Genomic DNA, 117,271 nt, shown 5'->3' with positions numbered 1-117,271 from the left:
TCTTCCTTTTCATCTAATGAAAAGATATTTCTCAAAGGGGAGGATTTTTGATATCCCTCCTCACTGACATTTCCTGTAGTCGTTTGGGGAGAAAAGAAAGGGGAAAAAGGGAAAAGAAAAGAAGACCTAGTGCATCAGAGAGGTGGGGGGGAAAGGCAAGGGTTGTGTGTCTAACATAAGTCCTGCATGCCTGCTATTGTTAAGCCTGTCAACTTGAAAAAAGGAGTTGTATCAGTGAACATTGCCTCAGGCTGAGCAGCGATAAAATACACTATGAAGTGCAGATGGCTGATTTTAGTCGCTCCCTTTAGCGTTACCACAAAACCACATATTTGCCTACATTAGATACATGAAGGGAAAAACTGAATTACTGCCAATTCAACAGGTAACTGATTATCTCTATCATATTCAATCAGCAAAAATAGGATTACTTTTTGTTTAAAGGATTTTATCTGTTCTCTTTTCCCGCTTATTACTGCCGCTCAGTGAACAAGCACAGAATGGATGCAGTGTCTTAAATGTGGGCGCTCACAGTGGTACTGTGTGTGCAGTCACAAAGATAGACAAGCTCCTTTTGAATTGCATGTCGTGTTATTAAGCCAAAACACAGACAGGCCAAAATGTACATGCATAGCAGTACAAGATATCATTGTTGTGTTGCACACACACCCACCCACAGGCACACACGCTCACTCACACACAGAGCTTAAACTGAAAGCTCAAAGGGGGGGCTATGGGGGAAAAAAAGTTCCTCTGGAGTCCAAACAAACATATCTCTGGTTTTTCCTTATGAGATAAGGCGCAACACAATTTAAAATGTGGACCAAAGTCTCTAGAGGAAAAGCTGTAAAACCCCACTCTTTAACCTTTCAATCATTGTGAAAAAATGTGCACTCTTGAAAGGAAGTGAGGGCACACATCACATAAATAGGGTTGGCGACCCACTTTAGCAGGGCCTCATTCAGTCATTGTTTGTTGCATGGCTCCAAGTGTGAGGAAGCTAAGCAGGGAAAGACAGAAAACAGATATTGTATATTTGCAACTTGCATGGATACATGCTGGCATCTATTAATGTGACATATGTGCAACGTGTGTGATTTCATGCTCACTGTGCATGCACTCATTTTTTTTTAATGCACTTCTAGCTGATGTAATGCAGGGGCTTGCAGTGTTCAAACAATACCCTCCTTCAGTTTCTTTGCAGCACTCAGTAAAGAAGCAGAGCCTTTGTATGCCAGCCAGCCTTTGAGCCCGGGTCCTATTGTAAAACTGAGCAAACCGGTCTGCTCAGGCAATGAACTAACATGTAGTGAAGAACCCAAGTCCAAGGCCAGGGTGGGCGGGAGAGAAGAGATGAAAAATTGACAGGGGAAAATTGTTTTCCTTTTTGTTCAGTGATGTTTGGAGTTTAGCAGTGAGAATTTGTGTGCAGGAAGGTCGACAAAGGTGGAATAACACAGGAATGCAGAAAAAGATCAAAGCTTTATTGGAAATGTGACTCACTTAATGTTTTCCCTCCTTGTCTCCACCCTTTACCGCCCTTTTCTTTTTAAATATTAAGAAACTCTCTTCTTCCCCTCTTAAGGGTGATTTAACTGGTTGCTTCCCTTTCATGCCACATCATTTCTTGTGTTAGAGCAAACTCCTCTCAGAGACTGCGAGCAGGGAAACTTTGGCAGTGAGGAAGTGATGTACATCGAATACAGCTTCTCTTTCTCTGTGACGCACACACGGCGTTGGAGGTTACAGCAACATCTTCCAGTTGCCCGGATTTCCCTTCTTGCTTCCCAGCAGCCCAGAGGAGCAGGATAAGGTTCTTCTATGAACCCGGCCTCCAGCCACCCTCCCCCCCTAAAAAATATCTCCCTCATCTTGCTGCTTGTTGACTCAGCTCCACTAGCACTGCTATCAATTTACTACCCCTGTCAGGACAAGGGGGGCCTGGGCTTACCGTAAAATACCCCCTCTTCTGGTTGACATGGATGACTGAAAATTGGGGGACTGGGGAGACAAAGTAAAGTTGATTTATTGCAAAACACAGGGCTTTAGTTTCCCACTGGAATAGGCATATGAGGTGTATTGAATAGGACTGGAGCTCCATTGAAACTAATTTGCCTCAAGAACCTGCATTGAAGAGCAGCTTTGATGTAAAAAAAATAAAAATAAATAATAGCTCTGACGTTAAGTGACAGCTGCTGCTTTGGAAAAATACATCATCTGTGACTTACTGACTGAGCACTGTCAGTCCAGGGCCATTCCATGCAGGTTCTCCGTGGTCTGGCTTCTGGGCAGGCAACAATGTTTACTCCACCCTCAAACAGATGCCAATGCCAGTGTACCTGTTATTACAGTTGGTATGGTAACAAAAGGTTTTGCAGAGTGGGAACAGGTAGACAGACTTGTTTGTGATTCATATCGATGTTAATTGCGTGTCATAGTGTCATCTGAGTCGTACGAGTGATACTATCCATGTAACTAATAGGTTATAAGTCCACCCAAAGTTTCCCAACCAAGCAGAACCGCTCCTCATCCTGGAGCCGTAAATAACAACATGTAGTGTTTTAAAGGACTGTGTGGGTATGTGCTGCAAACTGGTGAACATTAGTCAGAAAGAGGTATTTATAGTTTCTGCAATTAAACGATCCAGCTGACAAGATTTACTTCAGCTGATTGCTGCTGTAGCAGTAACAGAAACAAGGTAGCTTGCTCTTTAGATAGCATGCAAACCCTGCAGCCAGGGCTGTCATGTGATGCCTGACATGCTTGTTTAAGATCTCTTGTTCAGAACACGAGCTGTTCTGTAGTTTCCGTTAACAGACAGTTTGCAGAGAACCAGCACCCTCTCTCTACATTGTAAGGAGTATAAAGCTTTATAAACTTCGTGTTGATCATAAAAGTCACGTGGATGCTCCTTGGAGTTCCATGCGAGCTTAGTTATTCCTAAAGAAGTGTTCACAAACCGATCTCTGAAGAAACTTGTAGTTGCATTTCTAACTTGCAGCAATGTGCTTTGACTAAAATTAATGACATCGTTTTTCCTTGCAGATTTTTCACCCCCAACACACCATTGCAGCGTGACCCACTGAACTTTGACCTGCTGATTGCTTGCTCCCTTTTGTGAGCGGTTTCCAAAGCAACAAGCTTGTGAAGAATGATGGGTGCCTTTGTGCACCTGTCTGAATGTGTTTATAGCTGTTTCAGTTTCGTTGTAACTATTGATGCAGACTTATTGTCACTCTTTAGGAAATGTCACTTTATATTAGATCAGTGCCTGCACTGTTTAAACTTTCATATGGCTTCCACAGATGTCGAAGAATTAGCGATACATCAGAATATCAAACCAAGAGTCACGTCATACAAAGCAATTCATACGCATTCCGCTTTTTCTGACATGATTAAAAAAGAGGAACTCAAATTCATGTGTAAACAATGGCTGCAGTATATTTTATTTAATAACTTCACAATATTACAAATCATTAAGTGCTGAATGACTTACAACAGTCCAAAAATTTTTAGAAAAAAATAGGTATAAATACAAAACAAGTTATGTACAAATACCAAAAACAATAATGCTCATTGAAAAAAAAACACACACACACTACAAAATCTGAATTCACAATTCTCTAATCTACATTGTAAAAAAAACTGCACGCACAAACGCACAACAACCATTTCCCAAGCTGTCAAATACGCACCACAACACTCAATTTCAAGTTTTGATAGGACAGGACAGTTAGCTTATCTCTGCAGTGTAGAGGGAAAGCCAAAAATATACCAAATTTTACATTTCTAGAACACTTCAAAAACACTTTTTAAAAACAAACAAACAGATTAAAGTCAGAGCTACTCCATCCTCAGGAGTACATCTCTGACATGTAAAAGTGTTACGCCGCAGCAGGCAGGGAAAGTATTTGTGGGCCTAAAACCTGAACAGCAAAGACAAATTTCTCATTGTTTCTGTTTCTGCTGAAGTAACAGAGTTCATTCATTTTAAAACTAGCGCAAAAAGAAATTGCTCCTCTAATTACACCTCATTTACATCAATTAACCCCCTCCTCTCCCCCATCACCCACCCCTCTTCACCCCCCTTGCAACACAGATGCTGCATTTAATTCGTTTTGGGTTATTTCCTAAGAAATACAATAGTAGCTTTACACTAATAAATTAAAACCACTCAGTTAAAGACAACTATTAAACTCAACAGAGCAACAACTGAAACAAAGCTGCCAAACCTACAAGGCGTCGCTCAAAGATTGTACATGTTCAAAGAGATAAAAAGAAAAAAAAAAAGCCACCATTTGTCATGACCTCTGACTCGACTCTGGGTCACAGCCTGCACATTCAGGCACACAAGGCTTGACACAAAGCTTAAGGCATGAAAGAAGCAACATGAGCACCTTTGAAAACCAGTTTTAATGTCTAAAATCTATGCTGAGATCTCACCTGATGTGTATTCTCGAGCTGTAGATGCATGTCGACACTGAAGTTCATTCACAGCTTAATTTGATCAGTGGTGAAAACACTGCAAACAGACCCTGTGTGTATGGCTCTTCATGGCTTTAGCTTACTTTGATCCAGTGATTGAATCCTGTAACGCTGCATGGCAGTTAAAGCTGACATTATACAATGCTGCCCCCTATGGGCCAAAGAGTGGTACAAACAATTATTTAGACTTTGGAAACGAGGGGTAAAAAAAAAAATTCCTGAGTTGGTCACACTAAACAATGACTGATAAACAAATGCATCATCAGTTCTTTCGCTGACAATACGACATAAACAATAACTCCTGCTTTCTATGAGACTTACTCGACTTACTGCCCAAATTTACTATATATACAAATATTTTCACTTTATAATTTAAACAAAGAAGTTGATTCCTCCATCGGACATTAAAACAGATGGCTTCATAGTGTAATAGTTTGTCCCAAGAAGGCATTCGATTAAATATTACCCTTCTTCTCCCTGAATTTTCTCCGCCCCATCCCTTCATCTAAGCCTCAGCTTTTCAACAAATCTCCGAGATCGTAAGTGTCGAAGAAGTCTGACACTCCCTCGCTGTCCTCCAGGCTCCAGAGGTAGTCATCGTGGTCCAAAGGTGGAGAAAAACTGACAAAGGGGGTGTTGGGGTCTGACGTGAAGGAGGTGCCAGGAAGCTGGTCCTCGGTTATCTGAAGCAGGCTCGGGGGCAAACCCAGCAGACCCTCTACGTCAAGCAGAGAGGACGTGGAGGTCACAGCTGAGGAGGCGGCTGGAGCTGCTGCGGAAATGTTGGCTGTGTTGAAGAAAGCGTTGGAAATTAATTTTGTGCTAAGGGCACTGCATTAAAAAAACATTTAGAGAGGTGGTGTACTTCTACACATTTCTTTTTAGCTTCCTAAATTGGAATAGTTTTTACATCTTTTATCCTCATACAAGTTCTATTTTTATTCTACTCTTGTGCACATACTCCCTGAGTTTTTTGTTGTTTTTTATGCTTTCAGCTGAGGGGTTAAATAATGAAAAAGTTAAAGGAACAGTTCAAGATTTTTTTGCAGAATGCAAAACAAATACAACAACCAAACAAGCAAAACTAAAGCAGATTAAATAACATGCCATTTGTTTAATTTGTCACCGATTTATCATGGCATCGCATGAAACCGCCAAAAAGAAGTGTGACCTTTCTGCTTTAATGGTGCTATTTGACCTTTGGACTGGCTCCAGCTGAAGAGGTGCAATTCATTTTTAATGTTCTGGAAGCCTTGGGATAAAATCACTTTGTAAAACTTGTAAAACTAAATTAATGCTAGTTGCAAAACTAGATGCAGTCTATGACTAGTGCACGGGTACGATCAAAGTAAGGGTAGCTCAAATAAAGGTGGTATTCTGTTCAAAACTCAAAGCTTACAGTCAACAGGTTCCTCTTTGACGCTGTAACTCGGTGGTCCTATTGGGGTTGCAGCGGGAGGGTCTTGCGTTTGAGGGAATTCCTTTTTGGGAGTGACAACACTCTTAACAGGACTAGCTTCTTCAAGACCCTCATCAGGACATAGGTAGACTTCTATGGGACCATTTCTACTCTTTAAATAGATCTGCAAAGACCCCTGCTGTAAGGAAACAAGAGAAGAAGCAATTAATTATCAAAACAATCTGACATCAGGACAAATGCACAATTTAAAGGAAGGAGGGGTTAAGGGGACAAACTGAAACATAAACCAAATCTCACCCCTGCTGTGTCTGGCACCTCAAGCTTGGTCTCTGCAGGGGCTTTAACAGCAATGACTGTCTGGTCTTGAAGGCTGCCGATGGAGCGGATGTCTTGATACGTCACATAGCCCAATGTGGATCATGAGGTTAAGGGTAACAACAGTGGAATTTAAATACACGTGCGTGTGTGCTTGTCTTTTTTTCTCTTTTATTATTTTTTGGCTATATCTGGCAAGATATTAGTAGGAATCTGATAGTAAAGTAGGGAAAGACGAACGCCCCTGCTGCCTTTTAGCATATGCGTTACCTACTCAACCAAGCAAGCTACAGCGGAACATGCCAACAAGCGGAAACGGAGATCATGAAAGAATGACGTGGATAACCACGGTGCTCTATGTAAAGGATATCTCTGACTCTCTTTATATTCAGTGAGTTGTTTGAGCTGTGTGGTGCTGGACTGAATCTGTTCATCCAGAGATCTCTCTGCTCTCTCTAGGTCTCCAAGCTCTTTCCTCAGGGCACGGGCCTTCTCCCCTCCACCCGCTCCACCTTCAAACACGTCTCCAACCCTGGAGAAACACACACATACACACAATAAACACGTCTATGAATAATAAAAGTCTGTAACAGTCAAAACAACTCCACACGTTTAGGTAGTGTCTACAACTGGCACTGCAATGTCTGCTGACTGCCACTAGGGGGCAGACAAGCGAGTACCAGTATGAAGTTTTTCTTCCTTTTAATACTTCATGAAGAATAAAAGCAATGGAGACATTTTTAGAATGCAATCAAAGCCCAGTATAAATAGACTCAAAAACAATCGGTAGGTTTTTTGCAAATGTCTATACATCTATCTTTTTTACTAATTAGTCCAGAAAGTGTGCAGCATAAAAACACTACTTTGTAAAATCATTATAAAAATCTAGAGTAAATATGTTATAAAAGCAAACTTTTATAAGATATTAATATCTTGTCTCAGCTGTTTGACACGAGCAAAAAGAACCAAGCTGCATTGCACTATGTTACACAGCTTTGTTAATAAGGCCAAATTGCTGCTGTCAACAGTCCTGCCCATGCTTTGCCCAACATTATTGTGAAAGTCTGTAAGGAACCCTAAATGCCAAGGCTTCACTTAACAGTTACGCAGTCCCTGGTTTGCTTCTGTGAGCTACACGCAGTTGATAAACCTCCCACTATTCCTGCTACTTAACCTTCTTCTACATTTCTACTTACAGCCACTGGATGTTGTTTTTTGACTTCTTCCTGATAAGCTGGACTCCCTCTAGAACATTGGTGATGTCATAAATGCGTCTTTTCTGGACCTCCAGGACCTCAGTGGCCCAGTTCAGATCAAGGACTCCATCAGGAGACTCAGCAATGAGACCCACAAATTTCTTGGTCAGCAGGCCCAATGACGTGTCGTACCGCGTCCGCTCACCCGGAGATTTTGGAGCTGCGAGGAAACACACAGAAAAGTAGCGCATAAGACTAGAAATGTGCTTGAGTTACACAACTCTGATTTTTACTAATTCATTCAAGTGTTTTATTTGGCTGATGAGCTGGCGGAGAGATCACTGATTCAAATATTTACTGTATTAGTCATACAAGCTGTTGACAACAGTGAAACATGAAAACAGTTATTGGAATGTGTCAACTAGATTTATTTCTGCCTTTATGTTTTACTTTCTATGTTTGATATCATGTTCGAAATTACAAATAATCCTCCAAGCAGAAATATTTCTTCCTCGCACGGAAAATATGAAAATAAGAGCTATGGGTACGGTATTGTAAACCAGAAACAGCATCTGTCTCCGATGACTGTGTCTTCATATTGCTTTAATCTGCTACAGGTTTAATAATCAGTCTTGATTAGTTGGACGTCTCTGCTCCTCTGCATCAAAGAGCAAGTTTAGGTGGTTTAGGCAGCTCCAGCTGGTGGGAATCTTTGTGTAAGACTCGGGGCACATCGGAGATTATGGCCCTCTGTTGTCTTGGGAACACTAAAGTATTCTCCCAGAATACTGTGAAAGAGGTCCTGGCATCTCTGCTTACTGTGCTCTCCCCGTGACTCAATGACATATAACCACACTGGTGATAGAAAATGGATCAATAGGTCTGATAATCTTAGTAATAACATATTCTCAGGGCTCCTTAATTCCAGAGAATTGTCCATCAAACAATCATAAGACATTGCAATTTCATAACTGAGAGACACGGCAGACCGCACATTCCTCCCTGATCCGTCATTCCCGCTGAGCTGTGAGATTTGAGATGTCGTTGGGAAGGAGGCGCTAGCTTGTGTATTCTAGGAAAAGAATGTCAACAAGCCAGTTTATGATACTGGCTCTCTACTCCTGGCTACACCATTGCTTTTTTTTTTTTTATCTGTTATGTGTAAAGCTGTACGCAACTGAGCTGCTGGTACCGCACTCTGTGCTCATATGGGTGAACTTCGCAGAAAGTGAGGAAACTATTGCGGAATACTTCAGCAGTAGTCTTCCTGCCATGTCAGTTTGACCCATAGCAAACAGGTCTGTTCGTGTTTGCTCACAACCCAAAGGTTCAGGACGCAATCAGGCTGAGGTCGTGTCATGCAAACCTGGCATTACCCACCCTGCCTGGGTTCAGATTAATGCTAAAGAGTACCGTACAATCAACTTCTTTTCATTGTTTGCTCTTATTCTTTTCTTTTAATGTTGAACTGCTTCTTCCCTTTGCATAGTACAAAAAATATTTTCCACCCACTGATGTGTACCACACCACACCAACTTTATTCATAGAGCACTTTCAACACCGTCACAGCACACACAACAAGAGATGTACAGTCTACTCACTCCTTGGGCTTGGTATCCGTGCTGCAATGCTGCATTTTCCTTTTGGCGTACGAAACTCTGGCAGATACAGAGGGTCTTCTAAATCCAGCTTCCTCTTGGCCTAAAGGGAAGACATTTATCAAAGATTAACAAAAAGATGCAAATGTTACAAAGCAGGTGTGACTTACAGCTCTACTACTTCCTCTGTATTAACTGCTGTTTCACTACATAAGAAAATATAAAGGGTGTATAAGACTGAAATCCTTCCAATCTCAGTGTAGGCTGAACAAAAGCACATTATGGAAGTGTTTAACTCATCCTACTGACTTTAAATAATGGCTAGTTAAAAAGCTGAAAGAATCAAATAGTTTGTAGGGCAAGTCCAGACCTTTTGTAGAACAGTAGCATGAATGCTAGACGGCTAAATAGGGGCTTGTTTAAAAGTACCATGTCGTAAATGTGCCAACAACCCTCAAGTGCAGGAACAAAGCACCCCCCACACGCACACTTTCCCAAGCACTTCAACAGGGGCTGATTTTGTTTGTCTGCAGTCAACAGAAGCGGGAGGTCTATAGGCCCGACTCGTTGCCTGACATACGTCAGGAAGTCCCTGGAATCACTCAATGACCTCTCCTCCCCCCTCTCAACCCTCTTCCTTCTGTGCTTAGCACACAGGCTCCTCACAGAGACACACGCGCGCACACAAGCAGAACATTATCTGACCATAACAGCGATGCATCATACAATCAAAAGCACATGAACAACCTTTGTAACCCAATATAAAATCTTCAAATGACCATTGCTTTTTTTTCCCGCCATCCACTGGCCTACTTAGCTGAAGTGAAAGCGCTACTCTCTTAAGGATTAGGAAATTACCACCACACCCCACGTGCAGATATGCTGTCATCATCAAAAGTTCACGGTGGACGAGAACGTTTGCTGTCAGTTGGAAATCCAACAACTGCCCACACAAAAACACAATGACTGAGCTAGTGAGGCAATTTCACCTCCGCACACTCTGGCTGCTGGGTAATTTGTAGTGCATGGCTAGATCTCACAAACTCCTTTCACCGTGTCTCCTCACGAATAATCCCTTTTGCCACGACAGCGTACATGCGGCCAGTGAACTGTTTTAGTTAACAGGTTTAGGGAAATTGCTTTTTCAGAGATGGGAAAAGCAGGGAGTTCACGTTACCGCGTGTGGATGTGCCTACGCATGTGCGAGTAAAGGGATAATGAAGGCTGCCATTGTCCCCCAGTGTTCTCCCTAACACGTCCACCTGTTGTCTCGTGACATCTGGAGCAGCCCCGTGCTGTTGGCAGGCTAGATTTTAATCCCTAAAACACACAGTCAGGCATACAGAGACACCCGCAACAGGACGGTGAACAGCTACCGAAGAACAAAATGCTCACTGTTGCCTCTAAAACGACCTCTTGCACGATTCAAACTTTGAGTTTTCATTGGCCGATGGTCGTGAAAGTCGCTATCAAACACTTGGAGTCGCAGAAAGGAAGCAGATGATACCAGTTGGACTGCCTACAGCCGTGACAGCTGTGGTTTAACCAGAGAAAAACTGCCACAGCTTTCCATTGACTCAGTGTCCCAACACAAAGAAAAAAACGTCGCATTTTTTGACCAAATAAGGCTGAAGACTTGTCATTTCTATGACTTAAAACGAGCAGGTCAACGTGTGTCAAGTCAAACTTTTTAATGCACGTGTACAATTTGAGTCATAGCCTGATGCATGTAAGAATAGCCTGACTTGTAAGAATGGAACCAGCGGTTTCCCCCTGCAGCTGTACATCAGAGTGAGGGCTTGGGTGCTCCTTCATTTGCATGAGTGCTTTCTCTGGTGATTCAACCATATTACGCAAACCCAAAGTCATTTAGAGGAAAGACCTTTTATTTTTTAAATTCCTCACTTAACAGACTAACAGACCACTGAAAGAAGAAGTGCAGCTATTGAGAAATGGTTACATTTTACAGAAAGTGCACAGGTATGCCGCCTAGCACACATCACTTTTAAGGTGTTAGAACACAACATTGTGAAAATCTGAATCCAAAAGCTTTCACACCCTAAAACTAGCTCTCGCATACGTATGGTGCAGCTATAAGAGACGATGGGAGAGGCCCGAGTCAGCTGGCCTCCTTATTAGCACGTTATCTCAAAGACTGGCAGTATCACGCCACTCACGTTTGCTATAACCTCACCCTGCCTGATTGCCCAGTTACGCCCATCTACTGCACGCGGCCCCTTCTGTTTGCTGTATATTATTTGGCCGGTTCCCGCCGTCTCTGCTGCTGTGCTGTAAACTCCACGCATGTAATCATAATCACGTGAAGGGCTTCTGCAGTCGGGCCTCTCCTCAAACAAACAGATCTTGCTAGTCAGGCTGCACCAGACTTAGATTCCATCCAGGCAAAGGGCAAGTTTCAGTATGCCTACAAGTACCTACCGCTCTGTACCGAGCCCCTTCACTACCACACCCTTGGACATAAAGGAAAAACAAAAGTTGCCCTACAACAGCCTCTTAAGCGGTTAAACAGAGGTGTGGATCCGTCCCCACTGTGGCTTGCCTGCCTGATGAGGGTAAGCTGCTTTGAAATGCAAAACTCCCCCTATAGAGAGCATTGCCCTGTAGGGCTGGTATTTGCCTGAAGCTGGGGTTAAATGGAAAACACACCAACAAAACAGATAATAGAGAGAATGCATACAGTTGGTACTGTGTCCAATATCCCACCAAAGCATTAGCCTGAATGGGTTGTTAACCCTAGGGGCTAAAAAAAGGTCAAACCAGAGCTGAAGGTCGGTTGCAGGAGACGTGTGTGTTCCTAAAAATTACCAAAGGAGAAAGACTAAGGCATTAGCTGACATCCGTAATCACTCAGTTGTGGTGAAACTCCGAGTACGTCACATAAACAGGGAATAAATGGGACATTGTTCCTGGTGAATATTATGGAGATGCATCCTGTTGCCATACCGCTGTTTGACTGTACTGAACTTTGCCTAAACTGACAAATTCATTCATCTGCAGTCCAATAAGAGAAAAGGGCTTCCCTGGACTTTGGCTGTAGGTCTGAATACTGTAACACATTTACATCCCTATCGAGCTGAAAGGAAGCAGAGACAACAGTTTATCAACAGTTTACACACCCTGGTTAAAATTCACATGCCAATAGCTGATACGTTGCCTTTTTCTAGAGTTGGTAAGATTAATAAGTAAAGACTGGATCTCTGCAGCTGAAGTTTACTAAAATCAGTCAAATATTAACCTTTTTTTATTTTTTTTTGTAGGTAGGTGCCTACAAACGTGTGGGACTTTGTATGCGCTTAGATTGTTTGTACTTAAAATAAATAAATGCTAAGCTTTAAAATCTGGTTTCCCAGTCAAAGTTTAAAAAAGGAAAGATTAAAGAAAAAAGCTGTGGTTATAATGTTGTATAGGTTAAAGGAAGTGAGCCGTAAGTACATGAAAAGGCCACACTTCCTGTAAACAGAGAAGTCATGACTGAACATGCACTGAAACAGCTGTGTCAGCAACACATTATTATCTTCAGCTTCTTTACTGTCGTCAATAAAACTTCATAATATCATCACATCAAATGTATCCTGCAAGATAGCTACCACCAGCCATCGCAACACATACAAGAGCAACTCAAATGTCGTGACTTTTAGTCATTCAAACCCAAACATAATGATAATGACATCCTTGTGTCAAAATCATAAATATATATTAGTGCAACAAAACTAACGTATAATAGAAGGAATACGCTCAAACATCATTAAAGCCCACTGTACCACTTATTTCTAGACACGGGAATCAAATCACTTAAAATGATAAGTTTAAAAACAGAAACTTTAAGGTGGGTTCACTCCCTTTGATTAAGTTTACCCAAATTACTGAAGTGATCCAGAGGAAGTTTCTTAATCAGAGAGCTTTTTGAAACCTCATCCGTATTTTCAACCGTGCCGTCACTTCTGTCAACCCGAACTAGGCTCCTGTTTTTCTGGTAAATTGAAACGTGCACCTGTGACAATGTGCAACAACTGAAAATATTCAAATCCCTTGAAAACAGAAGTTACCGTGGTCACAGTGTGCATGCACAAAAACACAGGCGACATGACTGCGTACACGGGGGTCGTGTCATAAAGCCTACTGAACCACATCAAATCCAGTATGGACCACTTATATGGCCAAACTTTAAGGTTGGATTTCAAGGGGAAAACCAGGTTATCAAGCGTGAATGCACGTAATATTTCTAGAAACCAACAATGCATACACACTAGGGCTGCCACAAACGATTATTTTGATAGTCGACTAGTCACCGATTATTTTTGCGATTAGTCGACTAATCAGATCATCATCCATTAGACGTAAAACTACAGCTTATTGCACCAGCAGCATCTGCTCTTATATAACTATCATTAGCTTACAGCTTTAAGTGTTTAAGGTCTGTGCTAACTAAAAATAAAGACAAGATGATAGTTTATTAAATTTTAATGAAGTTTTCAGATTGTTTCGGTGGAGTTTAATAAACTCCTTGCTATCTAAAATATAACAGGACACTGGAGTATATTCTGGAGCATCTCACACTTCTGATAATCAGCTGTCTGCTTGACGTTTATTCAGCTGTGTAAAAACTATAACTTTAATCTCAGACAAACTGATTTACTCAGGAACAAATAAAATACTAAAAAAAAAAAGCCAAACAATAACATTTTAAGTTATCTAAGTGACTCATATATATTCAACCTGAGTAGCGAAAGACAGCGGTGGGTTTGAAAACGATTTGCGGGGAGTCCGGTGTTCTCACGGCTCTAGTGAGCCTCGCCCCCGGCTCGCTAACGAGCTAGTGGGTAACAGACGTCTCTGAAAACGTCGGAGCGCTTTTGAAAATATGTGGTGTCCTGATAAACTGAGCAGATATTTGAGGTTTACACAGTTACATTCTCGCCTGAAAATATGTTAAACGTTTATTTTGTGACCCAGAAAGAATAATAAGAGTAACATTAAAACTAACTAGCTGCCGCCATTGTTGGAAACTGCGCTGGGCCGCGCTATGAATTCTGGGACACAGCTGCTTCTTCTTCTTCTTCTTCGGGGTTTAACGGTAGCTGACATCCTTGTACATGCAATGCTGCCATCTTCTGTTTCAGTCCGTTATTACACTCTTAAATCCTGCCACTTATTCCTGCGTCTTTTGTGATCTTACAAAGCTTCAAACGACGCGTCGACTATTAAATCAGTCGTCGACGATTTTGATAGTCGACGTAATCGTGACTAGTCGACTAATCGTGGCAGCCCTAATACACACTTTGACAGCAGTTAGGTTCACATTGGCACATGATATGCCAGGTGGTACCCTAGTTCTCACTTTACTTATATCCATCTAATCCTCTTGAAGGGCCTATTAGGGCTGGGGATTTGACATGAGATTTGAAAACCCTGTACGCACTCTAACCCCTTTAGCGTTACTGCAATTCATTAAATCTAAAAAAAGACTCCGGGGCTGACGAGTCAGCTGGAATAAAGACACCAAATACAACAAACAACAACAGGTGTAGAGCACTAAAAAGCTGCTGAGTGTCATCCAATCTTCTCAGATCAGGATTTTCAAATAATCTTCAGCATTCGAGTTTAAAATGAACGACATTACTTAACATCATTAAAGCCAACTGTGTATGTGTTTTACAAAACAGGTTAATCCTTTACTTATTGGTGATGCTTTAGGGCTTCCGATAGTAATACTTTCACACTCCAGAAAATACACTTGTTCTGTGGTTATGACCTCTGACCTATGCTTCCTTCCCACAGTCCAACACAGACCCTGTTTTGACATAATGGGAAGTGAGGGTGGAGCATCTGTTGTGTGTGTTATCTCCCATTACAAGTGTTGGGAAGCTATGAATTTGCCTTAAGTGTCTTTCCTGCAGCTTGGTCGAGCCCCTGCATTGTTTGCTTGTATTAAAAAAAAAAAACTAGCTCTGCTGCACCAAGGAGGGGGGACACTCGTTATTTGGGCACAAGAGAGTGGGGCCTCTCTCTAAGCACCCCTACTGGCTCATCAAAACCATCAAACACAGAACAAGGCGTCTGGCCTTGTCTTAGCTACAGCTGGACTGCGGGAGAAGATGTCACACAGCCTGGCATGGATAAGGAAAAAAAAGAAAGAAAGAGAGAAGACACCAGTCATGCACATCAGCAGGAGCAGCCACAGTGGCCCCTCTGTGGCTTATCACGTCAAAACATATCTGAATGCACCCTTCTCAAACATGCATAGCAATGAAAAAAGTTAAATATTCCTCCCCCGGACATATGCATATCATTCGCTGGATATTAAACAGTAAGGAAACACGACCCCAGGCTTGTATTTGTGTGATTATTTACCGGCAGTCGCCCGGAGGATGATCTGATGGGTTTAACCTCGGGTCCATGGGGGGTTGAATACAGGCTGTTGGCTCTTTGTTCGGCCACGCTGGTGTTGCAGATCTGGGTGAAATATCCGGCCGGTACCGTGTTCATCTGCGGACTGGACAGTCCGGTGAGGAAGAAGTCGGTCTTCACTCCACCGGTGGACAAAAGCTTCATCTTCTGCTGAGAGCAAGGCAGCCCCACTGCCTGCCGAGCCGATGCCGGCGAGACGCCTTTAGGCATCCGCATCATTTTCCTGAGTAGACTAAATTTAACCGGACCGGTGAGGCGAAGGCAGAAGTGTGCCTGTACTTGAGCACACTGAATCGCTCAGCAAGCTTCACTTACTGCGGGACCTCTATGAATATATTAACTGCCAATACTGTAACACACAGAAACAAAACAAAAGCAACTTTCACAGCGTAAACTGCCGAATTAGCTGCAAGCCGCATGAATTACACATGCAGTACAGGCTTATATGTTATAATGTGACGTTTATCCTTAGTACATTTAACAGGCTGGTCGGTGTTGTTATCCTTTGTCCTGTAACAGTGTAGAGGAAACTTGCCTTACCAGTTATAAAGAATAGCTTCCTGAATAAATAAACTATTTCAAACGTCCAGAACTTTAAAGCTTAACTCTCCAAGGCTTTCAGGTCTCACTGAGATCCGGTTCCAGCTGGAGATTAACAAATGATTGTGACTCCCTCTGGTGCTGAATCCGACCCAGTATGCCACTCCTGTCCGTCCACCTCAGAGCTCCTCTCTCCATACAAGGGGGCAAGAGATGGGGCAGAACAGTCTTTTTACCGCCAAACTTCATCCCGCGAAATTCGGATCTCCCGCGGCTGAAAGCCGCTTCTGATTGGCTCATGACACGTTCAGCTTGTCTAATTTGCATAAAACAGTTGTACGGGGATGGGAGTGATCTGCTTAAAGGGACAGGAGCACACATCAAGACATGGTGTTCTTTCATTGCCAGGCTGGATATGGAGACAATGACCAGCCCAGACTTTATAATCACACGTTAGAGGCGCATTATTGTTGTTGGAGCACTTTTTATTACCTTTTTAACTCCACTTGTAACCACTTACTTGCATTTTACAGCATCCCAGTTCAGTTCCTTGACAGTCAAAGATTACAAAAACGGTTAAACATTAACTTCATATGTTTATATGAAATTTGTAGTGTTTTAAAATGAAGTCTGATTCTGCAAACGGTGCAATCATGTACAGTATGTTCAAATAGTGCCGAATTGCTCTCTGGGTAATCAGGACATAATAAAATATGTGTATTAGAAATCAGAGGGCAAGAAAGGATTGGAAAGTTTTTTTCACAAGTTTTATTTTTTAAATATAATTAAATATACACTGTATGTTTTTTGTAAACAATAAAGACAATTTTGCTTTATTGTATTCCATGTGATCAAAGTGTATTGTTCTCTGTTACAAGGAGATTTATAGATGATAATTGGATTCACTCAGTACCACTCCTGCTTATTGGCTCAGAGGAGGTATTGAAAGAAAACACCCCCTCCCCCATTAGCAGCAACCAAACCCAAGCCATATGACTTGACCCCCTTGGCCAAGACAAAGTAGACTCTCCACCAAAGCAGCCCCATTGTCCAGCGTCAATCTGAACTGCATTTTGAATGAAATAATCAAAGTTGAAAGTGGTTTGAATGCACAACAAAAATGATTGTTTGTTGTGCATCTGTGCCTTTAAAAAACCGAGGGTGAAGAAAAAAGCTGACACAGTTGCCTCCTTATTACACTGGATTAGAGATCAGGAGATAATTCTTAATTGTCAGATGAAAGAAATTTGCTTTGTTACTGCACTGGATGCCCACAGAGTGCAATGTATATTATCCCCACCCTCATGTTTCTTCCTCTTTCACACAAAATCCTGCACAATTTGTAGGTGTTCTTGCATAACTAGCAATACTGGAAATTCAGATTCATGTTTCATCCCAACTGCATGACATGCAACATCTCACAGCATTCTAGTGATGTACATTTTGTACTTTTAACTTTGTTGTTTGTTTCTTTTGTTTTTTTAAATCACTAGTGATGTTTCTCTCGGTCACATCAAAATTTGTGATGCTTCAAAATGTGTTCAGTGTATCAAACTGTGAATTTGTTTTATGAAACTCACGTGGAGTTAAATGAGTGTCTGGACAGTTACACATTTATTGTAGCTTTGCTGCCTACACCCCCAAATGGCTGTGCTATTTATAGCCATTTGTATACAGAGTCCTCTATTTTCAGTAACGGCGCAAGTGATGACTGAAGTAGAACCAGAAAACATCACTAAATGCTGTTTTTCCTCCCTTGAGACACTCTGCTAGGCCTTTACTGCAGAAATGTCAGCTGCTGCTTGTTTATGGGTCTTTCTGCATTTGTTTTTGTACTTAGTGAACTAAGTGCATGCTAGATGGGGTTGCCAGTCAGGTGACCAACTTAGCCCTTGATATCTCATTGTCTTGAGAAAATCTTGGGTACCTTTTGCTGTATGCTTTTGGGTCATCATTCATCTGTTTTGCAGCATCTGACTGAATCTGAGCAGAGAGTATAGTAATGCACATTTCAGAATTCATGCTGCTTATATCGGCATTCATATAATCGATAAACACTAGTGATCTAGTTCCACTTAGAGCCATACACCAAGCAGGCATAACAATATGACCACTGACAGGTGAAGTCAATAACACTGGTTATCTCCTCATCATTACACCTGTTTTTGAGTGGGATATTTTAAGAAGCAAGTGAACATTTTTGTCCGCAAAGCTGACAAAAACAGAAAATATGGACAAAGATTAAAGCAAGCTTGACGAGGGCGAAATTGTGAAGGCTAGAACTCCAAAATTGCAGCTCTTGTGGGGTGTTCCTGTTCTGCAGTGATCATATTTTTTAAAAGTGGTCCAAGGAAGAAACAGTGGTAAACCAGTGACAGGGTCATGGGCAGCTAAGGCTCACCGAAGCACGTGGGGACTGAAGATCTGTGTGATCCAATCCAACAGACGAGCTACTGTAGCTCAAACTGTTGAAAAAGTTGATGCTGGTTCTGATAGAAAGGTGTCAGACAGGGGGCTCTTGCTGACCTGTGTCCACTACCGAAAGCATCAACAATGGTCAAGTGCGCATCAGAACTGGAGGAGAAAATTGCCTCATCTGATGAAGCATGTTTTCTTTTACATCACATGGATAGCCCACTACGTGGTGTCACTCACCTGGCACAACAGCGAGCACCAAGATCCACTACAGGAAGAAGCCAAGCCAGTGGAGGTAGTGTGAGGTTTTGGGGAACATTCTGCTGGGAAAACTTGGGTTCTGCCATCATGTGGATGTTATTTTGACACGTACCAAATACCTAAGCATTGTTACAGACATGTACACCCTTTGATGGAAATTATATTCTCTGATGGGTGTGGCCTCTTTCAGCAGGATAATGCGCTGTGCCACAAAGCAAAAATGGTTCCCCAGATCTCAATCCAATCAAGCATCTGTGAGATATGCTGAGCAAACAAGTCCAATCCACGGAGGCCCCACCTCACAACTTACAGGGCTTAAAGGATCTGTTGCTAACATCTTAGTGCCAGTTATCACAGCACATCTTTAGGGGTCTAGTGGAGTCCATGCCTCCATGGATCAGGGCTATTTTGGCAGCAAAAAGGATGGTCAACAGAATATCAGGCAGGCAGTCATAATGTTATGCCTAATTGTTGTACATGCTCATCCCATAACATCCCCTCTACCATGTTTGGCAATGTGGTATGCTTCTGGTCATGGGTGGCTGCAGCTGAGGTTGAGCAGATTGCCTACTCGGAAAGTCAGTGCTTCGATCCCAGACTACTCCACTCTGTATCGAAGTATCCTCGGGCGAGAACCCCCGCTGTGTCAATCAACGTTAGAGCAAATGTTCGTGGTGCTTAGGTATACAGAAAAAAAGCCCTTGTAATAATGTGTTTGATTGGGTGAATGACAGTAAAAAGTGTTTTGAGTGCTCCAAGTAGAAAAGCATGATATAATACCAGTTTATTTATCACCATCGTGAGCCATTCCTTTCTTTCTCCATGCTTTTCTCTTCCCATCATTCTGGTACAAGTTAATCTTGGTTTCATCTGTCCAACATTTTTTCCCCCCAGTACTGTACAAACTCTTTGAGCTGTTTCCTGGCATAGACTAATCTCTCCTCATTGTTCTGGAGGGACACCAGTAGTTAGTTATAAACCCTCTGTATTTAATAACAGACCTTGAGAGTGATACACCCACCTGTTTGAGAATGTTTTCAACGTGTCTTCAGCGTTTTCTGAACAAAGAAGGTTATCCTATAATCATGCACTAGTTCAGTCTTTTGGGCATTTCTATGTTATTGAGCCTGTCAGGGTATTCATTATTTTTAAGAATATACTAGACTACTGATTTGCACCTTTCACCAGCAAGTTCAACAATTAGAATCCACTCCAGATTTTTCACCTTCTGAATTTGTCACAAAATAAGAAGAGAACTGGGCTTACTTGGCCATGAGACAGCTTGTCAGTCATTTGTCCACTGTGCTGCTGTAAAGAAGAAAGATCATTTTCTAATTCTTGTGCAATCCTACATTTTGAGGTTGGCTGCTTCATTTTGACACTGAAAGCAACAGTTCTTGATGTCAGGAGGCTCCATCCTCATCCAACAGCCCCATCTAGTGTGGACTGGCAGCTGATCTTCATGTTGTTTGCTGCTTGCAATAGTCTTCTTCATTACTTAACCAGATTAACATACATGATTAATGTTTAACATTGGTGTTAAAGAATAAGGACAAAAAAGTTTGACGTGTTTTTTAGTGGTTATTTGTCTGTAGGTTTTTCTTGTTGGCAATCTTTCAGCTGGCACTGGTTAATATGTGCGTAAATTTACTGGTGGAAAATACTGGTTTGATATTTACCTGGTGTGTATTCTAATGGGTAGGAGAGCCAATTTATATCCCAAGTGACTATTTTGATGACAAGATTGTGTCCTACTTGTGTTTTCTCCCAATGTTTTTGCCAGTCAAAAGAGTCCCAAGACTTCCTAAGTGCTTTTTAAAGGTTCCAGGCAGCACCTAGTGATTGAACAGGGGAATGAACAGCCATAATAGTTTTATTGTAGATTTTAGGTGGTAGGCCAAGTGGGAAAATATTTCATAATAATAGTTGTAATTATTTTTACAGTATTGATTTGATGTTAAGAAACATTATTAGAAAAGATTTGTGTGCAGTTTATTATTTTACTTTAGCATGTATGTCTCCTATGGCTTGAGACCCAATTAGCAACAGTTAATTGGGTTAACTGCTGCCAGTTAACATCCTGCTGGAACCAGGTCCCACCACTGTCTACGTGGTTTTATTTTTTGTAATGTTTTGGCTTTTATTTTTTATTTTTTGACTGTGGTGAACAAACACGTGGGTGGTCTGCACCTCATCTCTACCACAAGCCTCCTATTTTAAGCCACCTGCTATGAGCCATCCTAACACTGTTATTTTAAAATGCATTCCTTTATTGATTCCTGTATTATCGTTCAGCACTACATCACTGATATATTGCTGAACAAAATTATATGCACAGAGAAAAACAAGAACGTCACAATAAAAACAAGACAGGGTTTAAAAAGACTGTCGTTCAGTCAAAGAAAACAAAATGAAGAAAAATAATATGTACAAAATAGAATCTACAGCTGAGGTGTGCTCAGCTATTGCACTGTATCCATGTATTATCTATTTATTATGACGCATACTGTCCACTTATTAGTCTGATAGCAGTTAAGCTGTCATGTAACCTTGTTGTCCTGAACTTCAGGCTGTGGTGCTGTTACTATTAATAATAACGTACATGAGCATTTTAAAAGTATAGAACATATATAATATTAAATATGAAGTCCATATAGGTAGTAATAATTATATTTTGTATCACAAAATATTCTCCACCGTGATAACTTCCTACGGCGAGAAAAGCCAATAACGCATTTGCACCACTAGATGGCGTTGCTATTTCATTATTAGCTGTACGAGGAAGGTTAGAATTGGGTCATCATGTTTAACTCTTCTCCCTTGTTGTTTTGTTGTTGTTAGCTTTCTTCTATTTTCAGATAAATAAATAAATAAAAACAAAGAAAGAAAGAAAAGTGCAAAAGTACAAAGCTTCCGTTCAGTGTAACTATTGTTCTAGAGAGATACCGGTAGTGTGTGTCAACATCTAATTCCTGAAATTCCACACAGATCCAAGCGTTTGTTCAGCTTTTGGAAATCAGTTGTCTACAGTCATACTTCCCATGCATTGTTTCACTCTCTAATATGATTCCATAAGGAAAGCTTCTCTGTAAAAACCATGGAAACATCTTCCTATCTTCTTTTTTAAAAATTGTATAGTGCTACCTCAAGAGTGGTAGCTTTAGCTAGGCAGCATACTGTACCTCTATACACTGGTGTCATGAAGGTGACATTTTAACAGGATTTATGAATGATCAGATGCACAGTTTTACAATCACATAACATCCTCTCTCTTTTACACCATTTAGGAAATTCAATCGCTATGAACTGGTTTCTTTGGAAAAATAGAAACACTGAGAGGAAACTCCCTTTGTTTGATTTCCAACCACTCAACCTCAAGATTCATCTAAATACATCCTGTTGTATCAGCATTTCACTGTCATCCAAAGCCAGAAAGTCACGTCAGCATCCCCATCGTCTTCAGAAGAATACGACTAGTTCAAACTCATTCATTTTTCTAGACCAAACACACCACACCAGGAAAACGGTTTCACATTCTTCTTTTTTATTTCATTACATAAAAACATACATGTACATACAAAGCAAACTTTATAATAAAGAGTTTATGAAACTCACAGCACATTGTCTGTAGAAATAACACAATCCCTGCAAACATTTACAATTGACTCTAGTATAGAGTTCTGATTATACCTAAGACACGCGAACTCCCAATCCCCCCAAAAAAACAAAAGAAAAAGAAACATCCATATTGATTCACATTTCACACCCCCAGCAGATATGTACACCTTCTTAAGAAGTTTGATTAGTTCTCAAGATTATTAGAAAACATGTGTTTTGCTTTTGGGGAAGGGGGAAAGGGGGGGGGGGGTGATAATTGTGTGAGGTGATATGAGACTTGGATACAAAGTTCAGGTTGTGTGTCCACAAAAACTTTTGTTTGGAATGCAATACAAAAAGAAAAGAAAAGAAAAGAAAAGAAAAGAAGAACAATTCCTCCGACTATCTATAAGGAATCCCAGGTTGTTTTTTTTAAGAGGAAGGCATACAAAGCTGGTAGCTTTCACTTTCCAATCCTGGCTTCTACTTTGGTGTGTTGATTTGTCTGTCCACGGGCCAAAGAATGAGTCTCTGTTTTCTTGCTCATGCAATACTGTTGATCCCCACTCATCTAGGAAACAGTCCACTTTTTCCTCTTTCTTTCTTCAAGCCCTCCTCCTCCTTCTTCTCCTTCTCTCCCAAATACCTATCCCACCCGTTCTGCCCCTCTTGTCCTCTTGCCCGGAGTGAAGTGGAGACATGTGTTTCCCTGCACCTGCGTGGAGAGAAAGGAAGAAAAGTGAAGTCAGATCTCTCACCCTCCCTCTCTCCCTCCCTGCAGAGGGGAGCAGACAGACTGGCGCCTAGCATGGAACTTTCATTAACCCCAGGCAGATAGCAATGAATCCACTACACAATCACTGGCCTGTCTAATTGGCGAGCATAATGAAAGTGGAGGAGTGAAGACTTTCACTTTTAAGCATATCAGTACTTACATTATTCTCTCTGGCATTTATAGATTTATTTGAACTTAAGTAAAAAGGAGTAATTCAAGATATGATGATTTGCTTCAGGGCACATTTGCCTCATATATATATATATATTTATTATATTATTATATATATTTACATATATATATGTATCAATTAGGAATATATACGTACCATAACATGCCATCTCCATCTTAATGGCACAACCGCCCTTCTTCTTTGGAGAAATTGCGACTAATGTCCGCAGTCTGAATGGAGAGGACAGAGAAGAGAAGCAAGTTTCAGAAGCTGGCAATAACAGAAGTATATAATAAATGCCTGAGCAGAGGTGTGACATCGCAGAGCACCATCTGCTGCTGTGTGACTGCGGTCTACAGCAGAACAGCAGCGCGATGCGCGCACGTACGCATGCGAACAAACTTTGGAAAATTCACAGCGCACGGCCTTGAACTTTAAATGACTCTGCAGTCCAGATTCATGCAGTGCAAATAACCAGCAGGCAAATTCCTGCCAGTGATCGTGACGAGTGACTGAGGATGTCGGAAAGCGACCCAGCATCAGCCCGCATCTCCCCTCACCTTTATTGACAAAACCATCTCCGGCGTGGCCGTGTCCTCTGCTTCCAGCGCGATCTGCAGGTCGAAGATGTAGTCAATAACGTGTTGCAGGATCTCCACCTGGCTGACCGACTTGTTCTGCGGGATGCTCGGAACCAGCTCCTTCAGCTTGGAGTAGCAGTCGTTCATGTCGCACAGGGCGCTCACCGGCTCATCCAGACAGGAGTGTTTATTCCGGCTGATGGCGAGGTTCTGCTCCGAAATGCAGCACACGGCCTTGTAGCAGCTCCTCACCGAGCGGACGGGACTGATGGCTTTCATGGTGAAAACGCAGGTGAAACTAGAGCGATTCACTCGGCTTGTAAGATTTCCTGCTGAGGTCTTTTCGATCAGTGTCCTGAACAGCTACAGTGCAGTGACAGCGGCGTACACTTTGGTTTTTATAAGGCACACGCTTGCAGACGCCCCCTTTCTCGTGATTGGCCAATGTAAAGAATAAACCTAATCCCATTGGCTGATACGGAATTGGGGAAGCGTTTGGAAGGTATGAGGAAATAAGGTAGGGATGCCTGAAGGGAATTGTCAATCGATTTTTTAAGCTATCGTTTTCTGATATTGCTCTTTATTTTAAACAGATGAAAGGTTTTAAAGTAGGTCACTTTGAAGAATACCGTGTAAATGAGGGCTTCTATTACCTATGGGGTTCTGCCTTGTGAATAATAGCAAGGAACGTGGTTTAGAGTTGGACTTTTACTTCTTTCATCACACTTTGTTATCCGTGATCACTGGCCCTTCAGGAAATGTGTCTATGTCCAGCCCCTGGAAACACCTCTCTCACAGGCTTCTGAATCGCTTCAGCACATCAGTACGGCCCTACAAAAAAGCTCTATATTAAATCTTATGAACTTCCACATTTTTAGATACACACTCCCTAACAAAGATACAAATATATTGGAAATTTATATCCGATTACAGGCAAAAGGTCAGAGGAAATTAGTTTCCAAGAATCACAGGCTCATCCACTTATTCCCCGGCTGTCCATTTAGGGTACAGTGATAGTTCACAGCCTACTGTTTAGTCTCACTGTGTGCCATGAATAACGAAAAATCACTCCTATTATTGAAGCCTTGTGTGCTTAAGATGTCCTTTAATGTAAAAATCGGGCTTCTTTTGGGCGAGACTCTTTATAAAAGTTATATTTTAACCATGTAGAATGTCGCTCCATTTTGGTTTACATCAAAGCACGCCCCGTTCTGCTCCTATTTGGGTCTTATTTTCCTCTTTTCTCACAATCCTGTTTTGTGGAGGAATGCAGGCCTGAGCCAGCTGTGTGTCCTATCCCGGCCCAGCTGTGTTGATCTAACGCGCCAGTCCCAGACATGCTGGCGCCAGCCTCCCGACGTCATCCATTCACCCCGACGCGCACTCCCCTCTTTGGCAGACGGCCCGCCCTCCCCCGTGAACCATGGGGAGGGAGGGAAGCAGAGGCGCTCGGAGATCGGATTGGCTGAGCGCTTCTATCACTCATTAACCGGACTCTGTGAGTCCACGCTTCTCTGCTTGGGTCTACAGATGGACTCGAGACAGAAGTCGAAGGGAAAGTATTTCTAAATATCCACAGCTTTTGCAATGCTGGATATACGCAACTGTAGCTAGAGATGAATCATGAAAAGTTACAGCACAGCACTGTAGATTCTCTATTTCTGTTCCTATTGAAGAAGTCCAAATGTAACATTTCAGTGTGAAGAGAAAAAAATGATTTGAACAATAGTGTTGCCCAGTGGTCTGTGGGTGCCACAAAAGTAGCCTGTATGCGATATTTTGCAACCACTCTGAAAGTCTCCACCACAGAGAACTAAAACTTATCATAGGCTCTTTTTAACTGTAGCGAAGGTGGCAACAATTTGAAAAAAAAAACAAAAAACCCAAAAACATCGCTCCGCATGCTACAGGAGTAGCTGATTAAAATAGCTGGGTAATACAAAAACTTCATAATCTTATAAATCTGTGCACAAACATGCTCCCAGAGATGTCCCATCTGCCCAGAGGTTCAACAGATGTTCCACTCGCTGCTTTCCTTGTGGCACCCCCCTCCTCCTCACGGCAGTTGACCCTGTATTAGGAGTCATTCAGAGACCTCACTTTAGCGCAAACCACATTGAACCGTGAGACGGGACTTCGATCCAGACTATTTTAAAATCATATTGTGTGAGCAGCGCTGAGTATCTAAACAAGACTTTGACCTAAAGTATCTTTCTTAAATTTGCTGAAGGGAAGGACAAATATTGCTTTGAAATTCCCAGGCTTGGTGGGAAAATAATTGTTTGCGTTTGCTGACCGAGCCAGCTGTCATGACAGGGTCTGGGTAAAGATTTGGCGTTTGTTAATCTGACAGAAATGACTTTCTTAGTCATTTTAGAGAGCAAGAAGCCATTTCTGTCTTGTTAAAAATTGTTGTATAGCATTTTCCTGTGGTACTCATTGCCAGGGGCCTGTAGATTCCAGAGTTCCTAGTGCGTAAATCTGTGAAAACGCACACACACGCACTAGTGTGTCTGGGCAGGGATCAGGTGCTTGTCGGAAAGGCCCCGGACACAATCGGGTCTCTCTTTCAATGGATGGGAGAATTCCGAGCCCGGCGTCAGTGAGTCTGCCTCTCTCACCGCCCTCCCTCTCCCTGCTCCTCCATGCAGCTGGACGCAGACAATCAAGCCATCAACAATCGCCACGCATAATTAGCAGCACCCCCTTCTTCTCCCTTCTCTCTTTCTCTTCTCTCTGGTATTTGAATTCACTTTAAAAAAAAAAAAATTCAATTACTATCAAGGAAGCAAAAATACAGTCTGATATTAACATCAGTTCTTCTTCTATGAAAAAAAAAATCAGTTTTCACATGCAGGATCTCACTCCCACTCGTCTTTATCTCTCAAAGCACCTTGTGTTAACATAAACAAAGTGCCTCCTTTTGCACGAAAACAGGGTGTAGGGTAATGAGATGAAACAGAACAAGACAGCAAAGATAAACCTCTATACTGTCCCGTGGAGAGGTAGCTCTGTATACAGAAGGGTATCTTTTTCATCTGCAAGTGCAGACTCATCTTGAGAGGATAATTAAGTGGCAAGAAACTCAGTGAAACTTAATTCTTTATATCCCAAGTGTGTCTGTGTGTGTGTGTGCAAGTACACGCCATGCACTGTTGGTGTGTTTTCACTCTGTCCTTCATCAAAGACGCCTCAGTCTTCTCCATCAGCTTTGAGCAGCCTACAGATCCCAAGCTTTTCGCCTTAGTGACCCAGGCAGTGACATGACATTTTATGCACATTGTTGTTTTGTATTGGCCACTTGTTATCTATGTTAGAGTCTCTTGTTCAAGCTTGCGCATAATGATCCTGCTGGATTTGTAGATGAGAGGGTACATAATATGTCAGAAGATAAACTTACCCATACGTCATTCACTGAGTCACACACTCGCCCACTATGTGCCTTTTTCTGTTGTTTTGCTGAATATCCGAATGGAGTGTGTGAACAGGGGTTCTGGGTCTTTGTTGCTACTGAATAGAGAATTAATCTCCGTTGTCCAGCACTGAGGGAGCCAAATGATTAAGCAGCATGTGTCCCATTAAACATACATCAGAAGTACAGCATGTAGAGCTGCTGTTTATGTTTAAAAAAAAATCCAGAAGTCGGTAATGTAAGGAAATATTGTGCTGCTCGCTGCGGGAACAGGGTAGTTGTCATAACTATGTTGACAGGTGGCCCTGTTGATGTCCTTGGGTATGAATAATGCTCTCTAGATGCAAGAACCCATCCAGGCAGTGGAACTGTATAGAAGGTGGGAGACAAGCCACAGAAGGCCATTTAAATCCATGATCACCACACTGGTCCAAAACAAGCTGAGTATAATGTTGAGTGCGGCTTGGCGGGTGGAGACCAGGTGTTGGTCACACTACTGTTTTGTCATTTTCATCAACAGACTGGAACAGTTGGTTTATTCTCTAGCCATTCAATGAGGATAAACATCTGGCTTTCCACGCACAACTCAGACCTGGTGATTGTGGCTAGGATCTACACCAACTCCACCTGGTGTCTGACTTGGTCTGATTAGTCACAACACCTTCCACTGGTCTTCAACTGTAAACAAAAAAGGGCTTGGACTTGAATTCTGTAGGTTTATTCTTTTTCTTTAATCAAGAAATTCATCAACAGTCACTCTTCCATCAGACACTGAGCTTACTGTACAGCTGGTTGGCCATTAATGGAAGGTCTTTGGGCCCAAATCTCTGCTTTCAATGTTGCAAAATATGCACTTCTGTAGACAGCACAAATTGGCTGTGTCTGCTAGTTGTCTCCACAATGCTAGGAAAGAATGAGTCTGATCCACAGTTTTCATTTGGTCTCACCATTGTGGAGCTACAATCTTAACATTTAACCAGAATCAATCCAGGCAACTATTTGCTGATTACTACCAGATGATGACTATATAATTATTTTTGATACAAATGCTCTCGTGTAATAGCTGTTCCTCTCGCAGTTTTTGCAAAGGGGGTATTTGTGGTGCACTATAAACTCACTTGAACTAGAGTTCTGACCTTGCATTTAAAGATTGTCTTGATCCACGCTTGTGACATACCCACACAGTGTGGCCAGTACCACGAGGAGAGTTTAAGAGTCGGGGTCCAAGTCTGTTATACTGATCTATCTTGCTGTAGTGCTAGCCGGCATGTTGCGGTTGCAAGCTACCATCGAGATGGAAATAAACTAATTCCAACATTTGTGACCAATTACATGATGTAATGGTATTGGTACGAAGTTTTAAGACAAAAGAGTTTGGTTGAAAATTCTGACATCTACTTGTATCTACTAGCTGAGGCGTTCAGGGTCAAATATGGCTGTCCAACTTCCTCACAGACCCCACGGAAGTTAATACATGTGGTTTTGTATGAAGAACACATGGACCAGGAAACATAATAGAGAAATACAAACAGGAAATTTTCTTGGGTGATGAGAAAGCAGTCCAATGAAGGAAGCGAGCTGAGAGGGGCAGAGAAAATTGGTGTGGAAAATGTCTGAGGAACACACTTGAGGGCGAGTGACAGAAAGGAGAAAGAGACACTCAGACTGTGAAAGAAAGAGAGGAATTGAGAGAAAGAAAGCTGTAGAGGGGTCTGACGCTGTGGCGGATGCTGCAGGGGTTCAGCTGGTCAGGCTTCACAGAGACACACATACAGAGGCCATTAGGTCCCTGGTGGGTATCTCTGCACCTGTGTGTCATGTGTTTCTAGGTCAAGTGGGTGCCTGATAATCTAAGATGAACCGCAGCAGTGACTTTCTCCTTCTGTCACTGACATTGTATTCTTCCTTTCTCTGCCCCCCCACCCACTCCACATGCATGCATATACAAATACACGCACACAATCCACCCCTCCTCATTTCTCTTGTCTGCTCCTTGTGCTGCTAATGAATTGGAACGGTGCAGACTGAGACATGATGCACAGCTGATTCCCCCACTCTTACACACACACACACACACACACACACACACACACACACACACACACACACACACACACACACACACACACACACACACACACACACACACACTTACCCTTTCCTAATCTGGGTCAGCGGTGCCCCTCTTGGTCACCCCTGGCGGAGCCCTCCAGACGGAGGGCGTAGAGTGGGAACAGAGAGGCCTGGGCTCTCAGTGACCTGATTAAAGGCTCTTACACAAACTAGTGATCTCCACAAGCAAGCAAATGACACACGTCCTGGGCAAGCTACTGGACTTTTTCTAATACTTTCTGGTTGTTTTATACTTGTCCACTTATGTGTACAGTGATAAGAAATATTTCATAGGTTTTTGTGAATTTTCTGCTCAGATCTAATCAGTCCAAAAAGACATGTTTTTTATCCCGAGTGGTTTTAATTGGGGTGCTGTGATGTGAACGCCACCACGGGATGGACATAAAGACTTGGGGAAAATGGATACTGCACCAGCTGGTTATCATTGCATTGCCATGTTCAGGCACCATCGCTGAAAGGTCACCTCTCTCAGCTCATATAATGGTCCAGTGTGTTTTGTTATTCGTGTTCTGTCTGTGAATCATTTTAGGCCCCGTGAGTCCATCCTGGCTCTGTGACCCGTTGTTTTTTTACCGCTTACAAACAGCACCCCCCCCCCCGAGAAAAGCTTAGAAATCTGTACAAAGTATTACTTCTGAGTAAAAGGTGAAGTAATAGAAGCATGACTCACTCCAGAGGAGACATACACTACCAGGAAACTGCTATATCTGTTTAGCCGTGCCTGGTCTGTGTGTGTATTGTATTATGGACATTTCCTGCTGAGCATTCCCTGGTTACTCTGTAATTACTGAAAATATCCTCACACCACTAAGTTAAGAGTCTGACCAAAAGTGGAGGGTCAACGCCACTGAAGATTTCTAAAAATGTTGCTTCATCCAAACCCCTAGGATGGCCAAAAGAGGAATATGGCCTTTGCGAGAAAGTTCTCATGAACTTGAAGCACTTAAAAAAAGACTTTGAAATTCATAATAAAATTGACACATGTAATATATATGTGTTAATTTGAATACAATAAATATCAATGCATAATATGAGATACATAAAAGGATTATTTCACTCAACTCCTGTATGGGATTCAGCATTTGTGATCGGTGATGATTTATTTGCTCAGATTTTGAGATCTTTTTCTTTTTTAGTCAAATATTTGAAAAGACAGAAGTGAGAGATGTATATTAACTACATTGATAAAGACCACTGCCTAAGAAAGATGAGCTCAACACACATATGCTACTTTCACCACATTGGGCAGCTTGCTATGTCTAAATTGGCATATTTTCATACCAGAAGCCCTTCGTGACACAACCTCTGAACTGAACCAGGGATCTTTCACTTGTTAGATTACATTGCATGACTTGAAACACGTGATCTCACATAAATACGACACTTCAAATACTTTATAGGACACAAAGCAACATCTCAGTTTCAAGAAAGAAACAGTTTCTAAGAGGTTAGCGTTAAGTTTTGCAGCTCTGCATTGTTTTCATAAAATCCAAGGGGTGCAACATGTTTGGTTTCCTGTGGGTTATATTTTAAAGGTTAGCAGAGGATGGAGGTGTGGAGCTTATCTAATCGGTGTTACTACAGTCAGCAGTGGCATTTTGTAGCTGATTAGGCCAAAGTCTGACGTGACAGACAAGCTAAGACAAAGTTAGCTGATCAGAGTGTGTGAGTGTGCATATGTGTTCATTCACGTAACAACAACCTCATAATGAGTGTTTAACCACTCGAGCAGTGCTCACCTGTGTCAACGTGTTGAGGGACTGAGTTAATTATTGTCCTCCAGACGTCTGCAGGGCCTCAGAGGCCGAGAGATTACAAGCCGAGGATTAGATAAACAGGAGAAGCTACCTTTCTTTTCAAATCAATCCCGAGATTACTGATCCATTGTGCTGGTTAAATAATGAAGATAAACCAGAGCATCAGTGCAGTTATTCACGCTTGTTTAAGATAATGCTCATAAATTACTTTGCTTCACGCCAGATGTGCGCCCCTCTTGTTAAGGAGGCTGATGATTCCACCCTCCCGACCAACAACAACACTCCAGTGTTAGGCTAACCTCCTGGTGACTTAATCGCAGCATCTGGCAAACGTTAGGCTTCACCTGAACCCACCGTTTATGCTGTAATCTGAGCAGCGCTCTTACAGATGTGGCTTCAATAGGCAAAGCTGGCTGTGAGTGTGTGTGAGAGCGTGTGATCATATATGAACTCTCACATCTGCGCACTCTCTGGGCTCAGCTCTGCTCGCATGGTTTTAAAAGACAATCGCTCAGTTCAGGATGGGAATCCAAGAAGCCGGAGCAGGCACAGCAGGAATGCCCTTTTCACAGAGTGCACAATAACCACCCAGCCCCAGAGAACACAGTGCCTGGCTTGCCTAGTGAACGCACAACAGTGACAGTGTGCCGCGCACGTGGTCGAGATGAGTCTATGTGCCCTTTTGTTAGCAGTGACTGATGAACGAAAAAAAAAAGGGGGGGGGGGAAAAGAAAGCGAAAACAGACAAGACCTATAAGACAATAATACCACACTCCCTGCACAGCTGGCATATTTTCTGAGAAGCTATTTCCTGTAAAAATTCTGACACGGGAATAATGATGGCTTTGATTGGGCCCCATTTAACGGGAGGCACTTCCTGTTCCTTTGTATTGGTCTCATTGTGAGAAGATGGGGTGGGAGGGGGGTGGAGTGGGCGAGGCAGGGTTTGAGGGAAACAGCTGCTGGAGATGACACAGTCAAGAACATCCCTGTGACCTCCCACCCTTGCACACAACGCACACACATTCGCACATATCACCACCTCTCACATTGGTAGACCTGTAAATGTGGGTGCATGCAGATTTTTCTGCTGGTGACCCAGTTAAATCTCTTTTTAACTTCCACGCTGAATCGAGAGTTATTCAAAGCTGGAACACGACCATGGGACGCTTACTTTCAATTCTCAGGGCAAGCGCCACTCAAAGAGCAACTTTCAGGTCATTGTTAGTAGTTAAAGTTCAAAAGCATGACACTCAGATCAGTCACTGAGCACTGCCATCTGAGGTCTTTAGTCCAGGGGAATATCTAGATTAGCAGATTACTGTGCCTCTATTCAAACAACTCAGGGATAATACCTTTAGCAACCTGTTTACAGGAAAACAGGGCCAAGTGTTTTCATAAAATTATCATATATAAATTGTCACCAATATACCTAAATGCCATTAGTAATCACAGTATAAGCCAGATTAATGAGCAGAGAATGAAAAAGAGCACACTTTCAACAGATAAGAGTTTTTTAAAAACTCTTATCTAAAATTAGTTATTAAACTAAGCTGCAGCTTAAATGTCAAAAACAAGTCAGTATCTTTGAAATCTTTGTTGTTAAAAAAAGCTTTCGTTAAATGTTATTTAAAGGTTAGGGTTTGTGATCGCGTCTGTTTTGTTTGTACAAAGTGAGGGAAGTCTCACTTGTTATCTGTAAAGGAAGGTCTGTGGTTCTCAAGTTAATTGCTGCAAGCGCAGCTGTACGTTGCACTTCTTCTTCTTCTGGAGAGCCTGACATAACCTTTGGTTTGCTTAGTTTTGAGAATAATTGTGAAATTAGAAAACTTTGCAAGACGTTCTGTGCTCAGAGGTGGAATGCACACACGCGAACGCACACTTAGTCTTTATGGACACACGCTGACGTTTTCTGAGTGAGGTTTTCCATTAGCGTTTTTGCAGAGATCACAGGTTCTTCTGTTTCCTGCCACACTCAGTGTTTCGCCACACAAGCTAACCAGTGTTCATGCACTCTCTGCTGTGCATTGAACATGATCACTGGAAAATCATCAGCACACACACACTCACACACTCACACCTGCCACAAACACAGATGCAAGAGCACAAACAGAGTTATGGTTAAGCTTGATTATGCATCTGTGTTTCTCACACACTCTCTCTCTCTCTCTCTCTCTCACACACACACACACACACACACACACACACACACGCACACGCACGCACGCATGCACGCACACACACACACACACACACACACACACACACACACACACACATAGATAGATGGATAGATATACATATAATATTGTGTATATAATATGCAAAAGCAAAGCAGATTTAAAGAACTCCAGTGGTGAAGATAAGCTTGGCAACCCTTTGATAGAGTCATCTGCTCCATTCAGCTACAAACCATATATTTTTAACCAATCAGTTTCCAAGGCTGGATAAAGTGCCCTAATGTCTCGTTACATGAGGGCAGTGGAAGTTATCGCACTTAGCGATATAATAGAATTTCCATCATTATTCCTCTCAGCACATTTTACACACCGGTTGAGTTACTGTTAGTCATTACTGCTGCTCTTTGACACCATTTGTGTTTTGAATAGAAAAAAACACTTTGCGCCTCTTTTCAGGGATCTTCTCAGATTTGATATAGGTGATCTCTTGGCAGGCAGCATTGTCTGATTATGGGAACCCTTACAGTTGAATTTGTGCAAACTGCAAAGGGCGTCCAAGAAGACTCAGTACCGAGGTTTGTTCTTTTTACTTTTCATGTAAATGACACGTTCTTCAGTAACTGAGAGTAATAAACATAAACCTGATGATGAGATTATCTTGAACTGTCAACAATCTATGGGCCGACTTTTAAATCGCTTCAGTCCTTCTTTTCCAATTTAGAGGTTGTGCTCATTAATCATAAACTGATTGTTAATAAAGATAGAAATTAACTTCATCATTTTGACCAGCAATGATCATTTTGTAATCTCTATTAAAAATGCTTAAAATATTAAGAGTTGCAGGTATAAATAACATGTAATTTGGTTCAGTTACTCAATTAGTAAAAAATGATTTTAACAGAAAGAAAAATGTGTTTGTTACATTTACATTTTTGAGTTATTAACTGCTGCATAGTTTTACTTATATACCTTTTATTTATTTTTTTATGTACAATTTATTATTAAAATAATCCCTCTTACTTGTGATTCTTTATCCCTTTCTTCATTTTCTGTTGGTCTTTTATTCTGTTATAAAGTGAATGAGACCTAAATGTTAAAATGAATATTGGAGGGATGGCTATGATGTTTTGGCTTTTCTGGAAAATAATTTAATCATCTTATTTTTCCCCTTCAGTCTATATTTCTAATTTACATTATATTTCTTTTGTCACCATCATATCTTACTGTTCTTTTTCTTCTTTTCTTAAATCGCCTGCTCTTATCCATTTTTCCAGCTGTGCTGTACCAACAGTCCAGATGTTGAGAGACTGGCTCTCATAACCTCTTCTACTGTCATTCACCTCACTATAAGCCAGATCTTATTTGATCTTTAAAATGTTAGCTTTTTTTTTTAGGGAGGACTTTTGTGTGTGTCTTTTGTCCTTTGTGTGCAATTTTATGATCATGAAGAAATTTGACTTCTGCACAGTTTTAATTCTCATTATAAAAACACTACAACAACAAAAAATTCCGTCTTTCAAAAAAACATTTGCATTAGCAATTTTCTTTGTCCTCATTTGCTGTTTATTCTTCAGTTTTGTCTATTTTTATTTTACGTTTCATTGTTGCATTGATTTGCTAAAACAACATTTAACAGATTAAAAACTAGATATTTTTGACTAAAACTTCACAAAGTTGTACATAACAGTTTGCTGTAGTTCTGATACACCTTATAACCAAACAAAAGTACGCAATTTATTGTCTGACATTATTCATGACAGGTTTTATTTAGTACAACCTAATAAAGTATCAGTGCCCATTGACACATCTTTATAGTTTAGGACTACAGCTTGCTACATGTAGTATTTACAATAATTAAGTATAAGCAACATTTTTGGCCAGTAGGTGCAGAAATAAAAGATTTTTTTTTCTTTTTAAAAGGCAAGTTTCATAGGATTATATGTGAAAAGTAAAAGAGCATTGTAAGGAAAAGACTGATGGAAGTTCAGTGCATTGGACGATGTTACAACCTAGCGTCCTTTACACCCCCCCCCCCCCCCACACACACACACACACAGACACACACACACACACACACCTCAGACACACAATCCCTCCCTTTAAAACAAATGCTAAAACTGTTATCTTCACGTAACACTTTACTGGCTGGGTCAAAGGACACTTAGCCTCTAAAGTTACTATCTCTGCATGCGAATGGCCATTCATCAAAGTGGACCCAATGTCACCTTCCTCACCTCTTGTCCCATAATGCACCTCTCCTCCTCCTCCTCAACACTGTCATCCATGGTTCCTGCAACTGCTCACCCCTCCTTCGTTCCCCCGCTCCAGTGCTTCCTTCAAAGCGCACATTGATCATCAGTGGATAGACAGTTTAAGAGAGTCGTACTGGTTTCGCTGAGCGAGTGTGTCTGTGCATCGGCAGGGGTCACACTGTGAAATTAGGCTGCATGCCAAGGCTAATTGAACTCAGGGTCACTAACGCGCATCACTGACCGTGTTACTTAGCATATCTACTGATAAGATTGTGTGCATGTGTGTGTGTGTGTGTGTGTGTGTGTGTGCACGCGTGGTTGTGTGTATTGCAGGTAATTTAAAGTAAAACAGCAAACAGAACCCAAGGTAGCCATAATAAGGAATGACTACAGTTAAGTGGTTTAAGGTGTCACGGGAAATGACATTCACAGACCATCAAAGGCATTTTTCACACGTTGCTGTGATAATAACCACAATTGTTTCACTGCTGTTTATAGAACAAGAGGTTTTAAATTGGAAGTAGCTTGCAATTAAACAAACCATGCAAACACAAAGTATATACATTCATGCATGTAACTGGACAATAACAATCACAACCAGCGTTTGTTCCCATCTCAGGAAATTCCCCCCCCTGATGTTTTGGATGTTGTACGCATATAAGAGGCCACAAATGCTCTCTAATTTAATTTTGCATCCTTCTCAAAATAGATGGCCAGCATTAACCGCCCACATGAAGAAACGCCAAAAAGTAACTCACACATACATACAAAAGTCTAACTACTGAAAGGTCAAATTAGGTAGCAATTAGGCAAATTGAAATAGCTGCTAAATCCATTTTGCTCTAATTAGAACACTTAGTAGTACCACAATTTGTAATGCATTAGTCCAGTCACCTCTATGTAATTACGACATTTCATTTCACCTGCTGTGACCCGACATCTCCTGAATATCATTAAAAAGCAGCTTTTTCGAGGTTGTGTGAGAATGTAAAAAAAGGTCACAGTTAATAGTTTGCAAATACTTGCACATTAGTTAAAAGGAGACAGTTTAGGTTCTGCTCAACAGTAGTAACTATAGCTACAAGTAACATTAAGGGACATTAAGGAAAGAGTAAATGGTAAAACATGGTGTACCAGGGGCACAAGTGTAAGTTCTGCAGCAATGTTAAAATGGGTTAGATCAGATGTTGTGAGTAAGGTAGCATTTGGTTGTTTTTCTGCTGTTATAAGTGACAATATGTCTGGAAGTGAAGGAAAGCTGGTAGTTTTGAGTTAGAAAGAGCTCACCAGATATCTGCAACCTTCTTCTCATAAAGCCTAACATTTCCCCGTATGTTCCATATTTTATTGCACGAGTTTGACTGTAACAATCTAATCTCCAGAGAATGAAGTTAACTTTATTTGCATCTGTTCTGCTGAGATGCTGCTTTGATGTTGACCCATGTCATCCCGGTGGCTTCTAATCAAATGACCTAATGAAGGGGGTGGTGATGTGTGTGTGTGTGTGTGTGTGTGTGTGTGTGTGTGTGTGTGTGTGTGTGTGTGTGTGTGTGTGTGTGTGTGTGTCTGCCGTCAGAATGCAGACTGAGACTATCCGCTTTCTCTACCCATGTGGAGCAAAGGGTCAAGAGTTGCAACAGTTTTAATGATGGCTTGAGTGAATGTGTGCGAGAGGGTGTGAGTGTGTATTGTGCACTAGATTCCTTTGTGCTCATCTTTCCTGAGTTGCGGTTCTCTGTAGCGTGACCTCCGGCCTGGTCACTTGACCTTTCCAGTGTTGACCCGTCCTTGGTCATCCAGCTGTAAAACAGACTGTGCACATCTGCGCTTTGGTTACATCCTGAAGAAGTTCTGTGCTCTTTAAATGAAAAAGCCTCATAAACACATCTGTTTGTTTTCTCACAGTGTGGGTTCCTACGTGGTTTCCTCCTGCGATTGGCCTATTTGCTCAATCTAAATCTGCATGCTAGAATCTTTACTATTTTCGTTGTTCTTCCATAGGTTTTTTCCCCCTAGATTCCTTGCCCCCTCTGCAGAGGACCAGAGGAACTGCATTTGCGCAGACTGACACAACTTACAGTAAGGCATTTGGGAGCAGGCAAACGAAAGAGGAGCTGCATTTACTTCCTAATATTGTTAAGTTTTACATGTTAACCAAATAGATGACGCACTACCTAGTATTTAATATTTGCTTTTTCCTTTCCTTTCCTTTCCTTTCCTTTCCTCGTGGAGATATGCATAATGCCATTTGGACGGGTCTCACTTAAATGACTCTCAAATACACACAGGAACAATTTATTAGAAAAAGTGGGGTGTTTGGGATGATTGTCAAACCATTCCAGGAGAGAAGAAACAGAGCGTACAGATTTCCGTCGCAGTTGCATCTGGCTGATCACAGTTGCATCTGGCTGACGGAGAAACTTTGACACACAAATCTGTCTTCAACAGCCCGAAAACCTCAATCTAAGAGGGCAGTTTCACAAAGTTCGAAGCTTGTGGAATGAATACGGTGTAAGACCTGCGCGACAAGCCACGGCAACAGACTGAAAAAAAAAAAACTCCCCTTTTTCTACCCGCATCTTTCTTTCTTTCTATTTGAACTTGTTGGGTCCCCGATAAAGCACACAGGGCCCCCTTTTCGTCTCCTCCCATCCATCTCTCTTTCTCTCCTTCCTCTATATCTCTTTTTCTCTCTCTCCCCCCTGCTAGGATCCCCACAGCTGCGCGGACCAGGTGCGTTCCGCCCCGACACACACACACACGCGCGCGCTGACACACACACACACACACACACACACACACACACACACACACACACACACACACACACACACACACACACACACCCCCTTACACCCGCCAACGGACGCAGCAGGAAATGCCTAATACCAGTTTTAGAATGATGCCACTATGCCAGCTTGACAGGGAGGCTGCAGGATCTGTCACAAGAGACGGCAACGGAGACCGAGAGAGAAAGCAAGCCCGACTGAGTGAGCAGTATCTCGCACAAAACGAGGAAACCGAAAGAATGAAATAATTGCTTTATTTCCAAATGGTACCTTCTAATATTAAGTTGAGACAGCCGAAAAGACTTTCCGCTGCTCTACCAAACAGTGTCACCTCACGGGGGTTCATTTCCAATACTTGCATCTCCACTGACAGAGCCAAACATACATCCAGTGACACCCCTCTCCAGGGATCCTAAAGTAAAAGGGACCTCTTTGTGACTGTGCTTATGCGTGGGACAGCGCACGCATGTGTGACTTTACGTGTGGGTGGATGCACATGTGTTTTTATAACAAAAAAAGAAAAGAAAAAAGTACCAGTTATTTTGGTCTGTGGCTCACCACAGCTCACACTCTCCTCTGTCTTGTACTCATCTCACATGGCCCCAACAGAAGAAGGGGAAAAAGTGTGTGACAGACTGAGAAGCCAGTGAACAAGAGAAAGACAGATCAGAAAATACAGATAAGATAAAGAACGAGTTGATGAGGTGGAGGAAAATAAATTTGTCATCAAAAGGTTTGCACACTACAGGAGATTTTAGAAAATACCCGACAAATCAGTATGCACCGCTGGCCTAATTCGTATTTGATGGCCTCCATTTGTACTGGTGCTGGTGTGTTTCTTCTCAAAAGTACTGCACTTCTCATAAAATGTCTCACAGAACGAGGTCTTGGGAAGGGAGCCAATACATGTTGTTTCATACAACAGTGAAGAAGATTACTTCTTAAGCAAAAAAAGCATATATAGTCCCACCAGTCATGATTTCCTAAAACCTAAGCGTCTTCTAGGCTACCATATACGGGTGGCCTGGTGATACAGGGGTTAGTGCTATCGTCTCACAGCAAGAAGGTTCCTGAATTGAACCCCAGCTGGGGCCTTTCTGCGTGGAGCTTGCACTTTCTTCCTGTGCCAGTTAGGGCTTCCTCCTACAGTCCAAACACATGCACATCTATTGGCCATGGAGGTGAGGTAAGCAGACAAAGTCCTTTAGGTGTATAAAATGCATGGTTAAATGACTAAAGAAGCAGATTTAGTCATAGTTTTTTATTTAAAACGTCAGTTTTATTCAACCGTAATTTAGTCATCTAAATTCTTTTTACTCTGCTTTAGTCGACTGCATATCGTGAGATTATATTAGACTAAATTTAGATCTAAACTTGAGTCATTTGAATAAAATATAAAGTGTAACAGTTTACACAGTTTAAAAAGCATTTTACCAGAATAAACAAAGCTCTACCCTTTCCCCGGGGCAGCTCAAATGTGCGCATCTAATCTTACTGCACACTTCCAAACTCGTCCCATGTTTCTACGCAATTAAGTAGTTCTGATTGGATCTCATCTCTGCAGAGATGTTTTTATTCATGCACAGTGAGCGTCAGTTCATTTCCTCACACTTTTTGTCCTCATGCATTAGTTTTTATTTCCTTATAGCCAATTTTGTAGACATGACAATTTTTTGTTGCCCCTGTAAGCATTTTTAGCCTTGGACTAGGCTAAGTCCACTTCTCGTATCTGAGGCTGCTACACAATGTTTTTGGAGCATGGTTACAGTCAGTCTTAGGGATCGAAAATAAAAACATATGTATGTTAAATTGTGAAATACATATTATGCTATTAATTGATTAAAATCTGATTCTCTTCAATAAGAACCACACACCAACTTGCAGTACTGTGTAATAGTCTACTATAGACTATTACACAGTACTCGGATCATCATGAACAATTAAGGAGATTTGCAAAAAAAAAAGCAATAAAACAACAAAAATCAGTAGCACAAGTCTCTAATCATCCGACTGACCCAGTCCAATTTAATAGCACGTTATAGGACAATATTTGATCAGCTGACACAATAGGACATTATGGCTGCATCTAAAGTAACAGCCCTGATGGTGTCTCACTGATAAATACGCATTAAGTTGCATAAATTTAACCTTTTTTGCCTTTTCTTTTTTCGTCAGTCTTTGTGAAGCAGCTTTGCTACTTTTAATATTCAGTTAAATGAGAAAAATGCAAAGCCATTAATAGTCTAATATGTCATAGTTACTTATCATGTATATGCTGAACGTTCTGAGGTATTGATATTTTTTTTTCTCCCACAGAGGTCTATAAATAGGAAATGATGCACATGGTGCATGTTACTATGTATATGTCAGAGGTCAGTGTGATCAGAGACAAATGTGCAGTGTAAAGCACAAGTGCAATGTGGCTAACGAAAACTCTTTGCATTTTATTGTATTGGAAACTTAGAGAGACCGCCAAACTCATATATTGACACATACACAATTGCACACCCTGACACCTCAATGTGGCCACATTCTCACCTCAAACTTTTCCATTCACTGACTGACAGGCCAGCGTTTCCACCAGCGGATGTTTTTTGAGGCCAGTATTTCTTTGAAAAGACACAGAGGGCCTCAGCCGCACAGGAGAAAATTATGTCTTCAGTAGGATACCAAGAGTCTTCGTGCCTCGCTGCTGAACCCTTTCTCTTTCATACACCATGGAGGTTATAATTTTCTTTTTGCGTGCATCAACTGAAATGTTTCACAGAATGACATAATTCTGTGTTGGAACCTGTTGGAAGTAAATTTCTATACAAAGAAACTAAACATAGACGCACACACACACACACACACATATGCACACACTCCAACAGGAAGAGTGTGGGTGTTTGGGAGCAGCTGCATGGAGTGGCATCAGACCCAGCTTCCTCCTGGTGCAGCGAGCACCATCTCTCCTCCCTTTTCTTTTTCTCTCCCACCATCTACTCATTTCCTACACATTTATTTCTAATCTTCCTTTGTTGTCGCCACTTCCTAGACAGAAACATATATTTAGTTGCAAATAGGCAACATCATCATGCCACCATCTTTATGATGAGTCTCATCAGGAAACTGAACCCAAGATTCAATCTGCACCGTTGACAGAAATTAGTTGGCTGTGGCAAGCACACGGAAAACAGTTTGCGCATGTTGCAATGCAAAGACTGTGTGTGTGTGTGTCCTGTTTCTGCCCTCTTTCCTTAGAATGGTTACACATCAGCACATTGCCACCTGAAAGCCCAAACGTTACTCAATACTTTCCTGCACTGAGCTCTAATTGAGAGCTTGCTAGCAATTTTAAGAGTTTACTTAACTTGCGCACCTGCGCGATGTGAAGCTGCAATGACTCAAGCAGTTGATGGACAGAGCAGATAAAGCTATAAAAAACACACACACACACACACACACACACACACACACACACACACACACACACACACACACACACACACACACACACACACACACACACACACACACTACATAAAAGAGAGATGGTTTGGAAATGTATCTGTTATATGGGCGCCCCAGCTGCAAAATGTCAATCTTTTGATTGTTACACAATCATCTCTGTAGTGGCTTGATTATAAAAATGACATGATAAACAGGATGCATTGCATGTGTCAGAGAAATGTTCAGCAGTGTTTGAATCAAGGCCAGTGGAATCTTCTTCTAACACAAAGAGGCACAGGTGCAAGAGCCTAAGCATCTTGGTGTTTCAATTTTCTTTTCACTTTTCTCTCTTCTTGCTCCATACTGCTATTACTCAGTCCAATTCCAGCCATTACTCCTACATCTTTCTGCTTTCTTTTAAGAGCTCCTCTCAACCATTTTCTGTCAGCAGCACACTCCCAGTACGTGATAACTGTGCTGAAGACACTCAGCAGTTATTTCTGTGTTTCCTGTGTGTCATGTGGTGGTAGCTTGAGCTAGCTAGCATGGCTGACAACACACAGGCTCCCAGGTGCAGAGTGTCACGGAGTGGGCTGTCAGCCAGAAAGCCTGTGGGCCAGTTAGCAGCCAACAGGGCCCTGCAGCACGTGCTGGCCTCCACCCCCCCCAGTGCTATTCCCAGTGGCAAAGAAGAACAAAGTTATAACATTCTGTCTTTTTTGGGAAAACACATGTGTATGTGAACATGTGTGAGCCTGCGTTTCTGCTGCACCAAAGTAACCTGTTTGAGAGTACATTTTTTAAACACAACATCACTGCTTTGTCAATGACTGGCATGCTGTAGCTGATCTGCCGTATTTGGTAATATGCTCGTGTTTCTCTCTCAGAGTTAAAGGGTCAGGCTGCACTAACAGAGCCGACCTCGAGTGAAACCGGCATGCAGGGGCACCAGGGTTTGCCCTCTTCCCCCAGCTCGCCCCCAGGCCACAGATGCATCGACCCAGACAAGGCTGCACTTCTCTGGGCAGCACAGAGAGACTGCTGTGCTCTGGTTCCTGGAGCCCTGATGCTCTGATTGAGACCCTGCGCCCATGCAGGAACCAGAGGGAGGGGAAGAGAGAGCAACAGAGGGGATGCAAACACATCTGGCATCTGCAAAACCCGCACACAACTTCTCATATCATCACGGAGTAATGTACAGGCCCTATAGAAAAGCAAAGCGCTCCCGTCCCTTCGCTATCACACGTGCGGAAGACGATACGCACCCCCACACAACCAAATGGTTGCCTCGCTCCAAATTCTCATAATTATGTGAGGAGCAGGACAAGAAGGCACAACAATCCTCCAGCTGGTAGGACAGCACCAGTATACACCGCTCTGTGCTATTGTTCTTTATATATAGCTCTCCAAGAAAAGCTGTGTTGGTGTCTAAAACAATAGATTATGTCACCACATGGTATCTAAAACAGGAAATGGTATAAAACAATGCTCTCTCCAATGGTGTATGCACATAGGGTATGGTATATAAATAAAGTTAGCTCGATTGAAGCTCTTAAAGGGAAGATACATGAAAAGCTATGAAAGGAGGACACCTTAGAGAGCATATCAGAGTGCAAGAATTTGTGTGGGTGCACGTCTCTGCAAGGTGTCTTTTTGGTGTGTTTGCTTCTTTTGCGTGGGCGCTGCCTTTTGCATTAGGCGGCAGTACAGGACGGAGTTCGAGGTAGCGGTTGGGACTTGTGTTTGTGAGGGTTGAGTGTACACGTGTGGGTAAGAGTGCAGAGTACCTCTCATAAACAACCAGCACCAGCTTCAGCCCACTGTTCCACAGTGCCACAGGTCTTTGCAAAAGCTTTCTTCAAATCATCTGGCAACGATTTTCATGAGCACAGTTGTTTAAAAACGGATGGGTAATACACAAAAAAGATTTCTTGTGACAGAAAAAAAGAATATATCAAATGCGTGATGCTGGTATGGATGCGAGCTGCCCCCTCTCTTGGAGTATAGGCCAGTGAGAGGCAAAGCAGCACGCTGGAGCGGTGAGCCCTTTGTGGCCAGCTGTGGGGCCATTAAAGGCCCATCTGCAGACAATAGGCTCTGTCTGAAGGGCGCACACAGCCTGGTTCCTGTCCTGTTCTGCCTCACTGTGTTTGTGTATGGATGCGTACATGAGAGTACCAAGCATTTCCAAGCCCCATTTTAATCTATTACAAAGGAATACAGAGAAAACACATTTACTCACGCAGCTACACTCTAAATGGCACTCGTTTTTACATGTCTGTGTTAAAGCCGGTAATTTTCCACACAAAAATCTCTCCCTACGTATTATCAACTCATAACCTGAGTTAGTGATAACGGCGTCTCTGCTTTGTGGGAGAATCATACCGTGGCTCACTCAGGCATCTCTTGTTTCAGTCAGAAATCATCACAAATGGCGGAAAACCTGATGTCACAGCGCGATTAAGGCTTTAATGCCACCCTCTTCGTCAAAGACGGGGGAAATGAAGCTCGCTTCATTAAAAGGTTATCTCCTCTCACACACTTGAGACGCAAAGCAGAATGCAAAAATATAAGCAGGCACTGGAAAACAGCAAGCTGGCCCAACCACACACCACTCAGCGCGGTTCGATCAAGCAAGCCACAGCTTCACATGCCTCGACACACACGCACACACATACAGAGCTGCTGCATGCAGACACATGCAAAAATATCTGTCCCAATACTAAAATAGGCCCACAGAGGTTGCACCTGCACCTGTGCCCTGGTCCACACCTACACACAGGTGTCAGGATGTGACACATACACACAGACAGAGAGAGATAGCAGAGAGGGAGGGGGAAGAACAAGAGCGGGGTGAATCACACTACTGCGGTCGACCAGAAAGCTTTTTCTAGATATCATCTCTGTATTTTGGAGTGTAACCATGTGTGTGATTTTCATTTTTAAACAGACTTTCATGTTGATGTGTTTAATTATAAAAAACACACAAGAAATTCTGCACACAAGGCAGAATCGGAAATTCAATTCTTTTAAGTATGTCAAATAATGAGCCTTTCATTCCTAATTATGGGCTACGTAGCGTAGAGTGAAAGTTTAAGCAAACCGTGTATCATATTGAATGCACGGGTATTCAAGTGTGTCATTGTGTGATTCAGAATGAATGGCCTTTGAATGTGCATCTGTTTATCACAGTGAGTCACCCATTTGTCCCCCCAGTGGTACGTCCCTTCTCAAATGGGGCTGAAAAGGGGACAAAATACTTTACGCAGTGGTTTTTCTTTATTTTATAAATATAGATATCTGTGTGTGTATATATACAGAGCTTTGTGGGCAGACATATGCATAAATTAACACATACTGATATATATACACAAACACCTGCACACTAAACATAAGGTAGGAGGAGAAAGATTTTTATTTCCAGTGTAATAATAAGAAAGGCAACAAGTAATAAAAGGAATTAAATTGCAGTGTTTAGAAAAGTTAAAAACTAAAGAAAAACAGCATTAAAATCAAGCTAGTATTGGTGTCTTTGCCTGCTAAGAAGTATAAGAAACTGAGCTTTGTCACAGTGCTGTGGCAGTGTTGGAGGTGAGACGGATTACACGGATCAGGTTGGAAAACCGTTTCATCTTCCAGTTTACCAAGACAATGTTTATACACTCTTCCTTTGCAATATCATCCCACATTATATGTATATTATACATAACGTATGGATTTCTTTTGTGAAATCTCGCCACCCTCTGGAAGCTGTTAGTTACTGCAGTCAAAAAGAGCACTGCAATACAAAATTCAATCATGTTTCAAATTAATTTTTATGCAGCTTTTAAACATTTATTTTGTGTCATTGCTCTCCAAGTTTTTCAAGGTTTTTTTTGTTTTGTTTTATTTAGAAAATCTCTCAAAAATGTTTTACACATGTTTGTGTTCTCCATAGCTGGAAGGCAGCCAGGAATTACTGAAGCTTATAACAGATATGAGGCTCAGTAATGATGTTGACTAATGTGTTATTATCTTACAAATACGGACAGATGCATTGTAGATACAGTCCATTTATAAGAAAAAGAAAATAAATTAGATGCATGGACTGCGAACAATGAAATTAGTGCCTTGAAGCATATTCTGCGAGCTGAGTATTTTCCCTCTCTCACCACACGTGGCTCACAGTTCATCCTTTCTGGCGCCGATGGGACAGGAAATCCCGGTGCCTTTGAGGCCACAGTAGCCTTTAGGTACCTTCTTCAGGTACTGCTGGTGATAGTCCTCAGCGTAGTAAAACTGCTGCCCAACCAGAATCTCAGTTGTAATGGGACCATATCCTTTTTTCTCCAGCTCCTAGAGACAAAACACAAACATTCACCACTTTAGTTAAAACTGAATGCAAACTGAGAAATAAAAAGAAAAGAAAAAAAAGCACCTGTTCATAGTGTACACTGTTTGTTATTCAGCTGATGCTCAGCACAGTGATGCCATTGACTGAGGTTAGTCATTGTCATTACGTTGTGGGTTTGTATCCTCCACACTGCTTTCATTACCACACTCATGAAATATATTCAGCATTGCTTTCTCCAACTCCCTTAGCTTCCTCAAATGAACACACCTCTTAAATGTTTTTTTTTTCAAATTCTGTAGTGTATTGCGTGTGAACTTCCAATACATCTCCCTCATACAGTAAAGGGTTTCTGCTCCTCAACTAGAAAGCAGGGTGATTGAGTGACAGAAGAAAGGAACATCTTTTGTTTTGTAGTGCAGCGTGCTTCTGTGGCTCTCTCTGTGGGACAAAGCATCAAAGAGTATCCGCTCTCTTTGAGGCCTCTTTAAGACATTTTCACACTTAGCCTTTTCTAAACACCTTTAGAGAAGGCTTCAAACCCACTAAAGCAGCACGCTCGTTCACATAGACACTCATAACGCCTTGAAAAACACCTCTGACAGATATATCAAAGGTTTACCTGCTGTGCTGAGTGGTTTTCTCTATCTAATAATACAAGCACTCAGGCCTCTCTAGATCAGTGCTCCTGAGAGCTGACAAACAACAAGTCTGAGCTGCACTGGGACTGTCTGTGGGCAACAAGTAGCTTGTGTGTACAACAGATTGCTACACCTCAGAGAGAGCAGTTTGCAGCACTGAGGTGCTTTGCTTTGTGGGGGCGTCAGATGGCTCAGAAAGTACACCAAAACAAGAGCTGAATGTGCTCAAGAAGGATGAGCATGTTCTTACCTTCTGCATGTAAGTCATTAAGTATGTTGTTTATATCCGATAAGAGTATTGTGTAGAAGGTTGTGATTGTACAAACCTCAAAGATCTATCCCTAAACTTTACACTCCTTCTGAGCAGGTTTTGGCTCATCACTTTGGTTTTATGAGAGCTCTTCTGCTTCATTTTTATTAACCAGCACCGCTGGTAATCAGGGTTGGGGTTAATTACAGTTTTTTCTGATTGCTTAAGCACATTTTTTGTAACTATTGGCTAATTTTGCAAAACTCTTCACACAAATAAGAAAACCTGTCACCCAATAATCAAAGCATTGTAGTTCTCTTGCAAAAGCGAACACAGCTAGATTACAGTTTTTTCTGAATGCTTAAACCCTAACTGTGATTCCTGTAGCACAATCTCTAAAACTATTCAGACTTATAGCAAAACCACTCACTGAGTTTGCAAAACTAAAAGCACAAAAACTGCTTTGCACTCAGTTTGCAATTTTGTAACACACACTTTGCAAAACTGTAGGCACAATTCACTGCACAACACTCAATTATCAAATTTCCAACACACTCCTAGCAAAAGTATACACATGTATGGCTATCATTAACACTAATTTGCCAACTGTCTGGCACACTTTCACATGTCAAAACTTTCTTAGATAATTAGTTCACTTTGCAATCAGCCTAAGCACTATAATACAGGTAAGCTGTGTGTGCGGAGTACAATGGAGGGAGCAGAAAGAGTGAGAAGTAGAGGAGGCCGAGGAAGAGGACGTGGAGGTGAAGAAGTAGGATGAAGAGGACGACAAGGACAAGGAGGAGCAAGAGGAAGACGAGGAGGGGGGAGAGGAAGGGTAGGAAGAGTAAGAAATAGAATTGCTGATGACATCAGAGCTACAATAGTGGACCATGTAATCAACCGTGGAATGACCCTGAGGGAAGCTGGCCAACGGGTCCAGCCTAACTCGAGCCGCTACACTGTAGCAAGTATCATAAGGACATTTTGAGAATCGGTTAGTACAGTCACTTCGCACAAAGATTTGTAGCACTGGCATATGCCAATGAGAAACACACCAATACCATTGATGTAAAAATACTGAAATTGTTACTTTACAGAATTGCTAGATGACCAGATGCTGGGGCAGAGGAAGCATGTTCACTGCAGACCAAGTAACCCATATAGTCATTATGGCGATTGCAAATAATCCTATACTTGGAAATAAACACTTGTGTTTGTTTTGATGTGTTTGAATAAACACCAGTACTTGAAGTTTGGATCCCTCTATGCTTATGGATCTATGACAGAAGTATGAGCTCAAACTGACATAGCCTACCTTGTGCACAGAGAAAGCAAAAGCCAGATGTGTTTTGTATTCATACCATCAGTGTGTAGTTGGCGCATTGTGTGCTTAGTAGATGATGGCTTGTGTGTACTGTTTGATACGGAAACACCATTTTTACAAAGGTGTGAAGAGTTAATCTAGCTGTGTTTGCTTTTGCAAGAGAACTACAATGTTTTGATGATTGGGTGACAGGTTTTCTTATTTGTGTGAAGAGTTTTGCAAAATTAGCCAATAGTTACAAAAAATGTGCTTAGGCAATCAGAAAAAACTGTAACTCTTCACACCTTCGTAAAAATGATGTTTCCGTATCAAACAGTACACACAAGCCATCATCTACTAAGCACACAATGCGCCAACTGCACACTGATGGTATGAATACAAAACACATCTGGCTTTTGCTTTCTCTGTGCACAAGGTAGGCTATGTCAGTTTGAGCTCATACTTCTGTCATAGATCCATAAGCATAGAGGGATCCAAACTTCAAGTACTGGTGTTTATTCAAACACATCAAAACAAACACAAGTGTTTATTTCCAAGTATAGGATTATTTGCAATCGCCATAATGACTATATGGGTTACTTGGTCTGCAGTGAACATGCTTCCTCTGCCCCCAGCATCTGGTCATCTAGCAATTCTGTAAAGTAACAATTTCAGTATTTTTACATCAATGGTATTGGTGTGTTTCTCATTGGCATATGCCAGTGCTACAAATCTTTGTGCGAAGTGACTGTACTAACCGATTCTCATTTCAAGATGTCCTTATGGTACTTGCTACAGTGTAGCGGCTCGAGTTAGGCTGGACCCGTTGGCCAGCTACCCTCAGGGTCATTCCACGGTTGATTACATGGTCCACTATTGTAGCTCTGATGTCATCAGCAATTCTATTTCTTACTCTTCCTACCCTTCCTCTCCCCCCTCCTCATCTTCCTCTCCCCCCGCCTCGTCTTCCTCTTGCGCCTCCTTGTCCTTGTCGTCCTCTTCATCCTACTTCTTCACCTCCACGTCCTCTTCCTCGGCCTCCTCTACTTCTCACTCTTTCTGCTCCCTCCATTGTACTCCGCACACACAGCTTACCTGTATTATAGTGCTTAGGCTGATTGCAAAGTGAACTAATTATCTAAGAAAGTTTTGACATGTGAAAGTGTGCCAGACAGTTGGCAAATTAGTGTTAATGATAGCCATACATGTGTATACTTTTGCTAGGAGTGTGTTGGAAATTTGGTAATTGAGTGTTGTGCAGTGAATTGTGCCTACAGTTTTGCAAAGTGTGTGTTACAAAATTGCAAACTGAGTGCAAAGCAGTTTTTGTGCTTTTAGTTTTGCAAACTCAGTGAGTGGTTTTGCTATAAGTCTGAATAGTTTTAGAGATTGTGCTACAGGAATCACAGTTAGGGTTTAAGCATTCAGAAAAAACTGTAATCCATATTTTGTTTGTTGAAAATTGTTTAGTTACTGTTACAGTTTTTTCTGAATGCTTAAACCCTAACTGTGATTCCTGTAGCACAATCTCTAAAACTATTCAGACTTATAGCAAAACCACTCACTGAGTTTGCAAAACTAAAAGCACAAAAACTGCTTTGCACTCAGTTTGCAATTTTGTAACACACACTTTGCAAAACTGTAGGCACAATTCACTGCACAACACTCAATTACCAAATTTCCAACACACTCCTAGCAAAAGTATACACATGTATGGCTATCATTAACACTAATTTGCCAACTGTCTGGCACACTTTCACATGTCAAAACTTTCTTAGATAATTAGTTCACTTTGCAATCAGCCTAAGCACTATAATACAGGTAAGCTGTGTGTGCGGAGTACAATGGAGGGAGCAGAAAGAGTGAGAAGTAGAGGAGGCCGAGGAAGAGGACGTGGAGGTGAAGAAGTAGGATGAAGAGGACGACAAGGACAAGGAGGAGCAAGAGGAAGACGAGGAGGGGGGAGAGGAAGATGAGGAGGGGGGAGAGGAAGGGTAGGAAGAGTAAGAAATAGAATTGCTGATGACATCAGAGCTACAATAGTGGACCATGTCATCAACCGTGGAATGACCCTGAGGGTAGCTGGCCAACGGGTCCAGCCTAACTCGAGCCGCTACACTGTAGCAAGCATCATAAGGACATCTTGAAATGAGAATCGGTTAGTACAGTCACTTCGCACAAAGATTTGTAGCACTGGCATATGCCAATGAGAAACACACCAATACCATTGATGTAAAAATACTGAAATTGTTACTTTACAGAATTGCTAGATGACCAGATGCTGGGGCAGAGGAAGCATGTTCACTGCAGACCAAGTAACCCATATAGTCATTATGGCGATTGCAAATAATCCTATACTTGGAAATAAACACTTGTGTTTGTTTTGATGTGTTTGAATAAACACCAGTACTTGAAGTTTGGATCCCTCTATGCTTATGGATCTATGACAGAAGTATGAGCTCAAACTGACATAGCCTACCTTGTGCGCAGAGAAAGCAAAAGCCAGATGTGTTTTGTATTCATACCATCGGTGTGCAGTTGGCGCATTGTGTGCTTAGTAGATGATGGCTTGTGTGTACTGTTTGATACGGAAACACCATTTTTACGAAGGTGTGAAGAGTTAATCTAGCTGTGTTTGCTTTTGCAAGAGAACTACAATGTTTTGATTATTGGGTGACAGGTTTTCTTATTTGTGTGAAGAGTTTTGCAAAATTAGCCAATAGTTACAAAAAATGTGCTTAAGCAATCAGAAAAAACTGTAAGTTGACATTTTTATACACTCGCCGGTCACTTTAGGGTTAGGGATAGGGTACATATTGCCAGCACTAGGCTGGATCCCTTTTTCCTTAATTCTTCACGCCAATGGAAACATAATCAGGGATTTTGCTCCATATTGACTGCAGTCATAAACGGATGTACATGGTTAGCAACCATGTACAAATGGTCCTAAGGGACCTAAAGTGTGCCACGAAACACCATTAAACATCCACCAGCGGTAAGGATTTGTGTTTTCAGGAATTTATGGCAAATTTTGATGTCTCAGCAGAAATCGAGACTCATCAGACCAGGCAGCATTTTCCAATTTTCTATGTTGTCAGATTTTGTGAACTGTAGCCTCACGTTACTGTTCTAAGCTGACAGAAGGTCTGCATACCTTGGTTGTGTCAAGTTGTTATAGTGTTACTGTTGCCCTCCTGTCAGCTCGAAGAAATCTGGCCATTCTCCTTTGACCTCTGGCATCAACAAGGCATTGTCATTCAGAGAACTGCTGCTAAACCCAAGGGACGGCTGTGCAGCTTAAACCACTTTTCTTCCCCATTCTGATATTCAGTTTTATCTTCAGCACATCATCTTGACCATGTCTATATGCCTAAATACATACAGTTGCTGTCATGTGATTGGCTGATTAGATATTTGTATTACAGTTTTTCTCGATTGCTTAAACACTATAACCAGGCTTTTAAACTAAAATTTCAAAACCGTAACGCTATTTTTCAAAAAGCTCACCCATTTCCCTGAACTATAAACACTATTCCCTGCTTTGACACATGAGTCAAATTTGGTGAACTGTTACTGCAAAACTCTACACACAAATCCCTACATTTTTCAGTGCTTACACCATGTAGTCATTTAGAAAGCACTAGCATTCAATAATGTTAACTTAAGTCAGCATAGCTTGAGCTCAATTAGCACACAATTAACCAGGTGGAAACACTAGGAGTCAAAATTTATCACACACCAATCAGAACCTTCGAATGTGTGACAGTTACAGTAATGAGTGCTTCTATTTTTGTAGGACACAGAGACGACCACCTGGTGGAGGCAGGTTAAGGCTTTTGTCGGAGGGGCAAGAGAGGGAACTTGTAAACATGGTAATTGCAAATAATGTAATCCGCCTGCAAGAGATTCAAAGGAGAGTGATTGAGGATGATCATCTTTTTCGAGGCATAAATGCCATCAGCCTCTCCACAATTGACCGCATCCTCCGAAAGAATCAATTCCGGATGAAACAGGCATACCGAGTCCCTTTCGAACGAAACTCTGACAGAGTGAAAAACCAACGTGTGGAATATGTTCAGGTATGAGTTTGGATATTGTATAAAGTATTGTGTACCATCACAGCATGGCAGTTTATGCTGCCATTTCAGCACTCTTGAACTGTGGTTCAGGGTACCGATTGACTCTACTGTGTTATGTGTTTTGCAGAGAATCTTTGAGATTGAAGGACGGCCTGTTCCCCATGAAATAATCTTTGTGGATGAGGCAGGTTTTAACCTGACCAAAAGAAGGAAAAGGGGGAGGAACATAATTGGCCATCGGGCTATTGTAAATGTCCCTGGTCAGCGTGGGGGGAATGTCACTATGTGCACAGCCATCAGCCAACGAGGGGTACTCCACCGCCATGCCGTACTAGGACCCTATAACACTATGCTTCTCCTTGCTTTTCTTGATGGTTTAAGACAACATATGTTCCAGCTGGACTACAGGGAACCAGCACAGCCAGAGCAGCCTCACTACGTTGTTGTGTGGGATAACGTCAGCTTCCATCGCGCTGCTCTGGTTCGTGACTGGTTTACCAATAACCCAAGGTTTTCTAATATCTTTCTGCCTGCATACTCTCCCTTTCTAAACCCGATAGAGGAGTTATTTTCGGCATGGCGGTGGAAAGTGTATGACCGAGAACCTTATGTCCGTGTTCACCTCCTTCAGGCCATGGAAGAAGCCTGCCTAGACATATCAGTAGATGCATGCCAGGGGTGGATCAGGCATGCAAGAGGATTTTACCCCCGCTGCCTGGCTAGGGCCAATATAGCCTGTGATGTGGATGAGATTCTCTGGCCTGACCCAGACCAAAGACAAGATGCTGAGGTGGAATAATGTTTTTTGGTGTGTGTTGTACTGTATAGTACATGAATAAAAATGTGCCACTGTACATACATTGGTTGCGTCTTTTGTGTTTATCATGTGAAAAGGTTTTTGAAGGGGAGAACCATAAGCAACCTAATTGTTTTGGAACTATTGTTTTGAATTAATTGTACCAGTGTGCAAAACTCTGTTGTAGTGTGTGTGTTTTTGAGGGCTTGTGTTTGATGTCTGAGGGCAAAGTTTGGTTTTTCAGCAAGAGTGAATAGTTTTGAGTGTAGAGCTTCATTTTGACCTGGAAATAGGATGTTTGGGAAATTGAGTGAGATGTTATGGATTTGTGTTTACTGTTGTGAGAATATGAGGCATAGTTTCAAGAAATGTGTTTTAGCAATCGAGAAAAACTGTAACAAACACTTGAATAGCTCCAGCCAATGAAGTAGACAGTGACTATACTTAGTAAAAAACCCACATGACCAGATTTTGCTTGTTAAATCAGTCAGTCCATCATCAAAACTGTTACAATTTCTTTGATTAAATTACTAATTATAACTGAGCTGATGAGTCTGTTGGAAAAGAGAAACAATAAAAACTCACAATGAAGCAGCGGTATGCTGTTTTTCACTGCCTAGAGCTATTTAGCTGTGAGAGTTCAACAAGCTAACCTCATACCTTTGGTCATCAGTAATTGTGTGATGAGAGAGTGAGACAATATCAGAAAAAATATCATTTCTAACTGAGACTAATGTCAGTGAAAAGCAGCAGGGTAGTGTGTGATGTTGCCCACATGGAGGCAGTGTGGTACTAACCGTGTGTGCTCGGGTTTGCTGGAGGTGATGCAGTGGAGTCAGTAAATCAAAGCTCTGCACCCCACAGAGAGGCTGAGGCAGCAGCTGACCTCTAACTCCTCAGTGGTTGCCGCTACAATGTGAGGGCTTCCTGCAGGAAGGACCCAGTGTCCACAATCCAAACTACAACACAATGCAGTCCTTAACACAGAGCCCGAGCCTCAGGAGCACAGACGTATTTACCTTTTAAAAAGGCAAACTGTGAGCAGTCTGCTAAAGAAGAACCAATTTTCCTGCTTGTATCCACCAGCACTGTGGTTAGCCAGCCGGCACAAGCAAAGAGCTTTGTACATCATGGCCTAATTAATCCGCCATCACCACCAAACCACAGTAGCAGAGAACCCTCCGGGGCAGAGGATGCTCCGTGTGAAGGGAGCGCCACGTCCAAGCAAAGGTCTGCTATTCTGAGTATACATACACCTCCACCCTGACACCCCCACACCACTCCCTCGCTCTCCATCCAGCCTTGTACAGCAGTCACAACACGGCGGCCATTTTAGATCTATAAATCAAAATGCATGGCGTCATGCCACTGTGTATAACCTTATGTGGCTTTGCTTTCTCTCTCTCTCACTGCAGCAGCGGCGGCAGCAGCAAAGGCATGGAAGGAAGAATATGGAGGGTAGGAAAGGATGTAAAGATGAGGGGGAGAAAATTCTAGATAGGAAAAAGTTGATGACGTTCAAATGATGGTTACCGAGAGACAGGCAGAAGCGTGTTTGCATGTGCAAATATGTATATGAGTGTGAGACGGCTGATGCAAAAGGTGTGTGTGCTGTTAGTCAATTTGTGGAGTCAGATATCTTGTCACAAATCCACATCATGGGGACCTGATCCCCAAAAAGCGAAGCCTTTTAGGGTTAATATGTTTTTATTTAGCAAAGATCATAGTTAGCATTGCGGCTAGTCATGGCTCGCAGTTAACGCTGGATTAAATTTGAAGCTAATGAACGCAAGTCAATGCAATGTCCTCTTAAGTGACAAAAACATGTTTGTGTGTGTGTCCAGGGCTGAGCTCACTCAGCCCAGTCAGCCCTTCCTTTCTTCACGCCTGTCGGAAAGACTCCCATGTCAAAGACATGGCTGAATGGGTGCATGTCTGTTTCTCTCTCTCTCTCTGCATCTCCCTCCATTGCCGATTCTCTCGCTCTTTCTCCCATGTGAGCACAGAGGACTTTGCTTCGTGCTACCAAGTCCTCCCCGTTCGCCATCCAAGCGAGAGAGCCCCTCGCACCATCGCCATCGCTAGAGAGGCGGCCCCGGGACACAAATAGGACGTGACACCCCGAGAGAGGGTTGAGGTGGAGGAGGAAAAATGTACTCTCTCCCTCTCTCTCTTCCTTACCCCACTGCCTTGTCTCTCTGTGTCGTCTTCCCTCGGAAGGCCTACGGCTGCAGAGTGGTGGGGAAGAGTCAGGCACTGACATAGAGTTTGTGACACTCAGTGACTCATGGTGAAGACATTTGAAAGAGGGATATGACCTCAATTCGGTGATTTATGTAATCATGACTTAGTCTGCTATACTTTCACCGGTGTGTCACTGCTGCTATTTGGGTCTCTCCATTTTTCTTTTGAGCTCTCACCTCCGTCTTGGTCGCTAATTCCAATTAGCTTTATTGCCATTATCATAATTAAGTACAGTGTTGCCATAAATTTCAGTATATTTACAATGTAAATCTGATAGTTTAACTGTGGATGAAAAAGTACTGAGACCTTAAGCAAAATTGCAGCCCTGCAGAAAACACTCTTCGTATGGGTTAATTATTCATCGTGCTTTGCCTGTCTGTGTTGATGACTTACTGTGTAATCAGACTTTAAAGTTGCGTAATTAGGCGAGTTTTGACTCTTTTACGAAGCGTTGGGTAGTATATATTCTATAATACTGAATTAATGTTTTATCGTGTAAATGTACTGAATGTAACAGCTAAAAGGCAAAAGAAGTGGAAATATAAAGAAGCATAAAATGTTAATACTCGAGCAAAGCAGTTGTTCGCATGTTTGCGCAAAGACAAAATAAGATTTGCGCGTTCCTACCCGCTATCCATCTCCTTTCGCTCAGATCTAAAAGCCAGCACGGCACTGACTGCAGCTGCAAACATGAACTCTGGAGCACAAAAAGCTCTTCAACATCTTAAAAATGTAAATACACTCTGAGTACTACGGACGGCAAACCTGCTCTGTGGCGAAATGCCGGGCTGCGGCTCTGCCTGCAAATACTACAAAAAAAAGCCCGACGTGATATTCATGCTCCAGTCCACGGCACCATGCTTGCCCTCAGTGACCTCGGGGAGAGAGGCAGAGTGGGAGTGATGGAAGGACTCTAAGGGAAATACAAAAAGAGAAAAAAATGGAGCAAAAGAGCGACTTTTGAAGAAATGGAGTGAAGATCAGTGACCAGAGTGTGGTCATACACAATAACAGAAAAAAAGGATATTGTATTGTTCATGTGAGGTTTTGTGAAATGCAATGAGTGTAAAACTCATCATGCACATCGCTGCATCTGTATGTGTGCAACTGTGATTTTTCTTTTTCTTTTTTTTTGCCTGCTCTGCTCATCTCTCTTTCCCTCTGTCATCATGGGTCAGGCATCCATTTTAGCTGGGCTTCTTAAGCGAGGGCTCCTACATTTTGTGAGCAGAAAAAAACACTCCTACATTTCGAGCGGGAGAGAGAGGATGCACGCTCTTCAGTCTCGGAGCAAGGTGGTGCACGCTCCTGCATTTTTTTCTTTTTCCCAGGGCAGACAACAAGTAGCTCGCTATCAGAAGACCCCAAATGCAGAAGATCAGCTCGACGTTCCCGTGAAAAGCGATCGCCTTCGAACATCGCAGCTGCAAGGCGATCGGCAACATCTCACTCGCAGGCGGCGACTTAAAAAAAAGAAGTTGCCTGCGAACAATATTCCACTAAAATTTTTCTACTTATTAATTCATCTAAGCCGATAATGCTGTTTTAATATTGATCAGTTCGGCGTGCGGCTAAATTTAAACAATTTTTAAAAAAAAATGTGCAGCACAGACTGGGTTGAGAACGCTAGAGCCGGGGAATCACTGGAAGGGTAAATCTCACTTTCTGACGACTTTCCAAAATGTGGAACGTGAGCTTGTGCGACGAGAAGCGTGATTCTGAAACCTGCTGATGTTGTGCCCTGTTTTAACAGCCCCCGGGCTTCTCCTCAAGACTTCTAGCCTCAAATGATCTCCTCCTTTTTTTTTCCCAGCCATCATCCGAACCCCTGCGCACCACCCCTACACCCTCCACCCCCCACCCATTTCAAGCTCATTAAGTTAGGATGCTTTATCAGAGGGCACACTCACCCCTCCAAGGCCCTGCACACATGCATGTGCGCATACACACGCACACAGTATTCAAGCTGGCTTGATAAAACCTATTGTTCATACATGCACACACACACACACACACACACACACACACACACACACACACACACACACACACACACACACACACACGTGTATATATATATAGAACCCCCCGTTCATCCATTTTTCTCTCCCCTAACCCATCTCTAAGCCACCCCCACCCCCCGACTCTCCTAATCAACTCTTCCCATCCCTTCTCTCTCTCACCCTCCACTCACCCCCACGCCCCTCACCCTAGCTCAAGGGAGACACATTTTAGCAGAGAGGGAGGGATAGAAAGAAAAAGAGATGGGGGGGAAAAGAGGGATGGGGGAAGACAGAGGGAGAGAAAGTGATGCACTCCTCCTCTCTGCTCTGCTGCCACAGCAGCTTGGCTACAGAAGCCTTTGATGTTCTGCAAATTTCAAATTTCATTATAGAGAACCCCCTTCTCCTCCCCTCCCCTCCTCTCCCTCACCCACCCCCTCCCCCCTCCCTCTCTGCTCTCGCGCTTAAACAAGCTTTTCTGCCTCACTCTCCCAAGCCTCCATGCACCCCCCCCCTCTCTCAATGCTGAAGTTAAGAAACTGAAAGCCCTGCAGAAGAGACTCTTCGTATGGGTTAATTATTCATTGGGCTGTGCCTGTATGTGCCAAATGTATGTCTGTGTGCGTCTGTATGTACACGCGAGTGTGGGTGAGTCATGTGCTGGCAGTGGGGTGGAATAGGGATTTTGTGATGCCTTATCTCTGGTTGTCTTAGATCGCCTCCACCCACTCTCTCTTGTCACTCTTCTTGAACATGCATTCACTTCTCCTGATGCTCTCCCAGACAGCATTGGGCTTTCAGGATAAAATACACACTCACATACAACCTCACAAGCGCATACACACACACAGCAAGCTCTTCCTCCGTAGAGATGCTGTTTTCAAGCCAGACGTTCTTGAGACTCAGCATCAATGTGGCGAGGCAACCATTTCAGGGCAGGAAGCTGCCATTTTGGTTCAGAGTGTGTCAGCTGCTTTGGGAAGACACGTATCCCAGTGGTCCCAGTGGCCCTCAGATGGAACTGGGATGCCACTGAAGTGGCTGACAGATTGGTGGAGTCAGCAGCGTTCCAGAGAGTCGGGGAGATTGAGTGAATACTGTTTCTATTCTAGAAGTTTGCAAATGTGAGTGTGTGTGTTTTGAAGGGTCTTCTATGGACTGGTTATTTATTCTCAGCCCTTCTCAGGCAGGTGATGATATAATGCTCACTATAACAGCCTTTTCTGTGCTGTGATACAAACTCAGTTTGTTTGTTTAACATTCATCTACTTGTAAATAATTACATTTCATTTTTCTGGCTATTTTAATTATTAAAAAAAAGAAAAACATCTCATCTTGTCTTAAAAAATCTCAAATTCATAATAGAAAATCATTTAATAATATTACAATAACATATCATATCATGCAATGACATATTTAAGGGTGATATTGATATTCTTTGAATGAGTACAATGTACAAAACCTCTCTAGTCTAGAGCTGCCTGGAAAAGATGACCCTAATCTGCTGACCTGCTGGGGATCATACATCGATCAGGCATAACATTTTGACCACTGACAGGTGGTCATGGGGCCTGTTACTGTGTGGGATACATTAGGGAGCAAGTGAACATTTTGTCCTCAACGTTGTTTTAGAAGCAGGAAAAATAAGGATTTGAGTTGGACCAGAGCCAAATGGGGCCAAACTGTGATGGCTAGACCAATGGATCAATAGAAGCTATGGAAGAAGGTAGCCTGGTCTGGGGTATCACATAGATGATGGGGTAAGTGCGCGTCACTCATCTGGGAAACACCAGGATGCACTAGGGGAAGAAGGCAAGCCGGTGAAGGCAGTGTGATGCTTTGGGCAATGTTCTTCTAGGAAACTTTGACACGTACCACCTATCTAAGCACTGTTGTACACCATGTACACCCTTAATGGAGAGGATAATGCACCCTGCCACAAAGAAAAATAGGTTCAGGAATGGTTTGAGGAGAACAACAACAAGTTTGAGGCGTTGACTTGACTTCCAAATTCCCCAGATCTCAACTGATCAAGCATTTGTGGGATGTGCTGGACAAACAAACCCAACATCTCGCATCTTACAGGACTTAAAAGGATCTGCAAGATAAAATAGCACACCTTCTACCTTCATGTAGTCCACGCTTCGACAGGTCAGGGCTGTTTAGGCAACAGCACAATATTAGGCACGTGATCATAATGTTATGCCTTTTCAAAGTGGAGGGGCAATAAATAGATGATATAATTTCCCTGCTCATAGTTGGTAACAAATGAATGAATGAATAATGTAATGACATGTGAAAAGTTTCAAATATACAGACATAACATGTCCTCTTAAGTAGCAAGTTACCATTTAAAACTAATGTTTTGTGTTGAGTAATGATAAGGAAACACAACAGCTGGACAATAACGCAAAGATTTAGCATGGCTGCTATCCTCGCTAATAAAAAAGAGATATTTAACAATGAACTTAAGGAGAAAAAAACGCCAAAGCAACCTTTTATATCTGCCTGATTTCGTTCATCTAAAGTCTTAGTCGTATGTGACCGAAGTTATTATGACTGTGTACCATCAATGTTTGAAATGATCACATCAAAGACGGGGACCAGATCTGAGACTACTCAGTCAGTTGCCATCTTCAAAGCAACTTTGGTGTGTCAAGAAGGCGATAAAACAGGGACAAAACGGCAATAAGAGGCAGTCGGCGTGCTGTTGATTTTTCCTTTGAATTGGGTCAAGTTGGCACTTACATGCAATGTGTTTGCAATAAAACAGAGATTAACTGTGATAAATCACAAATCTGTGGATGTTTGTTGCCGTCCATATCAGATGTTTAGTATAGAAAAGAGTCCCTGTATGAAGGAGCGTGAATGGGTGATTGAGCCATGTTGTGTAAAGCACTGTGAGTACTTACAGTAGACAAGCGCTATATAAGATCCACGTGTTAATGAGGATATTGTTACTGTACCAAATGCGTGCATTGGTCTGGGTTTTCTTCTTTCAGGTTCTCCCTTTAGCGGTTGCCTCCGTCTCACACTATCCCTTTCCTCCTCTCTGGCAGCTTCCGTATTTAACATGCCCAATATATCCACTATCCCTCCTCTGCACATGTCCAAACAATCTCAGCCTTGCTTCTCTAACTTTCTCTCCAAACTGGTCAACCTCAGCTAAGCTCTGATGGACTCATTTTTAATCTTGTCTGGTCAGTCCCAAAAAAATCTCTGCTGTCTTCAGCTCGTCCTCTGGTCTTTTTCTCAGTTCCACCATCTCCAAACAATACATCCTTTCCTTTCACTCATGCTGCTGTCCTTCTGTGACAAGTTACCCTGACACTCATCTCCTCCCACTTCACGCTGCCTGCATTCTCTTCTTCACCTCTCTTGTGCCCTTTCCGTTGCTCTGGATGGTTGATCCCAGGTATTCAAACTAATATACCTTCACTACCTGCAGCTTCACTGTCATACCTGTCTCCCTCTCATTCACACGCATGTATTGTGCCTTGTTTCTACAGACTTTCACTCCTCTTGTCTCCAGAGCATGCCTCCACCTCTCTTTCACCTGCTTCTTACTCTCATGTACAGATCATCCTTCTCTCTCACTGAGTCCGAACACAACTTCCATATCTCTGCTTTCTTTGTCTTTAGCCAACAATAGATCAGTTTCCACCAGCACCTTGTTGGCAAACAGCACCGGAGGAGGTCATTTTTAACTCGGGGCCCCAACCAATCTGGTATGGAAATCTCATTCTTGATGTTTTTGTTTGATTTTATAAAGATTTTACACCATCATGATGCTACCTTTGACATATATTTGAGTTTGGGCTAGACGGGGAGCATTGATAAATGGGATAAAGGCAACAGAACCCTGGAAAAAAGCCATGGAGAGATGATTGAATTATGTCCTGACGTCTGTGTAGAAATGTCTGAAACACTGGAACCGGCTCTGCTCACTGTAAAAAGGAAAGCAAGATGTATCCTTGTATGTGCCTTGCATACAAGGATACTCCTCCTCCCCTCCCTCCATCGCTCCATTAAGTTCAGTTCAGTTCTGCTCTGCTTCAATAAAATCCCAGTATTACTGTGGAGCAGGAATATGTGGCTCGTCTCTAAACACTCAGAGCGGGGACTGAATAAAGAGCAACAGGACAGAGCCAAAGTTTTAGCACTGTGCTCACAGCTTTGAGCCATCCAGTCATGCCAATTACACACTCATTCTGATAACATCTCCCCCGTCTTTCCAAATAAATAAACACTCCTAGAGGCAATTATCACACACACATATCAGCCACAAAATAAGACATGCTTTTGGTGTAAAAAGCATAATTTACAGTTAATTGCCTGCCACAAACCTTAGTCACTCAGGTTTGTGTGTTTCATTATTTGAAGGAGCACATGCCAATCTGTCTGCCTTTATAAATTGAATAGCAATTAGTTGCAGGCCTTTCTCCAATCTGTTCGAGACTGACTCTTGCCAGTTAAGGTTGAAATGAGACAGGCTGTCTCCCACCAGGTGAACTGTGCAGTCCTTGCAACTGCAAGCATCCAGAGGTTGAGGGTGCCGCACGCTCAAATTCCAGGTGAAAATGGGTCATTGAAACTACTTGCTATTGGTCCCAGGTAACAAGAAAATTCAATGTAAGCACTTCGCAACTACTGATTATTCTGGGTCTCCTAAAAGTTTTCACTTTCACTTGCATTTGAGGCCCTACAGTGAACCGGGTGAACTCCAAAGAGCTGCCAAACAGATCACAGGTAAGATTGTTTGGTCGAATGCCGTTTCTAAGTTCAAAGATGAACTTTTAAACTCAAAATATACACATGTAATTTCCTCCTGTCTCTTACTATGCAGATGGTAATGCATGTGTGCCATCTGTGCATTTCTCTCCCTGTTTCTTTGTTGACTGTTACAGGCTTCATCCATTTGCCCCATGCTCTTTAGCTTTTTAAAAAATACTTCAAGGGTGTATCTTGGTGGTATGTGTGCTTGTGTGCGTGTGGGTGTGATGAGGTCGTGGTCAGTTGACAGCCAAAGGGCAGGGTCATCTTCAGTTGATAACCTGTCAGCGATGACTCTCTGATCTAACTGGCTCTCTCGTACTTTTCATGTTCTTCCTCCCCCACCTTTATGGTCCCAGCTGCCACTCCTCTCTAACCTCTGACCCAAGCCCAAGGCCAAGGTTGGGAGGTTGTTGCCACGGCAACAAAACAGGCCCGCAGCGCCTGGCTGCTGACCCCGGGAGCCCCAAGTAACCCTAACGATCATAATTTGCTCCCCTCTGCCCCCTGCCAGCTCATCCATGAATACCATTTGGAGGAGCGAAGAGGGTGATGCCGGGAACAACGGACGGATCGGCAGGCTGATGGGCAGAACAATAGAACGAACAAAAGAAGCACGCGTGCGCCACTGAAAGGGAGAGCTTTAGAAATCAGTTAAGATGGCCTTTTGACCCCCTTCCTCTCTTTCGGTTTAAGAAAGACGGTTTAGATGCATATCACCTAAAAAGATGGTTTTGCTTGACTAAACTGCATAAGAGGTTGCTACTCCAGACACTAATTTTTAATTGCCATTCAAATAATAAAGAAAGCTCCAAACTACCACTTAGACTGCTGCAACACTCAAAAAGGTTCCTATATACTGATAAAACCTATATATGATGACTCAGTCATATTTATATACATGCATTACGTTAGTCTTTTAACTGGAAAGGTGTGTGAGACTTTCTTCACATTTTTCAAGAGTCGCTCCGTGGCTACTGCTTTACTTGGCTTATAGTTTGGTTATATGCAATCCCATACTTGAGTAAATATAATAATAAAACCTCCTGATGTGTGTGAGGGGGTATCATACCTGCTGGAAGGCCACTTTACTCTTCAGCGCAATCTCCTGCTGAGTGGGGTTGGATGTGTAAATGGCTGAACGATACTGAGTACCTTGGTCATTGTGCTGCTTCATACCTGCATAAAACACACACACACACACACACACACACACACACACACACACACACACACACACACACACACACACACACACACACACACACACACACACACACAAAGGAAAAATAAGACACCCCACAAAAATGCATGAAGCACCACAATCAGAGCAGACACAATGTGATTTGCATGCAAAAGGCTTTCATAATTATGTCCTCATCCTGCGTCTTGAATTCATGAGGCCGAATGAATTCAAAGTTCACAGCAGATTCAGGCTTTCATTAGGAAGGCCTGAGTCGTGTAGGTGTATGGGCAAATGAAGGTGGACACATTTTCCTCTTCTTTGTCATCTATGTGACAGTGTCAAACATTTTCATCAGCTTTACGTCAGAGTGTTTGGGAGGATATCCAGGTATACTGTAACTTGATTAGGGGGCCAAACAGCTGCCATCCTTTCTATGCTTTTCAAATGCTAAACTCCTGAGCAGCTCAGACATCCGTGGACACATCTCCCACTCTGCATTTGTTTCCTTTCTTTACTGAAGTGTGTCATTCTTGTCTTCTTCTATCTTTCTAAATCCTTGTCTTTTTCAGTCATTGGCGTTTTGTTATGGGCTTGAATCACTGATACATGTGTTCTTGTTTAGAGGCCTGTCAGATATGCCTTTCAGCCTGATTTTGATGGTGGATTAGTTCATGTGGACAACACGTTTACTCCTCCTTCCAGCCACTCTCATTTTACTGCACTTTTGGCTACTGGTCAGCGATTGGCAAGCAAAACAAATGGTTCATTCTTACATTTTAAAGCTTGTCATGTTTCTGTCACCATATTCAGAACATTTTGCTGTGTCTTTGTCATGTAGAGGTAATATGCTTTTGTGTCTCCGTCCCTTTCTCTTTTTCTTGTTTTAACACAGATTTTTCTGGGGCACCATATCCTACATGGCCAGAAAGCAGCAGCATGGGATCAAACTGGCGTGAACATTTTGGCAAACATCTGCCTCTTCAGACATCTGGCAAGAAGCAACTCTTGAAAAAAGTCACACAACATTTTGAAACAACAGTTTTGCTCATTTGTGTTGTATTTTGAAACTGTGCTGGGCCCTGTACCAAAGCAAGGCAATCCGACTCAGTAAGTCAACCCAGGACTTCCAAATCTAGCTACGAGTGTGTTCACATGAAAGGCATTGCAAATGTGGGCAGGTCTACTGACAGAAGAGCAACTGATCTTACAAAGAAAGATAATACAATGATATTAGAAAAATATTTAGAGAATAAACACATATAAAACCGACTGCCACAGACAATGTGTGCTAGTATGAGAGTGTGTGTGTGAGAGGAAAAGTGCTGAACAGTAGTTTAGTATTAAAAGCCCTGTATGAATGTGTGAGCACTTTAAGCACTTTTGTCAGTAAGACTGGAAAACACCTCCCACATTAATAAAGTCTAGCCTATTTGAAGCTGGGAAGAAAAGCCGGAAAAAATACAGACTGTGTGAGGTACGAGAATTATTGATATCACAGTTTTATAATGGAAGACGTGGGAGAAAACTTGATTTCAATATTCTGTTAAATTCCTTTAACATTTTTAATGTAAGTAAGTAAGTTTTAGGATTTTTTTTTCACATTCAAAAATTTAGTGTAAGATCCACAAGTACAAATAGCTGTCCTGTTTTAAATTTGTATATTAATGCTTATAGAACAAAACAACTGTTGTAAAATAGTTTACAGCCAACAGGGAAAAAGCATAAAGGAATAAAAGTGCATTAAGAATCTATATTTATCACTAAGGCTCAGGAGGGAAAAGCAAAGACTTTGGACGCTCTTAAAAAATTCAGCTCCTCCTTCTATCTCTGGATCCATGAATGCAATGGTAAAGCTATTTTCCATAGATCTGCTTGATCTTTATGTGGTGATTTCATAGCTGCAGATCTCTAATGTTGAACATTACCTGTTCCAGAGGAGGTTAGGTCTGCAGCACAAGTTACCATGGTGATATACTCTCGCAAAAAGTAAACCACCTTCAAAATCTGATTTACCCCTAAAATCACAAGTTGTAAAAGCAACCAACAAAGGTGAGAATGGTCTTGCTTTTGAAGTTACGTTACAGACATCAACAATAACAAAATTCCCATATTGTACATTTGTGTTGTTTGTTCAAACCAAAACAATGAGCTGAAAGATGGTAAAGAGATGATAAGGGCTAGTTCGTCACTAAGAATGAAACTGCTCTCATTACAAGTGTTCCTCAAACCAATTGTTAACGTAAAAATAATGGTTACAGCCTTGTGAGTTTGAATAATGGTGGCTTCAGTTGTCTTTAGGTGTTTGTTTTTTTTTGGGGGGGGGGGATTGGTTTGCTGAGCTGGTCAGTGCAGCGCTTCTTTTTAAAAGTGCATCAGACTTTCAATTTCCCCTCTCCTAAAGATTTCCTATCTCCCCGATAGGTTTAACTTTTCAGCCTAATGATGGCCTTCTTCACTTGCATCAATAGCTCTTTGGACCTGGAGCTGACAGCTCCAGTAAACAGATAGAAAATGTAAATTCCACATTTTAAAGCAACTCCAGATCTATTATCCGCTTAATTTATCATGGAAAAACAAAGGTACAGGTCTCACCTGGTCACAGAGCTTCTTGTAAGTCAACTGTCCAATTTCTTTTTCAGCCTATTATGTGGAACTATGTATGAAAATGGCAAAACGACAAAAAAACGTGTCATACTTCAAATATTTACGTCACTAAATGTAAGGTTTGTTGTACGTGTAAGGTAAAACAACACACTGTAAGCGATGTCTGTTGTTACATCTCAGATGTGGGTGTTCAATCTATACTGTGGCAGAATAACAATTTCCACTCACTGTACGGACAAGATATCTCCCTGACACAGTGATCTGCATATCGTGTTCTCTTTAGATTAAATGCTACCTTACATCATAGAGTGTCACAACCTATCTGTGACACAGTCTGTTCAGGCATAATGGCTATAAGTATTCATCTGGTCTTCATTCAAATCAGAGCAGACAAGCAGGCATTGACTGCTCTCCGACACACGTTGAATAAACTCACTGTTACTAATGTTGCTGCCTTGAGGAATTTGCTTCACTGAATATTTCTGGAACAATATCAAATGCTCGTACACTTAAAACATGATCTAAAAACAAAGAAGGCATACATATCATAAATGCAATACAAATAAATTAGTGCTGTCAAAATTATCGCGTTAATTGTTAAGATCAACGCGAAATGTTTAATGCATTAAAAAAATTTAATGCTGATTTTGTTTTTTTATTAATTTCCTGTAATCTAAGACCTTTAAATTCATGAGTACCTCTGGAGGAGGGGGCAACAGTGTGCTATGCTGGCGTTTGGCCTGACAGAAATGATTAGAAGAAGAAGAAGAAGTGACACCATGCTACTATCTAGCTAACACTAGCTAACACACGCAAGCATGGACGAGGGCGGACTTTTGGGTGGAAAGTTTCTCTTTAAGAAGTTGCCTGATGGCTTGTTGGACAAAACGAGAGTAAGATGCACAATTTGCAACGCTGAATTCAAGTACCACAGAAGCAGTTCATCACTGGCGTATCACCTGAGAGCAAAACACCCAACTGAATCCACCTCTACGGGACCTCGCCAGTCTACGCTTCAGGAGTATGGTGCTTGTGGACGAATAACAAAAAATGTGAGAGAAAAGGTAACCAATTCCTTGGTTGTTTGGATAGCTAAAAACTGCCGACCAGTTAGCATAGTAGAAGATGATGGACTGAGAGAAGTCATTCGTGCTGCATCAGGAGATGAGTGTTACAATCTGCCCTCGAGAGGAACCATTGTGTCGAGACTGCACACTTTGTATGGGGACCAGAGGGCTCAGCAGTCCAGCAAGCTTGTGCAAGTAAGGAATGTCGCTCTCACCGGAGACCACTGGACTTCGGTGAACAACGATAATTACTTAAAATATAAAGAATAAAAAAATGTAATTGGAGCCAGGCTATTAATAAAGTAATTGAGATTAATCGCAATTAATAACAGAAAATTGTGAGATTAGTTAGTTAATTTTTTTTAATCTATTGACAGCACTAAAATAAATACATTTGAAATCGGCAATCCTAAGTAAAAGTGATATACAGGTAAATTTTACGACAGTGCATACTTGGAGTAACTTGGATAGTGAGTGAAATAAAATGAACACATAACTGCTCTGACCTTCAGTAAAAACCAACTAATAGTAATTAAGTTTCAAAATGTCACCCTGTTGCTTGGAATCAGTGTGTGTATGTTCTCTATGATCCACCAGCTTGGAACTCAAATACAAATATTCTGCAATTTTGTAATATTTTCTAATTTTACCTTTTTATATCTTTAATTTAGCATTTACTGCATCTATACCCTCAAACTCCATCTTCTGTAAACCTGCATTGTGCACCCCCCACCCTCCAGCACTGCTGTTCAGTGTAAATGGTTGCCCCTCTATCAAAGGCTACCAACTCAATCTTCCATTGGCTTCTCACTCAGAGTCTTTCCTCTGATTGGTTAACTCGAAGGGGTTTTGCAGCTTGGCGCTTCCCTCTGACCTATCCTGCTGACCTGTGGTCCTGAGCATGCTGACCACACACAGAGCACCGCTTGCATATGCACGTGCATGGTGTCGTATGCAGCAACACATATATTAATTATGCCAGGGAACACCATCAAATATCTCGAAATTTACTCCGCTTTAATTTGATTAAAGCTTTTTTTTTTCTTATACAGCTGAACATAATTAATTTTCCACCTTACAGAAACAGTGGAAGCTTAATATCTCACATAAAAAAGTAAAGATGAAAAAGGCTTCTCATCACAAAGAAGTGGTAGACGATATGGAATATCAAAGAAAAGCCAAGAGACAAACACCCTGGAGTGGTAATTGCAGCTTCCAACACAATTAAGTTCTGAGATCCATCCACCATCAGAAGGAGTCACTCCCTAATCAAAATATTAACACCATCCAAAATATGAGCCTAGCCTTTGATTATACTAACTCCAAATCCATCCCCATAAGCATTCAGCCCTCAACTATGATGGCAAAAAAAAAAAAAAAAAAAAAAACAGGAGGGGGGAAACACCCCAAAAACTCTTGATTCTCCCCTCCCGCCTCCATCGTCTCTCTCAGTCTCTCCATTTTTAACAGCCCCCTTCGTTATTTTCTCCATCCATCAAAGGCAGCAGTAATTATTAATGAGAGCCTCCCTGTTCACTCTGCATTATGCATGAGAGCCTTGCCTCTGAAAGCAGAGGGTAATGGGGGTGGACAGAAGAGGAGGGGCTACAGGTGACACATGTACACACACACAAACACACTCATCCACATATATATGTATATATAGATATATATCTATAGGGCAGCACGTTGGCACGGTGGTTAGCACTGTTGCCGCACAGCAAGAAGGTCCTGAGTTCAATTCCACCATCAGGCACCATCAGGCAGGGGTCTTTCTGTGTGGACTTTGCATGTTCTCCCTGTGTTTGTGTGGGTTCTCCCCAGGTACTCCTCCCACACTCCAAAAACCTGCAGTTAATCTAAATTGCCCATAGGTGTCAATGTGAGTGCGAATGGTTGTCTGTGTCTCTATGTGTTAGGGTGTACCCTGCCTCTTGCCCTATGAGAGCTGGGATAGAATCCAGCACCTCCCTCGACCCTGGAAAGGATAAACGGAAGTGAATGGATAGATATGAACACTGCCTCTCTGGGTTACTGATGTATACGTCCAACCCCCCTCCCTGACCAAATGAGAACCTTTAAAGTGTATCTTTTAACACAAATGGAAGCCACAGTGAGAAAAAGAGGGAGGGCGGAAGTCTCACAGGGAGTAGCTACTCTCTTCAAGAGACGCTTGCACACAAACCAGCGTATGCAGAAGCAAACTCTTCTGGGTCTTGTTGCGTTTAAACCTGCTGAGATTTCTTGCAACTCTATACAATTTCTTCCAATGTTTGTCCTTGCACACACACACACATACAAAAAGGCTCCACTCAGCTTGTCCCTTCTGGCTGTTGGGGATAAAAGCACGCCATTTCTCCCACTCCCAACTTCACTTTCCCTCCTTCCTTCAGCACTCTGGGCTTTTTCACTTTCTTTCTCTAGCTCTTGCCTCATTGCCCACTTACTAATTTGTTTCCAGATTTCTTTCCTTGCTTTCTTTGCCATATGCACGTATATGTTTTTTGTGCTGAAAGGATGCAGAGAGGGGCATGTTCTGGCACCAGCGAGTAGCCAGACTTGTGAATTAAAAAAAATATTATTTGCAGGCCAAGAAAAGAGATGAAATAGTAAGAAAGTAATCAGATTAAAATGAAGACTGGTGTTGTGACAAACTGGTAAGGAGGGAGGAGACGAACAAGTGATGAAGGTAGAAATTACAAGCCAGGGAAGAGCGAGTGGCACACTTTAAACATGCTCCACTTTCCCGCCATCCTACGGAAGTGGGGGCTTATTTTTTTTATCCGTGATCCTTCATCTGGTAGCACTCCACCGCTTCACGTACCGTTCCCACCTCCCCTTCGGTCTTCATCGGCTGCTCTACCATCCCTGTATTTCAAACGCGCAGTTGACACTTAAATAGATGTAAAACAAGAAAATGAGGCACAAAAAAATCATTAGAAGAAAGAACAACAAACATTTCAGCAGTCAAGCTTCTGTAGGTGTCTGCAATTAAGAAACGCTTCTGCGGGGGCACCCCACCTCCTTTGGAGGTGGGGTGCCCCCGGCCTCTCGGCCTGGGGCTCGGTCACTCAGGCACAGCTGGCTGCCGGCGGAGCTCACGGGCGCGTCACTGCAACTCCCCCTGGCTTCTGCTCCGCGGCTGCTGAATGAGCTCTCATTTGGGACTCTCCTTAGCTCTTACTGGGACAGTGGCGCGGCTGCCCCTCTGTGGGTCTTCCTTGGTCTCTTGTGTTCTGGGTGCCTCTGGATGTCTGGAGTTTTGATCTCCTCCATACCTGCTTGATACCATAGAGGACAGGGCTGTGGCTCCCCACACTCTCTAGCAGATCATTACATGGAGAAACCTTTGGAATGCAAGCATGCTGATCCACACAGGTATGCACACAGGTGTACACATGGGTATTCACAGATGCGGACTACAGCTTTCTTGGCTGCTGCCTCAAAGCACACTGTGCGCTGTCTATCTTGCGTGCTGCACAATATCGTTTATTATTTAGTAACTATTGATATCTATGACTAGCTAGTTTATTGTGATGGTGCTTTTTTTTTTTTATTATTATTATGTTGCTCTTTGTTGTTTGCTGTCTCCCCTGTTTTTTTTGTTTTTCTTTCTCTCCATACAGGTGACCCAGGAGTTTTTTTTTTTTTTGTTTTGTTTTTTTTTTTTTGTTTTTTTCTCTCTTCCCCCCCTTCTCACCGTCTCTTCTCCCCTTTGGTTTTCTTTCTTCCTCTCCCCCTCTTTCTTTCATTCTTTCCCCCTGTCCTATTAAAAAAAAAAAAAAAAAAAAAGGATGACAAAGGATGAACTGAAGCTCCGCCATCACGTGATGTCACATGCTGCTGTTTCTGATGTCACTTCCAGAAAAAAAAAAAAGAAAAAAAAAAAAAAGAAAGAAACGCTTCTGCATAATTGGTGACTTTCTGCATGCTTCTGAACACGGCGGGAAAAACATGTGAAGTGAATTCAGAACTACTGCACTTGGCAGCACATACCAATTACACTGCAGCACAGTGAAAACTAATGAACTAATGTAGTTTCTTTTTTATTTTTCAACTCTTGATTCCTTACTCTCTACCTCCGTTTAGTGCGATGCATACACAACTCTGGTTACGGAGGAGGTTTAACACAGCCCTGTGCCCATGCTGAAAGATCATCGGGAATTATTCGGTGTTCGCGGAGTCCTCATTTCTACTATTCTGTCAGAAAAGTACACACACGCACGCACGGAAACACAAAAAGATGTATAATGACTGATAACTGCAGTCTTCCCTGTGCATTTGTGTGTGTGTGATAGTACTCAGGGTTGTGCCGTGCCCCGCGGTCCTGTTACGACTGTGCGTGCCAGCAGAGCTCTCTCCTCCTCTCCACTCTCAGATGCTATTTTTGCCCTGTTCTTATGTAAGACGCTCCTGATGCGCTGGAGACAGAGGCAGAGTACGGAGATGGGATGAGGAGAGCATCCCCAGCGGACACACACTCTCTCCTGCACGTGCAAACGCATTCGCACACATACGGACAGATGTACTGTATGCATATATAACATAACCATTCAAAGGAAAAAAATAAGCCATTGCAAAGCTTGCTGTGAGGTAGTGACACAACACTGAAAGGAGGTAGTTTTAAATCAGAGCTGTGACTCTCAGGGATGTTACCGCGACTACATCTGTTTATGTGACAATGCATGAGGTAGATAGCTGCAGTTACCTCTTTTGAAAAGCTGCCTCATCTTACTGTTTTTAATTTCTCCATACAGGAGCAGTGCTCTCTAACATGATCACTTCATAGTTCTGGGCATGTTGTCAGACCACTGTGACTCTAACCCTGAGCTGTTTATTTTTAGCTGCTCCAACAGTGAAGCGAGCTCTACCATTGTACTCCAGTCAGTCCATACTGAGAGCACAAGTTGGATTCCTCGAGTTATATCCCTCTCTACTTTAGACAGAGTTCAGGTCAGCAGTTTCAGCAAACCCAAACCTCCTACTGGGATCAAATTTACATATTATATAATTATGTAAAAATGAAGTAAACAGAAATATAAAAAAAAAAAACCCTGACTGCTCCAAATTAACAGTTACAATAATAACACTCTAACTTCTTTGAGTTTCTGTCCAGAATTAAGTACATGCAGTTTCTCTTCCCTGGAGGGAATATGTTTTTTTAAATATTGATTTTTCAAATGCTGCACATCTTATTTTTCTTTTAATAAATTTGATCTCATTTTGTGTGCTGTCAAATTAAATGTACGACAGGCAGTCAAAAAACTTAAAATGTTTAGGACACTATCACTCTTTATTCTGAAAAACACTTTAGTTTAGACTTTAATTTTGAAAGAAGAAACCACACTTACCTTTGGAACCCCAAATCTCATGTCTAGCTCTGTTTGTTTTAAATATATTTTTTCAGTCCAGTTGTCATCAGTGTTGGGTTATTACCACGAAATATGAATACGTTCACAAAAACCCACAGAAAGAAAGGTTGCAAATTTGTAAATTGAAAAAAATACATCGAAATATTGAAGTATGAAAATGTTAGAAAACTTTAACATATTCAAATGGACATGCAGAACTCAACCCCCACGCTGTGAACACACGTGCCTCAATCTCCATAAATTAAGGCCGTCAGCATGTGTGAGGGTGTAATAACCGACACCTGGTAATGAGCCCGCCAACCTCAGCCAACCACAGGAGAGAAACAGGGTTGGATTAGAAGTGTGGGGGGTTGCAGAGGTCATGGGTTATATGTCAAGGTCATCTCCTGTGGGATTTTGGCTTTGGATGTGCACGGGCACCCCTGAAATTGAGGGATGTGGTGACACGGGGGGGACACGGGGGTACCCCAACAGGGAATTGACGTGTGTCGCCGCCAGCTGGGGTGAAGATATTACATAAAGGAATATTCATGCTCATTGCAATTGTCAGAAAGTAACCGCTGCTAGGGTGACTCAAATAGATCATGTTTATGTGTGATAGGCAATAAGCCATTTAAATACAGCTTGTCATATAGAATGTAATGCAGCAACAATGCTGTGCAACTTACATTCATATTGTAAAATATAGATTTTAGAACAAAAAAAAAACCCCAAGCTCAAATGTAAAAAACCCCTCACAATCATTTTTTTCTTTTCTTCTTTTTAACTAAACTATTTAAAGTATCTAACCTACAAAGGTTAGCATGCATGTATGGTGCAGACGCTATCAAATGAGGACAGATGCGTCGGCCATTTTAGTTGTACACTTGTGTTTTTGTGTCTATCGGCGTACGCCTGTGATGTCTGTTCACTGACGCAGCATCAGCAGCCCACAACATAAATACTGCATGGCCTCAAAAAATAGAGAGGATGGAGGGAATGAGGGAAGAGGAAGCAAAGAAGGGGAAAAAGAGATGGGGAGGAAACAATGAGGAGGGGAAAAGCCTCGCTTGTTAAGATGAAGGGCGGCGGAGAGGGTGGGGGACAAGGGGAACGGAGGAAGAGATGAGGAGAGCGGGGGGGAGGGGGGGGATGAGGAGCAGGGAGGAGAGAGTGACTAAGAGATAAAAGAGGAGTGAGTGAATGTGAGTGTGTTTGTGTGATGAGCGGATGGCCTCAGGGAGCGGTCGACTCACTGTGCTGCTCTGCGGATGTACTGACGGGCTCCGGGCCGTTTGCTCTCTCACTTGCCCCTCCGCTCCACTCACTGCAAAAGGGACAGGGGTAGGGGGTGCAGGTGAAATGGGTGGGGTGGGAAGGCGGAGGGGGTGATAGGATGAGACAGGAGGAGAGGGGGAAACTGGGACAGAATGTGCAAACACAGAGGAAAGAATTGGAGGAAAGAAGATAGAAAACAGAATAAGAAATCAGAGAAAAAAAAGGGGGGGGGGGTGCTTGTTTAAAAGGGTTAAGGATTAAAAAAAAAGGGTGGTAAGGCAAATATTGAAGTAACAGAGAGAAACAGTGGGGTTTGCGCTGAAAGGTTGGCAGGATAAAGAAATGACCAGATTAGGTGCTCCTATCTTCCACAGGGAGTGCGGAGATAGCAAAAACAGAGAGTGAAACCGGGCCTACAGGCCTCTGTAACAAGGACTCGTCCAGTGAATACACTGACAAGCAGCCTATGCTGCTGTGTACACTCTCTGCATGCACAGTATGCATGGGTGTGCTCTTAAGTGTATGTTCAAATGAAGCAAAGCTTAATTAAAGCTTAAAGTAGGCATAGTGGGCACTTGTGCATAAGGTAAAATTTTACTGCGCCGGAGTCCGCATTAAAGCGAAAGAAAAACTGGATGGGCTCGCAAGTCAGCGGTGATCATCCTCAACGAAATCACGTTTTCAGCTTTCAAGATGCAACAAAATGGCTGCTGCCCTCTGACATGCAATGTCACCCGACTGTTGAGAGTTTGTCATTCACTGGCGTGGAGGGGTGCTCCTGAAGAGTTGACTGAACGTAGACATGAGAAACTTATAATATGGAAGCATGTTGGAATGGGGGGGTGTGGGGGTGGCTTTATGCAACATCCCAAAGAAGCCAGCAGATTGAGACTAGTGTTGCTGAATATGGAAAGGGGGCACACAGCAAAGGCTGCTGGGAGTTTCTGATTGGCTGCTAATGTTGCTATCCAGGCTGGGATTGGTGGAGCTGACGCAGCCCGACATCACGTTGTCGGGACTAAACCCTTTTGAACTGAGGCAAAGCAGAGAGGCACAGATATCAAAACACATACACGCGCGCACACACATATGTGCATGCACACACCCACATGAACGCATTAAAAGGGAAGCATTACATGCAACTGAATATGCACCTGTGCATTGCCCCCCCGACACACACACACGCATATGTTTTTATAGATATATATCTATATCTATCAAACCTCTGCTGTTTTGATACGTGCCAGGAGAAAACAGAATTCGTAATGCTCCCAGGCTCGTCTTCATATACGATCTCTAGTGAATGTGTGCAGTTAAAAGGGAAAAGAGTGAACTTCCTTAATTTCTCCATTCTCTTTTAAGCCCAGCTCTAAGGTGGACAGAATAAATTGGAGCTTAAGCATGCGTGAAGGCACAGCCAGCGGGCCCTTTTCCACCACTCCATGCTACATTTGTCAAATCAGAGGAATTTCTGCTACACGTGAACCCGGAATCTGAGAAGAGAGAAACGGCCGGGATTCACATTTAAGTCACGCGCAAAGGAGCAACACTCAGGGAGACTGAGAAAAAAGTACATTTGAGTTTGTGGTTATTCCAAAATATGTCGTCTGATCTTACCTGTGACAAAAAAATAAAAATAAAAATACATAGTGCATAGACAATAAGCTGCACACTATTAATAAAACATGAGATGAGACAAGGCAGCGAGTCAAGGGAAATGCATGACTAGTCTTTTGGCCTCACTGCTTTTTCACCGTGGTGTGTCAGCTCGACTCTTTGCCCCCAGTAAGACGTGTCTCTGCTCTCAGCTGTGGTCAACAGGAGAAGAATCCCTTCTGATTAGGAGGATGGGGCTCTTGGATGATCTTCAGCGCTCAGTAGCTTCTTCTTCCCCTGCATCCTTCCAAAATCCTGCCTCATGTAGAACAGCCGAAGTGAAAAGCTTATGCTTGTATTTATCTGGGTATTTGCGGTAGACGCACAAACATGGCTGACATTCCAGTGTATGTAGGTCACACCAGGAGCGATCATGAGAGAGCAATCATGACAGATGCAAAAGGGATGACAAAACCGTCACGGGCAACGTTACTGTGAGTGTTGCGTGCGTGCACACAAGCCTGAAGGTCGGGCCTATGAATCTTTGATCCATCTCTTCCCAAGTTGTCATGCCCCTCCCTACATTCAATATAAGTGAGCACAGTACCTCTTTGCCTGTCCTTTCTGTCTCTCACACACACATAGATGCACACACCCTCTACATATCCTCCCGGTGCATTAATGTTCTTACATCACCTCCTCCAGTGAGCACAGAAAACAAGAGAGCAACAGACTTGAAGAAAAGAAGAGATATGGCTTTTGGGGGATGTGGTCCTTGTCGATGCTGTGCAAGTGCGATGGAATAGCGATCACAAGTGAAGCATCTGAATTAGCTAAGCGAGCTGTTACGACGTCGCTCCAAAGTTTCTGAACAGTCACCAGCTTCCTGTCACTGACTACTTCAGATATGTCGTTAAGGGACTAAACCCACGGATGAAGCACAAGTGAGCACAATAACATAAAAATCCAAAGACGTTATTCAACCTAGAAATGAGCGAATTTAGTATCATCATTGCGTCACCCAGAATCCAATATGTGTAGTGAACGACAAAAGGCTGGTATACATATAATAAAGTAAGAAAGACGCACATGCTCAGTGAGGTTTTCGGGAGCTTGAACATGCACCGCACTGGTGGGTCTCTCCATGGATGGCTGGATCTCAGACACATTAACACTGTCTGGCGTTGACTTACACCCATGAGACCTCCCCCCACCACAACACACACACACACACACACACAGGCACACGTCTGGGCATCATCCTTCTGCTCTAATACACCCTGTGCCCCTTGGGAGAGGACTTATTTGAGGGCAACTTTGGGGTTTGTCTGTGAGTGTATGTGTGCGCTGCTACCTTGTGTTGGATCGTGCTTCTCCCAAAAGTGTTTAAGCAGTTCTTCAAGGCTGATGTCTTGGGGGGAGAACACCACTCTCACCACCTCGGTGTGACCTGTCAGACCTAGTGGAGAAGCACAAATTTGCATTAATCTAAGTAAAGTGACACGACATCCCCTCTTATGATGTCCACTCGATCCAGGTTCTCCTTATTTCACTCTGTTCTCCTACATTTCACCACAAACACTGGACATACTGTAACAGCTGATTAAATTTAAAACAATTGCCTACTGAAAACTGCAAAGGAGAGCTCATGAGTGGGATGCTTGTGCAGTGAGTTCAGGTGCCACAGGTAGAAGACAGTCAGCCATTGCTCATGGCACAATGGGGAGAGAGAAAGTGGCAGAAAGAGAGATTCAGATAGAAAGAGAGAGCAAGAGAGAAAGCAGTCAATGTTGGGGTTTATGGTGGAGGTTGCCAAAAGCACTCACTCCTGTCTGCAGCTGCCAGGACCCCGAAGCTTCAACAAGCTGCCTGCAGGCATTCACAAAGTAGGAGCTGCTTTAAGTCTCACATGTAGGTGCATCCGCAACGGGAAACACATTTAGAGCAGAAAAGGTAATCTCAAACGCCAAGCACCCCTTTGCAAACACATTTTTCTTCTAAACATAAAGACAGAGGTGTCAGCTTGGAACTGCTTCAGAAGAAACTGTAAGTACAGTATACAGCACACACACAAAAGATGCCCACACAGAAAGATTTATCAGGTGCATTGCAGATAATAGATGAATGTCTGCCAAATTCATGCATCTGGTTTGAAACCAACTTTCTCTTTTCTAAATGATGCTCAGAGGAACATGGTGTGCCAAATGAAAATGGAGGAGTTCGTTTATTTAAACTGTTGTTACCAAAGTCAAGGAGTGTGTATTAACTAATTTCTGGAAAAAAAAGGTGATGCTAGAAACTTTAAGCATATTTTTAGATTTAGATTGTAAGCATATTGTGCAGCAAAACTCCTCAAGTGTTTATATTTTGCAAGGAAAATTGGAAACAGGTGGAGCTATTTAATGAAATGTGCAAATACTCATAGAAGTACAGTATATAGGAGCTTGAAAGACAGTATTTCATATGACCACCTTTATTCTTCAACACAGTCTGAACTCTCTTAGTCAAGCTTTCTGTGTGTTTTTCTATCCAGGTATGCTTTAAATGCATTGGCAGTGTGTTTGGGATCATTATCATGCTGGAAAATGGAGCCACTGCTTTCAGATGCTTTCCAGATGGCACTGCATAGTGGATAAAAATCTGATGGCAGTTTTCTGCATTCATTATTCCATCAATTATGATACGATCCTCAACACCACTATGACAGATCCTCCACTGTGTTTTATAGATGGCTGAAGACACTAACTGTTGGATCTCAGTTACACGACAATTTAAACCAAAAATTGCAAATTTGCAATAATCGTCTCAAAAGACCTTTAAATACTTTAAAAAATGCTTTAAATACTCTCTGTTGCAGCAGGCTTCCCCTCCCTGAGCCTGGTTCTGCTGGAGGTTTCTTCCTGTTAAAAGGGAGTTTTTCCTTCCCACAGTCGCCAAAGTGCTTGCTCATTGGGGATCTTATCATTGTTGGGTTTTTCTCTGTATGTATTATTGTAGGGTCTACGTTACTATATAAAGTGCCTTGAGGTGACTGTTGTTGGGGTTTGGTGCTGTATAAATAAAACTGAATTGAATTGAACTGAATTCTTAACAGCCACCCTCACCCTGAAATCATTTCTTATGACTTCAGTGAACAGCTGGTGGATCAGCTGATGGGCCAGATGCATCTCTTGGGTCCTGTGTTAGGTCAGGTCTGGATTATTTCTTAATGACATCACTTTCAGATGTCATTTATCTGGTGTAACACAGTTAGCTAAATATATTAGCAAAATATAAAGAAATGAGGGGTGGCTCGAGACTATGCATAATACTGGACTTGGCATATTTAATATGTATTACCTGTATAAAACCTCTAACTCTGTGGGATTGCAAACATTCTGCAAACACAGAACAGTGAGTGTGGTTGCAGACTGGCAGTCATGCTGTGAGCAACTCAACAAAAATGGTAGAAATTCAGCTGGAGCAAAAATAGCTGTTAAGATCTGAAATAATATGACTGTGGTATGACTCTTCAGGGTTGTCGCACATGAAAGGGGTGAAAGTGGAAAAGGCCAGCAACACTAAAGCTGCTAGAGATTCAATTTTTGGCTGAAGGACCCTTCAGCAAGGTGAACAGCCCTCTGGGTGAAAAATACCTCAAAGCCCAACATGGCATCCCGTTGGCCTTTTTAGTTTAATTGTTATCTGCTGTTATAAACAGCAATGAGTGAAAAAGCTTTGGAAATCCACAGAAATACTTGGAATTACCTTCAGTGAGCAAACAAGAGTCTTAAGTATAATTATTGTTATTTCACCCACAGTGGCTATATGAATGCACTCAGAAGCTACGCCTGTGCTGAAGAATGCATTCTTGAAAAATATAACTTCACATTGGGGCTACTGCCTTCTGACATTTCTCTTACAAGTTTCTTATGCCAGTAGCAATCATCCAGAGCCAAAACAGCATGAAGCAATAAAACACACACTCTCTATTGCAGTAATGGCCCTATAGCAAAGCCATATTTACTGCAAACTTTCTGCTCACTGCTCCAAGTCACAGTGAATGACACAACATAATCACAGTGGTTCCTTATAGAAAAGTCCTATATTCAATCACAAAACACAACTGACCTTCCAACCCAAATCAAAAGTGTATGAAAGACTATATAAACAGTCACAGTCTTTCTCCTTTCTTCCACTCCTATTTATTATAGTGGTTGTGATATTAATAGTTCAGATCCTGCACTGAAATAGAATTTACGGCCTATACCTTAGAGATCTACACATGGCCTCCATTAACTCTATCTGTAAGATATAAACTGAACTAAAGTGGAAAACATGGAAGTCGTGTAGTGGTGCTGTGTCGCTGTGAGGATATAAGCAAAACACTGGAGTCTGGAATTTATGGGTTTTTTTTGTTCTAATAACAATCACCAACCTTTTTTTGTAACCAATTTTACCACTTGTTAGTTTACTAAGGTTTGGCAGAAAATAACAAACTAATGAGAGATTTTTAAAAATCCATTGATATGATCAGCAGTCTATCTGACTGTTATGGTTGGAGGACTGGATTCATCTTCATGCAGCACGGTAGAACTGAAAGGTATCAGCATTAGCCTTTGATTCTGTATCGCAAACATCTCGTGCAATGGACTGTTTTACAAATTAGTTCAAATATGCTCATTGATAATAACATCATTTTCTCATCACTCCCAGCTGTCTGTCTGTGTCTGTCGAATCTGACTGCACCTCAACCTCTTCTATTTCTGTCTGTCAGAGCATCCAGCCTGTCCTTCTATCCCTCCCTGGCTCTTCTGACAGTTCCATCAACCCCTTCTTTCTGTCTGTCTGTCTGTCCTGCCTTGGCTGTGTTGACAGCTCCTCGGTCTCATGCCGTCGCAGTGTTCTGCTCCGTCATGGCCAATGGAGCGACGCCTGCACTCTCTCAGCCGATGGACAGGTAACCATTCTTTCTCACACTTTTTTTCCTCAAAAGTTTATTTTACCCATTTCCCCACTTGCTTCGTCACTCAGTCTCTCTTTTTCTGTCATCTGTCTCCATCTCCATCTTCCTCCATAGCTGACCATCGTGTTGCTGGGAAACTGACAGAAAGCAGGACTGGGAGGAGAACAGATAGAAACATAGAAATTCTATGAAGGGCTCTGCTCAGAAAATCTGCCAACTAAGCCCAGAGCATCTTTCCCTTCCTTTACACATGCTGTGCCTTCACCTAGACATTATGCCAGTATGGAGTGATGGAGAAGCCTCAAACTAACACTCATATCTCCTAAAACACAAGGGAGGGAAAAGGAGAGTAAAATCTAACATATTCTCTTGAATATATACATCAACTGCCTACATAAATCTTTTCGACTGTCATGATGAGGACCGCTGAGAGACTAATTTAGAGGGATTCAGACAGGTAGCCAAACATTTTCAAAGCCTCCGACTGTAAATACTCAGGATTTATGCCTTCATCTCCGGCACGTTCGCCAAATCAAACTCTCAGGGAAAGAAGCCCAATCTATGGCGCTTCATACACAGTAACCTCTGTTGGCAAAAACGCCGCAGTACAGCACAGTACAGAGCCCAATCCTTACAAGTAGGTCATGGGGGGGTGGGGACGGGTGGGTGCAGCCCATCTGGAGCGGTGCATTCTGAGTAGTTGACTGCAGATGAAGGGAAGGAGCAAGAGGAAGAGATAGCTTTACTTAAAGCAACCTTTCCAGCTGTTTATCTGTTTTATTTTGGCCATAGATGTAACAGTAAAATGTCCTGCTCAGGGGAAGGTAGCATGATCGGTTATTATAAATCAAAGTGCAGGTATAATTACACAAATGCGTAAAAGCGCAGTACCTGAGCAGACCTCTTCGTAAGTGGGGTTTGGTGTGAAGCCACTTGCATAGCCCGCTTGTGTGGAGAAGACTCCCGGAAGTCGCCAGAAAAGTTTCTCGGCTCCCCAGAAACAGCCCATTCCTGGATGCGCACAAACAAATGCATGAATCGCCCCTGCTTCAGCGCTACAGTAAAACCAGCTTCTCGCCAAAATGTGTTACTAACCACAAACTGGTAAAAGAGGATGCCATATTGGTTTATTTCTGATTTTTCAAAAGTGTGATTGTGCAGTCTCACCAAACATGATGGTCTCCATCCCTTCTGGGAAAGGCTCCACAGTTGGATTCCCATTGACTGCATGCTTGTCTGTGAAGAGAAACAGTGTGCAAATATGGCTTCAGACCATAACACAGTGTTGCAACAGTACAAATTACAATACGAGAGCAAAGAGGCCTATTAGGCGCCTCGATTTGGCCTCACAAGTCTTTACAGGCTGCCCCGGGCCAGCAAATCAAAGCCAGAGGCTTCTGTGCAGGAAAGACATTTAAGGGATTACACAGCTTTGACTGCTATTCTATCCCTGCTGTCCTCTCCTCAATACACACAATTAAACACAAAGCAGCAGTTCTGTCTGATCTCTCTCCCTCTTACTTCACTTTATGTGGAATGAAAGCGTGTTTAGTGTGCAGCTCGACACCACTGGGCGTCCACAAAGCAAAAAAGATGACTACACTTCAAGGGCGTGAGCCTGTATAACCTCACATGTGGGGAAGAGCACTGCAAGTAGACTCAATGCCACCCTAATCTTCATCATGTTAAAAATACCCAATAAGTAAAACAAACTGGAGTGCTGAGAGGTAGCACTCTACTGCCAACTGTGCTGAGTGGAATTAGAGTGCTAAAAAGGAAGTGTGTGTGTGAGTGTGTAGCTCGCAGATGTGTGAGGGGGATTAGGGTTTAAGAAGACTGAGGTGACTTAGCGTGCAAATCTCCACTAAGCAAGGCTGGTTTGTACTGCAACCACTAATATTAGTCTACAGATAAACAGGCCACGGGGTACACTAAGAGCTTAGGCACATCCCAATAATGGACGCTTGCGCTGAGTTCAATGTGCGATTACTTTCTGGCTGCTCAGAAATGTTATGTGCAACACTGACCTGAATAAAAACAATCTCTAATCTGATACGGACATAATAGTTCATTTCCTAGATGGGATGATCTCCCTCTGCGACAAAAGGCCAAAGAACAGCAGCTACCTTCAGTTTAGGCTTCCAGAAATCGTTCCGAACCCAGACAGCAGAGCACAGAAAAGAAACAGTTTCTGAATGCTTGGGCCCTTAAGATTAAGTGTTTGGAAGACTACACAATAAAAGAGTACACTTGAGCTGATAATACTTTCTTGGCGTGCTAAGGCACTTCTGTTACTTGACAAAAAACTGTTTGTTTTTTACTGTGGAGTAGCACACTGCACAAGCACAAAGAAGTAAAATGTCACGGGGGCCTGGGTGCCCTAAGGCGGTCTCTTCTTGCCCTCCTGTTGTGCGACAGTGCTGTCTTTCAGCAGCAGGTTGTTTGGCAGTGCTAGGTCATGTTCACGAGCACAGTTAACTCCAGTCAAAGTATATGAGTGCCTGTACGGGCAAAATATTCTCATCCGATGGAGGTGACTTGAGGAGGTGTGAGAACATTAGATATCTTCCGTTTTTTCCCTGTGAATTTGCATTGTTTCTATCCTCCGCTCACTCTCACCCTCTTGTCCTTTGTTTCTGGCCACGACGATAAAAAGTACTGTAGCTGCCAAACGACTGAGAGAGAAAGAGAGCGCGAAACTGAGAGAGTGAGAGGGAGAAGAGTGTGCGATAGAGAAGGAGGAGAAGTGGGAGGAGGAGAGATCAAGCTTGCCAAAACAATAAAAGGCGTAAATAGCCAGTGAGAAGCAACAGATGAGGGTAGCAGAGAGGCAGTGAAGGATTCTTTTTGGCTTTCGGACCACCATGCCTTTGGGCGCTATATAAAAAGACCAAGCACTTCATCCAAGAGAACACGGAGAAAGCAAACACACAAACAAATAAACAAACAAAAAAGAGAGAGAGAGAGGTAAAAACAAAGTTAGCCAAGAATATGCCGACACAGCACTGTCCAAAGAAGGAAACTCAGAGCCAAATCTCCTCGCCCTCTCATCTCTGTCAGCTGCTCTCCATCTTCACTTCACACTCTCTTCCTCGCACCACCTTCCCATCATCCCTCACTCCCTTCTTGCTAAACATGTGCGCGGCTGCCTGCATGCACGCAACCAGCCACACAATCACCTGCACACCAACCTCTGCAGTGGGTGTTTCTCCCAGGGAGCATCTGGCAGAGGTCCAGACAGTGCCAGGCTGGCTCCTTTCACTGTGCCTGGTCCAGCACCCCCCGCCCTCCCCCTCCAGACCAGCGCCCACACCCCACTCTGCCAGAATTACCCCATCTAACACACGCAGGCACTGAGAAAGAACTGAATACCCTCACTACGCTCCCTCACTACGCCAGCAAAAGAAAGAACAGAGGACGACAAAAAAAAAAAAAAAAAAACAAGCAGGGAGGGTGACTGACTGGGCTTACAAAAGGAGAAAACAGGCTGAATATGGGGGAAGGATTCATGAAAAGGCTTTTTTTCCCAACTTGGATGAGATATGGGCGTAATTTTTTTGCGTGTCTTTGCTTTCTCGGATATCTGAAAAGCACTGCGCCTTCTATACAGTGCAGCAGGACAGAAGCGGAATACGTTGGTCACCTTTTGTTGCTTTTAGGATGTCGGTTGTAGGCGGCTGGACCAGAACCAGAAAAATCAAACCCGGACACCCTGCCACTCTGCTTGAATCAAGCTTACCACCAGTCAAGGGGACAACAATCTGTCTGTTGTTTAGCGGACAATAAAGCCCAGTTTGACTTGTTTTAGTGGGTATTTAGTCTTTGTTAACCTCCGCTTCTACCCGTGATCCCGTGTTTCTCACCCGTAAAACTGAAGTCCAAGCGCTCCTGCCTCCTCACAGGGACCCGGGAGAGGTTCTATCCCTGGATGCCAAAACTGGCATTGGAAGGTTGATTTCCAGGCTGCTCTGTTTATTTCCTTCCAAAAAAAAAATCCATTCTATCGCTTTCCTCTCTTTCGTCCCCTTCCCTCCCTCTTTCCTATTCCCCTTCCTAGCTTCACACAGGTTGGCAGGGACTCAGGCACGAGTCGTCGGAGCAGGCTGATGCTTTATGCCGCTGCCAACTACTCCTCTGCTGAATGGGAGGGTGGGTAGGGGCGAGAAAGAGTGGAACAAATTGGGGAGGGGGGGATAAAAAAAAATACCATTAAAAGGTAAGTAATGAAAACTTTGCTGCTGTGGCCTGTAAACAACTAACCCAACTTGTTATTGTGATGCATACATACACCTCACACAGTCACTATTCTGGGTTGGAAAAAGATTGCGATTATTACATCAGCTCCACTATTCCCCTTCCTCAAAGATGGAGGAGCATCCTGTTTGGGCCTGCCCGCAAATCTAACACAAGCCGGTGTGATGGGAAAAAAATAAAACAGTCTCCAAGTGGCCCAAGAAAAATGCTCATTCTCCCCCTACACATATATGAGAGCAAATCCAATGATTTTCTATACAGCTAGTGTCACAGAGGGGTTTACTCCAGAGTGCACTGACCAAGATGCATGAAGAGTGTAAAGGTCTCCAATTCACTGACTGACTGTGGTATGGAAACCATACAAGAATCAAATGACAGATTTCAGGTTATGTTCTTGCGCTGACATTCTAGTAAAAATCAGTGAGCTGCAGGACCGCCCATAAGCAAATCTCTCATTTATTTATCTTCTGTTTGGATACTTAATTTATATGTTTACTCAACGCATGCATGCTTTCTCCCCCTCCAAGCTCTTTCCAAAACTAGGAACCCAAGGGCATCAAGAGACGGAAGAGAAGCAACAGAGGTATAACACCAGAAATATATCTTCTCTATGAAGCTGCTTTTAAGAGTTATAGTGAAACATGTAGCAGAGATTGATTTTAGTCAGCTGACCTCCCCCATCCTGTTTAGAAGAAATATTGGCAGTCTATCCCGCACTGACTCAAAATAATAGCTACTGTGCCCCTACCATGTAGCAATCTGCCACTGGATCATTCTCGCCAAGGTCACTGAGTACATTATACAGACTGGAGCAAGGAAGGGAGAGAACACAGGACAACAGGACATCTGAACAAGAAACGGGGTGCTTCTTTAAATGGAAGGCTAGAAGTAGCTTTCAAAATTAGCGATCTTCATTGTGGACAGGACGCAAGTGCGTGCACTCGGACACACACGAGGCTGGGACAGCACAGGGCATATGTGGAGACCGTTCTTGCAATCCTTAAATTACTCATGCTTAATGGCTCACACCGTCAAACACAGAAGCATGCTATTCCAACACACACATACACACACTTGAACGACCCCATCTAAACTGCTCCCCCATGGTGAAAGGGGAGGAACAGATTTCTGCCATGCGGTGTCTCCGAGCTGCTTCAACAGACGGAGAAGGAACTTACGACGGGGCGGAGCCTTCATGCGCATAATGCCCAGATGGACCTCTGGACGCTGCGGCACGGCTTCATCCTATGCGCTCACACCCAGGTCCCACAATGCACTTTGTGGATAGAGCTATCTATGTTCATATCACACCACGATTCTCCTTGGTGGTACACTGATACTGGCCTTGCGGTCCCGAATTAATAAGACGAAAAAGTGAATGAAACGACAAGACGAGCTGAGGTGAGGCAGGGATGTTTGACTCACAGAATGAATGATATTCCGAACAGTTCAGCAAAAAGTAGTAAAATGATTTCATTCAGTTGTTTAAATGTGACATTTTCTGTGCCAGGATGGCTATAACAGAGCTGAGGACTTGATCCAAACAGATTTGTGTTATCCTGACTTAATCAACAACTATTTGTACACAATCCCACCACATATCCCAACAGGCTTTTGCTGCCACTACAGATTTTGTTGTTGACTGAAAGATTTTATTACTGTCCACAGACTACATCACACACATTCACTAAACAGGCTAAACAGAGGGGTGAGGGGAAAAATACAGATACAGTACAGTGACACCAAATATCGACATTTTATTCATTAAATCAAACTACTATGGAAATACAACAAACGCGAGGGCTGATCTCATGCACCACCATCTTGAGATAATGTTACTCGACCAAACCGCTCAAACAAAGGGAAAGTTGCTGAGCACAAATGTAATAGTTAAATATTAGTTTCTGTCCATGTAGACAGCAACAGTTATGTGATTTTTCTATGACCTATCACAGTTAATTGCTGCAGAAACAGGTTGCATGTAATTGCTAACTTAACCCCATTCAATCGCAGACTGATAGCAGACTGGCTCCGTCTTCAGGACACATTTAAGGCAGGTGTTGGCATGCTTGATTATTATCATTTTTGTAGAAAAAAAAAAGACATTAAATAACTTTTATTTCCAACTCTACTAAATAGTATCACAGCAAATGTATCCTGAGGTACTTGGTTTGAAAAGTTAATGTCAGGGCAGGTAAAAAAGCTCCAAACCTCCATATTTATATCTCCACAGTTGTGAAAATGTCAGGCTAACACAAGAGTTCTGTGGATACAATTTACTTAGTCATCGTATCCATATCAGCAACCCATAGTGTGATGTCAAAAGTCCAGCAAATACTAACATTTTTATTTCCACCCAATAAAAACTGTAATTTAAAGAGTAAATAATTCTGACCTGCAGCTCAAACACATTTAATTCAACATAAATTAAGCAACAAATACTGCATCCATTCTAGTCATCGTAAAATGGCCTCTTCACTTACTGTGCAATGCTTGGAAAACAAAACTAAAACTATATATGGCGGTACATAGTCTGCCTGGATGGAAGGGTTGTAGTATACTAGAGCTTCCATGGGAAAAACCCAAATGGAGAATGAATCAATGTGTTGGTGTTGTTCTTACGCCACCGTAATTAATGCTGCTCCAAAACCGTCACTGAAAAACTGACTGTTCAGGATGCTGTGCTGAGTTTTACAGCTCAGGTGGAGAAAAGACTGGAGCCAGAACGTCAATGACACTGTAACTCATCCGGCTCACAATCCATCGCAATTCATGTTATTGCCCGTAAAACGACAAGTATGACCTTCACCTTGAGCACAATTTAGGTGAGGACCCATTAGGTGATAAACGTGTGCAAGTTTGATTAAATTCTGACCAATACTGTAGGAGGAGTAGCGATTCTTGAGGAATTGTAGATGGACGGACGAACTGTAAATGCCCCGCCATGGAATAAGTTCACAGGCAGGATGAGCTAAAAATATAGTTTCAGGAGAAGTACGCTTTCAGGGGTTTCTGAAGGCTTTTTAAGACGTGGTTAACATTGTGAAAGTGGTTTAATTCAAACCCCGAGCTTTTCCTGAACCTAAGTAATTTTCTTGACTACCAATCAACCCGAAATCTGATAATCTTCTCTTACTATAATGATCGTAGTGTATGTATGTCTGGTGCCTAACTCTTGCTATATAAACTGCCACCATTATCAACATCTATATAGCGTCTGTAAAATACTTTCTTAACACTCAAAACATTACAAATGATATATATATATATATATATGTGTGTGTGTGTGTGTGTGTGTTTGTGTGTGTGTGTGTGTGTGTGTGTGTGTGTGTGTAGTAGGTTATCTTAAAGCAAATGACCATTGCGTGTATGTTACATTTACCATTGTTGTTTACCAGCACGGTTTGCTAAACTATGTTCAGTGTCACCTTGGGGTTATTGCAATGTGTTGGCATTCATTTCTGTAAGTAAGTGTTCATCAAACAGTAACTAATAGCTTCACAAAATTAATAAGTTGCATGCAAAGAAGAAGAAGAGTAAATATATATATATATATATTTACTCTTCCTTTTGCCTGACTTTTGAAAGCCTTTCTATTTTTCACTGTGCTGCAGAGTTTTGACAACACAACAGGTCTGGTCAGTTACAAAAGTGGAGGAAGATTTACTTGTTGAAAATCCACCAAGACAGACTTTCACGTGATTCTGGATCTGATCATATTTTCAATTTCTGTCATAAGACAGCCATAATGTCCGGGATAAACAGTCACAAGCCCTTACCATCAGTTGCACACACTGCAGTGCGCAGGGATATAACTTCAGTTAACACAAACCAGTGTGTCTGTTGTGATATGTCTCAACCTTTAATATGGCTGGATTGATCCCTGAACAAAACGTCCAACACCTACGTTGTGCCAAGATGAAGTCAAGGACTTACAAGTGAAAAAAGAAATAAAAATTAAATAACGAAACCTAACACCCACTTGAAACCTGGGTTTTCCTTGATAACTATAATCTGAAAAATACTGTTTTCATTTGTGCTGCCCCTATTTTTCTGCAGAATGGAACGAGTTCAAACCTGTGGTCATGCAGGGCATCAGCACCTCCTACCAAGAGTGGAAAATAACAGCAGAACAAGTTTCTCAGCTGGTAGGTATTCTGCAGATGGAGCAGAGGCTTCGACTGTTTGGAAGCTGTCACCTTAATCCTTGTATACTTCAGCTACTTACTTGTGTACTTCAACTATCTATACACTTAATAATTAGTTTATAAAGCAGTACCAACTGCACATCTTACTTTGCTTGCTCTGAACTTAAAATTTCTTAACAACGACGCTGTTTTCTGTCACTATTTTTCACACGAGCTGTTCTGATGTCACTCGTGTGCGTGTGCCACAGGTAACCTGGAGCACCAGGTGTCACCCCCGTGCCAACTGTTATCTTGGTACAAACTCACCACCGTGCGATATTTACCTGCCACGACCATTTTCTCCTCCCTTCCTTTCAGCGCGGCCTCTCTGCTCGGCATCTGAGTTTTATCAAGTGTTTTATCGCTCATTGTTTCAGCGACAGCGAAGCACACGTAAACTACGAGGAGCCACACGATCTGTGTTTGTGTTTGAGGGCGTAAATGTGAGGTTGCCCGAGTCTTCCGGCATGCCTCCATAGCGCCACGTCGTTCCGTTACATAGCGGGATAAAGGGGAGGGAGAAAGGGATGGAGAGACGTCGTCGAAAACGCCATCAATATGAATATTCATCGCGCGTGGGCAACGCCGTGCACTGCATATTAACTAGTCAAGGGGTTAATATGACTTTGGCACAAAAGCCTGCACAGCACCGTGTGCGGGAAAGAAATTAAATTTAAATAAATATCCACGGTGTCCAGCATGTAAATGAGCACTCGCCAGTAATCAGCGCTCATTCTGTAGGAGGTGCTACTGGTGGAGCGGGTTGGAATATAGATGTATGGAAGGTTATTTCCCCTTTGTGGTATTTTATATAAAGTAATGCTCGTTTGTGGTTAACGTTGATGAGAAACAGCATTAAGAGCTCGCAGTTAATATCTAACAAAATGGCTCTAAGCCCTGCAGGATAAATGAAATGCAAACGAAGATGGGCCACGTTTTCGTGGACACAACTCTGACCACATAAACGATCCTAAAATATCGAAAAAGTCATGCCCTTTAAACCCTTGTGTTGTCCTCGGGTCAAAAATGACCCCTAGGTGAATGGCAAACAAGTATATGGGAATCCCGAGGACAACACAGGTCTTCTTGGTTATTTCCGCCTTATAAACCTGACACCTATATTTTTCTTTAGAAAAATCATATGGAAGAATATGTAGAATGAAGAATGTGTACTTACAAATGCTTGGATGAGGGAATGTAAAATCCCAACTAGTGCACGTATATTATGTCTGGAGACATCATTCATGATGATTCGATGACTAAAAAGGCGCAAATTCCAGTCTGAAGTCTTCAAGAAAGGCATACTTATCAATCATCTGACATCTCATTAGCAATGAAAGCTGATGCCTTGGATTGAAAGCTGAACATAATTTCAGTTTTGTGAAACAGACAAAAGAGACAGAGACTAAGAGGTAAAGAAAAGTTGAAAGTATTGGTCAGCTGATGGATAACTAAGGACAACTAATTAATTGTGCCAGAATTTCTACTCTAGAATCTGTTGGTTTTGTCTGTTAAACAAAAAGTCCTAAATCTTTAGTTTAGGACTGTTGGGCAGATAAAACTCCTACTTTGGGAGAAAGTTCACCCAGGAGTCAACAACAATCATTGTGTCCTTCACTGTCTTTAACTGGCACTAATATGATGTGTGATTTGCAATTATAACCCACAGAAAAAGGCAAAGGCACAAAACTATTTAAACTATTAGTCTAAAAAAAGTCACTCAGAGTTACAAGTCTGCAACAGTCAAAAAGCAGAGTTTTACTGCAAATACAGCCAGACCAGGTGATGCGATAGTAATGACTGTGATTATTTATGTGCGGAAACTTAAAAAAAATTTTTTTGTGTGCGCTCTGAACCAGACAATGAGAATAACAAAGAATTTGGGGCATTGTTCCTATATCCTGCAATCCAGAATAACATCACACCCTGCCGCAATCCTCTTTTCCTCTCCCTCTTCCTCTTTCTCTCTCTTATCTGCTGGGGAAATGAAGCTCAATCACCTGCGGAGGAGCTGAGGGCGGCATTGGGGACTTTGCAATGCAAATGCCAGGTAATTACCCGAAAGCTAGGAGAGTGGAAGCACACGGATGAAAATAGAGGAGGCAGCGGAGAGAGGGAGTGAGGGAGAAAGAGAGCGATAGAAGGAGATGAACCAAGCACAAGGTTCACATGCCTGTTGATGCAGGATGATTGGGGTGTTTTCAGGGTGTTGTAGGGAATGTAGGAAGTGGAAAGGGGAGAAGGGGTGGAAGATGAGAACCACAGGAATGGATTGGATCTAAAAGGACTCTGTGTTGTGGGTTAATTTCCTCCTGCGTGTTAGTCTGAGTCTGTAAAAGTATATATGTTCATTCTGCCAACACATTAATTTCTAATAATATGCATAGTGTTTTTTTTTCCATGAGTGCAGTACTCAGTTGTGCCTGCACTTGGATTTGCTTGTGCCTGAGTGCTTACATCCACGTAAACATGTATGAGGGCCTGTGCGCATGAGTGTGTGCGTGCTCCGTAATGGGCACTAGTGCAGGTCGTGCTCATATATGCATGCGGAGAGCGACTGCATATGTCTGGCGTGTGACTCGTGTGTAGTAGCAGACGATTTAGTGAGCATGCCAGCTTGCAGCTGCTTGATTGTCAGTGAGTGAGAGCAAAGAGATGTGCAGATGTGAGTGAGTATCAAAGAAATTATGAAATGACCTGGAATTAAACACTGCAGTACTCGGTATCATTGCATGTTAAGCCTTCTGTTAGATGGCGACATGGTTGGGAAGCAGGCTTGCATACCTGGTTTACACAATTTTATTTAATAAGACAAAAAGCCTATTTGCAATTTAGTAAAGGACTCCAAACATCTGATTGTTTGTGTGTTTGTTGAAGATATTACCAAGCAATAGTGTGACTCACAAGCAGTTTGCACCTCAAGTCAATAGCTGCCTCTGATTAACATCTAAACAGAACAGGAGCCAGCCAACCAGAAAACTGTTTTGGCGATTTAGTGTAATTGTGGCTTTGCAAAAGTCTCACTTCACCTAATTAGAATAATAAATCATGCCGCCTCGTTCTTTTCAAAGGGCCCTCTATCGTATTGTCGAAGCAGGTGGGATTGTGGGATGGTGTGAAAAAACAAAGGGTTTGATTGCTCTGCTGAACCTACAGTCAGTTAAAAGCAACATGGCGCTCTCCGGGGATTCATATTAAAAAGTAAGGCTGTATCAATTCATACAGCAGAGTGGGAAAAAACGAACTTGACAAATTTTGATTCATATGCTGGCCCATGCTTGACTTCACTTGACATAAACCACTTGGCTCATTGGAAAATAGGGAGAAGAGATGGGGGCCTGTTTGAATGACATGAAAGGCTGAGCCATGGCAGTACCTTTCTTCACTTGTTTCAACAGGAAAGTAAATATACACTATAATGGACAGCTACTATGGATGATAATATAATATTTGTCCATGTTATATTAGATTTAATAGTACAGTTTTGGTAAAAAGAAAGCAAGGTTTTGTGCATCAGGATATAATAATACTACTACTACTAATAATAATGTAGTCTTTAACAGGCCTTAAAATAAGGCAAATACAATCTCAAATAAACTACAAACTATTGCACAGTGTCACTATTTATTTAGTAAAAATAAGCCAAAATACAGAAACTATGTGAAAAGTACACCCATGATTTGCAAGCTTAATAAGAATTTTCTTTACAATATTATAAGTTCAGTGAAACTTAAGTCCTGCCACAGCACGTGAGACAAGTTGAGGTCTGGACTTTCCCTGCACTATCGAAACACCTTGATTCTCTTATTTTCAGCCATTACATTGTAGAGTTACTGATGTGCTTGGGATCCTTGCCTTGTTCCATGACCCGATTTCAGCCAAGCTTTAGCTGTTCGACAGATGGCCTCACATGTTTTTCATGTATTCAAAAGTCACATGGACTCGTCAAACTCACTGACTGCAAAGCGATCTTCTCCTGTGGGTACCAAATAAACCCAAATGATAACCCCTCCACCACTGTGCTTGACAGTTGGGATGAGGCATTTGTGCTGATATGCTGTGTTGGAAAAAGAGAGAGGAGGTGTTTTCCTTTTATTTTTGGCATTTCACAGCGTGACCTTGGGTTAAATTTGCTAGGAAGATTGGAATGATGGACTTTAAATTGTTTGGAAATGACGTTCCCAGATTGATGGGCAACAATGATTACTTAAGATCACTGCACATGTTTTTCCTCCTTGGCATTGTTTTAACACATAGAAATGGCTCAGGGAGCAAACTGCCAAAACGTCTGCTCTTAGCGAGGTGCTCACGCTTGCTGTTGATCAGTTATTTAAGAGCATTTAATTTAGACCAAGTTATTTTTCATGCCTGATATGTAAAATAATAGAATAAAAAGGGGGTGACGTTTCCTTTTACCATGACTGTATAAACTCATTGCTCTCTTCTTTTCTTTGATTTCAATGAACTTCACTGACACAAGGGCAAAGGCAGTAACCTAAATTATAAAAATAGCTCAAAAAGTTGTTTCTGTTTATCTGGACGTTGTGTTTGCAGAATGCTTCGTCATTCATCAAAAAGTGCATGGATTATAAAAAGTCTGTTATTAATGTTGACTGTGCAGGTAATAATTGCAACCATCACTTAATTTTATTCCTCATTAATTTTTAAACTATTGCAAATTTTGTTAAAATGTCTTAAGAAAGTGACAAATGTTCATCACTGTGATGCTGTCAAGTATCTGATTTTGTGCAAGCAAAAAACACAAAAACAAACAAAAAGCTCCAAGATACTCGGATTACTTCTGTGTACAGAAGACCAAAAAAGAAAAATATTCATAGTCTTTGAAGCTTGAACGATTGAATAGTTCAGCCCCACCAATTACCTGAATTTTGCTTAAAAACTCACTCACACAACATCCAAGTACCAAAAATACTTTTATTTTGATTTTATAATAATTTCAGTGTTTCAGAGCAACAGAAAATGCAGAAGCCAAGAGGTATTGCCAATGAATAATAAAATATTGCTTTCTTATTCATAAATGTTCTCAGTCTTGACAGATAAAAGGGAATTTCTGTGGAGTGTGTTCTGTCAGCTCAGAAAACAACGAGAACAATGAGAACTTTCCACAGTGAAGGAGAAAGTGCATCTCTGTCTAAACTGTCCCTGTTCAACAGTGATTACAAACTGTATGCACTCGTTTTTTTGTTGCATTTTTCTCTCCCTCTCATTTGACAGTCACTATACTGTAAACTCGGTCAGGATGTGGCCGTGCTTCTGCAGAGATAGTCGGCCAATTTGTACTCTCTCTTTAGAGTCATCTAGCATATCATTTTATTGAGAGTTTTGCATTTGTTTTGTCAGTGGTTCAAATAATTAGATTTATTTTGCCCACTGATTTTTACTTCACTATAAAACATTTGTAGTCTAAGACATACTTATGTTGTAAATCTGGAGCACTACTGCAACTAAATACGTTATGGAGTATTAAAGGGGTTGTTAAGGCCTAGATTTTATATTTAATAGATCCTTCTCAAGTGATGGTAAGTGGGAGCACTTATTTTTTTTGCACCTGCACCCATCAGATTTTTCTATATTTATACCTTTATTTTTTTTTCTCCCCTCAGTAAAATGTAATGTATTTATTAAGGGCTTTTCCACTGTTGTGGTTGGGGGCAGAAGGGCTACAACACGGGCTCACACATATTCATACTTAAGTCCCTTTTTTTTGCAGAACCTTTTTTAGAAACATTTTTATAGAGCAATTTTCCTCCCAAATAGACAATTTAACATTACAATATTGTAATAGGAATTGTAACATTTTATAAGATTTACAAAAAAGATCATTTGAGTAACTATTCCATTGTTTCTTTGTTTTGTTTTTAATAATTAGGGGTTAAATGGAAATGTGTTGTGATGTACTCATACTTGCCTAAGCAAATGAGTGAATGACACCCCCCCCCCCCCAAAAAAAAAAAAAAAAAAAAAAATTAGAAAGATTTTCTCCTTAAATTGATGTCATGAAAAAGTTGATCAGCCAACTCTGTGTAGAAATATAAGGATAAAGTGGGAAGGGGGGGAGATAAGCACAGAGAAAGCCAGGGGTGATTTGAGTGTAGCTATGTAACACCAGCCCACTTCCTCTCCCTCTCACACCGGTGCTTCACCCATGCTAAGAGTGGCTGGGCTAAGCTACTCTTGCCCTACATACAGCCTAAACAGCAGATTACTGGCTGTCCCTCTAATCCCATGCACTAGGGCATGTGCCACTGTCACCATGCACCAACCACCCAATCACCCTGCAGCCACCACCACAGTCCCTGCTGTTCTGTTAGCTCTGTAACCCCCACTTCAATCCATAACATCTTCTCAGTTTCTGTTTACGGTCAGTCATTTTGGACTTTTGGTTTTAGTTTTATCGGTTAAAAAAAGAAAAAGAAAAAAAAAGCCCAGGATAAGCAGATATCAAAATACCTACATTTCAGTCGCTTCCCCCTCACTCTCTTTTCTCCCCGCCTTCCCTAGCAACACCCAGTCCCATCCTCATACTCCCAGTGCCCCCCACCCTCTCCCAGTTTTAACCTCCTCATGACCACCTGGCATGGGATAGCTTCCTTCAGTCGCTCAGCCTCACCTAAAGCACCAGGCCTGAGATTAGGGTTAATCTGGACCTGGTGTCATCCTGTCTCTATCCACCACCCCCATAGCCCCATTCTTTCCTCCCTCCCTTCCTCCCTCCTCTTTACCAAAGAGGCTTTGGTTTAAAATCCTTTATTGTGAACCCCCGCTCCCTTTGCAGTGTCTTTCTGCCTGCTGCCAACTGCAACTTTTCCTCCCGCACCACATCCTGAGCCAATCCTTAAACAGATACTGGTAGAACCTGTCCCCGAGCTATGCTGGTTAAGAGATGCAAGAAAAGGATTTTTTTTTCATTGTCTCTCCCTTCAGAATAAATTTTGAATTAGGCAAGAAGTGTCAAGTTTTGCACACGCACTATGCTAAAACGAAACGCTTGCTTGGGTATGTGTATATGAGCATGCGGTAATACATGACTATACATAGGAAGCAGCCTTATTTTAAAAAGACTTGCTATGTGTTTGCACGTGAGTGCTTGTCAATATAGGGTAAGGAAATAAATGAGACAGTAGAGAATTCATCTTCTGCTGTACTGTCCCAATCACGCACACATTTAGCCAGCCACGCTCTTCTGTTCCTCTCACCCCAAGGACAAAGTGAAGGCATGGAGGCCTGAGTTGGATGAAGAGGCACCACAATGGTGCTGAGAGCAAAGATGCGTAGAAAAAGAAGACAAAAAGGGGAAAAGATACAAAGCACTAAAGCCCCTTTCCTTTTTTTTTTGTCTCCAAAAATAAATGGCAAATTCTCCCTCAAGCAAAGTCTCCTGTCTTGAGTTGAAAGGCCAGCAAAAAGCATTTGGAAGACAGATACTGGTAGAAAAGACGAGTAAGAGGTAGGGTAGCAGCGACAGATGTAGGACAGCAATAAAGAGACTTAATGTAAGGGGAAGAGAGGAACACCCTTGAGCATATAAACTGCACAACTTGGATGCTTTAACGATAAAACAGCATGAAGGATGCACTCAAATGAACAAAAGGTGCTGAGCTTATAATGTTAATGTTAAATTCCTTGTTTAATCATAATCAGACAATTTACTGAGCACTGTTTAATTCCTTCTGATTACACAATGTGTGTTCATTTATTAAAAAGAGTGAGTATATGTAACATAATGATTATTTACAGGGATTATTTATACAATTAAACAGGAGATTCCTCAGCTCTTCGGGAGGCAGTAACACACTCCCTCCCTCCCTATCTCCCTCATACACACTATATTAGCACAAACTCACAGACAAATACTATGAACTTGATGGCATTATCGTTTATGTAGAGACCTAGGTCAAAAGTGATGCTAAAGGTCTGCTAAATGGATTAGGAATATGAAATCCCGGTACACTAAGAGGGAAATGTGGGAGCTACCGGTAGCGTGAGAGTGACTGATTAAAGCGGAGAGAACATGCTGAGATGGGAGAAAGTCTTAGAGCAAGTGGAAGAAGCGAAAAAATGTTCAAACCGATTGTGCGAGAGTGCCAAACGTCTACAGAGAGCACGAAAGAAAGAGCGAGCGATGTGGTTAATGGATGTAAATTAATTGCTGTCATGTGGATTCTGATCCCAATAAATCAGGGTCAGTGTGGTCTCCGGTGCCATCTCTTCATGGCTGGGCAAAGGCACAAGGGAGCCTTGATCTGATACACTGAGATGCAGGAAAAGGTACACATATACAAATATACACACATGGAAAGTCACAATAATGGACACACACACTCTCACGAAGACAGCTATTTAAATGTAAGGCTCAAAACGATGAACAAGAAATATAAGATATATGAATAAATGAGTTAATGAGTACAATTTATAAAGAAGATTTAATTGAAACAAATTATGAAAGGCTATTTTTGAAGTATTATATATTAAAATTTAATTAAAGCAAAATAACGAAACACAATAAGTCAGTAAAGCTCAGCTGCTGTTTAACCTGCCTATCTGTAATTTTCTGGATTTTCAACCCTTTGCTACAAAAGCCCGTTTATCGTGAAGTGATTTGATAAATCCACCTCAACTCCAAAGAAAACACTGGATGCCAACTATTGCAGACATAACTGGTTTATAAATGCAATGAGGTCCAATGAATTAGCCATGGTTATTACTGGAAATTGCCACTGTGCTTTCTGCTTGACTAGGCTGCAAAATTGATTTACCTTATTTCTTTAGTCTATGACAACCACAAAGACATCCTGCTATTATGAGGGCTATGAGTATTATTGTATGTGTTAATCGGGAAATATGTGAACCATGTATTTTAATTACAAATCATACTAGAGCAATTTTAATAACAAAAGCCTTAAAAAAAAAAGCTTGCCTATACATTAAAAGAATGTGCAACACTGCAACAACACCAAACTGCAATTCATGAAAAAAAAAAATCAATGGTGATGTTAACTTTTTCATATTTTTTAAAATATATATTCATTACAGTTTACAGTATGGATTGTCCCATAAGATATACTGTACACTGCGATTTCTTTGAAACTGTATGCCCCAAAGCAAATCACTCGCATTCAAACAATAATATCTCAACATGAGAGAAATGGTGCAAAATGGGAAGTAGGTCACATAGCAATTTATTTGACAAAAAGGGATGGGGGTGGGGAACTGGGGCATGCTGTATGCAGAGGCAGCAGCAAAAGGGAAGGTTTTTGGGAACACGCAGATCAGATAGTGTGAGTTTGCACATGCATGCGTGTGTGTTTGTTTGATAGTGGCTGAACGCGCGTATGATCGACCTGGAAGTGAAGTAGCGAAGTGGTCACAAGCTAAATGAGGAGTCTGGACAGAGAGGAATTTTCCTTTTTTCTTTCTTTTTAAAAAAAGGCTAGCTAATATTACCCAAACACACACACTCATCAGCAGCTGTATTGCCTACTCTAGTGAAACTGAAACTGATATTGTAGTCACTCGACCATATCAGCGCAACTGACACAGAGAGCGTCAGCAGCATTGATCAGCTGTCAATGAACAGCCCAGCTGCCCCGACCCCTGACACAACAAAACACATACACATACAACTGAGCTGTGTGTGTCACCGCCGATATTTAGAGAGCAAATACCCCAAATCCATATAACCTACTGTAAATACATGTATTCCCTTGCAAAGACACCCACACACTCATAAGCTCTCTGGCTCCTTCCTGAGCCTGTTTAAATCCCATCATCACTGAACGTCACATCTATATGATTTGCAAGTGCAAGAAGGCCATATAGCACCATTTTCCCCACTGACCTACATGGTGCTAAATGCTACAGCTTACCTAGCAGTACACTTAAGGACAGTGAAGATGCATTTTCTCAGTGACTTTTTACTAACGCCTCAGTGTAGTTAAAAAATAAAGTTTTCAATTAAAAAAAAAAGAAACTATGTTGTGGTACTTTAACATAAATACAGTCTAATTACAGGTGATAAATTTCAAAATATATAGATTATAAAAAAACTAAAGATTTCCAATTTTGAAATTTGATTTATATTGTTTTCTTGTACCAACACAACCATGCTTTAAAACACATTTAAAGCATTGCACGAGCTACCTTTACAACCTTTACAAAATAGATACAAATAAAAAGAAAACGTGTGTAATTCTGACTATGAGCCATTCTTAAAAGATAATTAAAATATTCTGAATAATTAGAACATCACTCATAAAGACTATTATAATCCCGGTGGGATGTAAATAATACATACATACATACAGAAACTGGTGCGTGAGATTTATGAATTTGCATATTGAAGGACTATCTACTATATATACTCTCAATACAAGACAATCTGCACAGACTGCCGGGAGGACCTGTAAAGCCACATTAACACATGAGAGAGGCTCTGGAGCATCAGTCTTTTCTAATGACTCGATAATCCGACCCAAATGCTGCCTGCTTGCTAATCTCTCCATCAGATTACCAAAGTAGGGACGAGCACTGTCTATTTGCCTGTCTCTCTGTCTTCCTGCCTGTCTGTCTCTGACAGCTTGTCTCTTTGTATAATCGCTCGTCTATTTCTCCTTTTATTTTTTCTGTATGATAAGACAAAAAAAAGTCTTTGCTAGCCTCTCTATGATCCTCCGAGCTGTGCGCTTGTAAGGTTGCATGCCTGTTCGCCCGCTCTCATCCTCACGTGTACAAGCCTTTAAAATGGAGGACGGGGTTGTAAGGACATTAAAATGCAGTTGCAAATCTTTTTTTTTTCCCAATGCCATGCGAAAGTGCACAATCCTCAACACACCTGATACAAACAAATAAAATTTGCAATATGCATGAAAAGTATGGCATGTAATTGATGAGCATAAATATTAAGTTCAAGCTTTTGTCAGTTCATAGACAAAAAAGTATATATATCTTTGACAAAAGTGTATTCCACAAAAACATAAAACAATTTTTTTCTAAATGCCTCTGAGGTAAACCTTAACTTATGTTACCTCATAAAATCCATCTCTCCATGCCTCATAAACAGAAGGCCAAGCTGTCCTCCATTTGTGGCCAAGCTATTGAGCTCTGCTGCAGTGTTATTGTGTATTCCCGGTAAACAAATGTAAACTAATGTCATGTCGGTCACACGTCAACCAAGTCTAATTCTATATATTTATTATAAAACAGTGGCACAGTTCTTTCTTTTCTTTTTTGCCTGTAAGGCCTCACACAATGTCTCTTTGATTTTTCATAAATCATACTGTGTGTGTGAGTGTGTACCTCTGCGTAGTGTTTGTACCCGTCTGTGTAAGAGTGTGTTTGGATTGATGTGTGTCTCTGTCTAACAAACTGTAGCTCAAACTGCTGTTGACAGTCTGAATAACTTTTGACTTTTAGCTTTTCACAAAATAACACTCGACGCAGCTAACGCTAACTGAAAATATCCCCAAATTATCCCCGTATATGTGGCAGTTTGGGCAGATTTAGTGACGGGCTCGAGACAGATCATATTTTCTGTGCAAAAATAATATATCAAATTCTACACCATTTCACTCCATCAAGGTATGTAATTCTGTGCGATATTTAAAGCAGATATTTGACGCTTTTGCAGAAATGAAGATCAAAGGGGTGTGAAGTAAATGTGTGTCAAATTGCTACTGTGGAGACTTGCGGGTAGTTTAGCCTGCGTGATTTTGGTAATGCCTGACAAAAATCACACTGACAGCAGTGGCCAAACCATATGATTCATGCTTCCAGGATTATTTTAAACTGCATCATTATAGATAGCTGAACATACAGGAGGTAAAAGATTAGAATCTGATGCTGCTTATATGATTTCTAATCGTTTGAGCCGCACATGTAATTTACACTACGTGCTGTTCAGTGTTTATTACTGTAAAACAGTTACCACACTTTCCAAAAAAAGATTGATTTATAAAAGCAAAAATTGTTTCATCCTACAAATATAAAATTTAACTACAGTATGTGTCACTGTGTTGTGACATAGCTGAAAATAAGTCTAAAAATGGTTGAATTAGGATTTTTTTTTAAGTATAACACAGGGACAAATCAAAACATGAACGTATGAGAAAAATATTCTCATGCAGGCTGAATCTCTTCCTGCAGAGATGTGAAAGTTGTAGATGTCGACACATTTCAAAATAATCAGAAAGGTTAGGAGCGGGGATATTGGATTGAGCTAAGTGGTGAAGTGAGGCATGAGACGGCAAAGAGAAATGGAGGGAGGGATGGAGGGAGCGAGAGATGGAAAAGGAGTGGTAATAAAAAAAAGAGAGAGGTGAGATGGGTCTGGGTGGATTTAGTGTTGTTAGCAGACGAGCGCCCCGTGTGCATGTGTTCATGTGTTTGCGAGGGCGATAGCGGAGGGAGGGGGGGGGTATTACTGTGGCTGTCCATTTCTCTGGATCAGCTGATGGCTACGGATGAAGGAGCGGAGAAGGGTCAAGGGTCAAAGCCTTGCATTGTCAGCCTGGCCCCACTCTCCCGTGGGGTTCCCTCCCTCTCTCTGCCCCCCTCTGCCATCCGTTCCCCGGAGCCTCCTGCACATTTACATACATTTATCAACACTGTGTGTTGCCCTGTTTTGTCGGGAAAGAGGCTGCGCTGCACGGCTTACTCGCTGCGTTACCCCTGCAGTTACTGCAGCTCATGCATTCCTTCAAATCATATTTGCAAGCTTTTTATGTTATGTCCAGGCACTGGTGCATGCCGTGGATGCGCATCTGCATGAAACATCTATGCGCCGACTATCTGGTCAAGTTTGTGTGTCTCCCTGCACATCTGTGTGTGTGTGGTTGTGTGTACGCCTGTGTGTTACCAGGACAAGACAAGGCCTCCCATCCCCCCTCCCCCAGTAGGCATACCCTCCTCGCCCTTCATGCCCCCTCCCATTCCCATCACCCCCCACCCCCCCTTAACGCACACACACACACACACACACCTCCCCCACTTTGCCTGTGTAATCCCTGCCAGCTGGCCCTGTTGGCTAATCCCTCTGCACTGATCAGCTGGGCCACGCATCCAGTACGGGACAGGACAGGGACAGGGGCAGATAGGGGCGGGACACTCTATGTGCGTGTGTGCGCGTGTATCTGTCTGCATGTGTGTTTGCGTGCGTGTGTGTTAGGTGGGGGGTGGTGTCGACCAGAAAGCATAAATTGAAGCCCGTGCCTTCGCCTCGGCGCAGTGTGTCTGTGTGTGAGCCAGTTGCCTGTTCCTCCTCGTCCGTCCATCCATTATCTCTCTCCTTCTCCTCCTTCTCCCTTGGATCCTTATACATATATACCTGCCTGGCTTATATATGTATATTTTACATCTTGGGCTTTTTTGTCTTCCTTTTTGGTTTTGTCTTGAGCAGATCCGAATGGATTTTTCTATTTTGTGGTGACTGGGTAGAATTTAGTTTTGTTTTTTTTGTTTTTCCTGCTACCCTCTCCTCTTTCCCCTGACTGCATGCGTGACACCTGCCTGCCTGCCTCCCGTCCCTTCAGCCCCTTGTCCGCCATCCCACCATCCCCCTGTGTGACTGCTCCCCTGCTCTTCCCAACCCACAAGGACCTTCACAGGATGGAGCTGCGCAGGCACAGCTACAACTACAGCGACAACAATCACAGAATCAGGACCAAGGACCCGAAGGAGGAAATACACTGCACCTTCTTTGCAATTTTTTTTTTTTGCTACGTCTTTAGTGAGGAAGGATATATTTGATCTGAAAAACAAAAAAACAAAAACTGTATTAAAAATAGAAAGGACCTGAGGGCAGTGATCAAGAGTTGTAAAAAGAGCGATTTTAGCTGTAACACTATCAGTTTTTCAGGAGAGTCTTGCGTAATGGCAAACAAGCTTAATTTTTCCTCTTGCGCTTTTGCTTTGGGCCAAACATTAATATTCACTTTTTTTAGTTACTTATTTACTTATACATACATAGTTTTTAATTACAGGATGGAGAGTGTTGTTATTTAGATCCTGTTTTCCAGTCTGTACATAGCTATAGTTGCATGCGCAGAGCAGCACAGAGAGAGAGAGAGAGAGAGAACAGTAGAGAAGAGATGGAGAGTGGGAGGGAGGGAGGGTAAGGGGGAGATAACGACACAGCTTTACCAACTGTAATGAAGAACTGCTTGATCTGGTTAAACCGTACCAAGCTCTTAACCAGGAACAGTGGAGGCAGTGCTATGGCGAGGATAAGGCGTAGCTGTGCATCGTAACGTGTTCTCATAAATATCTAGTCGTCGTCCTTTGTTTTGCTCTGAGGGGAAGATGGTCTGCAGGAATGGTAGCAATCAGGTAGCTGGGCTGCTGCTCTCTTTATGGTGCAACAAAGGTAGCTTTGCTCGCCTGCTCTATCTCCCTCCCTGTTTCTCTGTGCTTTCCTCTCTCTGTGGTGCTTTTTTTATGATATGCTTTAGTATGTGTATACAAAATGTGTACACGTCTTAATGGTGTGAATTCTATTTTGATGATCACAAAATGTATTTTTTTTTTCATCTTTTTTCTGCTGGAAACCCTCTCTTTTGCACAGCTAGAACTGCATGCATGCATTTACATACTGTGAGCTGTTCCATTAGAAGAATCACAATGTCACTGGCTTGTATTGTGTATGCTTTTTTCTGTATTGTTTATATTGAAAATGTGTTTTCGTTGCAAAGGGAGAGTGCATGTTAGTGTGGGATTAGCATGCAATGTACTTTGTCGTGTAGAAGGACCGCATAGCAGCCCCTGAGGCTTCAGGGACAAGGAATCACAGGTGAGGAGAGAGGAATGACAAAGTCAAACAGGGACGGAGTGGCGAAATCCAAAACAAAACGCCCATTGAAGACTGAGAAAGTGACAGCGTTTAGCAAAGAATGCGCATGTTAAAAATTGCTGTAGTGCAAGCATGGTAAGTGAAGCGATTAGAGGCATCGAAGTAGCTGGGAACATTTTGGAAGTTTCGGTTTGGGCTCTTTGTGTTCACAGTGGACCTTGATTTAATTTCAATACAATTAAGGCACGCGGTGAATGCCAAGAGAGAAGCCACAGTCTTCGCTCACCTGAGAAAACAGTGTAAAGCCCATCCAACACAGGAAAGTGGCACTGGTAACTGCACAGATGGGTGTTTGTTACCATCCTATGGGATTAGGAAGAGAATCAGGAAAGTAGGCATTAGGCAGAGCTACTAAACAGTGGCCTAAGACAGGTGTACAGATGAGTTAATGCAAACCACAGAACATATATTCTTTAGACATTGAGGGAAAATAGGCGAAATAAGGACACCACAATCACTGGGTGCCAGGCTAAGCCTATACTAATAAACTGGTTTTCCATAACGTCAGGACAGACAGAGCCATAGGCAGCCTACCAGTGTTGGTCCTTTGGCCAAATGGACAGAGGGATCACACTAGGGGGATTTGCCATGTGGTGACAGAGAGCCACTTCAAAGGTCTGTGTATTTCCGCATGAGCGTACACTTGCCCTATCTGACAGAAAGATGAAAAACAGGATGAAAATGCTACAAGGGGATAATGTGCTACTACACAATTATTGTTTTTAGGCCTATCATAAAACACAACAACCACCTCCACCATTCTCATGCATGCCGATTTATTCTTTTTCCACTGAACCGATTTCTGTTGCTATTCATAGTCTGAAAATACGGCTTTTTAAAATTTGATTTCACTTGACTTTATATGACTTTTGCTCATTTAGAATGATATTTGTTTTGTTTGTCAGTTTCTGTGTCACACCTTTGTGTTTTTGTTCTGCAAAAAGTCTCAATAAAGACATCGTTTCATGGACAACATTTCTATTTGTAGTATCTAGTATTTCTTTTCAAAGCAAAAAAAAAAAGAGAAAAATTCAGAAGAAGTAAATAAAAAAACATAACGAATAAAGTAATTTAAAAGACGAGCTTCGGTTTTACTCCTATAATCACAGAGATGTGTCAGATGATTCAAGCTGTACATCGCTGTAGGCAATAAAGATGTGAGCTGACCTACATCTCGGATGATGGAAGCAGAACAGGCAAAAAAAAAAAATATATATATATATTTTTATAAATTGATTTTGTTTAATTTTACTTATTTATATATCTATACTATTCGATTATTAAAGTTTATATTCAAAATTTGATTCAGTGTGTTCAGTATAGGAAAACTGGATAACAACATCCCCAAAAGACAACATTTTGAAGAGACTTGAAGATTAAAAACACAAAAGACTTTTTTTGTTTTCTTTCCCGAGAATAATCTGCATCTGTTGTAGGCCTAAATGCGTTATGCTGACATGCTGGTGAAGAACAATTCATTATTGACTGTCATCTGCACATAATTAGAGCGTGCACAGGGCAAGTGTGCCACATATGTTAAGACAGAGGTCATCAACTGTTTTCAGGCCCCTATGGCTGTCTACACATTATGCATTTTTTGTAAAACTCTCAATACGATTGGAAGACTATGGGCAAAATGAGGGGGTACCACTCAATATATTAACGGTGTGGAACCCCTGGCAATGGAGAGCAGGTGACTGAGTGTAAACCCCCCCATCATGTGGTAAAAAACATGAATTGACTGTTCTTTATATATCTATCTATCTCTCTCTCTCTCTCTCTCTCTCTCTCTCTATATATATATATATATATATAGATATATATAGATATATATCTATATATAGATATCTATATCTATATATATAGATATATATAGGTATACATAGTGAAAAATTCCTGATTAAAAAAATCCACTTTGAAAATTAGATGCAAAATATAATAAAGTGACTGAAATTGCAGCCAGTGAGGTCCAAGAACACAGAGTGTATGCATATATTATTCTTTTCTATTAGAAAAATATCAGTCCATATACATATTAGTTATATTAAGTGCCTTATTCTTTCAGGACTGCTTCTATTTTTTACTTTTAGCTATGGGCAGGCTTTCTGAAACAAAATGCACGAAATCTAATTTAGTCATGTAAATAGAGGTCGGTTTGGCGACATGGTGAAGCGTCACTAATGGAAGAAAGAGATGGATGCCTTATGATAATGAGGGGAAAATAAAGCAGATCCATGACCTTGTAGCGCAATATGAACCCACCGACACAACGCATTCAAGTAGCTCTCTCTAAACAATACTTCCCAACAGAAAATATTTAATAATCTTTTTTCCCCTGTGTGAAAAATTTGCAGGGACTAATGTTTGAAATATGAAATAAATAACCCGCCACGGGCCTACATCAGACCATTTCTTTAATCAGCTGACAGATCCACTGGATTGTTTGTGGTGCTGCTGTATTAACAGCTAAATTTTTTTCCGAATCACAGAAGTCAGGAAAGGGACTTTAACTGATAATAATTCAAGTGCCTCTTGTGAATTCAGTCAATATGCCGAATTCTACACATGGAAAAACACAAGAAGTCCTCCACCAACACACGCAGCCATCATATCTACATTGAGTTTAAAAAAAAAAAAAAAAAAAAAAAAAAAAAAAAAATTATATATATATATATATATATATATATATATATATTCGCCTCCACCTCCTTCATGCATTTAGGTTCATGCGCGCGCTGAGATGTGAGTGGTGACCCCCCTCTATACCACCTCCTCCTCCTCCATTCTCCCCTTGGTCCCATTTCCCTTTCTTCTCCTCCACCACCGTCTCTGTAGCAGTATCTGCCTCTGTTTTATGGCCGCTCATTTGCATCCCAGGAGGGGCTAAAAGGCGTCCCCAGAGACGCGCAGATAAGGGTCACGGGAGATCCCCTCGAGGCAGCATGTTTGCCACGCACCCTCCACGCAGACACGACACGTGCCGTCGACCTCCCTCTCGACACTCACACACGCAAACACACACAGATCCTCGCAGGCTACTTCTATCTTTGTACACACAGTTCTTTTACACAGACCCCGCACTTTCATCCCAAAGAGCAAAAGGATGCTCGCCCGTGTCGCCTCATATTTTCCTCTCAGGCCTCTCTCTGTTACATTGTGTACTTTAATAATATATATATTATTTTTAAGCCCATCACTGAGCACATTGTAGTTATGTTGTCCAACACCAGCAGGTCCTTACAGCTTTCCAGGCAGTGTGCAAGAAAGAGGACTTGAACTGAAGCAACGACCCCTTCCTTTAAATAAAAGCGTTATGAGGTATATTCTTTTGACAGACTATGGAATCTATGTTAAGTCAGTTATGAATGTAACGTGTATGGCTGCAAATAAAGAAGTAGTAATAGTGTTTCGCAATTACAGCATACCACATTTTCAGTGTTTGCAAGACTGATGTAAAGCCGCATAAGCTCTAAAAATATTGAACGGCTCTTTGGACGCGTTTTGCATTAAAAACCGACGACTTTCTTTTGTAGTGTTTACATTATCTGTGCAGAAATAGGCTAAATTGTTTAATTTTGTCTACCAGCTTTTCAATTTTAAAGATACATTAGAAATTTTGTAGACTACATATCTTTATCCAGCTGTTGGCAGCGTTTAAGGTCTCACAAAAACAAAATATGAGGGTTAAAGAGCACGTGCCATTTCTATTATCAGTAACTTTTGGAGGAATTTAAAAAAAAAAAAAAAAAAAAAAAAAAAAAAAAAAAAAATGCCAGGAAGAATAAAACCAACGAATCTCAGAGCAAATAAAGTCGCAGCAGGCCCTTGATGCTGAGGCCAGTTTCGGAACGCCATCGAGCCCAGGCTGAAAATCCTCGTCCTTGATCATGTTGAAGCGTCAGTAAATAGTCCTGTGTCGCCCTCTTGTGTCTGCTATGTTCAGTGCAAGCAGCAAAGGTGAGAAAATGGCGGACTGTACGTTAAACAGCTGTACATCACATTTCCTCACTCTACTTCCGCCATATCAAAAGGTAAGAGGAACCAGTTTTTCCGGTTCTTTGCTCCCTTTGAGTGCGTAGAATCGGAAACTAAAGACGATCAGGCTCATTTTACAATGAGCTGCAAATCATGTGTTGCGCACTGTACACCTGCAGTCTTTTATGCCAGTAGACCATACAAGTGGTGTCTGGCCCAGCGACAGATGAAACAAAACACTAAAAACAATCTTACTGTGCATCCCAAATGGCATTCCTGCCTGCTATCAGCACAAAGACAATGCACACAGACAAGTCTGTATAAACAACCTAGGTACTAAAGGGGGGGGAAGCAAAGCCCAATGAGAAACCACACATGACTTCGTGGAGCATCTTTATTATGCCACAAATAAAAGCCAGTAGTTCTGAAAGAGGACCTTGCGCTTTTTACTCACCAACAATGACATACTGAAAATGGTCGAAGCTGATTGTGATATAGTATGTATGGTTGGCTGAGCAGAAACGGGAATCCGGGAGTGTGTAGCACAAAGGCGGGTTTGGAAAGTAGAGGTAAGAAATGCAGGGCAGCACAGTGGGGGGGGGGGTGGAGGATGAAGAATGGCAGGAAGAAACATTCAGATACCCATATGAGAGGGGAGGGGAAAATAATCAACAAAAAAAAAAAAAAAAAAGAAAAAAAAAAGAAAACCCACACAGACATGCTGCATGACAAAACTGCTTTCCAAACAAGGGGAATGCACACCGTTCTGCTTAATATACCACATTTATTACTTTTGAACTGATTAATAGAAAGAGTGGGTCAAGACCACTCGCATCACTGTCTTTAGAAAACGGAGGAAGGAGAGAAACAAAAAGCAGCCCATAGCAACAACGAATCAACTTGTCCAATAGAAAGGAAAAAAAAAAAAAAAGGGGGGGGGGGGTAAATTAGGTCCAAAGACTGTCAGAGGGCCCCTTTTTTTAAGACCTTAAAAATTATACAGTGGGCAAGGTTTTATCAACTTAACATTTCTTTTACTTTCGAACTCTTAAACCTCTTCCATCCCCTTCTAGATCCTCCCTACCCTACCACCCCACACACTCCATCCAACACACTGGGAAAACAAAATGAAGGGCCTTCTGAACATTTGCAGTCCTCTCAAACAAAAACATGGTAAGCGTGTAGAGAGATTCTGGAGTGAGTGTAGCTGGCATACGCCTACGATGAAAATCCACCAAGGAGGAAACTCTGCTGGGTCCCGGTTGAACATTTGAACATCCTCAAAAGACAGATTGGGGTGGGGTGGTGGTGGGGTTACAAAGAAAATGAGACAAACAGCCCATTTTTCCACTTTGGGACACTATTATTAGTCAACACTACAATTTCTATTTGATTTGTGTGTTTGTGTGAGAATTACAGACCTGCTCTTGGACCATTTAAAAAAAAGAAAAAAAAGAAAAAAAAAAAAAAACAACAAGCTGATCCATTCATTTCAAAAAGGAAAAAAAGCAGCATACAAGGGGAGAAAGCATATGTAGTGGAATGGGGGAGGGCAAAAAAAAAAAATCACCTAAGGATGCTATGCATTTAGTTGTAGTCCTATGAATAATTGTTTCCTTTTCTTTTTACTACAAGTTCAAAGTAAGTCTTTAAAGTCAAAAGAAATCAAAGTCTTCATTTAGTTTCTGTCCTTTGTTAATTCTTCACCCCTATTAGAATTTCTTTAAGAGATCTGGATGTAATGACGTAATGGGGTAGAGGGCTTTAAGGGGGCCATTGCAGTCTTTGACCAAAGCACCAACTGTTACTTGACTCGTCCTTGGCGCTCCTAGAACATGAAAGGACAGCGTGTTACACACAAAGCAGAAATTACATCATACAAAATATAGGCACATTGCAATAGATCCTTCCAGTTTCTCTTGTTAAATGTGGGCATCCACTTAATACACATTTTAATAGTTTCATAAAACCACGGCTCTTGTTTGCAAACGACAACCTAAACAGCTGTGGGTTTTAAGGAGGAAAAGCTCGATAACTTAGCAGCGTTACAGGTACCAAAATATCAACTACGTAATGTATGTGAAAAATATCCAAGTGGCACAGACTCAAAGTATGAAAACAGGCTAAATTTCTTCAGAATACAGTTACCTGAAGCCTGTAATGACTTCTGTTGTTTGGGTTGCTGGGATATGGCTCACTGCCTTGGACCTCCACCTGTCACAAAAGAAGCAAAAACTGAGCACAACTGAAGCACTTCAGATTGAAAGAGCCAGGTCTTTGTAGTAAGATCATTCAGTAATTTGGCCCAAAGGATTACTTAGAAACAGAGCAGATTCTGAGTGGCCTAGCTCAACAGCTAAATATCAATAACTCTATATACAGATAACAGATATTAAAATAGATAAAACCAAATGTTGTCCATCTCAAACTGACATATATAAGACAATGTACCCTAGATGAATCTTCTTCAAATGTCCATTTATCATTTTTTATTTTTCAGTAAGCAATTAATTCAGGTTTACTGTCCTCAATTAAGTGGCTCAGTTTCAAGTCTGGGTGTAAACATAACTCAAAATGAACAAATCACCACAGGTTAAAATGCTGTTTTTAAGACTTCGAACACCTGGGATAAAATTTAAAAGGTTTTCCCTTTCTTACAGAGACCACAAAAGAGCAGTTATGCTCTCAATTCATTTTTGAACAGATGTCTTGCCATCAAGCGAGGAAGGAGAAAGCCAAAATACCCAATAAAATTTAATTTAAACTACATACTGCAAATTCACCTCCACCAATAGTCGAGCTTACGTATTTGAGCATAAACATTGTGTAGACAAAGATATTCATGAAAAATATAAGTTTTTGCTTTTTTCCCCCTCTTGGTATTTTAGTTATATTTAAATCTATCCAAGCTCATAGATACTAAGTGGTAACCTCCAGGCAGCGCATTTGGGTTTTTAGCAAGCTACACGTGTTTTTCCAATCACAGCAGTTCTGAAAAATAAAATGCAAAATCATGTCAATAGATGTATCTATATAATGCCAGTGCACACCATTAAAAAATAATTAAGAGGCTAATTTAAATTAGGTTCCAGCTCAACACTGCTACGTGGGTGCTTTGTGGCCCAACAATGATGACAGATGTTAAGCATTGTGGATCTTTGTTACCAGTATCCGCTTGCCTTTTCGCCATTCATTATTCTTCTGATATGCTCTGTCTGAATAATCCACTCACCAGCCAACTGATGGAGAATCCCAAAAGCAACAATCCCCACCCTTGTGTCACACACACTTGGGGTTCAGTATAGTTCATTGAAGGCAAACTTAAAGATGACACTGAATAAAACAACTGTCCCTAGATTTGCCCAACAAATAGAAAATCAACAAGCATTTGGAGACGGGTGGGTGTAATTTCCAATACAGAGTATGCTTATGTAAATTTAAATACTGTCTCCACCTTGATACGCCCATATTTTGGATGTAATCCATTTGCCAAAGAGGAAACGCACAATTAAGATGAAATAAGGGCTGGCAGTATGGAGTCATTTCTTGCTTACTACACCAACAAGTTTTGTGTGCTTGCACCAGTCTGTGGCTTAGCTGTGATCCAGCTGACACTGGTCAAATGAGTTGACAATAGGAAAGTGGCATGAGTTGTACCCAAAGTGAGTAACATTTTCCTTCACCCGTTTTCTCAACTCCATGTGTGAGGATGGGCTCACGGGAAGAGAAACTAACAGGGGAGGCAAAATAATTACGATTAAAAATGACAAAACACATGTCTCATCTGACGGACATGAAAGCATACAAATACTTTAAGCACTCACTTCCCTCCTCCCCACCTTTTTATTTGACCCCCTTTTGAGTTTTAGTGGGAGAGGGCAGAGGTCCCATTGACATTTATCCTTCTAATAACGGACAAGTAAATTTTAATCGATACATTTTACTTTTCATTTCAGTTAGCTAGAAAAGCAATGTTATGTCATATCTGGTGCTCTTCATAACAGAGCTTATTAAAGTAACGCAGGTATTGGATTTAGTAACTGACTAAAGACAAGGTCTCTATTTTGGCATCAAGACTAACTGATCAATGTATCTGTAGTCAAAAAAGAAAAAAGAAAAAGAGTAAAACACGAAAGGAAAAAAAACCAAAACACACCGCTTGCTTGAAAAAGAAAGAAACCCTAGAAAAAAAACAAACAAACCATTGAACGATCCCAGTATAAACTTAACAAATTTCCCTTTTCGGTTTGACATTTTTCCATTTTTGCTCCGCTACCTTCATGCTCAAATAAGCTAAAGAGATTATCAATATCATAAAGCAGTAAAGGGGACCACATCTCTCATAGTTTTAGCAGCACAGCAGCTTCAGCTGTGAACAAGATAACACTGATAAAGTTGCTATAATTACACAACTAAACACCATGCATGTTATCCATTTTATCTTTGTAAATGTTTTCTCTTGCTGTCCACTCTTAAAGTAGAACATTACATGTGACTGTTAACAGGTAGAACATAAAAGCTAAAGGAAAAAAAGATGACAAATTGTTCTAATCCATATAAGCACATGAAAATCAGCTCTCAGCCCATCTGTAAAGGGTTGTATTGTACCGTTTCTTTGTAATGCATAACATCAATGTTGTACAAACACACATACACAGGCTTCAAACACTCCACCTTTTTTGAAGATCACACTTGTTTTTCATTCATTTGTTATGTCATTCACTTTATTCAACAGTGACTTTGTTACCTTTTTCACACACTCTTCTTCTTCCTGACGCTTCTCGTAGTGAGAAAAGTCATCGAAGATGGAAGTGGTGTGTTTATATCCAGCGATGATCTTTAGCACCTGCCTGGCCTTGTCCAGTGGCACCTCCTGTGTGTCCCGAGAGTTGGTCACTGGCTTATTTTCGTTGTTCTCCAGTCGAATGTGCCTCAGTTGACTGTTGGGAACGTCCTTAACAAAGATCCAGCGCACATCAAAACGACCCTTCCACTTGTCCTGCGACCACACGCCAGCAGACGTGTTGTAGTCCACGGGTGAGCGCATTTCTGCTACACCACAGAAGTGACCGCTCCCATTGACACTGAACAGAAGATAAAGTGGTCCTTTACCACCCAGTGAACGGTAAGCTGCATCAAGCCTCTTGTTGCCATGCTCCGTGCTGCACCAGATGTTATACTTGATGGAGCGGTGGATGTCATCCTCGGAGTAGCTCTTGATGATAAACACCCTGCCCTGCTTGGGATTCCAGTCAAAGTCCTTCGGGTTATAGTTGTTGACCATACGCAACTTCTCTAAAACTGGGTGAGGCTCCGAAGGGACCCCTGGAACCACACCCACTCCTGAAGAAGAGGGAGGTGACTGGCCTGTACCACTCCCACTCGTATCCCCAAATCCATTGGCCCTATTCCGTGGTGGGACCCAGCGGGTAGGTTGAGATTGTTGTTGCTGTTGGCTTGGTGGAGGAGGACCACCCTGGGAGAGAGGAGGCTGGGGCATCTGACCCATACCTGGCTGCCCAGTGGGTGGAAGCTGATGCTGACCCATCTGGGAAACAGGTGGAACCAGTTGTCCATTGCTCAGGGGCATTTGTGGATTCCCCACAGCAGTACTTCCAGGCTGCGGGGAAGCCTGATTGGGCGGCTGCCCGTTGCTGGGAATAGGGGGCACCTGCTGAGGAGTGGTGGCTTTAGGCATTGTGCCCTTGTTGTCCCAAGTGCCAATGTCCATGTTGTGTTTAATGGGCGGAGGAGGCAAATTAGCACCAGCCATGCCACCCTTAGTTTTAAGCTTGGGCTGGGGTTTGGCTGGTTTGCTGGCAATATCAGCCCAAGAGGCAGGCTTGGCAGGGGCAATTGAGACAGGAGGCATGCTGGGAGGTCCAACAGATGATACAGGGCCTAGTGGACCCCCACCGGGTAATCCAGAGCCAACTACTTTAGGCGCCAAGTCCCCGGTACCACCAGGAGCAGCACCACCTATCTTAAGTCCCGCCATGCCCTGGTCCAGGCTGTTCATACCAGGTGCCTTGTTAAGGGGCTCGTTGGCAGCAGGTGCAAATGGGGACTGTCCATCAATCATGGCACCTCCAAGTGAGCTGGGAGCATAGGCGTAGCTGCTGCTGTAGCCAGAGCTCTGCGGTGTCCCCGACTGTCCCTGAGAGCTGTTGTTACCCCATGCTGAGAAGTCGATGCCACTGGGGAAAAAGTTGAAGCCATGCTGACCTAGAAATGGGTTGCTCCCCAGGGGGCCTGGTTGGCCAAACATAGCGTCCGGGAGGTAGTGGGGTTCCCCATTGCTCAGCTGTCCATAGGAGGCCAGGTAAGGCATAGGAGGATCCCCACCTGTGGACCATGCTGCCTCATTCAGGGAGTAGGAAAATCCTATGGAGGGGCTGTAGTAGCTGGGCATGTACGAGTCCGACATGGCCGTATAGGCATTGCTCTAAATGGAATAGAAAAATGTGATTTAGTGACAACATGGGGAAAAATAAATAAATAAAAATAAATAAATAAAAAAATTTGTGGAAAAGCACCCTAGCATTTAATTATTAAAGCAACATATTTTGTAACATTAACAGCTGAACACTCCTCTTAACATGAGCGCAACTTGTTCTTCATCCAGGGAGTGAAACCACAGTAAAAATAAGTAAAGTAATTGAACTGTCACTGCTCACCACCGATTGTGACAACAATGTAAACAATCCTCTCACTATTCCTCCTTTAAACTCATCTATAAATAAACAGAACTAAACAATGAACTGTTCCCCCACCACCATTTAGAGTGTCTTGGAAGAAGATAAGGACAGCTATTCTTCTGAGTGGACCAAAAGACAGGCTCTATTATTTTCCTCTACAGCCCACTTCACAGTGCATGTGTACGTGTGTTAGTTACTGCACAGGGAACAACCACATTTAACAAAAATTAAAGCAATAAAAAAGGTGAATAAAGAGATGCACATTAATATTCTTCGTAATCAAAACACAAAAATGTGCAAAGTAAACTTTTTTTATAGTTTCACTTACAATTAATAATATGGCTGAAATTGGGTTTAACAGATGTGCTAAGATTACAGTAACTAGGATATATTTATTCATATATGCACGGTCATGAAACTTGTCGTGGATGCAAGCTAGAGAATATCAGCTGATCTCTACATCACCATTTTAACTTCCTTAAACCAGAATTTCAGTTAACCCTTATCAGATTTATCTGAATTTTAGTGCAATAAAACAAAAAAGATTCGTGTTCAACTAAGAACATTTAAGGATAAGCCAGTAACAGACTACTTAAAAAAAAAAAAGAAAAAAAAAGGGAAAGATTCAGATTTAAAAAACAAAAAACAAAAAAACCCAACAAAACAAAAACCTCACACACTGGGAAAACATTTACCTGTCTGGCCTGAGTATTCAGGTAAGGCTCAAATTCATCGTCATTCAAAGTATCCTTTTGGGTCACAGCTCCGTTTTGCACTGTAAATGAAACAACACTTGTGTTAACAGGCCTGTGCAACCCCAGAGGTGCAATGGGTTAGACATTATCAGGCAATTAACATCAGCACCAACGCCACTCGTTACATAACAAAACCACTCCCTGAAATTAGAACAAGGGGGAAAAAAGCAATAATTGCTCAGTATGCTTCAGATTACATAGTATGCTCAATTATTTGAATCAGGCCCAGGAAAAATTAAATGGACTTGGAAGTAGTCAAATACTGGCATAAAAGAGCACTAAAGAAATTTAGATTCCCACAGCAATAGACACATTAAAATAATAGATAAAACCAATACTGACATCACTTCGAGAGAAAAAAAAAAATGCATGTTAAAATGCAGGTAGATGAGTAGTGCGTGTGAGCGAGCCCCCCCCCCGCCCCCGCGAGTTAAAGAGCGCTCTCTGTTACAGGTGATGTTCATGTGCTGGAAAACACGAGATTGTCAGAGCTTTTCGGAGAAAGGGACAGAGAATTAAAATAAAAATTATTTGTTCAATGTGTTTATTCAACATTATAGACTGACAGCATAATGATGGGAAAGCGCGAGGGCCTTTCTGACACAGGAAAAGCATGTCGGAAGACGTGTCATTTTGGTTAACCTAGCAACCAGCTAACATTAGCACGCTAGCGTCTCCATGTTAACGAGCGCCAAGAGTCCTTTCAACTTGACGGAGTTGGCTAACATTAGCCAGGTCGCCAGCGTGCTATAGGGTGGCACCTGTAGCCCTAATATTGCAAAAGAAATGTCATAATGTCTGATAATTAAAGACACTGAGCAGTAAGGTGTTTTCCACGCAACTATGGGTGATAAAAGGCATTAAAAGTAGAACCAGGAAAAGGATGCTCATGTGTATCATGCTGCCATTTAAAGTTAGCCACTCTGGAGACAGCTAGCCTGAAGCTACCTGTGGGAACCTGTGCGATTTCTGGGATGTAAAGGACACTTAAAATTGCTTTGTTTAAAGCCTGAAAAATCCCAACCTGAAACACAGTATCATTAGGCGTTTCACTCAAGTGATAAATTATATGAAAACCTTTAAATCGTGTACACAGAGGCCCATTCTACCCGAGCAGCTAGGAAGCCAGCTATCGCGTTCGCGCACGCAAGATTTTCTAAAGCGAAAGGTACATAAAAAGATTCGCACTCTCTCAAACCCAAGTCGACAATGTTAGATAATATTTGGTCTTACCTTTATTAGCTTGGCCTTTCGGTCTCTGGATTGGGTCCAGGTGATTCATGAAGGTTTGATTTATGAGAAGAGAGGAAGGGGAAAAAATAGATGAAGAGATATATTTTCAGCAGTCAGTTCCTTTAGCAGGTGGTCAGGCCTACTGCACTACGGAGCCGCTGCCTCTGAGCTAAGCTATCCTCGCTAGCCCGTCGCGATGCTGAGAAATTTGGCCCCCGTAAATGTTCAGAAAATACCTCTCTTTACCTGTTCAAGAAGACTGCTGGCTGACATGTCTTTCCCCCCCCGGAGCCTGTGTAACTGTATTTACTCCTAAATAAAAGCGGCAGGGTAAAATAATTATCAAGCTATTGAAGCGTTTCAGCCAAGCACCCTTATCTCTCTACAGAGCCTGGTTCTACACAATGGCGGGCTGCAGTTTGCTTGACAGACTCCTCAACATGGCTGGGCGGCCCTCGTCAACCCACGATGGTATTTATTTACAAAAAACGTGCGCCCCCCATTGGTGTGGAGGAGCCAGGGTGATGTTAGAGGCTATTATTTTCATTATAAAACATCAACATCTGAAAGATATTTGAGATATAAATTTCTTATAAAACCACTGTAGGATGTAGAATACAACATAACAATATACAATATAACATAAATATGTTATTTATGTTTCATATATATGTGCTTGATGGTTGCTGAATGTGTGGTGCTATGACAACAATTTTCCTCTGGGATTGATCAAGTCTCTCTGATTCTGATTCTGATTCTGATAAACAAAACCACATCAGGAAATCAGGATTTCTAATCTAAAAATCCTAAAAACTAATCTGTTATATAACTGTTACTTACCCAGGAATTTATTTTCAAAATTCACTGCTGAAACAGTTGCACCTTTAAATCATTTTCATGCTGTTTTTGCACTGCTTTCCAAATCAGTAGAGCAGAAGGTTGCCCCAGAGTGAATGTTGTAGGTTGCAAAATTACGTGTTTCTTCAGAGAAGCCCCCAGCCTGCCCCAGGGGAGCTGCTGTGTGAGCTACAAGCTTGTGAAGTCTGTGATTGTACAGGTTGGAGGTATGAATGAATGCAGTGCCGATTCTAGAGTCTATAGTGGCCTTAGGCAAAAAT

The 117,271-nt window shown here is 42.0% G+C and overlaps 4 protein-coding genes across 6 annotated transcripts; all 4 read right to left on the bottom strand.

The window, feature by feature from the left end:
- Positions 1–3,415: 3,415 nt before the first annotated feature.
- On the bottom strand, positions 3,416–16,193 carry e2f2 (E2F transcription factor 2). Of its 2 annotated transcripts, none has more exons than XM_080871869.1 (7): positions 15,387–16,193; positions 9,018–9,117; positions 7,417–7,636; positions 6,591–6,752; positions 6,203–6,317; positions 5,885–6,083; positions 3,416–5,272 (listed from the first exon to the last, which is right to left on the bottom strand). In XM_080871869.1, the coding sequence occupies exons 1-7, from the start codon at positions 15,660–15,662 to the stop codon at positions 4,998–5,000; spliced, it is 1,347 nt and encodes a 448-aa protein (XP_080727995.1). In that variant the 5' UTR covers positions 15,663–16,193; the 3' UTR covers positions 3,416–4,997. The 2 variants fall into 2 exon arrangements, with proteins under 2 accessions (XP_080727995.1, XP_080727996.1); XM_080871870.1 differs by having other exon boundaries at positions 5,885–6,080.
- Positions 16,194–22,518: 6,325 nt separating this feature from the next.
- id3 (inhibitor of DNA binding 3) lies at positions 22,519–24,169 on the bottom strand. The gene is made up of 3 exons (XM_080871773.1): positions 23,764–24,169; positions 23,360–23,433; positions 22,519–22,971 (listed from the first exon to the last, which is right to left on the bottom strand). The coding sequence occupies exons 1-2, from the start codon at positions 24,061–24,063 to the stop codon at positions 23,380–23,382; spliced, it is 354 nt and encodes a 117-aa protein (XP_080727899.1). The 5' UTR covers positions 24,064–24,169; the 3' UTR covers positions 22,519–22,971; positions 23,360–23,379.
- A 20,941-nt stretch (positions 24,170–45,110) lies between these two features.
- msrab (methionine sulfoxide reductase Ab) lies at positions 45,111–89,124 on the bottom strand. 2 transcript variants are annotated; one of them, XR_013970317.1, is made up of 7 exons: positions 88,914–89,124; positions 81,356–81,424; positions 81,080–81,199; positions 76,598–76,702; positions 63,234–63,340; positions 56,151–56,298; positions 45,944–46,074 (listed from the first exon to the last, which is right to left on the bottom strand). XR_013970317.1 is itself a non-coding variant. In XM_080871239.1 (6 exons), exons 1-6 carry the CDS (start codon positions 89,104–89,106, stop codon positions 45,901–45,903), a joined length of 768 nt encoding a protein of 255 aa, XP_080727365.1. In that variant the 5' UTR covers positions 89,107–89,124; the 3' UTR covers positions 45,111–45,900. The 2 variants fall into 2 exon arrangements, 1 of the variants encoding a protein (XP_080727365.1); XM_080871239.1 differs by lacking the exon at positions 56,151–56,298 and having other exon boundaries at positions 45,111–46,074.
- Positions 89,125–108,128: 19,004 nt separating this feature from the next.
- Positions 108,129–116,590, bottom strand: ythdf2 (YTH N6-methyladenosine RNA binding protein F2). Its single transcript, XM_080871586.1, has 6 exons — positions 116,400–116,590; positions 116,154–116,178; positions 114,861–114,940; positions 112,215–113,912; positions 109,616–109,681; positions 108,129–109,295 (listed from the first exon to the last, which is right to left on the bottom strand). Exons 1-6 carry the CDS (start codon positions 116,424–116,426, stop codon positions 109,272–109,274), a joined length of 1,920 nt encoding a protein of 639 aa, XP_080727712.1. The 5' UTR covers positions 116,427–116,590; the 3' UTR covers positions 108,129–109,271.
- Positions 116,591–117,271: the final 681 nt, after the last annotated feature.

The sequence above is a fragment of the Rhamphochromis sp. 'chilingali' genome (assembly GCF_963969265.1).
Source record: "Rhamphochromis sp. 'chilingali' genome assembly, chromosome: 21".
Lineage (NCBI taxonomy): Eukaryota > Metazoa > Chordata > Actinopteri > Cichliformes > Cichlidae > Rhamphochromis > Rhamphochromis sp. 'chilingali'.
Note: the sequence above shows the minus strand (reverse complement) of the source record. Positions and strands in the feature narration are given on the sequence as shown.

What these genes read in the sequence shown, in the direction of transcription:
- e2f2 (XM_080871869.1), bottom strand. Translation starts at nt 15,662, where the DNA reads ATGATGCGGATGCCTAAAGGCGTCTCGCCGGCATCGGCTCGGCAGGCA. An exon ending in ACGGATACCAAGCCCAAGGA is followed by an intron (nt 7,637 to 9,017) that starts GTGAGTAGACTG and finishes GTTTCCTCGCAG; the next exon opens with CTCCAAAATCTCCGGGTGAG. An exon ending in AAAAACAACATCCAGTGGCT is followed by an intron (nt 6,753 to 7,416) that starts GTAAGTAGAAAT and finishes GTGTTTCTCCAG; the next exon opens with GGTTGGAGACGTGTTTGAAG.
- id3 (XM_080871773.1), bottom strand. Translation starts at nt 24,063, where the DNA reads ATGAAAGCCATCAGTCCCGTCCGCTCGGTGAGGAGCTGCTACAAGGCC. An exon ending in AGATGGTTTTGTCAATAAAG is followed by an intron (nt 23,434 to 23,763) that starts GTGAGGGGAGAT and finishes CTCTCCATTCAG; the next exon opens with ACTGCGGACATTAGTCGCAA.
- msrab (XM_080871239.1), bottom strand. Translation starts at nt 89,106, where the DNA reads ATGGAGGCATGCCGGAAGACTCGGGCAACCTCACATTTACGCCCTCAA. An exon ending in GATGGAGACCATCATGTTTG is followed by an intron (nt 81,200 to 81,355) that starts GTGAGACTGCAC and finishes GTGCGCATCCAG; the next exon opens with GAATGGGCTGTTTCTGGGGA. An exon ending in TTACGAAGAGGTCTGCTCAG is followed by an intron (nt 76,703 to 81,079) that starts GTACTGCGCTTT and finishes CTTCTCCACTAG; the next exon opens with GTCTGACAGGTCACACCGAG.
- ythdf2 (XM_080871586.1), bottom strand. Translation starts at nt 116,426, where the DNA reads ATGTCAGCCAGCAGTCTTCTTGAACAG. An exon ending in CCAGCAGTCTTCTTGAACAG is followed by an intron (nt 116,179 to 116,399) that starts GTAAAGAGAGGT and finishes GACCCAATCCAG; the next exon opens with AGACCGAAAGGCCAAGCTAA. An exon ending in GAAAGGCCAAGCTAATAAAG is followed by an intron (nt 114,941 to 116,153) that starts GTAAGACCAAAT and finishes TTTCATTTACAG; the next exon opens with TGCAAAACGGAGCTGTGACC.